The sequence below is a fragment of the Euleptes europaea genome, chromosome 1 (assembly GCF_029931775.1).
Source record: "Euleptes europaea isolate rEulEur1 chromosome 1, rEulEur1.hap1, whole genome shotgun sequence".
NCBI lineage: Eukaryota > Metazoa > Chordata > Lepidosauria > Squamata > Sphaerodactylidae > Euleptes > Euleptes europaea.
The window spans coordinates 20,035,892-20,164,320 of NC_079312.1; the positions used below are offsets into that span (position 1 = coordinate 20,035,892).

At 49.9% G+C, this 128,429-nt stretch overlaps 3 protein-coding genes across 3 annotated transcripts; 1 reads left to right on the forward strand and 2 right to left on the reverse strand.

The window, feature by feature from the left end:
* Positions 1–7,583: 7,583 nt before the first annotated feature.
* BAG6 (BAG cochaperone 6) lies at positions 7,584–34,870 on the forward strand. The gene is made up of 25 exons (XM_056856010.1): positions 7,584–7,693; positions 8,980–9,097; positions 9,334–9,554; positions 11,808–11,861; positions 12,726–12,800; positions 12,890–13,065; positions 13,270–13,399; positions 13,860–14,057; positions 14,677–14,950; positions 18,224–18,301; positions 18,677–18,784; positions 18,939–19,051; positions 19,234–19,318; positions 20,121–20,464; positions 22,898–23,222; positions 26,544–26,713; positions 27,115–27,168; positions 27,807–27,909; positions 28,019–28,143; positions 29,163–29,309; positions 30,310–30,369; positions 31,380–31,523; positions 31,618–31,725; positions 34,483–34,629; positions 34,738–34,870. Exons 1-25 carry the CDS (start codon positions 7,616–7,618, stop codon positions 34,834–34,836), a joined length of 3,534 nt encoding a protein of 1,177 aa, XP_056711988.1. The 5' UTR covers positions 7,584–7,615; the 3' UTR covers positions 34,837–34,870.
* A 3,197-nt stretch (positions 34,871–38,067) lies between these two features.
* Positions 38,068–92,587, reverse strand: PRRC2A (proline rich coiled-coil 2A). Its single transcript, XM_056844655.1, has 34 exons — positions 92,368–92,587; positions 76,319–76,490; positions 75,763–75,940; positions 75,270–75,369; positions 74,132–74,204; positions 73,599–73,742; positions 73,314–73,450; positions 72,976–73,055; positions 71,953–72,092; positions 71,687–71,777; positions 71,011–71,236; positions 68,863–69,278; positions 68,718–68,733; positions 63,930–64,142; positions 63,471–63,554; positions 63,203–63,416; positions 62,710–62,917; positions 59,790–61,878; positions 57,003–57,243; positions 56,150–56,277; positions 55,926–56,055; positions 55,147–55,232; positions 54,803–55,042; positions 45,654–45,839; positions 45,446–45,523; positions 44,339–44,507; positions 44,203–44,255; positions 42,792–42,880; positions 41,983–42,241; positions 40,014–40,112; positions 39,708–39,923; positions 39,534–39,622; positions 38,364–38,457; positions 38,068–38,236 (listed from the first exon to the last, which is right to left on the reverse strand). Exons 2-34 carry the CDS (start codon positions 76,428–76,430, stop codon positions 38,099–38,101), a joined length of 6,816 nt encoding a protein of 2,271 aa, XP_056700633.1. The 5' UTR covers positions 76,431–76,490; positions 92,368–92,587; the 3' UTR covers positions 38,068–38,098.
* A 7,818-nt stretch (positions 92,588–100,405) lies between these two features.
* Positions 100,406–115,804, reverse strand: AIF1 (allograft inflammatory factor 1). The gene is made up of 6 exons (XM_056867280.1): positions 115,728–115,804; positions 112,666–112,727; positions 107,299–107,365; positions 105,326–105,367; positions 100,604–100,766; positions 100,406–100,505 (listed from the first exon to the last, which is right to left on the reverse strand). Exons 1-6 carry the CDS (start codon positions 115,738–115,740, stop codon positions 100,418–100,420), a joined length of 435 nt encoding a protein of 144 aa, XP_056723258.1. The 5' UTR covers positions 115,741–115,804; the 3' UTR covers positions 100,406–100,417.
* Between the last annotated feature and the right edge of the window lie 12,625 nt (positions 115,805–128,429).

A 128,429-nucleotide genomic window follows, 5' to 3' on the forward strand; every position in this document is an offset into this window, starting at 1 on the left:
CTTCCCTTGCTTCCAGAGGTTCTGCTCTTCTGCCAATAGTACACAGCTAGGGTTGCCACGACCCTTTTTGCCACCGGTGGGAGGTTTTTAGGGAGGAGCCTGAGGAGGGTGTAGTTTGGGGAGGGAGGGACTTCAATGCCATAGAGTCCAGTTGCCAAAGCAGCCATTTTCTCCAGGTGAATTGATCTCTATCGGCTGGAGATCAGTTGTAATAGCAGGAGATCGCCAGCTAGTACCTGGAGGTTATGAGTCTTATAATATGAATCTATTACCCTAACCAAAAAATAACAATCATTCAACAGCAAAGGATGCACAATTTGGCCAGAAGCCGCTAGCTTGTGCATGTAGGCTAAACTAGCTGACTACATGCATAAGCTAGTGGCTTCTGGCCAAATTGTGCATCCTTTGCTGTTTTAATTTTAGGTAATAGCCGGTTAGGCTCTGTTTGATTTCACGGTTGTTTCTGGTTTTGTTATTAGCATATGTAACTGAGGGATTTATATTGTTGAATGATTGTTATTTTTTGGTTAGGGTAATAGATTCATATTATAAGACTCATAAATTTGGATATAACACATGAAGCTGCTTTATACTGAATCAGACCCTTGGCCCATCCAAGTCAGTATTGTCTACTCAGACCAGCAGCGACTCTCCAGGGTCTCAGGCGGGGGTCTTTCACATCACCTACTTGCTTGGTCCCTTTAACGGGAGATGCCGGGGATTCAACTCGGGACCTTCTGCATGCCAAGCAGATGCTCCACCACTGAGCCACGGCCTCTCCATGAAGGAGGACTGAACACATTAAGCTACCTTATATTGAATATAGAGTTCATAACGTTTACTGGTTTATTAATAGAGCCCTTCGTGCTGTTTTTTTCTACTAGCTTGTCCTGTTACAGCATAGGTAATTGTTTGCATATAGTACCTGGAGGTTGGCAACCCTACATACAGCTCACCCTGTCCCCAGATCCTGTATGAGGTTGTTGTCCCCAGCCAAATTGCCCTTTCACTTGCCTTACAGAAGCTACCCGATCCAACCTGCAGGCCTTATGTTTGACACCCCTGTTACTGGGGAGGGCAGCTCAACGGTAAAGCTACCCCAAAACATTGTCGAAGGCTTTCACGGTCAGAGTTCATTGGTTCTTGTAGGTTATCCGGGCTGTGTAACCGTGGTCTTGGTATTTTCTTTCCTGACGTTTTGCCAGCAGCTGTGGCAGGCATCTTCAGAGGAGCAACACTGAAGGACACAAAGAAAATACCAAGACCACGGTTACACAGCCCGGATAACCTACCCCAAAACATTTATTTAGGACTAATTTCAGAGGACTTGCCTCATTTACCTGCAGCAGCTGGAAAAAAAAAAAAGATCAAAATGTTCATAATGGAATACTCTTTTATGAGCCAGAGCCCATTTTGTCAGAGATGCGTAGTGTCTTCTGGTTTACAAAAGTGTATGCCACGATAAATGGGCTGTCTTCGTGATGATTCCAGAGGGACAGCCATGCTAGTCGATTGTAGCAAAAATAAAGTCCAGTGGCCCCTTCAAGACTTAACCACAGTCATTCCTGTGTCAGAGCTGCTCTGACTTGCAAAAGCTCATGCTGGAAAAGAATAAATGCTGTTAAGTCTTTAAGGGGCTGGGGGAATCCTGCCTTCATGACGACACAGTTGTTACGTCGACATTTATGTAGTGATTTCATCAAAGGCAGCTGCGTTCTAAGGCTGTATCAGTCTTCCCATTGTTCCCTCGGTTGCTAGGATACGGGCTAAACCAAGATGGCGGCAAGAGGATTTATTCCAGGATTAAGCGCAAGCTATCCTAAACAAATATGGCGGACAGATTTCCCTTTTTCCCGTTCCCAAGATGGCGGACAGTCTCGCTTCACCGCGTTATCTAAGCGAGAGATTCGCCCTCAGGAAATATGGCGGACACTCGCTCGCGAGGGTCCCTTTCGCACCCCTCCCCCCACGGCTACTATTGCATTACCGGAAAAAAAAAATTGTGCTCTCTTGAAGTATGAGTGGTTTTCAATCGATTCATGAAAAAACATGGAGCCAAGAAATTATACGGGATTGGCTAGTATAGTGACTTGTGATAAGTCAGAGAGCAGCAGGCATTATTATAGCCACCTATACGGGATGAAGTGGAAGAGGAGGGAGTTAATAAGCGAGCGGGCCTGACTAGCGGCGCATGCGCAGTAGCGGATCGCTAAGGACGGCGGCGACATTCAGAGGCACGAGACGGGTCGGGCGCAGGGCCGGCGGCGGCCGTTTCTCCCCCCCCCCAAACGGCCGTTTTTGAGCCTCGTGAGCAACAAGGGGTGAAATTTAGCGACAAAGAAAAGAAGCCCGAAGAATTCCGTTATCGAGCTGACCCCTCTACGTGCTCTCATCGAAGGAAGCGGAAGTTCCGCCATCTTGGAGACGGAGACGAGGCGGGTGAGTGGCATAGAGATTAACCATAGAGACTAGTAGAGTGACACAGTCGCCCCTTCCGGTTAAAATTGATCACTGTCCTTGGCTCATAATGGCGTCGCTCTATCAGGGGCCATTAATGTGGTTCAAAAACACCCCCCCCCAACCTCTCCATAGTTTGTATTGGAGTTGGAAGCGGAGTGGAGCATTAATCCTATTCTCGGTCACATCGACGCTTCCGGACGTCAAGCGAACCGGGGTTCCCTCTCGGCCACCGTCACCATAGAGACGGCGACGAATGAACGGACGTCATGATGCCTCTGTGGGAAACAATTGCCCACTGGCGGGGGATCTTTACCGGAAGTTCAGGTTGCGCGTCACTAGAGTTTGTGGTCGGATGTGGGAGCGGAAGTGGCCTTCTGGAGCGGAGAATCGGCCCCTACATTGACGGGAAGTGAAAGATCCCGGGGGCCAGGTTAGAAGAAAATAATGCCCCCCCCCAATGTAAAAATGAATAAATAAATAAATAAATAAAGGGGAGGGGGTGGAGAAGGAGAGGGGGAAGATATTTTCGTCTCCGTATATAGTGAAGGTTCGTGCGTACGTAGTATATTGTTTAATATATGTGTGGTTTAAAGCTGCCTAGCAACTGAGCGGGTGAAATGTGGTGGTGGTCGATGGTGCCTGAGAAATCATGGGAGAAAGACGGCACGCGTGGGAAGCAAATGGTAACATCTCTCAAGCCAAGCAGAAAATGGCTTCTCCCCCCCCCCCACTTCCTTTAATTCTAGTTCCTTGCCCCGAGACTTGAGATTTTCCCCGAGAAGGAGCCAGTGTGTTGTACTGTTTAGGGTACTGGGCACGGGCTGGAGAAACTGAGGTTCGAATCCCCGCTCCGCCGTGTTGCTCCCCAGCCGACCCTGGCCAAGCTGCAGTTTAAACTCTATTGCAGGACTGTTGTAAGGGCAGAACAGAGGAGGAGATCATCTTATAGGCTTTCTTGGTCTCTTTGGAGGAAAAATGCAACAAAGAAGTCTTTGAAATTCTGTGGTAACCCCTGGCAACCCTACCTATATGTAGCTAAGTCCTGGTAACAAAGCGGTGATGGAGAGAATTATTTGTGTTTTTAATTGGGAGGGTTTCCTGTTGTTGGGCTCTGATGAGTTCACTGGGTCACCTCCTCACGTTAAACCTTCTTACTGTGCATTCCCTCCGGCTTTAGCTAATTTAGCCTTAAGAGGCTGTGTTCTGGTATCTTCTTTGGTGTTCTGTTTTGTCAGGTAATAGAGAAATGTACTGTGATCAGAGAGAGGCGTCGATAGAGCTTGTTTCTGACACAGTTCAGGTAGACTGTATAGTACCATCAAGGTATATAACATTTCACAGAGTAAAAAGGTAGGTCCCTCTGCTAACTGCTGTGCAATCTGAATTTTGGCAGCAGGGGGGACATAGGCAGTATAGGGGTAGAGCGTTGGCTTTGGAAAGCTTGGGCTCAAATCTTTGCTTTGTGATGAAGCGAAAAATGGAAACCTCAGGCAAATCAGCATCTTGTTGCCAAACCTAAAATAGGACAACTGTGTGTGCCTCTGTCTGGACACAAGGCAGGAAGATTCAGATTTGGTGTTGATAAATAACATGTTGTTGATCCTTGCTTCTTCAGCGTGACTTCCCCTGAGCTACCCAGAGGTTTTCTGCTCCTCTGTTCCCTCACTGTGTGTATTTAAATTGTTGTGCAAGGTGGTACTGCAAATTGGTGGAATGGTGGTTTTGAGATGGATTTCCGTCTTGCAATTTATGAGCTAAATGGGGAGGGAAGGCTGCTGTTGCTGCCCAGGAGGAGTTTAGTTTTGATCCACAGCGGTGGATAAAATCTAATTCTGAAAATTACAGTTCTGTTTATAGAATGTACTCCTGAAAATGGATTTTGCCTCACATCTCCAACACATTTATAACGTTGAGCCGCCATAAAATAATAATGTGTCTGAAAAATTGCTGTTTGCCATCATGGTTCTGACAGTAGGTATGAGAGCTTAGAGTGTTTAACATGGAAGAAGGAGGGACCCACGTATTTTTATTTCCTTATTTCTCACAGATTTTGTCCTGGGAGTACATGGTAGTATTCTTAACTTTAATGGTTTTAAAAAGGGTTCTTTTCATGTATGTTTTAAGTTGTTATCCGCCTTGGTGGCCCCTTGTGAGAAAGGCAGGATATAAATTTTGTAAATAAATGGATAAAATAAATAGGGGGTAGTCCGGTTTCGGTTCAGCTGCACCACTTGCCTAAGGCTGGACAGAGATTTGAATCTGGGTTCCCCACACCCACCCGTTGTAATGGCTAATGTGGTGTTCCTTATGCAGTAATACGCCAATGGTGCAGAAAGTATAGCAAATGGAAGCTCTCTAATGGAGTCTTAAGTAGTCTATCTCAATGATCTTTCATATTTAAAAACCTTGGGTCGCTATTAGGTTATTTCTAACACAATCTTGAAAAATTGGGGTGTCTCGATTTTCTTCACAGAGTTTGTGTAATATTGTTGGTGTGCAACTCGTTATGTTCTTAAATTAATGAAACAATATGCAGAAACCTGACTGTTTAATGACCTCTCTTAAAAACAAGATAGTGGTGATGGGAGTTGGATGTGTCTGCCCTCTTTCTCCTAGCCCTGTCCTAGAAAGATTATTACAGTGCCCGGGCAGGATCTTGGACTGGCTTCTATCCTGAGTTGGAATTAGCTCCAGGTGACACTGGGGAATGGACTCTTCACAAAAGTTGTTTATGAATGAAGGTGGCTTGCCCTGATTCAGTCTGTCAAGCCTGGTATTGTCCTGTTCTGAGTAGCAACAAAGGACAGAGGGGTTTTCCAGCCATGTTGCTTGAGATCCTTTGTGATGCCAGCGATTTGACCAGTGACCTCCTGCATGCAACGTGGGTGGCTCTTGCTTAAAGTTCCTTTGCTTGTTCAGGCCACAGATGATTAAGATAAGTGTAGGTGTATGCCAACAGGCTAAAGATTTCTGCAGGCTAGCAGCACAGCTTTTATTTGCCTAATTTACTTGCACGGCCCATCTCATATGGAAACTTCCTCAATCAGGAAAGCGCGCGTCCTTTGTGGATGCTTCTTTCTCCACAGTCCAAGGCATGCAAGACAATGCAGAGTGCAATTTGATGCTGTGGAGTACTTTCTGCATGCCTCTTCAGGCACTGCTGGTATGGAGAGTATAGGAGTAATATTTTTTGGGAATAAAACCGATCATATTACAAAGGGATGCTTACTGTTAAATGACTGATCTACATGTAGCAGTAACAGAACAGTCCAGTTTCATAGGTTCTAAGCAGCTTGAACAACCAAAGAAACATGGAAATACTAACTCTTTTTCAACAACCTGAAAAGCCCATCATCATATTCAAATATTTATTTAGCGTGTTAAGATTTAGCCACCATGCATCCAGCCACTAGAAATTTGAAATGGAAGCATAAACTATTTATACAGCGCATCAGAATAAATGACACATCACAGAATTAGAAGGGGAAAAAGCATTCTGGGCGTAGATGACAGATGCGAGCGGTCCATTTCACATACTCAGTGCTGATCTGAATCCAGCTTTGGTGGATGTTCTTGTGTCTATCAGAGCTGCTTGGTGTAGTGGTTAAGAGCGGTGGTTTGGAGCGGTGGACTCTGATCTGGAGAACTGGGTTTGATTCCCCACTCCTCCACATGAGCGGTGGATGCTAATCTGGTGAACTGGATTTGTTTCCCCACTCCTACGCATGAAGCCAGCTGGGAGAGCTTGGGCTAGTCACAGTTCTCTCAGCCCCACCTACCTCACAGGGTATCTGTTGTGGGGAGGGGAAGGGGATTGTAAGCCGGTTTGATTCTTCCTTAGGCGGTAGAGAAAGTCGGCATATAAAAACCAACTCTTCTTCCTCCTCTTCCTCTTCTATAGAGAATCAGCTCCAAAAATGTAAGCAACTTTCATGAGCGTCGTGCATTGTTTTTAAATTTGCAATTACTTCTACATTCCTAGTATTCCAAGAATGGTTTAGAAATAGAATGTGAATGCACAAAAAATTTAAAATGAGAAATTATTATAATCTGGGACCTGTTTTTTTGATGTCTGTGTAGCTAGTCGACATGCATCCTACCACTCTTCTGAGCAAAGTTTGAAACCTTCCTCCTCCATGGGCGTAGAGTCTTGTGGTGCCTTCAAGAGTAACACACTTATTTTGTGGAATAATCTTTCACGGCTCAAAGGCCACTTTATCAGGTGCAAGAAGCTTCACCCTTGGTTGGCGTATGTGTGTATATATATCCACATGGGGACAGACAGAGAGGGGTTGAAATATGATTCTAAAGAGAGGCTCGAAGGCCCAGCCAGTCTGAAACATCGATCTGCCATAGGGTTGCCAGCCTCCAGGTACTAGCGGGAGATCTGCTATTCCGACTGCTCTCCAGCCAATAGAGATCAGTTCACCTGGAGAAAATGGCTGCTTTGGCAATTGGACTCTGGCATTGAAATCCCTCCCCAGACCCTGCCCTCCTCAGGCTCCGCCCCAAAAACTTCCTGCTGGTAGCAAAGAGAGACTCGGCAACCCTAATCTGCCATATTATGATTCAGAGCACCAATGAAAACAAGACCCAGATAAGAGTTTTTGTGTTTTCATGTCCTGAGGTAAACAGTTCATGTATCTGAAAAAGCAGGATCTGGCCTGCTAAATCTTGTGAAACAATAAATGTGTTAGTCCTTAAGATGCTGGAAGTTCCGTTGTGGATTTGGCTGATACAGACTAGCATGGCACTCCATCAGAAACCAATGTACGAGTGTCTTGTCTGGAATGTAATCGAGCCAGTGCTGTGTAGGGATTTGACTGGGACTCGGAGACCTAAATCCTTACTAAGCCATGGGAGCGGCTGTTGCCAGGATAAAACGGGAGGAGAGAGCCATGTGTGCTGCCCTGAACTCACTGAAGGAAGGGCAGGTTAAAGGGCTGGGAAGCACGGTCTCTCAGGAGCTGTGCGGGAAGCAAATGGCGCAGGCGTACTCAATCCCTCCTTCTCCCTGACCTCTCCTTGGTTTCCTCTGCTCACGTCGTCGAGTGTGCCTGGAGTTCGTGGCCCTCTGCCCTACCGTTTTCAGGGATGAGACTCACCCGTTGCCCCTTCTCACTGCAGAGCGGGAGGGAGCGTGTGACAAGGCATCATGGCAGAGCCGGAGAACCTCGAGGTGATGGTGAAAACTTTGGACTCTCAGACCAGGACCTTCACGGTGGAGGCTGAGGTGAGAATCCCTGGAGAGGCTTGCGGCTGGGAGGGTGGAGTCTGGGGGCGACCCCTCCTGGACCACTGCAATGGGATTGCTGTGGCCCAGCGGTCTCTCTTGATTAAAAGCTTTGGATCCCCATCTTCCCATCCTCCTTTCGTACATTTCTGTGTCTTTTGGGTTTTTTCTTTTGTGCTCTTGTAAAGCCTGTCCAGATCAGCGTTCCTTAATACCTTTTGCCGGGTGGGGGGTACGTTGGGGTGGGGAATTGATATCAAGAGCAGTGGGTTTGACGTGCCCTCCCATCTGGTCTCGTAAAATGGTTGTTGACTGTCTGACTGGATCCCAGTAGAAGTCTGGTCCATTAGTCCACGTCTTGTGGCTTTCGTGCAGAGGGGAAGGGTGATGGTTGTGGTGGGCGTATCTGTGGTTCCTCACCGCAAGTGCCAGGATTCTGGCCGTGCTGCAGCGCAGCCCCCAGGCATTGAGGTTCCTCCTCCAGCGGGCCACCAAACCTCGCTCCCTGTAGCTCTTGTGCCTCAGGTTGACTTCTGTTGTAAGAGCAGAATGTCCTTTTGGCTTCATATGGAGGAGGACTGGAGTCTCTTAGAACATAAGAACGCAAGAAAAGTCACGCTGGATCAGACCAAGTCCCATCAAGTCCAGCAGTCTGTTCACACAATGGCCAACCAGGTGCCTCTAGGAAGCCCCCAAACAAGACTACTGCAGCAGCATTGTCCTGCCTGTGTTCCACAGCACCTCATATAATAGACATGCTCATCTGATCCTGGAGAGAATAGGTATGCAGCATGACTAGTATCCATTCTAACTAATAGCCATGAATAGCCCTTTCCTCCATGAACATGTTCAATCCCCTCTTAAAGCCTTCCAAGTTGGCAGCCACATCCTGGGGCAGGGAGTTCCACAATTTAACTATGTGTTGTGTGAAGAAATACTTCCTTTTATCTGTTTTGAATCTCTCACCCCCCAACTTCAGAAGATGACCTCACTTTCTGGTGTTATGAGAGAGGGAGAAAGGCTTTTCTCTCCTGGGGTCCTCCACCGCCATCTATTAGTGCTCTGGTAGAGACATTGTGCCAGCAAGTATTTATTTATTTGCTTTTAGACATCTATCCCGGCCAAAGCCGGGCTCAGGGCAACTAACAACAAGTAGAAGTGTGTCCCGAGTCCCCAACGAGGCTATAGTGTGACTACTCAGGTGGAAGGGGAGATTCCTAGGGGGCAGCGACGGGCCTGGAGGGCTACCTTCTGGACCTCTCTTCGTTTTCTTTCCTGCCTTGCAGATCACGGTCAAAGAGTTCAAGGAGCACATTGCGGGCTCGGTCAGCATCCCCTCCGAAAAGCAGCGCCTCATCTATCAAGGGAGAGTCCTGCAAGATGACAAGAAGCTGAAAGAATACAGTGAGGAGGGGGTCCCCGGAGGTGGTTGTGGGTTTGCCTGTTGATGGGGGAGTGGGATGGGGTGGTGTCTAGGAGGCCCCCGGGGATTTAGTGTGGGAAGAGGGCATCATAGGTAAGGCCAGAGCTCTGATAAACACTGAAAAGTGCTACTGAAACGATTCAGTGCACGCCTTTCGTTTCCACTTTCCTCTTGCAAATTCTTCTCACATGCCCTGTCTCCACGGTCTTAATTCCAGATGTCGGTGGCAAAGTCATCCACTTGGTGGAGCGTGCCCCTCCCCAGACGCAGTCGCCCTCGGGGGGGCCCTCCGGAGCGGGCCCATCGCCGGTCCCCCACAACGGCACAGGCTCCCGGGGGGCGGGCCCCACCGTGCACGACCGCAACGCCAACAGCTACGTCATGGTGGGAACCTTCAACTTACCAGTAAGCATTATGGACCCGCAGCCACCCACACAAGTGAGTTTTAGCTAGAGGGTGCCGCTCTGCAGGGGCAAAGGGGAGTCTCCTGCCCCCTCCCCACGGTTCAAGTCCGTGTACAGTAACATGGGGGGTGTTGCATTGCAGCTTGCTGTGCTGTGTGGGGTGTGGGGGGGAAGGTGCTAGCAGGCGTGGGCGCTGAGATGGTGGGGCTTCTGGCGGCCCGACGCCCTTGCCTTCTGTGTCTGTCGTAGTGGCTACTGTGCGGGACCTAAAGGCTGACGTCTGGGGTCAGAGTCGGCAGGCAGGCACTCCCCTGTGCAGCTGGTGGCCCAGCAGAAGGCATCCGCGGTCCCATCCCGCGTGTCCCCTCTCTGTCCTGTCGCTTGCCTCGCTCCCCCGGCTGCTGTGAGCATGTCTGGGCCCCTGCTTTTTACTGCTGCCAAGGGGAAGGGACAGGTTTGGAGGGAGCAGCGATTGCCTTCTCGGCCTCGCTGCTTCGGGAGACTTCAAGGTAGGCATTAGGGCTGGCATCCCACCAGTTTTCTATGGTCTCCCGGCTTTTGGAATCCCGAGTGTTTGGGCCCTTTTGGGCAGCCTGCATGGCCTTTGCTGGGCTCCTGGGTTCTGGAGGTGAGGGCCGGAGCAGTGGAAGTGGGGCAGTGCAGTTCAGTGCAAAGGCTGCTTCTGTAATGACACGTGCAAGCTTATACTCCTGCTTGGTGTAGTGGTTAAGAGTGGTGGTTAAGAGCAGTGGACTCTGATCTGGAGAACCGGGTTTGATTCCCCACTCCTCCACATGAGCAGCGGAGGCTAATCTGGTGAACCAGGTTGGTTTCCCCACTCCTCCACATGAAGCCAGCTAGGTGACCTTGGGCTGGTCACAGCTCTCTTAGAGCTCTCAGCCCCACCTACCTCACAGGGGAAGGGAAGATGATTGTAAGCCGGTTTGATTCTTCTTTAAGTGGTAGAGAAAGTCGGCGTATAAAAACCAACTCTTCTTCTTCTATAATGCTAGTACTCATGGAGGCATTCTCTGAAGTTGCTTATCGCAGGCTTCCCGCAACCTGGGTGCTAGATTATGCTAGCTCCACCTATCAAAGGAAGTGTTCAGTAATTTGCACTTTGCAGAAAGGGCAAAATGGCTGGGCCGGAGGGTCCTTGTTGGAAAGGGGCTAGTGGTGGGCTGGTCCAGCCTCTCTGTGATCCTGTGTTTGGGTCACCCGTCAGGTATTTATGATGTTTTTTAGCCTGCTTTCCCACACTGCTCCAAGGGATTGCCAAACAAACGAGCATTTCAAATATAGCCTGGAGCTAAAAACAGCCTTCGTGATAAGAGTAAAAGCACTGCAATGGTGAAGCACAAACGCTTCCTTGGAAAGCTTTGCCTTGTACCTTTGCAGCAGGGAGGTCCCAGCCCTCCCGACTTAGGGCAGCCTTTTCCATGATTGCAAGGGTAGGGAGGTAGCTCCCGAAAAGCCCTCGAACTCCCCTCCTCCACTGAGGGGTTGGTAAGTAAACCCTGCTGGCAGGAGCGAAGGGCTAATAAAAACCAAGGCTGCCTCTCTGCCCTGATTTTGCAGGAACACATCAGAGAAAGGAAAGGTGGCCTAGAAATCTGGTCAGTGGATAAGAAGGGTAGCAAGTGGGCAGAAGTCAGCTACTTGATAATCTCTGATGTTGCTGTCTTTATTTTATTTTGTAAAGTCAAGCTTCTAGCCCTCTTGGCTCCAAACATGTCCTTGAGAGAGCGTATTATCAGTTGCTATTTCAGAAGCCCGAGTTCTGGCTAAGTGGTGGGCAGCGGTGCTTTTGAACCCTGCCTTGCCCTTTCTGCGACCAGCCCAGTCGGAATAAAAGTTGCAAAGCCAAATAAATTCCCAATTTGTTGTCACATATGCAGGTTGCTGAACTCTGCCTGCCCCAGCAAAGAATTTGGATTGTTGAACCACAGAACTTGAAGTTTTTTATTTTAGCGTAGTGTATCCACAGCCCCCCTGGATGAAAGTACAGTACATCTTAACCAAGAGAGAGACTTAAGCAGAATAAGATTATCTATATGTAATCGACACACACCGTGGTCAAGGGCAGATAGTGTAATGTCAAGAGGAGGCTCAGAGTGGGATAAAGGCCCCAGATGGGGCAGTGGTTTGGTCTCCTGTGAGTCCTTGCCTTTCTTTCTGCTTTGTTTTGTTCTTCCTTTCTTTTTCTCTCTCATCCTCTCTCTCTTTTTTTTTCCTTTTAATTTTTTGCCCCTGTCTCTCCCTTTTCTCACCCCCCTGCTTTCCAAAGAGCGAAGGATCGTCTGTGGACGTTCATATAAATATGGACCAGGCTCCTGTACAGGTACAAGATGTGGGGCGGGAAGGCTGGCGTTGACCGGGGCTAGGTGTGTGTGTGTGTGGGAGATCTTTCTGGGGGCTGGGTGGTTCTTGGTGGGTTATTGCATAATTTAGTGTTTCAGTAGGATCTCATCAATGCTTTTTTTTGTTCGTTGTGTGTGTGTATGGAGTTTAACTTCTGATTGCCGGTAGCTGCAAGCAGCAGTTAATGACCAGTCGATAAGCCTGAAAAAGCTGGTCGTAAACTGTCCCAGGGCTGGGTGTGGTGCACACTGGGCTTAGGGTTGGCGCCCAGAGTAAAATCGTTATTATTAAAAATTCAGTGAAGTCAAAGTGCAAAAGCTGGAGAGGGGCCGTGGCTCAGTGGTAGAGCATCCTGTTGGCATGGAGAAGGTCCCAGGTTCAATCTCTGGACTAGACAAGTAGGTGATGTGAAAGACCCCTGCCTGAGACCCTGGAGAGCCGCTGCCGGTCTGAGTAGACAATACTGACTTTGATGGACCAAGGGTCTGAGTCAGTGTAAGGCAGCTTCATGTGTTCATGTGAACACCTCAGATTGTCTCCTCCAGGCCAGAGGGTCAGCTCTGCAAAAGAGAGGGCCCCCTGCTCAGAGTGGAACACTCCAACCTCCACCCCACACCAGCCACTGGTTGTCTCGTTGTGGACCCTTTCAGGTTTTTTTCTCGAGGGGAGTGGTAGGTGGTGCTAAATGGGTGCTCGTCGGCCTAAAGGGGAAGGAAGTCTTGCTATGGGTCTGGTGTGTGTGTGTGGGGCGTCACGCTTCAGATTCAGGAAAACGTGGGCAGGGGGTGGGGGCAAGGTGGAGTCCTTGGTTTGACTCTGGACACCTCCTCTCCTGTTATTGCAGAGCGAACCTCGGGTCCGCCTCGTCATGGCCCAGCACATGTTACGGGACGTCCAGGGCATCCTGAACCGGCTAGAGGTGAGCAAGCTCAGGCCTGGGCGTGGACAAGGGGTGGGAGCGGGGCCTCCGGTCCCAGGCCTCGGCCTTCACCTGCCCCTCTGCTTCAGGGCCAGGGCAACAGCCAAGCTGCCTCGGGATCCGAGGAAGCGCCGTCGGCCAGCCCCACCGAACGGGAGCTGATGGAGGGAGCGGAGTCCGAGCCTCCCAGCGAGCCCACGCCGGCCGAGGAGACGCCCCCATCGGGGTCTGAGCTGCCCCCAGCGGCTGAGGCTGCTGCACCCAAGTAAGGAGCAGGGGTCTGCCGCAGGAGGGGGGCCCTGAGTCCAAGCAAGGGCTGAGAGCAAAGGGATGGAGCCGAGTCCTCCGTCAGGGCGAATTTGACGAGAGGGTCCAGCGGGAAGGCTTTGGTCAGGCAGCGTCCCTCGGGAGGGGGAAAATAAGGCCTCGGGACTGGGGAACGGCTGACCGTTGCCCTCTTTTCCCGCAGCCACCCATCGCCGGCAGAGTACGTGGAGGTGCTGGGGGAGCTCCGCGGGGTGGAGAGCAGGCTGCAGCCCTTCCTGCAGAGATACGAGGAGATCTTGGGAACCGCTGGCACCGCTGACTACAACAATAATGTAAGGGGGTGTTGAGTTGTACCATGTGGCTACCGGGGGGAAGAACACCTCATCCCGCATGGTTTCTTTCCTCCCGGAGCATTGCAGTGACAGGAATTACCCCTCATCCCAGAATAATAGCCCCTTCGCTGCTGGCTTCTTCCACTCCTGGCAAACCAGCCTTTTCAGCGTCCCATTCCTCAGTTTCCCCATGCATACTTACATACCGAAATGCAATCCTGCCTCAAAATCATGGCTTGGATACTACTCTTTCTAAGGTGGTTCATGTTGAAAGCCAGTTGCAGCTGCTTTACTTTGCATCTGCGTATGGGGTGTGAAAACTGGGATTTGCCCTGAAGCTCAGAAGTGGAGCGAGCTGCCCGGTTGGATGATTGACGGGGGTTGCAGGTGCCATAAGGAATCTGAGCGCAACGACAGGCGGCTCACCTTTGCCTTGCTACCGTTTTTGTGTGTTTGACAGACGGAGGGCCGTGAGGAGGACCAGCGCATCATCAACTTGGTGGGGGAGTCGCTGCGCCTGCTGGGGAACACATTCGTGGCCCTCTCAGACCTGCGCTGCAACCTCTCCTGCAACGCCCCCCGCCACCTCCACGTGGTGCGGCCGATGTCCCACTACACCGCCCCCATGGTGCTGCAGCAGGCGGCCATTCCCATCCAGGTGAGTGAGCCATCCCCTTCCCCAGCTTGCAGTGATGCGACCCATCCCAACCAACCCTTGGTAGGCCGGCTCGGGCTGCGGCTGTAGACCTCCAGCCGTAAGCTGGCAAACCAGGAGAGAGAGAAGCAAGGGAGACCAAACCCTATGAGGAAAGACTGAGAGAGTTGGGCATGTTTATTTTTTTTTAATTTATAAATTTTTATGTTTAGTCTGGGAAGAGGAGGTTGAGGGGGGACAGGATTGCTCTCTTTACGTATTCGAAGGGCGGTCGCTCAGAGGAGGGCAGGAAGCTGTTCCTGTTGGCAGCAGAGGATAGGACTCGCAATAATGGGCTTAAATTGTGGGCGGAGAGGTACCAGCTGGATATTAGGAATAGGTTTTTTACAGTAAGAGTTGTTCGACAGTGGAATTGGCTACCTAGGGAGGGGGTGAGCTCCCCCTCACAGGCAGTCCTTAAGCAGAGGCTGGACAAACACTTGTCAGGGATGCTCTAGGCTGATCCTGCATTGAGCAGGGGGTTGGACTAGATGGCCTGTGTGGCCCCTTCCAACTCTATGATTCTATGTTTTTAAGGCCTGCTTTTGCCTTCTCACCTGTCTGACACTTGCTCTTGTCCCAGATCAACGTGGGAACCACTGTCACCATGACGGGCAATGGCTCTCGCCCTGCCCCGGCTGGCTTGGAAGCCTCTGCCCAGGCCGCCCAGCCTGCTCCCCCCGCCCAGCCCAGCGCTCCTGCAGAGGCCGGGCGGCCCTCAGAGGGGCTGCCGCCTTCCTCTTCCCCGGGAAGCACCCCGACTCAGACGCAGGCCTCCCAGACGGGACACCCTCGCGTGATCCGCATCTCGCATCAGACAGTTGAACCGGTGGTTATGATGCACATGAACATACAAGGTGAGTTCTTCACAGGATCTCCCTTGGGGGGAGGAAGTGTCGATTGTGGGGCTTTGGGGAGGTTAGGTCATGGGGGCTGGGGCTGTTCTTCTAGCAAGTGCTGGCTTGTTGGTTGGGGTGGGTGGGAGGGGTAAGTGGGGGTGGGGCCCAGTTCCTCCATGGAGGGGACAGGAGGTTGGGATCTTAAGATCCCCTGGGTTTTTCTGACCAGGGTTCCATCTTGCCAGCCTGTTCTCAGCTGCTGCCTGCACCCCAGTCCAGAAAGTCAAAATTGCCACATGACTCAGGAGTGTCTGTAGTACTGGAGCGTCAAGTTCCTGCCGCTCAATTTCCACTTTGACACGATCTCACCAGGTGGTGTTTGGGTCCTGCGGCTTCAACTCTGGCCTTGGCTTACAGCCCCTGGGGAGAGGCCGCAGAGGAGGGATGAAAATCCCTTTTCTCCCACTCTGGTCCCTGCTTCCTGCCTGGTTTGCTGCAGTTTCTGCTCTTCTCCCATTCCTGACTCCTGTTCTCCCTGCGACACTTTTCCCTGCTTGCTTTCTTCCCACCTTTCCTGGAGTACTTCGTCTCCCAACCCCACCCCCCGGCTCCTGCTTGGCCACTGTGAATAGACTGCTGGACTTGATGGATCTTGGTCTGATCCACCAAAGCCGTTCTTGCGTTGTCCTTAGCTGCTGCTTTTCTTCCATCCCTTTCTGTCCCTCTTTCCCCACACCTCACAGTTTCTGAGGCCTGTCCTTTAGCCCCCTCCCCCCAATCTCCTAGTGGGCAACGTGCAGTGTGGGTTGCTGGAGCAACCCCAAATGCCTGAACATTCCTGCCACACACCCACTGTATTTGTACATGCATAGAAGTCGCTTTTTTGCCTCGGGGGGTGGGTGGGCTGATGACTCCCCCTCTCATTTAAAAAATGCCTATTGTTCAGCCATAAAGGAGCTAGAAAAGTTTGTGAAGTGTAAGGATGTGTCACTGGCCACCAAGACCCAAGTTAATTTATGGCATCGTATTCCCTATTCCTGTGTATGGGTGTGAAAGCTGGACAATGAAGAAAACCGATACGAAGAAAGTAGACTCCTTTGAAATGTGGTGTTGGAGGAGAGTGTTACGGATTCCGTGGACTGCCAAAAAAACAAATCAGTGGGTTATAGATCATATCAAGCCTGAACTGACCCTAGAAGCTAAAATGACTAAACTGAGACTATCGTGTTTTGGCCACATTATTATTATTATTATTTATAATTTTTTTTATAACAAAACATATAAACACAATAAAAAAACAAAAAACAAAAAAATATAAAATACACATACATAAGGAAAAAAATAAAAGAAAAAATTACATGTTCAGCGCACTACTTATCCACTAATACAATATTCAATTCACTGTATAAATCCCATCGTGCCCTGAATCCAAATCCCACCCCCCCACCACAGTGCCCTTCACCATTGGACTTCCAATGGAGTGTTATGACATTACAAAAGAAAATATCTATTATTATATCATATTTAACATCATATTATACTACAATTCGTTAACTATATTTTTAAAATCCGTTTTTGCCACTTTATCCCAATATGCGGTGGCCTTGGACCATGTACATTTAAATTCCTCCATATCTTTACCATGTAAAAAAGCTGTAATTTTGGCCAACCGCATATACATCCATAATTTTTCTCTCCACTCTTTAAATGAAGGTTTATTTGTCTGCTTCCATTTTTTTGCAATTATAATTCTTGCTGCAGCAAAACTATATTGACATATGACTCTATCACCTTTATCTAAATCTCTTTTTGGAATACCCAATAAACAAAAGGCGGTATCTCTCTTAATTTTTAATTTAATCAAGTTATTAGTTTCATTCAAAACTAATCTCCAAAACCTCCTTATTTTTTTACAAAACCACCAGACGTGCATAAATGTACCTATTTCCATACCACATTTCCAACATAAAGCTTCATCTTCTTTCTTCATTTTACTTAATAATACTGGGGTTATATGCCATCTATAAAACATTTTATATAAATTCTCTTATTTCATTTGAAATGGTAAACTTGAACTCCTTTTCCCATAACTTTCCCCATATTTCCAAATCTATATTATAACCTAAATCTCTCATCCATTTCAACATCACTGACTTAATCCTTTCTTGTTCTAAATTTAGTTCTATTAGTAATTTATAAACCCTACCTATCAATCCTTTATTACCCTTAGATAATATAATCTCAAATTTCGATTTGGTTTGGTTAAAACCCAACTTGTTGTCTTTATTAAAAACATCCCTTAATTTATAATACATAAACCAATCTTTAATCTGGAGTTCTTCTCGTGATTTCAATGCCCAAATCCCATCTTTATATTCTATCATTTCTCTATAATTATTACAATCCAAATTTAAATGTGCACCTCTTCTTATAAATGCTTCTATGGGATTAATCCAGCCGGGAGTTTTACTTTCAAAAACAACCTTATATTTATTCCATATTTGTAATGTTTTTCTTAATAATATGAGAATTAAATTCTTTATTTACCTTCTCCTTTTCATACCACAAGTAAGCATGCCACCCAAATCTCAATTTAAATCCTTCTAATTCTAATAATTTCGGATTCTCTAAGAGAATCCAATTTTTGATCCAAGGGAAGCATGCTGCTTGATAATACATTTTCAAGTCTGGTAGTCCAAATCCTCCCATTTCCTTTAATTCAATTAAATTATTATATGCAATCCTGTGTCTTTCTTTACCCCAGAGAAATCTCATAATATCTTTTTTCCAAACATCAAATATCTGTACACCCTTAACTATTGGCAGGTTTTGAAACAAAAAAAGCATTTTGTGTTTTGGCCACATTATGAGCAGGCAAGAGTCACTAGAAAAGAAAGTCATGCTAGGAAAAGTTGAGGGCATCAGGAAAAGAGGAAGACCCAAAAAGAGATGGATTGACTCAATAAAGGAAGCCACGGCCCTCAATTTGCAAGATCTGAGCAAGGCTGTCAAAGATAGATCATTTTGGAGGATATTGATTCATAGGGTCACCATCAGTTGGAAGCGACTTGACTGCACTTAACACACAGACATTGTTCTACAGAAATGCGTACTTCAGCCCTAGATGGCTCTCCCTTGTGCGTTGTTTTGATCTGCGCTGTGGGGTGGGGGATGGTATTGGGAAGACCATCCAGTCCTTGTGGGAGAGTGCAAGGAAGCCAGTGCGGTCGTTGAGGTCTGAGCTCTCATTAATAACTTCTCCATTCTCTTCTCTCTCCTACCCCCGCTTAGATTCCGGCTCCCAGATGGGAGGAAGCAGTGCTGGGGGAGCACCACCCATGGGGCCTGCTGGACCCGGCCAAGGAATGGGTACGGAGGAGGCCTCCAAGCTGGGGTCGTCTGCGGGAAAGGGGGAGAGGCATAGGACTGCTCCACCCAGGGGCTGTGAACTCCTGGTTCGCTAGCCATGCCCTTCTCTGGGTTGGTTGAACTGGGTTGGTTTCCCCGTTCTTCCACACGAAGCCAGCTGGGTGGACTTGGGCTAGTCACAGCTCTCTGAGATCTCTCTCAGTCCCACCTACCTCACAGGGTATCTGTTGTGGGGAGGGAAAGGGAAGGTGATTGTAAGCCGGTTTGATTGTTCCTTACGTGGTAGAGAAAGTCTGCATATAAAAACCAATTCTTCTTTCTTCTCCCTCCTCCCCCTCCCCTCCCCCTCCCACTCTCTTCTTGTCTCCCCTCTAGGTGGGGCTCCTCACATGCCCCTCCCCAGCCTCCCGCCAGAGTTCATGCAGGCAGTGGCCCACCAGATAACGCAGCAAGCCATGGCTGCGGCAGCCTCCGCGGCCACAGGTAACCATCCCCCAGGCTTGGATGTTTGGCGGGCCTGTGCTGTTGCAGGCGGAGCAGGGAAGGGGAGGCAATGGCTGTTCACCCACCCTATCCCCTTGGTTGTGGCGCCTGAGTTCTGCTCTGGACAGATGGTCGCCTTCTGTTCATGTCTTAGGCCAGCAGGTCCCCGGCTTCCAGTCTGCGCCAACACGTGTGGTGATTGCCAGGCCCTCCGCTCCTTCTGTGCGGCCCACTCACCCTGGGTCGCCCCAGGCACCAGGACAAGGGGTGAGGACTGGAGCGCTGGGGGAACGGGGCGGGCGAGCAGGAGGCTGTTGATTGGAGAGGTTTATTTGCTTTCTAGTATTCCTTTGTCACAGTGATTCGAGGTGGAATGCAAAATTGAAAACCCCGCTGTTGCCGTTCCCAGCCGATGATCTGTGCCCTGTGTCTGTTCCTTTCCCTCGCAGGGCCCTGGCATGGGCGGAAATGCCTCCTTGGCCCAGATGATCAGTGGGTTGGTCGGGCAGCTCCTCATGCAGCCAGTGATAGTGGGTAGGTGGCGGTACCCGGAAGGAAGGGGGGTACCGAACATTGCTCAGTTGGAGGGGGGAAACACTTGCGCCATCTAAGTGGCCTTAGGCAGATCATGAGAGGGAGGGCATCTTGGGCATCTTCTGGGCATGGAGTAGGGGTCACTATGTAACGGTCAGGATTCTGCCCGTAACTTGAGAGAAATATGAACTGAAAATAAGTCAAGGCTTTGTTCTTGAATGCTATCCACAGTATCACAATTCTCCACGTTTTATCAAATAAGAAAAGGCTGTCTCCTCTTCTAATTTTTTTGATAATACAGGAGTCTGCTGGTCCTTTATTTCTCTATCCAGGTAACCAGCAAATGAATTGACACCGTATGAATCTTTCTAACTTTTGTTGAAAAAGGGAAAGATTCGTTCTATTAAACAAGACGGTTTAAAATAGAGAACTAATGCGACAACTGGGGGTATGGCGGGGGTGGGGGGAGGTAGTTGTGAATTTGCTGCATTGTGCAGGGGGTTGGACTAGATGACCCTGGTGGCCCCTTCCAACTCTTATGATGCTATGAAAGATGGAGCAGGGGGAATTCTGGGAAGATGGTTAGTCTAGGCCTGAGGTGGTTGATCAGCTAAAAGGAAACAGTAACATTGGGAGATTGTTCACCCTCACGGTTAGCGGTGGGAGTCGGGTGCACAACGCTGGCTTAGTAGGACACCGTGAGGTCACGGATGATTGGAAGTCCTCCCCTCCCTCTTCCCAAATGTTCCGGCAACCTCACCTGGACCCAGTCCCAGATGCCACCTTGTTCTCTCCTCTCCAGCTCCGGGCAGTGGGACCTCCTCGTCAGCGTCCTCTTCCGTCAGCGGCCAGGCCGCCTTCAGCACCGGCACCTCCGCCTCTCCTCCCACGGCCTCCGCCAGCGCCGGCACAACCAACACTGCCACCACAGCCGCGGGGGGCAGTTCGGCCGGCGCCCCCGGGGGACCCGTCCCCTCTGGCCAGCCTCCGATGGCCGCCGAGCTCCAGTTCTCTCAGCTGCTGGGGAACATCCTCGGGGCAGCGGGCTCCAGCATGGCCGGGGTGGCTGGCGTGGGGTCCCCCACCATCACCGTGGCCATGCCGGGGGTCCCCGCTTTCCTGCAAGGCATGACAGACTTTCTGCAGGTGAGCATTTCCCTTGAAGCCCGAGCAAAATGACGACATCTCTCTTTGGAAATCGGGAGCCTCTCTTGGGTGTTTCTCCTCCTGTGAGCCAGTGTGGTGTAGTGGTTAAAAACGGTGGACTCTAATGTGGAGAGCTGGGTTTGATTCCCTATTCCTCCACATGAGCGGCGGACTCTAATCAGGAGAACTGGGTTCGATTCCCCACTCCTCCACATGAGCGGTGGCCTCTAATCTGGAGAACCGGGTTCGATTCCCCACTGCTCCACAGGAAGACAGCTTGGGCTAGTCACAGTTCTCTCCAAACTCTCTCACCTACCCCCACTTACCTCACAGGGTGTCTGTTGTGAGGAGGGGAAGGGAAGGTTTGAGTCTCCCTTAAGTGGTAGAGAAAGTTGGCATATAAAAACCAACTCTTCTTCTTCGTTGTTGATCAATCTGGGACCAAAGCAAGACCTAATAGATTTAGAAGTTGGGAGCATGAAGGGATGCATTAGGTGGTCCCGTCCGCCCTCCAGAATGTCAATACGTGTTGGTTTCCCTGTTAAACTGTGGCGGCCAGGTCACTCTGCCTCCTCTTCGCTCCTCAGACCAATGGTTTTTGAGTTTTGTCGTCTCGGGGAGCCCTTTTGACACTGCCTTTTTGGCCAGGTAGCCCTCTCGGCATGTGACGAGGAGCTTGGGCATGTGATGGAGGGTTTTGAGATGTGCTCTCCGGCCACACGTCCGCTGTCGTCCTCTGCAAACAGAGTCTCCCTGACCCGGAACTGTTTGTGAACAAACGCAGCAGGAGGATCTTCATAATGGAGCCCGGGGAAGCTCGCCTGCCATTGGTGATCCACTAGAAAGCTTGGGGGGCGGGGGTATCCCAGTAGAGCCCCTCGCCTTGCACGTGGAGGGTGCCAGGTCTGATCTTTAGCCCCTCCGGCGAACTGACTTTTAAAAATTTAATTTAGTAATACAGCTGACTGACCAATCACGAGCCAATGCATCGAAAATTCCAGACTCAATAGTTTTGCACTTCAAAATCACAGACTGCCCATACATATAAAGGTATAAGATCAATAAAAGCAGCCCCTGGTTAAAATTATCATCTTAAAATTCATAAAATTGTAAAATATTCTAACACTCATTTTCTAAGAAGAAGAGTTGGTTTTTATATGCCGACTTTCTCTGCCACTTAAGGGAGAATCAAACCAGCTTACAATCACCTTCCCTTCCCCTCCCCACAACAGACACCTTGTGAGGTAGGTGGGGCTGAGAGAGCTGTGACTAGCCCACGGTCACCCAGCTGGCTTCGTGTGTAGGAGTGGGGAAACAAATCCAGTTCACCAGATTAGCCTCCGCTGCTCATGTGCAGGAGTGGGGAATCAAACCTGGTTCTCCAGATCAGACTCCACTGCTCTAATAAAAGTTTTGTGTATTTTAATAGCAACAGCGCAGAACTTGGCAGTTTGGAGCGTAAGCTGAGGGTCTTCTCCTAACAGGAGCTTCTTTGCCGAAAGCTCAGCTGACTCTTCAGGGAATTTACCAAGTATGGGGGATGGTTAGCTGACAGAGTCGAAGGAAAGGCCTGCTGGGAACCTTGTAGAGCTGCGGGTAGCCAGAGGAGATGATCCTGGGCCCAGAGAGACTAGCGCTGAAGAAAGGGGGGTATGGATGCTCAGACTTGCAAGAGAGGAGAGAGAGAGCATCTGGGGGGGTTTAACCCAGTGAAAGTGAGGACTCCTTACAGAAAGCAACGCCTGGGGGTCAGGGGATAAAGAGGAGAGAGACGGAGGGAGGGAGGTCTGTAAAAATATGCATGGTTTGGAAGGGAGAAGCTTTTCTCCCTCTCTCATGATACTAGAATGCAGGGTCATCTGCTGAACAGATTCAAAACAGATAAAAGGAGGTTTTTCTTCACACAACGCATAGTTAAATTGTGGAACTCCCTGCCCTAGGATGTGGTGATGGCTGCCAACTTGGAAGGCTTTAAGAGGGGGGTGGACATGTTCATGGAGGAGAGGGCTATTCATGGCCACTGGTCCAAATGAATTCTAGTCATGATGCATACCTATTCTCTCCTGGATCAGAGGAGCATACCTGTTAAGTGCTGTGGAACACAGGCAGGATGGTGCTGCTGCAGTCGTCTTGTTTGGGGGCTTCCTAGAGGTACCTGGTTAGCCACTGCGTGAGCAGACTGCTGGACTTGATGGGCCTTGGTCTGATCCAGCAGGGCCTTTCTTATGTTCTTAGACAATGGCAAGTTCTTTGGATGCCAAGGTGTCCAGGTGCAGCGGTCTCTCTCTGCCTGCGTCCCGCACTGCTTTGTTTCTGAGTTGCCCGACACCCTGCGCTTAGCAGGGAGGAACCGGAGTTGTCCCAGAAGACTTTGCAGTTGAGCGTCCCTGCACCGTGCCCGTCTCACCGCCTCCTGTTTCTCCCCCCCCCCAGGCGACGCAGATGGGGCCGGCCCCTCCGCACACCCCGGAGCAGGCGCCCCCTCCTCCGGCGGCCTCTCCACCACCTCCCCCCTCCGCCCCTCAGAGCGGGCCGGAGGCGCCCCCCGCCGGGGCGGGCGGGGGCAGTGGAGTCCGGGGCGGGGCCTCGGCGGATGCGCTGCCGCCCGAGTTCTTCACCAGCGTGGTGCAGGGGGTGCTGTCGTCCATGATGGGCTCCCTCAGCGCCCAGCAGGGCAGCACGGAGAGCATCGCCGACTTCATCCAGCGCCTGAGCGGCACCAGCAACCTCTTTGAGCCCGGCACCGAGGGGGCTCTCGGTAAGGGGGGGGGTCTTCTGAGGGGCCCGTTGGCCGGCAGCGAGGATAGCTCGCTGGCGCCGTGTACTGCTGGGTTCCGTCCTGCCAGGATGCATTTGGATGCCTGTCCTCTTGATTCTGTGTCCGTGCTAAGTGCCGTAAAGTCGCTTCTGACTCACAGCGACCCTGTGAATCGATGTCCTCCCTAACGTCCGATCTTTGACAGCCTTGCTCAGGTCTTGCAAACTGAGGGCCGTGGCTTCCTTTATTGAGTCCAGTAGCACCTTAAAGACTAACAAAAATGTTTTCTGGCAGGGTATGAGCTTTCGTGAGCCACAGCTCACTTCTTCCTAGAATGTGAATCCATCTGTCTATAAGTAGAGTGAATTCAGACAAGCATTAGTATGTAAATGTTAACAGTATGTAAATGTGACTAGCAGGCGTGATGGGATTAGGTGTGGTATGCAGAAGAGTCTGTGATGTCCAGGGGAGAGATGGGTGGAGAAATCAGCATTGGTAATGAGCCATGAATGCAAGGTCTGAATTCACTCTCCTCTGCTTAAAGAAAGATGGATTCACATTCTAGCTGTATCTGAAGAAGTGAGCTGTGGCTCACAAAAGCTCATACCCTACCAGAAAATATTTTTGTTAGTCTTTAATGTGCTACTGGACTCTTGCCCTTTTCTACTACTGCAGACAGACTAACACGGCTACCCACTGTGAATTATCTTTATCGAGTCCGTCCATCTCTTATTGTCGAAGGCTTTCACGGTCAGAGTTCATCGGTTCTTGTAGGCTATCCGGCCTGTGTGACCGTGGTCTTGGTATTTTCTTTCCTGACTGTTTCGCCAGCAGCTGTGGCCGGCATCTTCAGAGGAGTGACACTGAAGGACAGTGTCTCTCAGTGTCAAGCGTGTAGGAAGAGTAATATATATCGTCAGAAGGGGGTTGGGTTTGAGCTGAGTCATTGTCCTGCAAAAAGTATCCAAGGTAATGTGCTAATCATTTTCCTGTAAGTATCAAGATAATGTGCTAATGAAGGTGGGGTATGTTAATGTGGAACCATTGTATCCTGAAGTGATCTGTTAACATGTGGAATCCAAGGCTAATCCGCATGGCTATTGTGGACTGTAGTCTTTGTTAGTCAGGAGATGTTCAGGACAGGAAGCCAAGCCTTATTCATTCTTAACAGTGAGAGACACTGTCCTTCAGTGTTACTCCTCTGAAGATGCCTGCCACAGCTGCTGGCGAAACATCAGGAAAGAAAATACCAAGACCACGCAGCCCGGATAACCTACAAGAACCAATCCATCTCTTGTTGGGTCTTCCTCTTTTCCTGCTGCCCTCAGCTTTTCCTAGCATGACTGTCTTTCCCAGTGACTCTTCTCATAATGAGACCCAAGGACGACAGCCTCGGTTTAGTCATTTTAGCTTCCGGGGTCAATTCAGGCTTGATAGGATCTAGAACCCACTGATTTGTTTTTTTGGCAGTCCACGATATCCGTAACACTCTCCTCCAACACCACATTTCAAAGGAATCTGCTTTCTTCCTAGCAGCTTTCTTAATTGTCTGGCTTTTACACCCGTACACAGTAATAGGAATGCATTTGATTCTGGGCTGCCGCTTTTCGGAGTCCCCCGCTTCCTTTCTGAATGGGCAGGCGGGAGTATCCTTTTTGTGGTTTAACTGTCGGGCCTCAGACCTTTTGGAGAGAGGAGACCCACTGCTTCTCAGATCCCACTTGTGGAAGAAGCCCCAGGGGAAGGGCTGCAGCTCGGGGGTAGAGCATCTGTTCAGCATGGAGAAGGTCCCAGGTCCAGTCGCTGGCATCTCCAGTTAAAAAGGACCAGAGAGGAGGAGATGGGAGCGCCAGCCTGGTGTGGTGGTTAGCATGTCAGGCTAGGATCTAGGCGAGCTGGCTTCAGATCCCTACTCTGCCCGTGGAAGCTCAATCGGGGACCGTGGGTCAGTTGCACAGACTCAGCCTCACCTCCCTCACAGGGTTGTTGTAAGGATAAAATGGAGGTGGTAAGCGCTCCTTCCCTGGAGGTTTTTAAGCAGAGGCTAGATGGCCATCTGTCAGCAATGCTGATTCTATGAACTTAGGCAGTTCATGAGAGGGAGGGCATCTTGGCCATCTTCTGGGCATGTAGTGGGGGTCACTGGGGATGTGGGGAGGTAGTTGTGAGTTTCCTGCATTGTGCAGGGGGTTGGACTAGATGACCCTGGTTGTCCCTTCCAACTCTATGATTCTATGAGTCTATGAATGGAGAAGGAATAAATAAGTAAATTTTATTTGCGGCTAGCATCCCAGATAAAACAGGTAAAACAGAAACTGACCATGCAGAGTAGATGTTTACAACCAAGGCCAACAAAATTAGGAACCACCCAATTTTACATTTCCACAGATTAAGGATGTACATCAAGGCAACGTAGCTTCATTGCCTCTGCACAGTATTTTGCGACCTGGGTGGTGATTGGTGAGCTGTCTCCCAGCAGAAACCTCTTGGTCCATTCACCCTCATCGCCAGAGCCCATTTTCCTAATCAAAGGGTCCACTAATGTTGAAGTGGGCTGACTTGTAGAGTGGACAGAGAAGGGAAGGAATGCAGGAAAGCACTTTGGTTCCCCATTTGGGAGAAAGGTGAAATAAATGAAGGAAAGGCCTCTGCCCGACGGTCTTGGAGCATTCCAGGCATTACTGTTAGATTCTTTCTCGCTTGTACCCTTCCAGTAGGCCATTATTTTGTTTCTCCCGTATTACAGCCGGGGTGTTGAAGTGGAGAGCATCCCTCGAGCACCCCCAAGTGAGCTGTCCTGGCTACCATCTCCTGTGAGCCCTCACTAGCCCTCACTGGCCCTTCCAGACCTTCCCTGCCCTTCCGATGGGACTGTGCCTTGGATGAGAGGGCTTGGACGGACATGTCTTCCCACCAGTTCCTCCCTCTTCTTTTGGTGTGGCTAGTGTTCCAGAGGCTCTGTCTAGCCAGCGGGGGGATGAGGGAAGACCTGATGGTGAAGGTCTCCAAGCTGTGTGTTCTGTACCATGGGATGGGGCAGTGGAAGTAGCCATAGAGGTGCTGGGTAGGAGGGAGTCCAGAAGGGGTGCTCTGGCAGGCAGCTTTCCCTGTCGGTGGAGGAAGGGATGCAGGCTGGCGTGGGAGGGGGGTTCCTCCTCTGTCTGGACCCCCTCCTCCACCCACCGAGGGCCAGAAGGTTCTTGGCGAGCTCGGACGTCCCGTCCTCCCTGTCTCTTTGCGAGCGGAAGGAAGAGGGCCCTGTTGGCGGATCTGACGCCCTCTCCTCTGTCTGCTCCTTCCCTCCGCCCCGTCCTTTCCCAGGCTTCTTCGGGGACTTGCTCTCCTTGATCTGCCAGAACTTCTCCATGGTCGACATGGTGATGCTGCTGCACGGGCAGTTCCAGCCACTGCAACGGATCCAGCCCCAGCTCAGCCGCTTCTTCCGGGAGGAGTACCTGCACGGCCAGGAGCCCACCGAGCGCAATGTCCGGGTGAGATGGGGCTGGCGTTCCCCCCCCCCCCCAATCCCTGATCTTTCCTCTGGATATCTGCCGGCGTGGTGTAGTGGTTAAGAGTGGTGGTTTGGAGTGGTGGACTCTGAACAGGAGAACCAGGGTTGATTCCCCCACTCTTCCACATGAGCGGCGGAGGCTAATCTGATGAACTGAATTGGTTTCCCCACTCCTGCACATGAAGCCAGCTGGGTGACCTTGGGCTAGTCACACTCTCTCAGCCCCGCCTATCTCACAAGGTGTCTGTTGTGGGGAGGGGAAGGGAAGGTGATTATAAGCAGGTTTGAGTCTCCCTTAAGTGGTAGAGGAAGTCTGCATATAAAAACCAACTCTTCTGCTGCTGCTGCTAATGTCCACCCTCTTTCTCTCCCCTCCTCCAGATGGCCACTTACAACTTGATCAATGGCTTAGAGGAGTACATCCGTGAGAGCTTTGTGAGTTGTGCCCGCTTCCCCCCCGTCCCACTTTTATAACTCCGCAGCCAGGGGTCTGGGCTGGGACATAGGAGCAAACCCATGCCCATGGGAGCAGACCTGGGTCATGCCTCGCTGGCCGCTGAAGCCCTTGAGGTGCCCCAGAGAATTGTGGGAACAAAGTCCGTTCTGCGCCTTCTCACAGGAGGGGCCGTGGCTCAGTGGTAGAGCCTCTGCTTGGCACACGGAAGGTCCCAGGTTCAATCCCTAGTATCTCCAGTTAAAGCTGAGACCCTGGAGAGCCGCTGCTGGTCTGAGTAGACAATACGGACTTTGATGGACCTTGATGGTCTGATTCAGTATAAGGCAGCTTCATATGTTCAGAGAGCCAGGTCTGAGCGTGCCAAAGAATGCTGAAACGCAACACAGAAAAGACCGTTTTTGCATCCCGCGCAAATTTATGCCAGTTGCGGAGGCCCGTCTGTTGCATAGCATGGGTTGGAATCCCCTGGCCACAATTGCAGGCTATGTGCACGCCTTGAGGGCGACTTGCTGCGCGAGTGCCTGAACGCACTCCCGGCCCCATTTCGAGGTGGTGTTAGCTGCGTATGAACCTCCAATCCCCCCCCCCCGGTCCCTTCTGCTCCCCTCCCCTTTAGGCCTCTGTCCAAGTCCAGGACGGCGTCGACATCACCCGCACCAACCTGGAGTTCCTGCAGGAGCAGTTCAACCGGATCGCCACGCACATCCTGCACTGCACAGGTTGGGAGGGGGGGGTGGCCGAGCGCAAGGGCCTTCGGGGGCTTTGCAGAGCGCCTTGGGGCTTGCTGCCCCCTACTTCTGACCCACCGTGTCTCCTCCTCCCTCCCAGACAACTCCTTCGGGTTCCGGCTGCTGGAGCTGTGTAACCAGGGCCTCTTTGAGTGCCTGGCCCTGAACCTCTACTGCTTGCAGGGGGAGCAAGCGGCCCTGACTGCTGTCATCAACGACCGCATTGTGAGTGAGGGGCTCTGCTTGGGCCGGGGCTCCTTCCCTTCCCGTTCAGCGGCTTGGCCATGCTGGGGGTGAGAGCATGGCTGGAAGTGGGACATTCTCAGGTGCAGGGTAACCCCGGGCGACGGTGTCCCGGCGTTCCTCAAATTTTGCATGGAAAACCCAGGTGGGAATTCTACAAATTAGCAGAGTCATAGAATCATAGGGTTGGGAGGGACCAGCAGGATCATCTAGTCCAACCCCCTGCACAATGCAGGAAAATCACAACTACCTCCCCCCACACCCCCAGTGACCCATACTCCATGCCCAGAAGATGTCCAAGGGGCCCTCTCTCTCATGAGCTGCCTAAGGTCATAGTCTCAGCATTGCTGACAGATGGCCACCTAGCCTCTGCTTAAAAACCTCCAGGGAAGGAGAGCTCACCACCTCCCGAGGAAGCCTGTTCCACCAAGGAACCGCTTTAACTGTTAGAAAATTCTTCCTAATGTCTAGATGGAAACTCGTTTGATTTAATTTCAACCCGTTGGTTCTGGTCTGACCTTCCGGGGCAACAGAAGTACAGTACAGACTGAGGTTTCTGGAGTTGGCGGAGGGGGAATCACAACAGTGCGGCATACAGTTGAGCTAGTTGTGATGCATACCTAGTCTCTCCAGGATCAGAGGAGCATGCCTATTATATTGGGTGCTGTGGAGCACAGACAGGAGAATGCTGCTGCAGTCGTCTTGTTTGGGGGTTTACTAGAGGCCCCTGGTTGGCCACTGTGAACAAACTGCTGGACTTGATGGACCTTGGTCTGATCCAGCAGGGCCTTTCTTGTGTTCTTATGACTTGCTTACCGTGTAGTCCCCTTGACTTTCCCAGGCTGGTAGCTAACGGCAGGGGTGGGCGGCAGGTTGATCCTGTCGAGTCTCGCACGCTAAAGCTGCCTGGGGATTCATGGCAAGCCCCTCTTTTCCTTTCCAATCCTGACAGCCCTCTCTTTCTCTTCCCCCGGCCCCCCCCCCCCCCCGTCCGGTGGCAGAGGCGGATGTCGGCGGACATGAACCCATCCCTGGTGAGCTGGCTCACCACCATGATGAGCATGCGGTTGCAGGTCATCCTGGAGCACATGCCCGTCACGGAGGAACACATCCTGCAGTACGTCCGCAGGGCGGGCGATCCCCCCCAGGTAACACCTGGGGCCGTGGGGGCTGGAAGGGTGGTGCAGCAGGCTGACTTCTGTGCCGTTGGGGGTGGTGGAGGGGGGCTGCTCTCTTCCACTGGCCAGGGCCTGCGTGTCGGTTGCTGCATCCCTCTGTGGGCGGTGGGGCCCTCGAGTCAGGTCACTGCTGCCTTGCAGTGGGGAGGGGGGGCTCACAGATGCTGGAAAATGGTGCACAAAGCTTAGAGGGGAGAGCCTGGGTTGCCGGAGGGTGTTTGTCTCCACCTCGCTACTCTTGAGAAACGGGGTTTGTTTTTTGAAGGGGCCCCGTTTTGACTTATATTTGGCGGGGCCACCAGAAGCCAAAGAAGGGAGGGGCCCGTGGCTCAGTGGTAGAGCATCTGCTTTGCATGCAGAAGGTCCCAGGTTCAATCCCCGGCATCTCCAGTTAAAGAAACTAGGCAAGCAGGTGACGTGAAAGACCTCTGCCCGAGACCCTGGAGAGCCGCTGCCGGTCTGAGTAGACAATACTGTCTTTGATGGACCGAGGAGGGTCTGACTCAGTATAAGACAGCTTCATGTGTGCAAGATGGGGGGCTTTGTGGGCCAAATCCAGGCTGTGGAATCTTGTCAAGTGGCTGTTCCATTTTGTGAAGGTGGCTTGTTGGCTTTTTGGGGTGTGCATGTGTGGTGGGAAAATTATATTCAGGGATGCCTACATGTGAGAGGGTCCAGGCAGCACGGTCCAGAACAGGGGCGGCAGCAGCAGCAGCTTGATCAGCCAGCATGATGTAGAGATTAAGAGCGGTGGTTAGGAAGTGGCAGACTCTAATCTAGAGAACCGGGTTGGTTTCCCTGCTCCTACACATGAAGCCCGCTGGGTGTCCTTGGGCTAGTCACACTGTCTCAGCCCCACCTACCTCCCAGGGTGTCGTGGGGAGAAGGAGTTTGTAACCCCTTCCTTCAGGGGTAGAGAAAGTCGGCATATAAAAACCAACTCTTCTCTTTTGCCTCCCGTCTTTCTCAGCCTGTTCCTGAAGAGCCCATGGACTTGCAGGCTGCTGAGCAGCTTTCCGAAGCCCTACAGGTACTGGGTCAGAGGGGTCCAGCGGATGTGCCCCCCCCCCTTTTCAAGGAGCTTGTAGCTTTCCGTGCTGGTGGGAGGCGGCAGGGCTCTGAGAAGTCCGGGGTTGGGGGAGACGGGATGTGCACACGTGTGCGTATGTGATACGGCAGTCTTAGCGTAGTGCTTCAGAACGTTAAATATCTAGAGAACCTTTTCAGCCATCAGGTAGGTCAGTATTCCATCCATTGGTGGTGGTGGGGCTATACATAAGGCCACCTGCTCATTTGTGTGGTGAGATCTTCAGTCTTTGACAAAGGAAACGATCTAACTATCGGAGGGTGCCCTTTTGGTCATTGGTCCCTTTAGGCCAACTGCCCAGTCTTTCATCCCAAAGGCCATCTTTCCCTGCCCTTCTTCCCAAGATGCTTTCTAAAGGAAGACGCAGGGGCTTTAGCCTGGGGCCTTCGTCCATTCAAAGCAGGGGTTATCCCTCCTGTGTTTGTGTGGAGGGGAGGGGCCGTGGCTCAGTGGTACAGCATCTGCCTGGCATGCAGAAGGTCCCAGGTTCAATCCCCGGCATCTCCAGTTAAAGGGACTAGGCAAGTAGGTGACGTGAAAGACCCCTGCCTGAGACCCTGGAGAGCTTAGGAGAGGGGCCGCGGCTCAGCGGTACAGCATCTGCCTGGCATACAGAAGGTCCAGGTTCAATCCCCGGCATCTCCAGTTAAAAGGTCTAGGCTAGTAGGTGATGTGAAAGACCTCTGCCTGAGACCCTGGAGAGCTTAGGGGAGGGGCCGCGGCTCAGTGGTAGAGCATCTGCTTGGCATGCAGAAGGTCCCAGGTTCAATCTCCAACATCTCCAGTTAAAGGGACTAGGCAAGTAGGTGATGTGAAAGACCTCTTCCTGAGACCCTGGAGAGCCGCTGCCGGTCTGTGTAGACAATACTGACTGATGGACCTTGATGGTCTGATTCAGTATAAGGCAGCTTCATGTGAGAGCCTTTCCCCACCACCTTTCTCCTGTCCCCCAGCGCGAGAGTGTGGCCTCCCCGGCCCCAGCCACCACGGCAGAGGAGGCCATGCCCCAGCAGCGGGGAGAGCCGGAGCATGAAGAGCCCCAGCCAGGGGAGCCCCCCGCTCCCGACACAGAGCCCTGGGCCGCCGCTGTGCCCCCTGTGAGTGTGTCTGGACAGGAGGGGGGAAGGGGGGGAGGGAGGATTGTTCTCTGCAGTGCTTCACGGGTGCCCAAACGTTTGCTTCCCCTGCCAGGAGTGGGTGCCCATCATCCGCGAAGACATCCAGAGCCAGCGCAAGCTCAAACAGCAGCCGCCCCTCAGCGACGCCTACCTGAGCGGCATGCCGGCGAAGCGGCGCAAGGTAAGAGGGTGGGAGACGCGTGGGTAAAAGTCCCACAGGATGGGGCAGTGGTCAAGCAGGGAAATCCGGGTGCATCTGAGCAGGAAAGCTCTTGTTCTTGCTGGAGGGGCTCAGAGAAACCTCAGCCAGAGGGGTGGGGGGACCCGCTGGTTAATTTCCAGTTGTTTTGGTTGAACAGAGTTTTGATCCCTTCTATTAGAACATTAAAAAGGTAAGGTAAAGGTCCCCTGTTGCAAGCACCGGGTCATTCCTGACCCATGGGGTGACGTCACATCCTGACATTTCCTAGGCAGACTTTGTTTACGAGGTGGTTTGCCAGTGCCTTCCCCAGTCATCTTTCCTATACCCCCAGCAAGCTGGGTACTCATTTTACCGGCCTCGGAAGGATGGAAGGCTGAGTCAGCCGGCTACCTGAAACCAACTTCTATCGGGATCAAGTTCAGGTTGTGAGCAGAGCTTGGGCTGCAGTACTGCAGCTTACCACTATGTGCCATGGGGCTTCCTATTACAACATAAGAACATAAAAGCCCTTCTAGATCAGACCAAGGCCTATCAAGTCCAGCAGTCTATTCACACAGTGGCCAACCAGATGCCTCTAGGAAGCCCCAAACAAGACCACTGCAGCAGCACCATCCTGCCTGTGTTCCACAGCACCTAAGACAGGGGTCGGCAAACTCATTAGTCAAAAGAGCCAAATATCAACAGTACAACGATTGAGATTTCTTTTGAGAGCCAAATTTCTTAAACTATATAGGTAGGTACACTGTTTATTAACTTAATAAACTTCAATTAAAGTTTTAAGACTTAATTAAACTATAGGTACACTGAATAAAACTTGATATCATACTTAATAGTGATCTTATTTATTGATAAAAATTAAATTGTAAGTCCCTGCCATTTCCCCCTCCCCATCTGGAGTCATTGTCTGGAGGCCTGGTGTACCACCATAAAAGCCTATTGGTAGACCTGGCCTCCGGCTGAGTCCCATTGGGAGGCCAGGTCTACCCATTGGCTTTCTTGGCAGTAGACCTGGCCTCCGGAGGCCCATAGAAGCCAATTGGTAGACCTGGCCTCTGAAGGGGGACTTTTTCCCCTCCTTGGAGTCCAGGTCTACCGCCAAGAAAGCCAGTGGGTAGACATGGCCTTGCAATGGGACTCAGCCGGAGGCCAGGTCTACCAAAGGAAACCCACCCCGCCCAACAGCTGATAGGCGGGGGGGGGGGGGGCAGGAACCGCCGAGCCGCCTGCCCAGCAATCGCGCGGCTGGAGGGGAGGGGAGGCTTTAGCCTCCCAACCATTGAGGCCAAGGGAAAGGGGGACCATTCTCTACGCCGGGGATGTGTGTGGAGAGACAGCGCGCCCGCTCGCCTGCTCTCTCATGCTTGCTCGCTCTCAGGTGCTCCAGCTCTGCAGCCCGGCTGCCGGCGTGAGCAGGAGAGAGCAGGGGCTCCGAACCGAGTTCGGAGAGCCGCACTCAACGGGCCAAAGAGCCGCACACGGCTCGGGACCCACAGTTTGCAGACCCCTGACCTAAGATAATAGGCATGCTCCTCTGATCCTGGAGAGAATAGGCATGCATCATGACTAGTATCCATTTTAACTAGTAGCCATGACTACCCTTTTCCTCCATGAACATGTCCACTCCCCTCTTAAAGCCTTCCAAGTTGACAGCCATCACCACATCCTGGGCAAGGAGTTCCACAATTTAACTATGAGTTGTGTTCAGCCCCATTTTAAGATTCTTTTTAAAGGTGAGAGAGAAAACCAGAAGTTTAAAGAATGTATACTTTTGGGGATTGGCGCACTTCCTCCCTCAGACACAGTGAATTTGCTGGGGGAAATGGGGCTGATGCTTCTTTCCTCTTGCCGTTTGGCAAAGGTGGGCAGATGCTCTGTGATCTGGGGTGGGGGGAGGGGCAGAAACACTTAACATCTGCTTGAGGCAGTTTGGATTTTCAGTTTTCACTGTGGGGTGGGGCGGGGCCATTCAGTCTAGCGTCACTAGATGTAGCACGTTGATAAGCAACTGCGGTAGCTTCAGCAGGAAAAAGTTGGGAAATCCTTGTGGCAAAACGAACCTCGGCCTCTCTTCAAGCTCCCTGTGGAACTCCCTGCCCCAGGATGTGGTCATGGCTGCCAACTTGGAAGGCTTTAAGAGGGGAGTGGACATGTTCATGGAAGAGAGGGCTATTCATGGCTACTAGTAAAACTAGTCATGATGCATACCTATTCTCTTCAGGATCAGAGGAGCATGCCTATTATGTTAGGTGCTGTGGAACACAGGCAGGGTGGTGCTGCTGCAGTGGTCTTGTTTGTGGGGCCTCCTAGAGGCACCTGGTTGGCCACTGTGTGAACTGATTGCAGGACTTGTTCTTATGTTCAGTTCCCTGTACAGAATTTTCCTCTGTGCTGCCCTCTGTAGATTCTGGGCTACCTCATGGGTTTCAGTTCATTCAGGGGCTCCCTAGTCATGCACCCTCATTGATGATTCATTTTGGGGAAGGTCCTAGATGGATGTGCCCGATGCCCGTAGAGGGGCAGGACCAGCTTTTTCGAGGGGACTGAAGAATCTGGCGGCGCAGCAGCACTCATCCTGTTTTGGGAGTTTTGCCCTGTTGGGAGAAGCAGGTGTTGCCGCGGGGAGGGGCTCATTTCTATTCCCAGTCCTTGCCACTGGATGAGCAGACTGCCTGAGTTTATGCGTCTTTGCTAATGTGTCCTCCCCCCCACCACCAATTCCTCCCTCTCCCTCCGCAGACCATGCAGGGCGATGGGCCCCAACTGCTTCTGTCCGAGGCAGTCAGCAAAGCGGCCAAAGGGGCTGGCGTGAAGCCCCTGACCAGCCCCGATAGCCTCCACCGGGACCTTGCAGACCCAGCTCTACAGGAGGGCTACCGCCAACAGGTGAGGGGGCAGGCAGGCACCCCCGCAGACAGGGCACCATATGACCGGGTGCAGATTTGGGGTGGTGGTGGTAGCCGGTTTCACATCCCCCTCTCCCTTCTTTTCCAGCTGAAATCTGACCTGCAGAAGCGTCTGCAAGCGGACCCCAGCTTCACTCCCCAGAGGTTCCCCAATGCCCAGCAGGCCTTTGTGGCCGAGGACTCGTAATGGCTGGCACCGCAGCCCTCCTGGGCCGGAGGCGGACTCTGTGGCTCGCCTCTCTCCCCTCTCTGCGCACGATGCAAATAGCCACTCCCTTCTCAGGCCAAATATTTAAGTTCCCTTCCCACGCGTTCCCCGTCTGGTTGCTGTGACTTCTCTTGGCCAGTGGGGGCGACCCGGTTGCTGCTGAAATTACTAAATAAAGCCACTTCTCCAGGGGCTGATATGTGTGTGTTTAAATAAAATGTTTTTTAGGGGAGGGAGAAATGTGTGCGCGTTAAGTGCCGTCAAGTCACTTCCGACTCACGGCGACCCTATGAATCAGTGTCCTCCAAAATGTCCTATCTTTAACAGCCTTGCTCAGGTCTTGTAAATTGAGGGCTGGTGGCTTCCTTTAGAGAGTCAGTCCATCTTGTTGGGTCTTCCTCTTTTCCTGCTTGTCTTCTCATAATGTGTCCAGTCATTTTAGCTTCTAGGGTCAGTTCCAGCTTGATTTGATCTATAACCCACTGATTTGTTTTTTGGGCCGTCCACGGTATCCGTAACACTCCTCCAACACCACATTTCAAAGGAATCTACTTTCTTCCTATCAGCTTTCTTCATTGTCCAGCTTTCACACCCATACATATTAATATGATGGCAATACAAGGGAGAATTAGCGGATCTTTTCTGATATCTGTGTGTGGTGGGGGGAAAAGTGCTGTCAAGCTGCAGCTGAGTTACAGAACTTCCTGTAGGAGGATGTTCAAGATGAAGAGTTGGACAGAGGTGGTTTGCCATCATCTGGCTCTGTGTAGCAACTCTGGTCCTACCCAAGTACTGACAAGGGCTGACCCTTGCACCATCCAGGTCAGGGTGGTGATGGCTTTTTGGCGACTGCTTAAGCCCCCTTTTGGAAGAGGAGGAGGGTTATAATTTGAGTAAGGGTGGTGGGTGGCTGTTTGCTCTCTTGGAGTGCCTCTATGTTAAAGGTAAAGGTTCCCTGTGCAAGCATTGGGTCATTCCTGACCCATGGGGTGACATCACATCCCAACGTTTCCTAGGCAGTGTTTACAGGGTGGTTTGCCAGTGCCTCCCCCAGTCATCTTCCCTTTACCCCCAGCAAGCTGGGTACTCATTTTACTGACCTCGGAAGGATGGAAGGCTGAGTCAACCTTGAGCCGGCTACATGAAACCAACTTCCGTCGGGATCGAACTCAGGTTGTGAGCAGAACTTGGACTGCAGTACTGCAGCTTACCACTCTGTGCCACGGGACTTCGTGCCTCTGTTAGCAGCTATGTAAAAGAATGCTTGGGAAGCCACCTTGCCTTTTAAAAAAAGACAAGTGTAGAAGTTGGCTAATTCACCCCTGTGTCTGTACCCCAACATGGTGGCTCCTGAATTTTACCAGTGCACTACTAAATTTAAGTCCGTGGTTTTTAAGGTGGGGCCAGGTAGACCAGGTGAATTCTTCCTGAAAGGCTGCTGCTCATTTCCCCAGGAAAAAGCAGGGGGTGGAGGCCCCTAACCTTTTTGAGTCTTTGGGCACCTTTGAAATTGACACAGGGCAGTGGGTGCGACTCCAAAATAGCTGTCACAAGACATGAAGCCTGGCCTCACAGAGGATGCCCAAGTTTGGGGAGAAGAGGGGCAATTTAAAAAAAGATTGGGCTGAAGAGAATTAAACTAAACCTGGTGGCAGTGGCTGCAAGGGGGTTATTTTAAGCTAACCGGCCACCTGATCTCCAGTGGCCAATCAGAAGCAATGCTGGGCAAGTCCCACACCTGGCCCCACCCACTTTCTGAAAACACTTGACAGGCACCATGTTGGGAATGCCTGTTCTTGACACTACAAACTCCAAAGGGGAAGGGCTCTTATACTTGTAAGGAATGAAGTATGTCTCATTGTCAATCGCCTAAACTTAAGAGCCATAGAAATGTTGGTATGAGGAGTTCCTGGAAAATACTGAAAATTTTATTCCCCCCCTCTCCCCCCCAAAAAAATATGGTGGAACAGCGAGAGCTGGAAATTCCTAGGAGCCCCTCCTCTGAGGAATAGACTTTGTGCCTGGCTAGGGAAGTAGTTGGGTGCTTTCTTCCAATTCCAAAATATGTGCTTCTATGGTACTACTTCTTAGAGGAAGGTGCTGCAGGGGTTTGTACTAACACAGGGAGCTGAAGAACCTACAGAAAGAATTCCTAGAGTGAGCAATACAGTCTTCTGCTTGAACATGCCTGCTCTCTTTTGGCAGAGCCACCCCCATGCCTACCCTGGATAATGCAGAGAAAATGACCTACCCTCTAAAAAATAGTACTCTGCACACGAAACAAAGATGGAGCAGTTGCTCTTGTAGAACCCCAAATGTATTACAACTTCTAGCCTCTCACAGAATGAAGACCTAACCAAGCCCTTCTCCCACTTAAATATGTATAGCAGAAGGCCAAACAGTATGATACTAAACCAAAGGATGGGCTGGCCCAATAACATTGCATAGCCTGTTATTAAAGAGTTTTAACACCGTCCGATTCATCGGGAGTCTTTTCTCCGAAGTTACTGACAGACTTCGCTAAACGAAGATTTTCCATGCAGAGGCTATTTCAGAGAATGCCTGTTTGCACAGAGACAGAAATAAAGGACGTTGTTCAAGCCAAACGCTGAACAGAACACAAGAACTCTCGCCAGCTTGACTTCTTATTTTATTGGTTTTTTTTTTAACTTTTTTTTTTTGGTTTTATTTATTAAACAAACCAGCTTGACCACCTTTTTAAAAACGCAATGCTTCCTATTTCAAACTCGGGGGGGGGCAAATGGAGAGGGAGTGGAGGGCAGGCTCCCTAAGCCTAGCCTCCCCCCACCCCGACTGAAGGAGGAAGAGGCGAGACCCCCGCATGTTCATATTTATATATATATATATACACTCCACACCTCGGAGCTCCTCCCCTCAGATCCAAGGGCAATGCGGCCCCCGCCAGGAAAAAAAAACAACTCAGGTGAAACCAAAGGATAATAAGCAAAAATACATTCAGCTGGGAGCCTCCCAAAATCCTGATCCTTGCCCCCCCCAATTCCACTCTGAGCCCCCCGCTAAGTGTCTAACACCCCTAACCAGGGGGGGGCGAGATTCCAGTGTCACCCCTCACATCGACAGGAAGGGAGTTAAGATGCCCTGTATGTTCAGGATACACCAAGAAGAGAAAAGGAACCATAGCCCCCCGCAAACAGCCCTCCCCCCACTCTGAAGGGAGGGCCTAACAGAACCAAAGGAGAGGGGGGGTCAGCATCCTGGGCTAGTGGTGGTTGGAGAACCCGGGGTCTTGCTTGTCGGTGTGGGGGCGGATGTCGGGCTCCAGGCGGCGGGGCGGGGGTCCGTCGCGGGGCTGAGGTGCTCGTTCCCAGGCACGAGGGGTCCAGCGAAGGACGTCAGACTGTGGAACAAGCGGGGGGGGGGGAAGGGGAGGTCATAGAGGAAAAAGTCGTGTTCCGGACTTCAAGCCTTCCCTCTCCCAGGCCCACCCGACAGCTAAGTTTTAGGAGTGCTCTCCATCCTCTCACCTGCTGGTAGACCTCGAAGCGCTGGGCCCGGAAAATGCCGCCGTAGCCAGACCCAGGGGGTTTCAGCCTGGCGTTAAAGCCTCCAGCAAAAGGCCTGTGGGCGAGAAAAGTCTTAGCCAAGAGCAAGGGGGCCTGTAACCCACTGAGTGATCCAGCATGGTTTAGTGGTTACAGTGCTTGACTACGATCTGGAAGGCCCAGGTTTGAATCTCCTCTCTGCCACAGATGATTGCTGGGTACCCTTGGGCCAGCTGCACACACTCAGACTAACCAACCACACAGGATTGGAGGGGCCACGGCTCAGTGGTAGAGCATCTGTTTGGCATGCAGAGGGTCCCAGGTTCAATCCCCCGCATCTCCAGTTAAAGGGAGTAGGCAAGTAGGTGAGACCCTGGAGAGCCGCTGCTGGTCTGAGTAGACAATACTTAGAATCATAGAGTTGGAAGGGACCACCAGGGTCACCTAATCCACAATGCAAGAAATTCACAGCTACCTCCCCCCCCACACCCCCAGTGACCCCTGCTCCATGCCCAGTAAATATCCCAAATGCCCTCCCTCTCATGATCTGCCTAAGGTCATAGATTCAGCATTGCTGACAGATGGCCATCTAGCCTCTGCTTAAAACCCTCCTGGGAAGGAGAGCCCACCACCTCCGGAGGAAAACTTTTCCACTGAGGAACTGCTCTGTTGGAAAATTCCTCCTATATTCTAGATCAGTGGTTCCCAACCTTTTTTTGACCAGGGACCACTAGGACTTTTTTGCTCGGTGCAGGGACCCCAAGGTTCAAAATAAAAACTCAGAGAATTTGAAAATAAACTTTAATCATAAGTGTTATTAAACTTAGAATAATATTTGAATTTTTTTTTATAATAGAGAACTTTTAATTGAAAATATTAATTTATCATGGGTTTATAACTTTGTTTCACGGACCTTAATTTAGTTCTCACGGACCCTGGGGGTCCACGGACCCCTGGTTGGGAACCAGTGTTCTAGATGGAGGGACTTTGATGGACCGAGGGTCTGATTCAGTATAAGGCAGCTTTATGTGTGTGATTGTTGTGAGGATAAAACGGAGGACAGAATGGGTCTCCATTGGGGAGAAAGGTGTGGGGCATAACTGAAGTTTTTTTTAAAAAAAGTCAAAGGAGTCATTTGCTGGTTCCACTCACCTGCCCCCAGAGGGGGGCCGAGCCCCCGGAGACCCCAGGCCATTGAGTTTCCGGTAGTCTTGCAGCGGCTTCATTTCCAGGGTGTGAAGCTGAGGGGGAAAGCGGCACGTCAGAAGCAGAGGACGCAAGACCCTTCTCCCCCGCCCCTCCCCGGCTTCCCGCGCTCTCTGGTACCTCGCCCCGGCCCACTGCGCCGTGAGGAAAGGCCCGCACGGCTGGAGAGACGAGGCGCCCGGCCAGTTGTCCTGGCGGCCGCAGGGCCTGAGGGCCCACAGGCACCAAGGGCATGGGGGGAGGTGGCGGCGCGGAGGCAGCAGGTGGCGCTTGCTGCAGGGAGCCAAAGTTCATCACGGGGGGTAGCTGGGGAGGCTCCACCACCGGCAGCAGCACCTGGGGAAGGAGAGAGACTCGGTTAAGGGCAAGGGGGGAGGCCTGGAAAAGGGCTCCCCTCTTGGCACACAAGACGGGTGATCGGCTCACCTGCTGGGTGGGAGCGGTGGCGGTCAGGAAATTGCTCTGGCTGCCTTGCCCCAGGGGGGCTGGGTAGAATTCGGAGGGAGAGGCAAGCTCCTGGCGCACCTGTCCAAAGCACAAGCCATGAGGGGGTCACAGCGGGCTGGACGGGGGAGGGGGGGTGCTCAGAGGAGGGGGGCTTGTGCTGGACCAAGATGGCGTCACAACCTTTGACAGGCCCTCCCCGGCATGCTGTGTCAGCCCCCCCCACTGAAACCCTCAACAGCCGATTCAAACGGCGCTGGCAGTTTCTGCACACAGGTGTGCCCCTGTGAGTTTTGCCTTAAGCCACACAATGGATGCCCTCCGAACGGGCGTTGGGAGGCCGTGGGAAACGAAATTTCCTTGATGACGGATTTAAGAAAAAAGCTGCTCTGAATGATTTCCTGCCCTAGAGGACTAAACGTGGGGAGGCAAGGGGGACAAGCACAACCTGAGCCTTATATTTCTACAAACAGGCAAGGCTGGAGGGGGGGAGGGAGGAGAGCTCCCTCCCTATCTGCATAGACCTGCCTTGCAGAAAGGGAAGAAAAATTTGCTTCTGAAGACAACTGGAAGGATGTGGCTAACAGTGACCACATGGGCACAACCCCCAAAATTTGAGTTTTCACTTTCAGTGAAAGATGCTATCCTACTCTTCCTCCAAAGGGTTCATAGCTGTACGTTTGTTTGTTTATTTATTTTGTGATTTATAACCTGCCCTTCCCGATCGAAGCCGGCTCAAAGTGGATAACATCATATAAAAGCATTACTACACCAACATAAAAATCTAAATGTAAAATAATAAAATCCCAATTAAAACTTAAAGCACAAAATCACAAAATTTCAAATGGCGCCTAACCACTCGTATTGCTGGATATTTGCAGCAGGTTACCCCTCTGTTGACACTGATAATATAACAGGAAGGAGGGGTAATAGGGAGGGCAGCAGATGATATTTGCGGCTGTCCTCAGCCATAGGCCTGGCAGAATAGCTCTGTCTTGCAGGCCCTGCGGAACTCTTTAAGGTCCAGCAGGGCCATGATGTCAGCAGACAGAGCATTCCACCAGGATGGTGCCAGAGCCGAAAAGGCCCTGGCTCTCGTCGAGGACAGCCGCACACTCTTAGGGCCAGGGACCACCAGTAAGTTGTTGTCAGACGACGGTAAAGATCTTGGGGGGGGGGGTATACCAGGAGAGGCGGTCCCAAAGATATGAGGGTCCCAGGCTGTGTAAGGTTTTACAGGTCAAAACCAGCACCTTGAACAAGCCATCCAGAACAACAATAGAGCAATAAGATAAGGGTGTTGAACTCCATTGTTACAAGGGCCGGAAATGACATAAATATCCCTTGGTGAGGCCTGGCCGTGCCTCGCCAGCCCAGATCAAGAGTGGGGGTGGGGGTGGGTGACTGGCTCGGCTGGCCAGATAAGAGCTCTCAAGGGGCTGGATCCGTCCCACGGGCCTTGTTGGACACTCCTGCAGTAAGACGTGTCTGGAGCTGAACTGCCTGCACAGGTAAAACTCAGCAATTCTCAACTGCGTAATGTGTTATGTTTTTATCTGAAGAAATTTGCTCGATTGTCTTGTTAATGGAAAGATGACCTAGTAATCTTAAAAAAACATCAACAGTCCAACATCGCCCGGTGAGCTTCTTGTCTGAGCGGAGATCCAAGCCCAGATCTTCCCAAAACTGAATGCTGTACCTGCAACTCCACGCCAGTGTTCAAACGGGAAGGAGGACTCAAACCCCAGGCTATGGTGCTGAGTGCCAAGCACTGGCCAGGTTGTAGCTTTGCAAAATCCTACCCACCCCATCCCAACTCCCTCCCCTCCCCATCTCCCAACTTTGCCCCTCCCCGAATCCTGACTTCAGTGGATGCTGACCCTTGGAGCACAGCAGTCCGGCCTTAAAAGAAAAACCAAATAAACTTATCCCACCCCGATGGCCATAGTACCTGAAGCAGGGCTTGCTCCGGAGCCAGCTGGCTGCCGCAGAAGGCTGAGCTGTATATGAAAGAGGGTGGAGGGGCCTGGTACAACAGGCCCGTAGCCGGCAGCTTGGGCAGCTCGGCGGCCTGCAGGGCCGAGATCTCCACGTACTGGCCCTTCAGGGCCATCCCGGAAAGTAAGGCAGAACTGGGCAGCACAGCGCCCGCTGCTGTGTGAGCCGGAGAGGTGGGAGCTGGGCTGGGCTGCAGGTAGAGATGCTGGGACCTAGTGGAAGAAGAAGAGGAGTTGGTTTTTATATGCTGACTTTCTCTACCACTTAAGGAACAATCAAACCGGCTGACAATCACCTTCCCTTCCCCACAACAGACACCTTGTGAGGTAGGTGGGGCTGAGAGAGCTGTGACTAGCCCCAGGTCACCCAGCTGGCGTCATGTGGAGGAGTGGGGAAACAAACCCGGTTCACCGGATTAGTGTCCGCTGCTCATGTGGAGGAGCGGGGAATCAGACCCAGTTCTCCAGATCAGAATGCAATGCTCCAAACCACCGCTCCTAACCACTACACCACGCTGACCTAGAGAAAGACAACCCAAGAATTCAGCGGGAAGAGCAAAAAGCCCCTCCCTCCAGACAGCATCCTGGGTAAGGCAGCAGTCATTTCAACAAAGACGCCCTCCAGGGGGGCCAACCTTCTCCACGCATCCCCACCCCTCTTCTCCCACGAGCCAGAGGCAACCAAGCCGAGCGCAGAGTGGCCCCTCCTCCCAGCCCCCTGTAGAGCCCCTGGCAGGCAAAGCTCCCCCTCCCGGCCCCGTACCTGTAAGTGTGCAGAGAAGGGGTGTTTGGGCGGAAGCTGCTTCCGCCTCCGGCACCATGGAGTTGCGACTCAAGCTGGGTGGTGGGGACCTGCAGAGGGGAGAACACGGAGACCTGAGCCTCGGGAGACCTGAGCCTCGGGGCCCCCAACCCCCTCTTTTCTCACCCCATACTAGCCCGACTCACTCCTCCATCAGCCCCTCTGCGTCCTCCGCAGCTGCTACAGAGCCCCCACCCCCCGCCCCCCAAGCATCTCTTCTTTTCACAACTCAAGAAATAAGTTTATTGTCTCCTCTTCAGAAGGGCTGAGCGGTTTCGGCGGGACAAGTTATTGGCCGGTACGGCAAGGGACAGCAGAAACCTGCTTTAAACAGTTACAAAGTTCACACGCCTGCAGCTTTGCTGAACTGGCAGGGTGTTCCCATCAAAGAGACAGTAAGAAAGAATGATTTATTTTCGCGCGCCACCTTAAACCCAAGAGTCCCGACCTACTGAAATAGGGCTAAGCCTGTCTCCTGGGACATCTCCCTCAAAATCCCCTTGGAAGTCCCTAACCTACTATTTCCCTCAGGTAACACAGGATACCTCATCCCTTCTTGCCTCTCTAGAGGCTACGTAAGTAAGCTATAAATGTCAGAGACCTTTTTTCTTCACTGGACCAAGCCTAACCGCCTAACACGATCCTCTGGGTGGTCTTCCCTGTTTCTCTGCTGCTTCCCTGAGCCCTGCCTGAGGCAAGGACACTTTCCCTCTACTTCGCTCTTCTCCCCACCCAGCAGTTCTGAAGCCGCTTGACCGATCTGCCAGTAGGTGGAGATTTGGCTGGGATGCCTGGAGGGCCGAACCTTCTTTCTTTCCCCCTGTTCTTAGACCAAGGTTTTGAGCAATAAAGCTGTAAAACTTAACCAAGGCCCATCTCTAAGAACACCTCCCTTCGTCTCTTCTCTGCAGCCTCCCAAAAATGAGCAACAAAATAGGTACAGGTGAGGGTCAGAGTCCTCTGAGAGGAATGGAACCTTTTGCTCCGAAGTTGCCCGAGAAGATGAGGACCCTTTGTTTAATTCAGTTCAATAACCTTTAATAGGCATAGTACAAAAGACAGCTCATACAGATTCTCACGATCGGACCCTTTGTTAAAACGTGGTGTAATCCATTTTAGCCTAAGTTGGTACACGTAAGGACAGTGCAAAAGGATAGGTACCAAGGCGTCCACTGACTGAATGTACCAAGGAGTCCACTGTAATGTACCAAGGAATGTACCAAGGAGTCCACTGACTTATAACTGAAGAGGGCAGGGACATAGTCGGTCTGAAAAAGGGATCTTTGGCATACGGCCCAGCAAAACCTTCGCTCCCCCCACAAAAAAAGCTCTTCTCCAGGCCCTGTCCCCATCGCTCTGCCAAGGCGGGTACCTGGTTCCCATAAAACAGCTCCGGGTACAGTCGCTGGCCCTGGCCCCTCTCACCTGCGGAGAGAAGCAGACGGTCAGGTCCCCGCCTGGCTGGAAGCCACGGCAGGAGGCCCCTCTCTGTCCCACCCCCCTCATACCTGAGAAGACAGAGGTGTCTGCTGGCAGTCCGTGGAGACAGGAGGCAGCCACCGGAGCCACAGGGAAAGGCTTGGGCTCACAGGAGCGACCGGGAGGTGCCTCAGGGGATGCCCTGTGGCTGGGGGGTGCCGGGGGGAGCAGCTCCCACTCCCTGGGGGCCGAAGTCAGCTGTGAAGGAAGGAAGGACAGAAGGCGTGAGGCAACGTAAAGGAAGAGGGGCCGTCGAACTCTTGGCTCTCCACATACTTGTTACACTAACCAAAGTCATAAGAGCCAGGGTGGCAGAAAAGGCAGAAGAAGAGTTGGTTTTTATATGCCGACTTTCTCTACCACGTAAAAAAACAATCAAACTGCTGACAATCACCTTCCCCTCCCCACAACAGACACCCGGTGATGTAGGTGGGGCTGAGAGCTCTTAACAGAACTGTGACTAGCCCAAGATCACCCAGCTGGCTTCATGTGGAGGAGTGGGAAAACCAACCCGGTTCCCCAGATTAGCGTCCGCCGCTCATGTGGAGGCGTGGGGAATCAAACCCGGTTCTCTATATCAGAGTCCACAACTCCAAACCACTGCTCTTAACCACTACACCACAGGGGACCTTCCCCGGCCATGAAGCACACCCTGTGTCTCCATCTCACAGCCTGCCTACCTCACAGGGTGGTTGTGAGGATAAACTGGTGGGGGAGGAGACAAATTCTACCAAGCTCCTTGGATACGAGGATAAAAACTTGCTATGTTTACTTCTTGGAGCTGCCTGTCCTGCTTTAGAGACTCCTTCTGGGCAAAAAAACAAACACAAAACCCAACAGACTAGGCTGTTAGACAACGGAAGAAGGAACTTTTGAGGAAAAAGCCACGACTGCTTCCATTTTTCTCTAGTTCCACAGACACACCATTTAGTTTCGCTTGACTGCTTCTGGAGCTCAATCTAAGAAATGGCAGGGAACTCCCCCCAGCAGACGCAGCCTCTGCCCCCTCTTCCCTGGGGTATGGGCGTAACACATGGGGCTGCCCACTCCTAGGCCAGGGAACTGCCACCTCTTCCAGCCCCCCAAGCTGCAGGCCAGACTGACAGGGAGTTCTTGCCCCCTGCTTCGCCACTTACCCCCTCGGCAAGTGCCTGGTGAAACTCTTCTTTGTCTGGTTTCGATCCTTCGCTCACCATGAAGCGGAGCTCTGCGTCCTGTAGGGGCGAAAAGCCGGAGTGGGGACTCGAGCCCAGGGACCTTTGGCTGGGCCCTGAGCCTTGTGGCAGCGCTGAGCCCTCTTCCCTATTCTTCCCCCCCCCAGGGGTGCCTAGCTTTCCCACGTACCTTATCGCTGGCTCCAAACTGGATGGGTGGGCCAGCCCTGGAGGGCTCCGGCTGGGGGCTTGGCTCGGCCTTAGCCGCGCCCACCCCCTCAGTGCTTTCTTTGGCCTTCTCGGCTCGCTGGGAACGCTCTGTGCCGATGGCGCTGGGGGGCGGGTGATCGCGGGGCGGCTCGGGGGAACTGCTCACCTGTGGTGGGAGGCACAGGGAAATCCATGAACACTTCTAGACAGGCCACTGACACCCCCTCACCTGGGGGACGCTTCACAAGACCAAAGAAGGAGCTGTCAGAATTGCTGCTAAGCTTTCGCTGAGCGCCAACTGACCACTCGGCATCGGCTCTGCTGTTTTTCCTTATCAGCCTTTCATAGTTCACAAACTCTCTAAGAGCAAGAGTCCAGTCGCGCCTTAATGTGAGAGATCCCCCTCTCTGAGTTTGCTTCTCCAAATCAGTTGCTCAGACGTTGATACAGAAACAATAGATTTATTGAAGCCTTCAGGAGATGAGACAGGCACAGGTAGAAAGTTGCAAGTGAGGGGCTATGCGGGTTTACAGAATATATTGACTCCAGGGCACTGGGGCACTGGGGTTCACACTTATTGTTATGGGAAGTTACAAGCTTGGCATAATACAAAACATCAGACGGATCCCAGGAAGTCTGGTGCGGCTATCACACTTCCAAGGCCGCACCGGCCAGAGGGAGTACTGGCAGGAAGAACAGCGGGGGGGAAGATACATGGGCCATCAGGCCTGGCGCCTGAGACCAGAAGGTGTGAACTGCTTTTACGAGTTCACTGATAACACCGCAGGTGATGGAAAGCAGAGACACAAAGACAGAGACCCTCACATTCTGCCCCCCTTAAGGCCCCCCTCCGAGAGGACGAGGCTTATCGGGATAAGCGAGGTGGAATTCTCGGACCAAGCGAGGAGCTGCCATGTGGGGTGCGGCCACCCATTCGTCATGAGCGGAGCCAAGGTTTTTCCAGCGAACAAAGTAAAACAGTTTCCCTTTCTTCCATTTGGAATCTAAAACCTTGGATATTTCCAAATGGGTATCCCCTCCTACTACGGTAGGAATCTCATGAGCGGGAGGGGGGTGGAACTGGGGAGCTGCTACATAAGGTTTGAGGAGGCTTATATGGAAGACTGGATGAACTCCCTTGAGAGTCTTAGGGAGACTCAGTTCCACGGTAACCTCGTTGATTACTCTGGTAATGGGGAAAGGTCCTACATAACGGTCGCTCAGTTTTTTGCAGGGGCGAAGAGAGCGAAGGTTTTTGGTGGACAGATAGACTTGCTCCCCCACCTTGAGTTCCCATCCCGGAGACCGGTGTTTGTCTGCTTGTTCCTTGTACTTGCTTTTTGCCCTTTCCAGATTTTTAAGCAACCATGGCCAGGTGGATTTAACCACCTGAATCCACTCCTGAAGATCAGGGGTAGACTGGAGCTCTGGCGAGACGGGGGCAGAACCGAAAGGGCCAAAATCCGTCCCGTATATAACTTGGAAGGGACTAAAGCCGGTAGAGGAATGAGGCGCATTGTTGTACGCATATTCGGCAAATGGCAGCAGGTCGACCCAGTCGTCCTGGTGGAAATTTACATAGCAACGCAAATAACATTCTACTACCGCATTTACACGTTCCGTTTGACCATCCGTTTGGGGGTGATAGGCGGACGAAAGGCCCTGTTCCTCCACTCCCATTAACTTTAGGAAAGCCCGCCAGAATTTGGCAACAAACTGGACCCCCCGGTCGGAGAGGACCTTCCTCGGGATCGAGTGTAGCCTGAGGACGTGCGTGATGAACAGTTTAGCTAAGCCCTGGGCTGAAGGAAGACCTGCACATGGAACGAAATGAACCTGTTTGGAAAAGAGGTCTGTGATAACCCAGAGAACCGTTTTCCCCCGACTTGGAGGTAGGTCGGTGATAAAATCCATGGCGATGACTTCCCAGGGACGGGAGGGGTTCTCAAGCGGTTTGAGAAGCCCCGGGGGTTTTCCCATCCGTTTCTTGGCTGTGGCGCAGGTGGGGCAGCTGCGCACATACAACTCTACATCAGATCTCATACCGGGCCACCAGAATTGCCTTCGAACCAGGTGAAGCGTTTTTATGAAACCAAAATGACCCGCTAGCCTGGCCCCATGTACAAGTCCCAATACTTCTTTGCGAAGGGAAGATGGGACATATAGTTTCCCCCCCTGCACCCACCAAGTGTTGGTTCGTTCCAAGCCAGTGGGGAGGAGATGGTGCTCCTCCTCCTGTAAGGAGGCGTCCCGGAGTCGCTGTTGGAATGCTTCCGGGATACCTTTGAGTGTAGGGGGGGTCTCCGGTTGGCGGGCTTGAGATCGGGTGGTGACGGCCAAGCCAGGGACTTCCCCTCGCTGTTCGGGAGTGAACAGGGAGTCGACGGGGCGATCGAAATCGTTGCGATACTGGGGAAGTCGTGACAAAGCATCAGCTAGGGCATTTTCTTTGCCAGGGACATGTTTGAGGGTGAACCGGAATTTTGCAAAGAATTGGGCCCACCGAATCTGTTTGGCATTGAGTTTTCTAGCTCCCTTGAGAGCCTCAAGATTCTTGTGATCTGTGCACACTTCGAACGGCAGCTCGGCCCCCTCCAAGAAGTGTCTCCATATGGTAAGGGCATGTTTGACCGCTGCTGCCTCCTTCTCCCAAATGGCCCAGTTGATTTCGGACTGGGAAAACTTCTTGGAGAAGTAGGCGCATGGCCTCAACCGTCCCCCCTCATCCCTCTGCAATAAGGCCCCGCCCATGGCTACATCCGAGGCATCCACCTGCACCACGAAGGGCTTGGTGCAATCCGGGTGAGCTAAAACGGGTTCGGATGAAAAAAGTAGCTTTAAACGTTCAAAAGCTTGCTGGCATTGGGGAGACCATTGCAGACGGGCTGAGGGGAGTGCGGCGCTAGCCCCCCTGTCCTTGGTACGCAACAGGGCAGTGAGGGGAAGCGCAACTTGGGCAAAGTTGGGAATGAAATTCCGGTAAAAGTTGGCAAACCCCAAAAACTGTTGAAGTTGGCGGCGGGTAGTGGGGGTTTCCCAGTCCCGCACCGCCTGGACCTTGGCGGGGTCCATTTCCAACCCTTGGTGGGAAATCACATACCCCAGAAATGTAATAGAAGGTTGGTGGAATTCACACTTGGACACCTTAGCATACAGTTTGTGCTCCCGCAGCCGCTGGAGCACTTCTCGCACTAGGCGCACATGTTCTTCCATGGTCTCAGAGTAAATAAGAATGTCATCGAGAAATACCACCACCCCCCGAAACAGTAAATCATGCAAAACTTCATTAATTAATTGCATAAAGACACTCGGAGCCCCCGAAAGTCCGAACGGCATGACCAGGTACTCAAACATCCCAAAACAACTGGAAAAGGCCGTTTTGGGTTCGTCTCCTTCTTTGATGCGAATGCGGTGGTAGGCTTCTACCAAGTCCAGTTTGGTGAAGATTCGGCCCTCCTTTAATTGTGCTAGAAGGTCAGGAATAAGAGGGAGGGGGTAAGCATTAGACTGGGTGACTGCGTTCAGTCTGCGAAAGTCAATACACAGTCTTAAATCTCCCGTCTTTTTCTTTACAAAGAAAGCTGGGGCTGAATAAGGAGCCTTGGAGGGGCGTATGAAACCCCTCGCCAGATTGACATCCAGATAGTCTCGCAATACAGTCTTTTCACTAGGGCTCATGGGGTAAACCTTTCCCTTGGACAGTTTGCCTTCCCCTACAATCTCGATGGCACAGTCCGTTTCTCTGTGGGGAGGCAGTTCGTCGCACTCTCTAACATCGAAAACATCAGTAAACTGCGAGTACTCAGAGGGTAATTGAGGAGAGACTGGGGCGGGGGACCCTACCAGTGCGGCGGCTGGAGTTCTGAGTACCCGTTCCTTGTCATGCAACCCACAGGGGTTTTCGGGGAAGGAAAGCACCCGTTTAACCCAATCAATGGAGGGATTGTGTCCCCTTAACCAGTTCATCCCCAACACCACAGGGGTTACAATAGGGGCGATGGTGAAATACAACCGTTCCCAATGTTCCCCCACGGACATAATCACGGCTGCAGTTCTGTGGGTCACAGGGCCCCGTTTAAAGTCACTCCCGTCCATTTGGGAAAAACGGAGGGGCCCCGGAAGCCGTTTGCGCCGGACACCCAACTTCTTGGCAGTTTCCTCATTTATCATGGTGCGGGCACACCCCGAGTCGACCAACGCGGGGACCTCTAACGGGGGACCCCCTTTGGGTAGGGACAGATGAACACGCACAAATACATTGTCCTCTTGGGCGCTTACCATCGGTGGAGCTCCTTGCACAACGATAGGGACGGTCTGCTGCGGAGCCCCCTCTACAGCAGACCGACGGCGTTTTTTGCCGGCTGTTCCCACTCTTCCTCCTCGCTGGAAGAGGGGGACGGGGTGGTGGCTTCCGGGGAGCCGTCCGAATCAAAGACGGTATTTGTAATCCGGGACCCCGATGGGACCGTAGAGTAGGATGCCCCATCCTGGGGGCGCGCGTGGAGAGCGGAGGGTGCGCCGGAGCGCCGGCTCAGTGGTCCACTTCTGCGGCGAGGCTGGCTGTCGGCGGCCGGTTTCGTCGGCTCGGCCTGGGTTTGGCGGGGGGGGGTCGGACGGCCGGAGCGAGAGGGGCATTGCGATGCAAAGTGACCCTTTCCCCCGCAGATCAGGCAGACGCCGGCCTCGAACCGCTTGCGGCGTTCCGCGGCCGAGAGACCCCCGCCACCCCCTTGCCGGAGTTCCCGGCCACGGTCACCTCGGGGCCTGGGGTCTCGCCCGAGCCGTTGCTTGGACAAGTTCAGGAGTTGTTTGCGATTCTCGATGTCAGCAGCATGGCGAACCCAACCTTCCACATCCGGGGGGTTCCCTTGCATGAAAGCCCAATGTTGGAGGTCTGGGTTGAGACCCTCCCTGAAACATTGTACCAAGGTAGCTTCACTCCAGTCCAGAATTCGGCTGGCCAGTGACTGGAACTCACTTGCATACTGCGCCACCGACTTAGTCCCTTGGCGCAGTTGCATCAGGGAGGCTTTAGCCCGCTCACCCAGAGTCGGGTCCTCAAAACGGTTTCGGAGCGCTACCATGAACTCGTCCAGGGTTCGCAGCACCGGCGAGCGGAGTTCATACTGCAACACCATCCAGGCAGCCGCCTCCCCTTGCAGTAAGGAAGCCACGTACTGCACCCGGGACTCCTCAGAAACGAAGGTTCGGCCTTGTTCCCGCATAAAAATGTCTACTTGGACCATAAAAAAGGTCAACTGGTCTCCCGACCCGTCATACGTGACTTTCAGGTCCCGACGGGCCGGGGGGGCAGGGGTTGCGGGCGGAACTACCGGCGCCCCGTCTGGGGGAGCACCGGCTGGAGGTTGCAACTTCAGCGCATCTAGGGCCGTGGCCATCTCACCCATTACGCGTTGCATGGTCTCCATCTGCTCCTGCATAGCCCGGCGGTCTTCCTGCCACTGCTTTCGTTCTTCCTCCATGAGGGCCTCTTTGCGGGCCGGGTCCCCTTCGAGTCCCGTGCTGGGGAAGGCCAACCGGCGATCCTTCGCCGCAGTCCGCGAGAGCGACCAGCCCTTGGGGGAGTCCAGCCAATAAGTAAGCCCCCGGGGACGTTCGTCCCGATCTTGGTCGGGGGCGCGACCCTTCGGTTTCTTTGGCTTGGCTCCCTCCTCCTTCGGGTCCGGCTTCTCCGGCTCGTCCGGTTCCTTGGGGGCATCGGGGTTAGGGGTGGTGTCCTCGTCGGCTGACATTCTGTCCAAAGCGGTACAGCTGCAGTCCGGGAGGCAAGGACTTGCAACTTAATGTGAGAGATCCCCCTCTCTGAGTTTGCTTCTCCAAATCAGTTGCTCAGACGTTGATACAGAAACAATAGATTTATTGAAGCCTTCAGGAGATGAGACAGGCACAGGTAGAAAGTTGCAAGTGAGGGGCTATGCGGGTTTACAGAATATATTGACTCCAGGGCACTGGGGCACTGGGGTTCACACTTATTGTTATGGGAAGTTACAAGCTTGGCATAATACAAAACATCAGACGGATCCCAGGAAGTCTGGTGCGGCTATCACACTTCCAAGGCCGCACCGGCCAGAGGGAGTACTGGCAGGAAGAACAGCGGGGGGGAAGATACATGGGCCATCAGGCCTGGCGCCTGAGACCAGAAGGTGTGAACTGCTTTTACGAGTTCACTGATAACACCGCAGGTGATGGAAAGCAGAGACACAAAGACAGAGACCCTCACACTTAAAGACTAACAAAATTTCTGGCAAGTTATGAGCTTTTGTAAGTCACAGCTCACTCCTTTAGACACTAAGAGTTGGTTTTTGTATGCCGACTTTCTCTACCACTTAAAGGAGAATCAAACCGGCTTACAATCACCTTCCCTTCCCCTCCCCACAACAGACATCCAGTGAGGTACAGCTCTTAATAGAGCTGTGACTAGCCCAAGGTCACCCAGCTGGCTTTGTGTGGAGGAGTGGGGAAACCAACCCAGTTTCCCAGATCAGTCACAAAAGTTCATACCCTGCCAGAAATTGTTAGTCTTAAAGGCGCTACTGGACGCTTGCTCTTTTCTACTGCTACGGACAGACTAACATGGTAAACTAAACCCATGGTAAACTCTCTAAGAGCAGCTGGAAAGCCACAGCATGGGACATCGGGCACAGAACCTGGCATCCTCAGATTTTCAGACAGGTGCCCCGGCTGCCTTTAGTCTACTCCTTATGTGTGGGATGTGTTGGCAATCCCTGGTTACTCTGAAGACAAGGGGTGTTGGGGAATGAGGATTCACCGTGCTTTAAAGGGGGGCCTTCACTGCCTCTTCCCCAGAAATTAACAGAACCTACTAAATAAAGGGGAAGGGCAGCCATGAAGGAGCTAGAAAAGATTCTGAAGTGTAAGGATGTGTCACTGGCGACCAAGATTAAGTAGGAAGAAAATTCCTTTGAAAGTGGTGTTGGAGGAGAGTGTTATGGATATCGTGGACTGCCAAAAAAACCAAATCAGTGGGTTATAGATCAAATCAAGCCGGAACTGACCCTAGAAGCTAAAATGACCAAACTGAGGCTATTGTCCCCTCATAATGTGACCAAAGTACAAGAGTCACTGGAAAAGACAATAATGCTAGGAAACATGGAAGGCAGCAGGAAAAGAGGATGACCCAACAGGAGATGGATTGGCTCTATAAAGGAAACTACGGCCCTCAATTTGCAAGACCTGAGCAAGGCTGTTAAAAATAGGATGTTTTGGGGTTCATAGGGTCGCCGTGAGTACATAAGAACATAAGAAAGGCCCTGCTGGATCAGACCAAGGCCCATCAAGTCCAGCAGGCTGTTCACACAGTGGCCAACCAGGTGCCTCTAGGAAGCCACTAACAAGACGAGTGCATCCTGCCTGTGTTCCACCGCACCCAAAATAATAGGCATGCTTCTCTGATAATAGAGAGAATAGGTATGCAGAACGACTAATATCCATTCTAACTAACAGCCATGAATACCCCTCTCCTCCATGAATATGTCCTCTCCCCTCTTAAAGCCCTCCAAGCTGGCAGCCATCACCACATCCTGGGGCAGGGAGTTCAACAATTTAACTATGCGTTGTGTGAAAAAACCCTTTTATCTGTTTTGAATCTCTCATCCTCCAGCTTTAGCAGATGACCCTGTGTTCTAGTATTATGGGAGAGGGAGAAAAACTTCTCCCTGTCCACTCCCTCCAAACCATGCATAATTTTATAGACCTCTATCATGTCTCCCCTCATCCGCCTTCTTTCCAAGCTAAACAGCCCTAAGCATCTTAACCGCTCCCCATAGGACAGTTGCTCTAGTCCCCTAATCATTTTGGTTGCTCTTTTTTGCACCTTCTCAAGCTCTGTAATATCCATTTTTAGGTGTGGTGACCAGAATTGTACACAGTATTCCAAGTGTGGTCTCACCATAGATTTGCACAAGGGTAGTATAATATCAGCAGTTTTATTCTCTATTCCTCGTCTAATTATAGCCAGCAAGTAGGAAGTGACTTGACGGCACTTCACACACGCAGACACTACATAAAGATGTGGTGATGTGGGCCAACGCAGACAGCCAGTTGAGGCTGTAGCTTTCTCTTCATAAGAGCCAAGACTGTGCACAGCCTTGAGCCCACCCCGATCCACGCCAAACATATGACAAGGGCGCTGAGCAAAAGAACCCCAGGAGGAAGAAGTAATCAAGTTCTCTCTTCTGCACTATAAAAGCATCAGAATTCCTTGGAGCTGCTGGTCAGAAAGGGGTTTGCTCCTCTGCTGCTGGAAGGGGTGCTTCCGAAGAGGGCTTCCAAGGCCCAGTGGAAGAGGGCAGGTCCAGCCCCTCTCCCATGTGTTTTGAGGTTCTCCACCCACCTCCGCCACCAAAAGAGTCTCACAGGGAGGGCGGAATCGATTGGAGCCTGGGCTTTGCTGGAGCCCAACTCGCCTTCCTTTCAAGCAGAGGCAGCCCCTCTCCTTCCCACACCCCTGAACCTTCCCAAGGAGTTACACACAAGGATACTGCCAAAAGGTATGCATGCATTTATTTAGGTTTTCAACTTATGTTGATGGGGACAGAGCAGGAGGCTGGGGTCTCTCTAACCGAAACGGGAGTGACGGGAGAAAAGGTCAGAGAAACCACGCGTCAGCCAGGAGAGGAAGGTCTCTGGATGCGGACAGCGTGATCAACTGTGCCAATGGAATGCTGTGTGTGATCTCAGAGCCAAGGAGGACAGAGGCACACAGCCCTTAGAAGGGTGCCCCCACTCCACCCTCTGCGAGGGCTATTTCAGCGCAACGAGATGGGTAATACCTAGATGATAGCCAAAGAGATGGTTGGAGCAGAGCCCTTAGGGGAGGGGCCATGGCTCAGTGGTAGAGCATCTGCTTGGCATACAGAAGGTCCCAGGTTCAATCCCCAGCATCTCCAGTTAAAAGGAACTAGGCAAGTAGGTGATGTGAAAGATCCCCGCCTGAGACCCTGGAGAGCCTCTGTTGGTCTGAGTAGACAATACTGACTTTGATGGACCGAGGGTCTGGTTCAGTGTAAGGCAGCTTCATGTATTCATAGGTCACTTCCTCAAGGAACCCAGAAAGTTTTCGCCTCTCTCCTGGAATAAGCTCTGTACCTGCTTATCCTTGAGCAGGCTGGACTCTCTGGCTGGCAGCCGCCTCCTCTCTTTCGGTTCCGCTCCCTCCGGCCCGACGGAGGCCACGATGTCATCGTGCTTGGCGACCGCTCCGCTGCGCTTGGCCCCGGCGTCCGGCGTGGCCTTCAGGCCCCCATCGGGAGAGCTGCGCTGGCTGCAGGTGGCCGAGGAGACCTGGGAGTCGCTGCTGAGATCTACGCCGCTGTCTGACAGGCTCATCTGGGCAAGGACAGAGGGGAGGTACCAAAGAAATCAAGATGGAGAACCAGCTCTTGCCACCTTCCTCGCCACCCCACCACTTTCACAGAAACCCAGCTGCTGACCTCCGTACTGGCGGCCTCCTCAAAGGCATTCAGCGGATCAATCCAGGGCTCCACTGAGGCAGGCCGGTAGCTCTTCCGGGAGGAGCCTGCATGAAGGAGGTGCAACCAAGTTATCCTTTTTGGGCGTTCTCAAGACAACCCCTTCCCAGAGAACCCTGCTCGGCTTCAGCTCACAGGCAGGTTTCAACCCAGGCAATGGCAGCAGCAGCAGAAGAGTTGGTTTTTATATGCCGACTTACGCTACCACTTAAGGGAGACTCAAACCGGCTTACAATCACCTTCCCTTCCCCTCCCCACAACAGACACCCTGTGAGGTAGGTGGGGCTGAGAGAGTGTGACTAGTCCAAGGTCACCCAGCTGGCTTCGTGTGCAGGAGTGGGGAAACAAATCCAGTTCACCAGATTAGCCTCCGCCGCTCTGGTGGAGGAGTGGGGGATCAAACCTGGTTCTCCAGATCAGAGTCCACCGCTCCAAACCACCGCTCTTAACCACTACACCACCCTGGCTCTCAATAAAAGCCCCTTCATTCATTCTGATCCTCTTTCCAGCCTCCCATGGAAGCAACTATTCTCCATTACCCATGGCAACATATCCTCTTGTCTCAAGCCTAAGACTTCTGCAGGAACGGCCCCTTCAAGACAATCTGGGAACCACCCTAAATAGAGTGCATCTTGGGCCTTAAATCAGTGCTCTCAGCCCCCCCCCAATTCCCACAAATACCCCCTTCACCCCCTTCCCCCATTGTGAACCCTGCCTTCCACCACATCTGAACGACTCACTGGAATTCAACTGGCTCCAGATCTGTGGGGCGAGCCCTTCTGTCACTGGGACGCTCCTGCTGCGGGGCTCCCCGGGGGCCTCCTCCTTGGGGGCCGTGAAGGCTGGGCCACTGGGAAAGGCCAGGGGCTCCTGAGGGAGAGAGAAAGGTGTGCTTGGTCAGGGGGACTAGACATGCTCTCCCCTGCTCCCCCCAACAGCCCAGGTGTGGGGTCACCAAGCTCACCTGCTGCAGAAGATCCGCCTTGAGAGGCCGTTCCCGGCGCTTGGCAGCAAAGCCGCTCCCTGAGCCAGCCTCCTTCAAGGGGCTGCCGCTGGAGTGGAACAGCTGGGTCTTGTCCAAGAAGCAAGGGTCTGGACACAAATGGGGAAGCAGGAAGGACAGGTAAGTAAGTAAAATTTCATTTTGTATGTGGCCATAGGCCTTCACAGGGTCTGGACACAAACGGGGAAGCAGGAAGGTCAGGTAAGTAAGTAAAATTTCATTTGTATGTGGCCATAGGCACTCACAAAGCATCAGCTACAGCATAGCACATTATAAACCAAAGGAAGAATGTATAGAAAAATAAAATCTGAAAGGGTTAACATTGCTGTAGACCACAGATAAATCGTTTATGGGGTTCTACTCTAGAGCTGTCTGCCTTCGCCCTTATTTTCCTTGCTGCTAGAGCAAGCAGTGATGTTCTATAAGATATAAAGTCACTGGAGTCAGATGACAGGAACATGACTTTCTCCTCTTCAGAGTGAAAGTTTGTACCCACCAGCAGCCGATCAAGAAGCTTAACCCTGGGCTACACATATAGTGGACAGTAAAGTAAGTAATGGGGCAGAGCCTCCCGCACACGGGTATTGCAGATACACAAGTGTTGATCTTTAGGGATTCAGGAAGGTTAAGAAGCCACACGACCCAGCTCCCCCCTTGTCACAATTCAGCCTCAGACACCTTCGCTCCCTGGCGCTGAGAGTTCTTGGCGACATGAGGCGCCCGGGATCTGGAAAGCTGAGCTCAGCCTGCCAAGGCTTCCAACCCCCCAACACCCCGTTCCCAGAGTTGGCCAGCAACAGACTCTGAATGCTACCTTTGCCACTGCCAGGCCTGCCCTCAAAGCGCCCCAGTGGAAGCGCAGAGCTGCTGCCTCCAGCTCCCGGGAAGAGCGGCTGGGGTGGACCAGGCGAAGCGGGCTTGGGGTGACGGCTGCCCAGTTCAGCCAGGGCCTGCTGGATGCCAGCGGGGTCACTGTGGATGACGCGGTCCAGGCGGTACACGGTGCTGGTGGTGGGCGCTGGGGGCAGGCTCAGGCCCGGGGAGTGGTCATCAGTGTTGCGGCTGGTGGAAGAGACAGGAACAGTTACCAAATGGAGGATGCCCCACTTCCCACTGCAGAGAGTGCGCTTAGGAATGGTCGGTTGTCCCTTTCCCTCCCTCTGGACATGTTTATACCAAAGCAGCCAATCGTTTGCCTGTGTGTGTGTAAAGTGCCGTTAAGTAACTGCTGACTCATGGCGACCCCGTAGGGGTTTCAAGGCAAGAGACGTTCAGAGGTGTTTTGCCACTGCCTGCCTCACCCATAAGGTTTTCAAGGCAAGAGACATTTGGAGGCAGTTTGCCACTGCCTGCCTCCACGCGGGCTGAGAGAGTTCAGAAAGAACTGTGACTGGCCCAAGGTCACCCAGCAGGCTTCACGTGGAGAGGGGAATCGAACTCAGTTCTCCAGATTAGAGTCCTGCCACTCTTAGCTACTATGCCATGCTGGCTCTCATAGTTTGCCAACATTATTGTAAAAGGGACCAAAAATCCAGGCAACTCCAGAGGCAAGTAAGTTTTACAGGGCAGAACTGATGACAACCAGGGGACTTATTAGGAGAAGCATTTCAGGCAAGAGCAGGAAATCATCACTTCTCTTGTCCAGTGTGTGGCAGTCTCCTTTCGATCACCTTCAGCCAAGAAGCCTGAATTCCACATGGAATAGGATGGAAGGATAGCATGCTAAAGTGCTGCTCAAATGCATTGTCCAGGAAAGCGGACCGTGTGAAGATGAGCTCTCCCAACTGTACATTAAAACCTTCTGCTTCTACTCTACATTCAGACATACCAGTAACTGATACTGTAAGTTGCCTCAGATGGAGTGGCAAACCACCACTACCCTTTAATTTTGGTTTCTTCCTCCCTCGGAGTGCCAAATAATACCACAGCCAGCAACGGAGTTGCATGCACACTAATGTTACATTTCCTTTTGGATGAATGGCACATACGTATGCGCAACTGAAACCAAAATGTGCATACCAGCAAAAGAACAAATTTAGGACAGACAAAAGGAAATACCTTACACAACAAATGACTAAAATGTGAAATTCTCTGCCAGAGGATGTAGTGATGGCCACATAGACAGAGAATTAGACAGATTCATGGAGGAGACATCAATCAGTGGCCACTAGCCATGGTGACTCAAGGGAGCCTCCACATTCAGAGGCAGTCAACCTTGGAATCCCAGTGCCAGGAGCCAACATCAGGGGAAGGCTTCAGCCTCTTCGCCCTGTTGTTGGCCCTCCAGAGGAACTGGTTGGCCACTGTGTGAGACAGGATGCTGGACTAGATGGACCACTGGTCTGACCCAGCAGGGCTCCTCTTATGTTCTTACTATTACAGTGTATGGTGAAGAAACTTCACAGGGCAACTTGGATGGAGAATGTCTGAACTCTGGTAGCCCTGGCATGCTTGGGTGCCTTCATCAGCTCTGAATGCTTCCCTGCCCCATGGAGGGCTGCTTCAGAGGCTCATCTCGCTAACCGGACAACTCCTTAAAGGGTGAAACAAGGTCACTCAGGGGCAGACAGGATTCCTCCAGGGCTCCAACTCGTCACTTCTTCCTCAGTATGGTCCCGCCTGTCTGTGGTTCCCACCCCCAAGCCTGCTGAACTCTGTCCTGGTCTTAACACTGGTGATGTCTGAGCTCTTCCTCCTCTTAAGAGTGGTGGTTTGGAGCGGTGGACTCTGATCTGGTGAACTGGGTCGGTTTCCCTACTCCTCCACAGGAAGCCAGTTGGTGACCTTGGGCCAATCACGGCTCTCTTAGAGCTCTCTCAGCCCCACCTACCTCACAGGGTGTCTGTTGTGGGGAGGGGAAGGCGATGGTAAGCCTGTTTGATTCTTCCTTAAGTGGTACAGAAATTCAGCATATTAAAAACCAACTCTTCTTCTTGTCACATGACTGAGATGTTAAGACGCTTACAGCTGAGTGGGTCTCAATGTGCTGCTTAAAAGTTAAAGGTGGGTCCCTAGATCTGGGCCCTGAGCTGGATGGCCCAGGCTAGCCCGATCCCATGAGATCCCGGAAGCTAAGCATGGTCGGCCCTGGTTAGCACTTGGATGGGAGACCACCAAAGGTGTAGGGTACCGACACAAGAGGCCAGCAATGGCAAACTACCTCTGTTTGTCTCGTGCCCAGAAATCCCTACGGGGTTACCGTAAGTCGGCTGTGACTTGACAGCACTTTACCTCTTTACCCACCCTAGGTTGAAGACCACCTCTCAACCCAATGCTTGCTACTTCACATAGAACAGTAGAAAGGGCTTTGCTATCCATCCCTCCAGCTCTGCCTTTCCCCATATCCCCCCGTCAATCTTCCCAACCTTCGCCTTCTCTCTGTGTCACCGCACACTCCCCTGACATGCTCCACAGAGACCACAGCATTTCACTACTCATTCTCCTCTCAGTCACCAGCCCCTACTGGGTACAGCCATACTGCTTGTGTGGTCATCCCTTACCCCCAACATCACACCCTCGGTTCTCACATCCCCTCCGTGCCCAGCTACCATGTGCGTTACCACTCGGCTCATGCCGCTTCCCACTAAGCTCTCGCTCCGAGGACTTGCCTGCGGTTCTTGGGAGAGGGCCAGCTCCTCTTGTCACCTCCGCTGCGGCCACTGCCGGCCCCTCCGCGACCAGCCTTGCCTCCTCCGCCAGGACCAGGGTTCGAGCGCCGGTTCTGCCGGTCCATGCCAGGCCGCTGACTGGAGAAGCTGCGCTTGGACATCTCCTTGCGCTGGGCCAAGCTCAGCTCGTTGCTGGAAGCCCGCCCGCCCATGGAAGGAGGGCCAGAACAGCCCCCTTTCAGAAATGCGGTGGGGGGAGGCCCGCCAGGCGCTGGCTCCTTCTCGCCACCTCCCCGGCGCTCGGTGAAGTCACTGCTCTCTGAAGCCGTCTCCCATTCTTCATTCGCCTGATCTGAGTTCTGGTTGGACAGATCGGGAGATTTTGTGCCTGCGGCTCGCCGGGCAACCGACTCCTCCGGGAGCGGGGCAGAAGGGACTGGGGAAAAGGGCTGGCTGACCCTCTGCTCGCCGTTGAGTCGGGCCGCATTCTCTCGCTCCTGTTTCAGTCGCCGGAACCGGGGTGGCTTGTCCTGTTGCTGGGAACGCCCGTGACGACGACGTCGGGGAGGCCTATCGAAATTGCGGTCTGGGCCAGGGCCAAGCTGCTGCTGCTGCTGTTGTTGTTGTTTAGGAGGGGCTTGGAAGCTGTTGGGTTCTTCGGGGGCCATCAACGGGGGCCCCGGCAAAGCCTTTTCCTTTCCTGAAGATTCCAGCACTACCTCCTGCTGCTTCTCGGGTTTCTTGTTGGGCTGTGGCTTAGATGGAGGACTCCATCCACCAGGGGGTGCACGGCCACCTCCTCGGCCCCGACGTGAGGGGACGCCCCGGGGAGTGAAGACGCGGCCGCCACGAGTGCCAGCGTCTGAGAGGCGCGGGGGCATCTTGTCAGCAAAGCGAGGCAAGCCGGGGGGCTGGGAAGAGTGTGCCGAAGTCATGGGGGCGCCCCTATGACGCTGGCTTGGGGCTGGCTCTTTGGTGACTTCCTTGTCCGAATGGGCCACATCGCTGGCGCTTTCGTGTGTCTCGCTTCCCGTCTCTGAGCCACGCTGGCGCCGCCTTTTGGGGATCTCTTCGTACTCGGAGCCCTCACTGCGTGTCTCGCTGGTGTTGCGCGGGCGGAAGGTGGAGCCCTGGCCGGTGACTTTGCTGGGGCCGTCGTCCAGCCGGTAAAAAGGTTCGCGGTAGCTGCGGAATTCCCGGCTCCGGCCACGGCCACCTCGCCCGCGCCCACTATAGGCACCCCTAAAACCTCGCCCTCGGGCAAAGTACTCTCCTCGGCCTCTGGCTCGACCACGGCCGGTGTAGCCACCGCGATCATAGGGGCCCTCCCGCCGCCTTCGGCTTGGCGACAGCGCTCCCTGCTGCTGCTGCTCTTTGGGTGGCATCACTGTCCCGCCGTTCACCATGGGCTTTGCCTTGTTCTCCTTGCCTGGTTTCAAAGACTCTTTAGGAGGTTCAGGCTTGCTGCTCACTGGCTCCCCACCCTCCTTGGCCTTCCCCCCGGGACGCATCTCCTCGCTCTCATCTTTTGTCTCCTTAAGGGGAGGGGGCTTCTTGATGGGCCCAGCTCGCCGTGGTGCCTTGTCCCCGACAACCTCCTCCGTTCTTCGGCTGCTGCCCGGACGGGGACCCCAGCGCGTCTCGGTCTTGGACTCGCGCCGTGGCTGCTTGTGGAACTCATGCTGCTGTCGTGGCGGTTTCTCCGCTCGGCGCAGGCCTTCCTCTTTGGGTGGAGCCTCCTCTTTAGACGGTTCCAAGGGAGGTTTCTTAACAACTACAGGCCGGATGACTGGAGGCTCAACGGACTTGATCTCTTCGGGAGGATTGCGATGCAGCAGCTGGGGCTCTTCCTCGCCTCTGTGGGGCGGCTTCACTTGGGATTCGGGGCGTCCGTTTCTGCTCACCTCGGCTGGTACAGTCAGAGCCACGCTGCCCTGCCAGGGCCCCCCCGGCCGTGGCGACTCGTCCCCTGGGAAGCGATGCAGTGGGGCGGAATTGCCATTTTCAGAGAAGCCTTGGTAGTTCCCCATGTAGGGCTGGGGTGTGATGGCCTCACGCAGGCGAACTGGAGGCGTCTCGCTCCTGAAAGGAGAAGTAAGGTTCAGGAAACATCCTTGGTACTACAGCCGAATCCCTAATAACCCTGGGACCAAGTCCTGGTTCTCGAATGCCGCCATCTGACTTCTTGCTGAATTGGGAACCTTCCAGGCACAAAAAGGACACACATGACAGCACGTGGATCAAAAGGGACTGGGCAGCTGGCCTTCCTGGAGAGGCATAAGATTGCCAACATGTAGCCCTCCAGGAAGATCAGTTTCCATCAGCCCCAGGATGATGTGAAGGATGCCAACTGAGAAGGCTAGAAGAGGGGAGTGGACATGTTCATGGAGGAGAGGGCTATCCATGGCTACTAGTCAAAATGAATACTAGTCATACCTATTATCTACAGAATCGGAAGAGCATGTGGAATCCAGGCAGGATGCTGCTACCGTTGTCTTGTTTGTGGGCTTGAACACATGAAGCTGCCTTATACTGAATCAGACCCTTGGTCCTTCAAAGTCAGTATTGTCTACTCAGACCAGCAGCGGCTCTCCAGGGTCTCAGGTAGAGGTCTTTCACATCACCTACTTGCCTAGCCCCTTTAACTGGAGATGCTGGGGATTGAACCTGAGACCTTCTACATGCCAAGCAGATGCTCTACCCACTAAGCCATGGCCCCTACCCTTCCTAGAGGCACCCGGTTGGCCACTGGGTGAACAGACTGATGGATTTGATGGGCCTTGGTCTGATCCAGCATGGCTTTCCTTATGCTCTTAAAATGCACCTTGGCTCAGTTCAGGACTGGTTCATGTTTCAATATCTCAACCAGCCACCCGGCCTATTTATGAGGGTCCCTTCAGAAAACCCTCTCACCTCAGCCCCTTCTCCTCCTCCTCCTGCCGATGTGACGCCACTTGAGACCGCGAGTCTGCGCTTGAGGGGGCATTTGTGAAGACATCTCCGCCCCAGGCCAGCTTGGGATCGACTGGTGGGGTGCCCCGCTCGCGAAGGATGGGAGGGTGACGGTCAAACTGCTCTGAGCTGGAGCCCCCGCTGTCGGATCGCTCGCGGGGCAGAAGACCTGGGGGAAGCGTTGGAAGAGATATGCAGGCGTGAGTCAGACAGGATGGCTCATCCAGGCTGCCAAACTCAGCCCCCACTAGGGTAGACAGATGAGCCTGTCTAACCTTCCCCCACCCCCTAAAACAACACAAAAAACATCGGACACAAAATACATAACAATCAGTACATGCTACACACAATCGTACATTTACTAAATTAAACAATAAACTCCTGATCTGGCTAACCTTGTCTTTCTTACCTCGAACACCTTCACTACTGTTTGGCCTTCTCTGTACCTACTTACCAGAAGGGTGCACCCCAGGCGGGTAGAAATCCATGGGCGGCCGTCCCTGCATCATGCGTGGGTCCATGTAGGGGGGGATCATCATCCAGCGAGGGTCGAAGTTCATCTGCGGCATGGGTGGAGGCCGTCCAATGGAGCCCGGGTACATGCCTTTGGGCGGAGCCTGCTGCGCTGGAGGCGGGGCTGGGGCCGGCTGCTGCCCTGGCGGCCCAGGCTGAGGGTGGACATTGCCCGAGGGGCCCATGGCGGCCAGGGGGGTGGCAGCCACCTGCTGCTGCGCGGAGGACGTCATCGTGGGTTGGGCCTGGCCGTGCTGCTGCTGCCACTGCTGCTGCTGCTTCAACAACTGCTCCTGCAATGGCCAGGGGGCGGGGAGAAACAAGAGCCAGCGCCCCTGGAGTGAGCCGCCTGCTATTCAGAGATCCTGCTCATTACAGTACACATGAAGCTGCCTGATACTGAGTCAGATCCTTGATCCATCAAAGTCATTATTGTCTACCCAGATCGGCAGCAGCTCTCCAGGGTCTCAGGCAGAGGCCTTTCATATCTACCCATTAGACGGTAGAGTTGCTCAGATAGCTGCGAGGACATCAAGGGATGTCAGAGACTCTAGTCTCAACAGCTTCATCACTGCCCCAGCATTGTTGGGAAGTTCCTTCCCCATCCCCAACAGAAACAAGCTCCCACAGTCAAGCTCAGGCGCCCAGCTCGGCTCGTTCCCCCGTACCTGCTGCTGCCTCTGGAAGCGAGGAGGCAAGGACTTCTGATACTTTGAGTAGCCGAGAGTCTGGGCTGGAGGCGGCTGGCGAGTCTGAAGAACCGTCTCTACCTTGGGCTCAATCTTGGGCGGGAGGGCGGCTGCCGGGAGGGCAGGCCCGGATAAAGGCATGGCCTCTTCCCTCACCTCGGGAACCTCTTTAGGGGGAGGAGCCTGTGGCGGCTCAGCTGCGAGGCACACGAGAGAGAGAGAAATAGAAACACTCTACAGCCACATTCTGGCATTCTTAAGCACTGTGCCCCTGGTAAGGGTCGCCAGGCCATGATGGGCAACTGGGGGGAGCTTGGAGGGAAGGGACATGGGGGGGGGGAGCACCAGATCTGCATGCACTGTGATGTCCCGCCCCTTCCCATTTTTCTCCCTGTCCCTTCTGATCAGCAGCTGCAGTCCAGTCCACCTATCTCCCAGCACTATGCAAGACTGAGAGGTGACATGATAACCACCTTCAAGTACTTGAAAGGCTGTCATATAGAGGATGGTGCCAAGTTGTTTTCTGTTGCCCCAGAAGGTTGGACCAGAACCAAGGGGTTGAAATTAAATCAAAAGAGTTTCCGTCTAGACATTAGGAAGAATTTTCTAACAGTTAGAGCGGTTTCTCAGTGGAACAGGCTTCCATGGGAGGTGGTAACCTCTCCTTCCCTGGAGGTTTTTAAGCAGAGGCTAGATGGCCATCTGTCAGCAATGCTGATACTATGACCGTAGGCAGATCATGAGAGGGAGGGCATCTTGCCCATCTTCTGGGCATGGTGTAGGGGTCACTGTGTGTGTGTGTGTGTGTGTGTGTGTGAGGTAGTTGTGAATTTCCTGTATTGTGCAGGGTGTTGGACTAGATGACTCTGGTGATCCCTTCAAAGTCTATGATTCTATTCTAAGCTGGAGCTCTGAAAGCACCCAGCCCGGCTTCCACCCTGCCAATATCAGGACCCCAATGCCAGACTTCTGCTCTTTTCACCTATATTCAGGGAGGCTTTTCAAAAGAGGAGAGTCTTGCTGGCAGGCCATGTCCAGCTTCCTGTTTAAGCAGGTTTTAGCAGACATCACCTTATTCATTCATTCATTCTTTAGACTTATATCCTGCTCTTCCTGGCCCAACATCTGGACATGTTTAGATTTGGTTTGTTTCTCCAGCATTTCAGGAGAGAAAAAGCTTAATCAGAGAAAACTTTTAAAACTAAAGAAATAAGAGGGACCCAGGTTCACTAACAAGTGATGGGGGGCATCTGTGAAGACATCTCCGCCCCAGGCCAGCTTGGGATCGACTGGCAGGGGAGAGCGGGGCCAGATGGTATGCACTCGAGAGCGCGCAAAGAACTTTCTAGAGAGCTTGCAGAGCCTTTGCCCATCATCTTCCAGACCTCTTGGAGGAAGGGAGATGTGCCACAACACTGGAGGAGGACCAACGTTATCCCAATTTTCAAAAAAAGTGAGGAGGGATGACCCAGGAAACTACAGGCCAGTCAGTTTTGACCTCTGTCCCAGGGAAGATACTGGAGTAGATATTAAAGTGATCAATCTGCGAGCATCTGAAGGACAACTTGGTGATATGGGGAAGTCGGCATGGATTTGTCCCCAACAGGTCCTGCCAGACCAACCTCGTTTACTTCGATTGTGTAACAAGCTTACTGGATTGAGGGAATGCAGTTGATGTTGTTTACCTGGATTTCAGTAAGGTTTTTGATGGGGTTCCCCATGATGTTCTGATGGGTAAACTAAAGGACTATGGACTGGACCGTAGGATAGTTAGGTAGATAGGGAACTGGTTGGAGAACCCCACTCAAAGAGTAGTAGTCAATGGCATCTCATCTGAATGGAGGGAGGGGTGTCCAGCAGGGTGCCACAGGGTTTGGTTCTGGGGCTGGTACTTTTTGATATTTTTATAAATGATCTGGATGAGGGTGTGGAGGGACTACTCATTAAATTTGCAAATGACACCAAATAGGGAGGAGAAGTGAACACACCAGGAGAGAGAGAATTTAACGAGATCTGAACACACTGGAAAAGTGGGCAGATGTGAACAAGATGCAATTCAACAAAGACAAGTGCCAAGTTCTACATCTGGGTAACGAAAATGAGGGACATGCATACTGGATGGGGGATACACTTCTGGGTAGCAGTGTGTGTGAACAAGATCTTGGGGGATGGGTGGACCGTAAGTTAAATAAGAGCAGCCAGTGTGACGCAGCGACAAAAAAAAAGCTAATGCGATCTTCAGGTGCATCAACAGAGGCGTAACATCCAAATCACAAGATGTCATAGTTCTGGTGTACACTCCATTGGTCAGGCCACACCTGGAGTATTGTGTGCAGTTCAGGAGGCTTCACTTCAAAAAGGATGTGGACAGATCGAGCAGGTGCAGAGGAGAGCGACGAGGATGATCAGGGACCTGGAGACCAAACCCTATGAGGAAAGGCTGAGGGAGTTGGGAATGTTCAGTCTGGAGAAGAGGAGGCTGAGGGGGGACATGATTGCTCTCTTTAAGTATTTGAAGGGCTGTCACTTAGAGGAGGGCAGGGAGCTGTTCCTGTTGGCAGCAGAGGATAGGACTCGCAATAACAGGTTTAAATAGTGAACACAAAGGTACCATCTGGATATTAGGAAAAGTTTTTTCAGTCTTTAAGCAGAGGCTGGACAAAACACTTGTCAGGGATGCTCTAGGACAGTGATGGCGAACCTTTTAGAGACCGAGTGCCCAAATTGCAACCCAAAACCCACTTATTTATCGCAAAGTGCCAACATGGAGCGGTTCAAAGCCCCCGCCCCCCAGCTGGGTGACGGGGAGTCCAGGGAAGGGGGGGGCTTTAAACAGCTCCACTGGGGCTCCCCCCCAGCCAGAAAGGGGCTTGCCCCCACCAGCAACTTGCCCCAGCGAGCCCAGATGGAGCGCCCCCCCAGCTAGAAAGAGGGTCGCCCCCCCAGCTAGAAAGAGGGTCGCCCCCCCAGCTAGAAAGAGGGTCGCCCCCCCAGCAACTTGCCCCAGCGAGCCCTGACGGAGCTCCCCCCTGCCAGAAAGGGGCTTGCCCCCCCCAGCCACTTGCCCCAGCAAGGGTCCCCCCCCGCCAGAAAGGGGTCCCCCCCCGCCCCAGCCAGAAAGGGGTTCTCCCCCCCAGCAACTTGCCCCAGCGAGCCCAGACGAAGCTCCCCCCCAGCAACTTGCCCCAGTGAGCCCCGATGGAGCTCCCCCCGCCAGAAAGGGGCTTGCCCCCCCAGCCACTTGCCCCAGCAAACCTTCCCCCGCCAGAAAGGGGTCCCCCCCGCCCCAGCCAGAAAGGGGCTCTCCCCACCAGCAACTTGCCCCAGCGAGCCCGACCGAGCTCCCCCTCCAGCCAGAAAGGGGTTTGCCCCCCCACACACACACAGCAACTTGCTCTACGGAAGCGAAAGAAGCCGCCCTGCCTGCAACAGGGAGGAAGAGGCGAAGCTGCCCCATGCGGAAGCTGAGAGGCCATTTCTGAAGGGGAGCTTTCGCCTCGGGGCTGCCGCTCGCTGGACCCGCGTTTCCCCCTATCCCTGTTCTCAACACTCTCAACACTCTGCAGGGGGGCTTATGGTTGCGTTTTGGAGAATCCGGGTGAGGGAAACCCCCACCCGGATTCTCAGAACTCAAAAAGAAACCCCTGTGCAGAGTTTTGAGAATGGGGATGGGGGGGGGGAACGTGCGAAACCTCCCGTGCGCAAATGGCCAGAAAGTTCTGGCCCACGGGGGAAGGGAGGGGGGGAAAGCTCGACGAATGGAAGCGCTCCGCTGCCGCCTCCCTCCTGCAAGGCGGCCCTGACAGCTCGCTCCGGACGGACTCCAGGCCGGAGGACTGCCGCCCCATCGGCGCCGGCAAGACCGGGGAGGGAAAGCTCCCCCATGCCCTGGGCCAAGTCCCCCTCGTATCTGTCGGGGCTCGAGAGCATGGAGGCGCGGCGCCGGCCGCTCCTTCAAGCTGGCCTCGGGGCTTCCAGGGGGGGAAGCGCGTCCCCTCGGAGCGACCAGACCAGCAGCCGCCGCCCAGCCTCTGTACTGTACTGACTCCCTCCCTTGCAGGAGCCGCGTCTCACCTGGGGGGCCCTGACCTGACTCAGCTCCGTGTTGCAGTGAGGAGGTGAGAAGGAGCGGTTCAAAGCCCCCCCCTTCCCTGGACTCCCCGCCAGCTGGGCGGCGGGGAGTCCAGGGAAGGGGGGGCTTTGAACTGCAGGCAGCGCGGAGCAGTTCAAAGCCCCCGCCCCCCAGCTGGGCAGCGGGGAGTCCAGGGAAGGGGGGGCTTTGAACTGAGCAGTTCAAAGCCCCCGCCCCCCAGGTGGGCGGCGGAGAGTCCAGGGAAGGGGGGGCTTTGAACTGCTCCGCGCTGCCTGCGGGCGTGCCCACAGAGAGGGCTCGGCGTGTCATGTCTGGCACGCGTGCCATAGGTTCGCCAACACGGCTCTAGGATGATCCTGCACTGAGCAGGGGGTTGGACTAGGTGGCCTGTATGGCCTTCCGACTCTATGATTCCATGGAATTCGGGAAATTTATTTGATGACCACAACAGAAGAAGAGGAGTTGGTTTTTATACCACGCTTTTCTCTACCTTTAAGGATTCTTAAAGTGGCTTGCAATTGCCTTCCCCTCCCCACGAAAGACACCTTGTGAGATAGGTGGAGCTGAGAGAGTTCAGAAAGAACTGCGACCGGCCCAAGGTCACCCAGCAGGCTTCGTGTGGAGGGGTGGGGAATCAAACCCGATTCTCCAGAGTACAGTCCACCGCTCTTAACCACGGCACCACGCTGGCTCCTAACCAATGTCACCACGCTGACAACCTATGTAGATCAGGCAGCCATCACACAATGCGGCAAATACTTTGCAGGGCCACGCGGTACCCAGGCACGTGTGCATGAATTCACAACACTGGGCAAGCACAATCCCTCACCTGCACTGGTTGACTCCAGGCTGCTCCCACCACTGCCACCAACAGTCCCATGAGCCTTGCTAGTTAAAACTGGCTCCTCCTTCTCCCTCTTCTCTTCTAGGGGGGGCGGTGGGGGCGGTGGGGCCGGTGGGGCGGGGGGCACCGGCAGAGGAGCTGGGGGAGGGGGAGGCGGCTCCTTGGGGGGCTCGGGCTTCAGCCGCTTGTCGGGCGCCCCAAACTTCTCGTCCAGCCGCTTGAGCTTCTCAGCGCAGGCTGCGCGCCGCTCTTCTTGCATCCGGCGCTCCTCTTCCTCTCGCCGACGCCGGGCCCGCTCCACCGCGGCGGAGATCTCGGAGGAGGACTGCTTCCGCCGTTGGCGCCAGGCCTCGTCCTCATCTTCCGGGGGTGGCGGCCGCAGAGAGCGGTCCTGAGGGAGGGAGTCTCCGATCAAATGGCCGTGCTTTAACAAATATTCCGGGGAAGATTCTTGCCCCACTGCCCACGAAACCCAACTGCGGAAGTTCAGTGCTCGGGGACATCTACCCACAGGTTGCTGTACTCATTCCCTGCTCCCCCCGCTGAGTGACTCAGCCTGCACCTTCTGTTTAAAGCTGAATCATCCGCTGCTTATTTAAGCTTCCCCTGGAAAAGCTACTTTCAGCCTCAGCAGGTAAGAGGCTCGGGCCCAGGACCGCTTGTATGTTACGTGGCTGGGATCCACGCTGTGCCAGCACAGAACCTCTCTGGGCTCAGAATTCAGCCTCATGGGAATTTGAACTCATTCCTGCTAAGAGGCTTACGTCTGCGTGCACAAAGCCGGGCAATGCTGAGGACTCTGGGTGATCAGGAACAGGGGATTTACCCAACGCCCTGTGCAGCACTCTGTCTCCAACCCCCTCCCCCAAAGGAAGCCAAGTCCATCTGCACTTGTTTAATTTAAGCGGGCCTCAGAATTTATTTTCTCAAAACAAATTTTGAGTACTTATTTTTCCTAGTGCAGGGTAGGCAGGGCCATTCTGAGTCTTTGCTGCTCTTCTGCCTCAAGACAGTTATGCTTCCCCTGTAGAAATCCGCATATTGCAAGAGCCTCTGGGCCATCTGCCTCTCCCCTTGGCCTCAGCCCCACTCTGGAAAGCGGAGCTCCCCTCTGCCAACTGGGAGGGATTACCTCCATGCATGACAGCTAGACTTTTAAAAAACCCACACCTGAAATTCTTGAGATGTTGCACACCTACCCAGAGGGGAAAAGCCACCAGCTACCTTGATATCCCACTGTAACCGCACACTTTAATTTCCTATGCACGGCCTCTTAAAAGGTTTCCCTCCGTAAGCAGGTGGAGGGAGGGGCCTAAAGCCGGCATCTGGGCAGTACCACTTGCAACTGAAATCGGGGGTGGGGGAGACCTCATATAGTCAAATGTTCTTCCATGCATACACCCTACCCTCTCCACTTGGAAGGGTGGTTATAGTAGGAAGGGTTCTAGCTTAACCTTCTCCCCCCACCCCACAGAAAACTAACTGATCAGAAGTTACAGAGAAGCCTTCGACCCAACATTGACGTTTTCCATTTGTATCTGGAAGAGCGTCTGATATCTCATGAGCCCCCATTCTGGAGCGTGAAGAGTCACCGCCAAGAAACAGCTTTACCAATGAAGGGTCATGTTTTTAAGAAGAGGAGTTGGTTTTTTATGCTGACTTTCTCTACCACTTAAGGAAGAATCAAACCGGCTTACAATCACCCCCACAGCAGACACCCTGTGAGGTAGGTGGGGCTAAGAGAGCTGTGACTAGCCCAAGGACACCCAGCTGGCTTCATGTGTAAGAGTGAGAAAACCAACCCAGTTAGCCTAATTAGCATCCACCGCTTCAAACCACTGCTCTTAACCACTACACGCCACTGGCTTCAAGTCTCAAGTGCATTTGTTATAAGGACAATTCACAGGCAGGTCATCTACGAGATGCCCTTTCCAGACTGGAATCAGGTACAATACAAAGGCTTTTGGTTCTTTCACCTGGAGATTCAGCATGACGTGGACTCTATCGCAATTTGATCTTTTGCCTCTTGATACTATGCAGGAACTCAGCCTTCCTTGCTCTAACCACTAACACTTCTTTCTGAACTGCATCTGTCAAGCTTCCCCAAGCCCTTGAAGACTCACCATGAAGTCATTGGGTTGCCCCCAGTTGCCCCGGTTGGGCGGGGGAGGTGGTGGAGGCGGGGGCCGGGCCGCAGGGGAGGGTGGCGGTGGCTCTTTGGTGCCCTCTTGGGAACGTGAGTTTTCAGCCCAGGCCAGCCTCACGGGAGGCTGATCCTCTTTCGGGGTTCCGGCCTTCTTTGTTTCTGGGGCCGACAGTTGGCTTTCAGGGCCAGAGGCCTCATCGTTCCTTGCAGGGACAGAGGAGGAAGGAAGGTTGAAGGTTACAATCTCTTTCCCTTCCCCTCCCCACAACAGACACCTTGTGAGGTAGGTGGGGCTGAAAGAGTTCTGAGAGAACTGTGACTGGCCCAAGGTCACCCAGCAGGTTTCATGTGAAGGAGTGGGGAACTGAACCCGGTTCTCCGGAGTCCACCGCTCTTAACCACTACAGCACGCTGGCTCTGATGTTGGACAGGCCTAGCTGGATGCATTGCATGGAGTCAGGATAACAAGAACTAATGATAAATCCAGACTGCAGCGTCCTTCACAGACGTAGCAGCTGAGGAAAGCAGTGTTCCGAGAGGAGACTCCCCACACTGCTGAGAGCTCCTCTGACCTCAAGGGTCCACAGATCCGACGCCCTGGATGCTCATTCTGTGGGAAAGTCACGGGCAATGCCCCACTGACACATTCTCACCGGTTCTCAGTGGCTTCTTCGTCAGAATCTTTCCCATCTTCTTCATCGCTGAATTTCAGCTTCTCAGTGTAGTCCACTTCTTCGTGGGCTCCTGAGGGAGAAAGACACTGGCGGATTCAGACTGAGGCTGAGGACTGACGGACAGCATCCCGGAGGCCAGACCCCCTTTGGGAGCCCCCTGGACCTGAAGGGACAGTAGACAAACTCCAGAGCGCTGAGGTGAGGCTACCAGACTACGCCCCCTCCAGGAAAAGCCCGCCAATCACCTGCCCAGCCTTCATCGTTCTCCTGGTCCAGTTCATCAAACTCTTTCAGGTCATCCTGCTTGAGGACGGGCGGCCTGCTCACCGGCTCCGGCAAGCGCAGCGGAGGTTGTGAGGGGCGGGGTCCCGGGACCCTCTGGAACCTGAGCGAGTAGAAATTAGAAGGAGCCCTGTCTCTGCCTCCCTGTTGCTACCCAGCCAAAATGTCTCTGGTGTAGCACACACTAGAAGAAACAGGAGATCAAGCGACATGAAGCAAAGTCTGCCCACAAGGGACCTCCCCCCTCCCAGCCCTCTGTCTTTCCTTGAAGAAGTTAAAGGTAAGACAATGAGCAAAAAGGAGGCAGATCAGGGATTTAAAGTCGCAGCAGCAAATACTGGAGAAGTTCCTCCACAATCAGTCTTGAGTATTGCCCTACAGATTTTCAGCCAGTTGAGTGTCCCCTTCTTGTTGGGTTGGCTGATGGGAGAGATCAAGGGAACGATTCCCTCATTTCTGCACATGCAACTCAGGGCGAGGAAGGACACCAGTGACGGACTGGCCATTGTGTTAGCTTGCCTGATGGCAAGTGGGTCCCCTTAAACATTAGACAATATGTTAAAAATAAAAATTAATAAAAATCAAATTCTAGCCTTATAGTTGTGGGTCCTTTGTCTCCTGGCAACCAATACTTTTAGACCCAATCCGCCACTGAAGGACACTGCCTGTCTGGGATATCTTTCACCTTATGGGCTCCACTGCCTACTCTACTCCTCTTTGCTGATCTGCCTCATCCCACCACTGTGTTTCTCAAGAGAATGAGTGCGGCTGAGGGCTGTCCTTCACCCACCCTCATCAGAGCTAGAAAGGTGTAAAAGAAATGGGTGCAGAAAGCTTTGAAATCTCGAGGCTACGCTGTAGCATTCGCCCACAAGCAACCCTGGCCCCTGCTTCCGTGGTCTCCAGCACCCTGCCCTCCCTCGCCCATGCTCAGCCCTTCCATATATGCCTTTCCCAAAATCCCTGCGTGCCCCTTAAGCACTTACCTCTGTGCTTCCGCTGTGGGGTAGCGGTACGGGCCCTGTGGCCCGTACGGAGGCGGGAACGGGAGGTACGGGGGATACATCTGTGATGAAGAAGGAGGACTTGGTTTACAGTGGGGCCCAGCAGCACCCTTCTGCCATCATGTGTGTCTGCTGCCCTCGAACCCACAAAGGAAGTTCCTCCCTTCCCATCCCTGCAGCCTTTCAAATCTACTATCGCTCCTGCTTTCACCCACCACCCCTATTATTCCAGAGGGTGGGTGGCAGGTCTTCGACAACAAAGGCGGCGGCACCAGAACCCCCTCCCCCAAGCACCGCCCTGCGGCCCCAAGCATACTTACAAATGGCGGCATCATCCCCCGGTAAGGAGGGAACTGAGGCGGGACGTTGGGCTGCATGCCGACCCCGGCCCGCCCATCCTCAGGCAGCAGCTCCCCGTCGGCGCCCCGCCCGCCTCCATCCCGCCAACTGGTTGCGTCTGCAAAGAGAAGGGCAGGGGAAGGAGAGAATTAATAGCAAGCCACAAGACGTTCTGTGCCATCCTGGCTGAGGTCTGTGAGTAAGGCCTCCCTGTTGCCCCAGGGCAAGACAGAGCTGCCCCCTCAACTTGACCCCCCCACACTCACTCTGGGGGCGGAGGTTTGGTCCGGGCCCATACGACGCATCGGTAGTGTCCTTTTCTTTGCCAGCTTTGTCCTGGTCGCCAGCCGCCTGCAGGGTCGGAAATTCCTCGCGAGAGAATCGCGACAGTAGGCTTGATCCCTTTCCACCTTGACACCAGAGGAAGAAAAAACCCCATGAGTCTCAATTCCTACCCCTCTGGAGGACTGCTGTTTTTTGTTTTGTTTTTTTAAATACAGGAGGCAGTGGCCCAAGACTTGGGGGACTGATGCTGAAATGGGACTGGACAAAAATGGGGACAGCCTTCCAGCAATTCTTGTAGACATCTCTTGTGTTAACTTTCCCCTACTGGTGTTCAGCAAACCATTCACAACTCAAGGCCCTGTAAAGACTACCGGATGCGAGGGCTGCTGCAAAGGGACTCACTCTGGAAACAGCCACTGCAGCACCCTGCAAACAGCAGCAGATCTTTACTGACCCCACCCCTCACCAAATTCCACTTCCAGCGTTAGACAAAGTTAGTTTCAATGCCGCTTACCATCTCCTTGCGCTCCATGGGTAACGCTGGCCTGTGCCCAAGACTTTACCCCGCTTGCTACTGTAGGGGGATTCTGAAAGAGGGAGGAAACAAGGCTGAGCAACAAACCTTCCTGCTGCTTTCTTACCAACCAGGAGTAATCGACAACCCCAGCAGAGTTTAGAGGAGCATTGCTTTAATTAAAACAAAAAACAAAGAAACCCTTGCTTTTTGATCTTGTGGCTTCGTATTTATTTCATTTATACCCTGCCTCTCTCCCCCAATGGGGACCCAAAGCAGGTTACTTCGTTATCCTCTCCTCAATGTAATCCTCACAACGATCCTGTGAGGTAGGTTAGACTGAGTGTGTGTGACTGGCTCAGGGTCACCCAGCAAGCTTCCACAGTGTGGTGGTGGTGGAATTCGAACCTGTTTCTCCCAGATCCAACACTCCAACCACTACATCACACTGATGCTCTTGGTCAACCACACGAGGCTGACTAGGATATCCTGAGAAATGCACACTGGTGGATCAAAAACATTTCACACACAGTAGGGAGAGGCAGAAATATGAGGCACGACTGGGGAATCCTTGCCCCTTCTGATGTCTTTGTGAGCCTTGACTGCAAGCATTGATAAAGCCTTCTGGCTTTCTGAACTACGTAAAGACAAATGAAAAAATTCAAATGAACTTTAAATAAAAACAGAACTAGGTTAAAGCAGACCTATGCAGATATGCAGTAACCCCCACCCCCCGGCAGAATCTAGTCTTTCAGGAGGGAATTTCAGGGTGCTGAAACCTCCTAATCTCTCATGGTCCTCCATAGCTATTGCTTTAACAAACACCTAAGCCACACGAGCACACTCAATCAGCTACCGCAAACAGAGACCAAAAATGGGAGCTTCTGCTGAAATCAAAGAGGCACAATCTTCAGGTCCCAGATCAGCAGGAAAAAGAATGCTATAAATATAAAATAATAATACGAGCGCAGAATATCTGGAAGGGGGTGTGCCGGTGGCCAACAGTCCTGCTTGCCTGTAAAACAGCAGTCTGTTCGGTTACCGTTACAGCGTGAACGTTAAGAAACTCAACAGCTGAAGGACGAGGGAAGACTCTACCAGGGCTTCTCCAGTTCCCACATTACTGCCCAAGGCTTACCTCGGGGGCTGTTGGGGGTCGTTTCGGTGGGTTTGAGGCAGGCGTCTGTGAAGCCGGCGGCGACTGCGATTCCGGCGGCTGAGCTGTCGAGACATCGGTACTGGAGACAAAAGGTAGGGTGGTGTGAAGAACATGAACCAGAGGGGCAAATAAGAAGGAGGAGAGGCAGGAAGAGGAAGAGGAGGAGATTTGGTTTTTAGATGCCAACTTTCTCTACCACTTAAGGGAGAATCAAACCGGCTTACAATCACCTTCCCTTCCCCTCCCCACAACAGACACCCTGTGAGGTAGGTGGGGCTGAGAGAGTGTGACTAGCCCAAGGTCACCCAGCTGGCTTCGTCTGTAGGAGCGGGGAAACAAATCCAGTTCACCGGACTAGTCCCCGCCGCTCATGTGGAGGAGTGGGGAATCGAACCCGGTTCTCCAGATCAGAGTCCACCACTCCAAACCACCGCTTGGAGGCTCGCCTGGCCCCTCTGGGGCTTCTGCTTACCTCTTTGGGTCTGGCTGTTCCTGCTTGCTTGCCCATCCTGTCCCGTCTTTCGGCACTAGTGAGACATTGGGGTCATTGCCTTTGTTCTCCGCTTTTAAGCTCGGCAGGTTCGCAGGGGGTGGCATGCGCCGGGCAATGGCAACCTTACCGAGACTCTGCAAGCCATGGCGGGGAGTGACTGCGGGGGAGTGAGGAGCAAAGGTTAGAGGCAGACTTGGGATATTGCTGCAATCCCCCTTCCCGACCCCTGCCCTCCTTATAGAATCACAGAGTTGGAAGGGGCCATACAGGCTATCTAGTCCAACTCCCTGCTTGACGCAGGATCAGCCTTGCTGCAGCACAGTGCCCCTCAATGGCCCCACTGCATAAGCCCCGAAAGGGTGGAATGGGATCAACTCAAGGTGGGGGGAGCTGCTCAGGGCGCTGCGAGTTCCATCACCAAGGCATCAGAGACTAAGCAGGTTCATCACAGCAGCTGCGTCCTCCTCCTTTGAGACCAGGATGTAAGGAAGCCATTTGCGAGCACACACACACCCCAACACACCAGCAGCCGTACCTGTGGGTTTCTGGATCTCTAAGGACTTGCCCTTGTATGTATCAAACAGGTTGAGTGACGAATACTTTTTTCCATCCTTCCCCTTTGCTGTTTGCCCCAAACGATCTGACATTGCGCTGTAAGGTCATTGAGTACGATGGTTCCTCCTGGCTCCCCACGAAACGTGCCTCTGCTGGAAAGGAGAGGGGAGAGTGAGAGGAAGGAAAGGTGAGGCCTTGTCCACGAGCGATGGACAGCCCCCATTTTAATACAGCCCACCAATTCCAACTCAGACTCATCAGGCCATCTAAGAATCTGTACAGGTCGCAGTTCATGAGGCCAGGAATGTCTCTAGGCCAGTGGCAGCCCATGATTTTACCCGCGCCAGAACATCGTTGTTTGTTGGGAGAGGTTAGAGGACCACTGTTCTACACAGGAACTGCCTCAGGTATGGTACTTCCTGTCTCTAACAATCTCGTTTAAAAACTAATGTTGAATTTCACTGGTGTGTCCCTATGTTTTCAGCAACAACAACAACCACAAAAAAAAGGCAAACGCAACTCAATCACCTAAATATTATTGGCACATATTTGCATAGCATGTGATTGCCATAAACAGAATAATTTAGATTTTATTTTCTAAGGTGACTCTACAAAGACTGGTTTTATTTGCTAGAGCTGTGCATAGTGTTTGAGCTACAGGAGTTCTGGGGAGGTGTCCCTTAATAGGATTTTACTGTATTATATGGTTTTAATGTGAAACTATATGCAGTCACAAGGGAAAGGTGGGCTATAAATATTTTTATCAATAAATACATTCTGTAAAAGTTAACTTCCCCTTAGCATAAACCTCCCTCTGTTATGTTTACACCCAATTAATGCTTTAAACATCTGTCCAATCTTTGACCAGCCAACTGATCAAATTTATTATGATCAGCCTTCTCTATAAACAGGATTAGCAATAGTTATCAGGAATGGGTTAGGACTAGAAGAAGAGTTGGTTTTTATATGCTGACTTTCTCTACCACTTAAGGAAGAATCAAACCGGCTTACAAACACCTTCCCCCCCAAGAGACACCTTGTGAGGCAGGTGGGGCTGAGTGTTCAGAGAGAACTGTGACTAGCCCAAGGTCACCCAGCTGGCTTCATGTGTGGGAGTGGGGAAACCAGCCCAGTTCACCAGATTAGCATCCGCCGCTCATGTGGAGGAGTGCGGAATCAAACCCGGTTCTCCAGATTGAAGTCCACCACTCCAAACCACTACTCTTAACCACTACACCACGCTGGCTCCCCTTTCACTCAAAGGTCTGCTGAGGATTACTTACCAGTCCTCTTATGGAAGATATGCTCCTCTTGCAGCCTAGTACTGCAACTATACCCAAAATATCGCTCACCTCCAAAGTCTTGGGAGACCCAAACTGGTAGCATTTAGCAGCACCAAGGCAGGCTGCTCTAGCTGGTCAGGGCCCCTGGGATTCTGATTCCTGACCCCTGAAATGGCTCATCCTGCTCCACATGCCCTGCCCCTGACTGGGGAGCAAATGCCTCTCAATATCCCACTCCGCACCTAGCCCATAAGCAGCTTGCTCCAAACAACAGCAAACTGCCCCCTTTCTCAAAGAATACCTGGATTTACCCTGACCTTCGAACTTATCAGCCGTTACAACTTTACAACCCATCCAAACTTGAGGTCCTACGAGTGACAAACCAACCAGCTTGCTAAGTTCATAGCAATAAAGGGAAACCAAATCAGGTACGTGTGCCATATTAAGCACAAAGGAGAGCAGCCAGAACTTCTAAGCCAGGACCACACCAAGAAGGCACACAGACTGAAATCAGGGCCATTTAAATCATGACTGAAATCTCACGAGAGCACACTGCAGATGGGCGCTTCCCACCAGGTGTTAGTTGCAACTCCTGCCTCTCCTCCTCCTCCTGAATTTGCTCAGCAGCCTGAACTCAAAAGTTTGCTCACCTCTTTACGATGTTTTACTTGGCTTTGCTAAAGATGCCGTGCTTCCCCTTGGCTTCATATCAAATCAAAGCCACCCTCCAAATCTGGACTGTACTATTTGTTATAAAAGATCTGTTACCGAACTTGCCTACATTCAAGGCAACTAACAAGCATACATAAAACCACAAGGTATAAACTTCAGTAGAAAAAATATTTTGAACTGTAAGGATGTGTCACTGGCCACCAAGACTAGATTAATTCATGCCATTGTATTCCCTATTACTATGTATGGGTGTGAAAGCTGGACAGTGAAGAAAGCTGATAGGAAGAAAATAGATTCCTTTGAAATGTGGTGTTGGAGGAGAGTGTTACGGATTCCGTGGACTGCCAAAAAAACAAATCAGTGGGTTATAGATCAAATCAAGCCTGAACTGACCCTAGAAGCTAAAAAGACTAAACTATCGTAGGCTATCGTATTTTGGCCACATCATGAGAAGACAAGAGTCACTGGAAAAGATAGTCATGCTAGGAAAAGGTGAGGGCAGCAGGAAAAGAGGAAGACCCAACAAGAGATGGATGGACTCAATAAAGGAAGCCACAGCCTTCAATTTGCAGGATCTGAGCAAGGCTGTCAAAGATAGGACATTTTGGAGGACTTTCATTCATAGGGTTGCCATGAGTCGGAAGCGACTTGACGGCACTTAACACACACAGAAACACTCCTGCTTCGGCTTTTTACACTGATCTGATTTTTGATGGCCTCGTGTTGGTTTTATGCTTCCAAATCGAACTGTTAACTTTCGTGCTGGTTTTCTATCACCCTGCAAAATAGTTCTAGATTTTCAAACTGTTGGCTTCTCCTCCCCTCCCCCAATTTTGCACAATGGTTGAGTGTTCATTGTTTTATGGTTATTTTGTCAGGCAACTGGGGAATCAAAAGATTGATAAAGAAACAGGTTTACTACTTTAATTCATGCTTTTCTGGAACGTGAGTGTGTGTGAGAGAGAGTTTATACATATATACCTAGGAGTGTAATGCAGATATTCTGATCATGGTTAACCTTTGGTTGACAGGTGGAGGGAACATTCTGTAAATAACTGCAGTCTACAAGCCTCCAGAACTACACAATTATATCTGCTTAAAAACTGTGTGTAATTTGTGAAATTAATGGATTTCTGGCTGGCTCTGGGTTCACACGCAAGGATGGTAAGCAACAATTACTTATACTCAAGGGCCACAGCCCAATACAGAGTTAAATGCACTGGATCAAAGGCTCCACGCCCAGAACTTTCCAAAAGGAAGGCTGGTAATTAATGGACAAAACAGCACCTGTCCATGAGATTGAAAGTCGGCGCTCATACCATTGGGTTGAAAGCATCATAAAGATGCATAATTTGCCACTACGATAAATATACAACCCACTGGTTTCTAACACCGGCCTCTGAAATAAAATATTTTCCGGACTTCCGCTAAGGACGCTGAGCTGAGCACCACGTCTCTTGGGGGCTCCCAAGGGAACCAAGATTCGTTCGAATCTGGGGTGTAATCCTGCACCCCTACCCGATCCTAAATAGTGGATTGGGAAACAGGATCTCCCCTGCTGCCCACGGAGGGCCCGCCTGGCCTGAGGGGAAACCATTGCCGCGAACGTCTCTCTGGAATTAGGCTCAGCTCTCCCCGTGGCGCAGAGTGTTAAGCTGCAGTACTGCAGTCGAAAGCTCTGCTCGCGACCTGAGTTTGATCCCGACGGAAGTCGGTTTCAGGTAGCCGGCTCAAGGTTGACTCAGCCTTCCATCCTTTCGAGGTCGGTGAAATGAGTACCCAGCTTGCTGGGGGTAAAGGGAGGATGACTGGGGAAGGCACTGGCAAACCACCCCGCAAACAAAGTCTGCCTTGGAAACGTCAGGATGTGACGTCACCCTATGGGTCAGTAATGACCCGGTATTTGCACAGGGGACCTTTACCTACCTCCCCTACCTATTACCATCTAAGCAACGATACATAAGCAAGAATACCTACTCTTCTAAAATCTGAGTAAGTAACAAGAACTCTTTCGTTTTACCTGGAATTGGAAGTTCTGAAGGAGTGGAAAAAATATCTATAGAATCCGTATCTCCCCATCTGAAGTTTGGATGACTCTTTGACATTTAAAAATATTGGATAAGCCGGCAGGATCTTAATCAAATTGATCGGTGGATAGACATAACAATTGGGACGTTTTGAATGACGTTATAGCCACCAATCAAAAACTCAGAAGTGTAAAGGGGAGGGACGAGCAGATTCCCCCCCACTTCTGGGAGGAAGCTTTTCTGAGTAAACAAATTTTCAAGCCACGTCTTATCCGGAAGCATCAGCTATCGTCTGCCATCGCGAGAATACTACGGGATTTGAGACCGGATGTGTGGCATCACTGTGTAACTGGCAAATACTTCCCAAGTTCCTAGGCAAAAGGAAGGAACGGCAGGCGTGCGACCTTATATCCTGTCCCCTGTAACACCACTTTACAAATCACAACGTATACCTGTCCGGATTTTACAAATTAAACCTCAACGAACTACCAAAAGTAGCAACCATGGAAAGTGAGACTAAATTCATGGATCGACTAGTCTCTCTGACAAACAATATCTACGAACTTGTCAATCGGAAACTGGATGTAATTTTGGGAGATCTCAAGGATATAAAGGACCGAATTATGACAATGAGATCAGAGATGAGAGAAGGAAGCTCCCCAAACGACAAACCATTCAAAGAAGAATTAAATTCTGCAAAGGAGATGGAGAGCTATGAAGGACTACCAAAGGATATACATCTGCAAGAAGAAATTGAACCAACCCAATTGACAACCATGGATATGAATGTAAGAGACTTTGACTTTTGTTTGTATGATTTACCTGATGAACTTTTCAAAGTCAACTGGGAGAATTTAAAAGGGCAAAAAGCTGGAAATACCGGGATTTTTCTTCTTGCCTTAGGGATGGAAGGAAATATGCTGCAGATTTACTATCCCCCATCAATTTTCACAGAGGGAATTGCACTAACAACTTCCATGGATGCCCTTCGACGTTTAAAGCTACTGGGAAAAAGAGGAAGATGCTGGAAATTTAAGATAAAGAGACTGGGTCAAAGGGTTTAGTCTTTCTCGGGGTTTAATTAAAAAGGACTGATTAAGTGGCTTGGCTTTGACAAAAACAGAATAATTAATGGCATTAACATAACTGATACTTATTAGATATGTGGGAGAAATGGAGGAATTATAATGATATTCATTCTCAAAGGAAGTTAAAAATGATACTTATTATCTAATCTATCTTTTATTATAAAAATAGTGCTTTTTATTTCTGTTCTTTATTATTATTTTTATTTTCTTTATTTGAATATAGATAAATGAAATAGTAAATACTTAGATTATGAGTAATGTTAAATAATCTCTCTCTCTCTCTCTCTCTCTCTCTCTCTCTCTCTCTATATATATATATATATAATATTAGGATTAGAATCTTAAACAAAGGAGATTACAAATAAATGACAAGATTGAGGGAGGTGTAGGGGAAGTCTTTATATTTTATTTTTTATCTATATATGTATGTATTTTCAACAATTGTTTATTAGAATTTATACTCTGATGTTTACCTATATTGATTGTTGAATACTTTGTGTAATTAGTATAGAAAAATAATAAAAATTTTTTTTAAAAAAGGAAATAAAATATTTTCCCTTGTGGCATTTTCTTCCACACAGAAAATCAGGTTTTAATTTAGTACGCCTGATGGGAGGGTCACAAACCGAACTTAAACAGATAACTGTAGAGCTTAACTTGTTCGTATACAGTTCAGATTTCATTTTAAATCAAAACGTTAGAAGCCACACGTAATATAACTGAAGCTTTTTTAAAGATGCAAAAAAAGTGATTTTTTTTTTAAACCAATTTTTTAAAAACCTGATGTTAACCCACCCTGGCCTGGGGCAAACCATTCCCCAACCTGCAACGCTTCCCTATCAGGATGTGCCCTACTTGGTTTCCTCTTTGGATCCACCATCAAAGGAACTGAGACAACAGGGTGCCCATGGCCTCACGGCTAGGAGGGCAGGATTTTGGCAACGTGGGCAAGGACAGGCCCCCACCTGTAACAGCAAGGGGCTCTGGCACTCACCTGGCAGAAGGCAGGAACAGAACAAACCCTTACAGCTATTATCACAAAGAGCGCATTTCACACCATCCTGGGTTGCAGCAAAATGGCCAAGTTGGGGACATGGCGAGCCATCGACTCAGTCTTATTTTTCAAGCTCTGGAGAAGCTGAGGACCTCCTCACCATTCAATATGTGTGCTCTGCCATTGGGCAATGGTCATTTGCCTTGCAATGAGTTGGAGGGGGAGAGAGATCAGGAAGATTTCAGTGTCACAGAGAAGCAAGGATTATTGGAAGGGAAACTAGCACATGTATGTGAGGGCTTCAGGGTCTCATGTTAAAAAATAACAAAAACCTACCACCCAAGGCTTGGGAACAGCTGTTTCATCAAACTACAGCCCCGTCTCCAGCAAGGGATGTACGGTACTAACTAAGGCAATCCCTCGGAGGCCTTGATTTTCACAGCCTCTACTGCTTAATACGATTTCACAGCTTGCAAGGCCAGAGCCCCAGGAGCCACAAACAAATCCGAAGGCACGATGGCGACCTGGATTTGTCAAGGCCTGCGCCGTCACCCCGTCTGCTCCAATGTCACAGCGATCTGGGCACGCTACGGAACAAACCCGGGCTGACCGAACTACAGACAGACTCTGGAGGCACTAACAAGAAAGCTGCTCATCAAGACTCTCCTGGAGAGACTAGTGTGTAAGTGTGTGACATTAGGAAACTGCCTAGATTGAGATGCTTTTTCTGCAGCGGGCAGCACGCGCCCTGCAAAGCCATTCATTCTGCCGTCTCTGGAGCAAATCCCAAGCTCATCAATTTAATGTGGTCTGGCTATTCTGTGGCAATTGCACGAGTGTACGTGTAAGTGACAATGCCATTATGCTGAGCAGGTGAAGCTGTACTTATAACAGAAATGCTTGCTCTGGGCCGCTGCGAGAAACTGAAAAATCACTGGCAATGGCGCAATTTGTCAACGTGCGCCTTGTGGAAGAGATTCCCACTTTCCCTAGCATGGCCATCAAAGGGCTAGAATACAGCAAGGCTCCGTCTTCACTTAAGTCATCACGAGCCTGTGCTCTATGCCCTGCTGTTTGGTGTTAAGATTGGCAAGCGTGAGTAGGCCTCCCCTCCGCCCCGTTGTGGCATCGATTTTAGAATTCAGAATGTAGGATGGCTTTTGCCAGAAGCTCTTCGCTGTCAGAAAACGCAAAGAGCTGATCCGTTTCAAAAGGCTTTGGGAATGGAACGCCTCATAAGTCCCTGCCTTGGTGAAGTTATGGCCTTTTTTGTTTATTTTGTTGCTTTCAACTGGGGTGCGCTTCCAATTCTGTTCTTAGTACGCCTGCCATCAGCTGCCCTGAGAACCGTTTTGAGCCATGATGGAGTCACATCCACATCGGAATTAAAGAGAGTTAGACTGCAACTGCCAGCCGCTAGATTGGGTTTCTCTTACCCTTACCACTCAACAGCCCATTAAAGGAAAGCAAACAAAGGCACTCCCCAAAGAAAAAAAAAGTACATTCTTTGATCGAAATGCAAACAGCCTCATGTCAGCAGCAGCTACAGACGAATATCAGGCCAGTAATATCAGGCAGCCTCTTCATTTTCTGCAAGCCCACCTATGCAGAATGACAGATCTATGCAGACAGATTCATGGAGATTCTCCTGGCATGGCTTTTTGAGTAACCTGTTGAGGGCGATAACATTTGTGATTGCAGAAAGACATTAAGAACCACGTTTTGCAGGGGCTGCAAGCCAAACCCAGAGTTGAAAAGGCAGAACGTCTGTACCTTTTGGGGCTCCACAGCCTTTCCATTCACGACCTCCAGTATCACAGGCTCAGCGCAACTTTTGGCCAGCCTCTCTAGGCCCAACGTTCTCTGCCTCTATGTTTAAAAAGGCTCCACTTGGCAGGTTTTAAAAAATCCCACTCTGCTTCTGAAGGTCTCGGGGGCAGTTCTGCACATGCTTTTTGCAATGATCTTGTGGGGCGGGTAGCACTGAGAGACAGTGACTGGCCTAAGACCACCCTGCAAGCTTTGTGGGGATTCAAACAAAGGTCACCTTCATTTAAGTCCAACGTGTATACAGCCAAAGCCCTCTGCCTTACGTGGCTCCCTGACTTTTCCTCAGAGCTCACTTACCACCCCCATATTTTACCATATTTTGACTCCTCTGTGAAAAGCGATTTTTCTACAAATCTAAAAGATCCAGAGCAAAACATGCCAACTAGGCACGGTCGTCTATTCAAGGGAAAGCCAATTCCTGATATCCACCCCACACTTCCAGCATTCTGCCACATCGTTACGTGACCAGAAAACCAGAATCCACTATAGGGCTATGTGGATAGGAGCAGACCCAGTTCTCTGCACCTCCCAGTCTGCCTGGCCTCAACAAAGGGCATGGATGGGAGGGGGTTAGACCTGCCCAATGCCAACAGTCATTAGCTAGTATCAACTCAGAAGAACTTCAGGCTTTGAGCATAACAGGTAAGCAGGAAAGATGTCCACACAAATGGTTAAGGGCAGTCAGAAGAGCAAAGTTCTTGTACCTCAGAATACAAGCCTGTGCATGCATGAAAGGTACGGTTATTTCAAAATGCATCCTATTTTTAAGGAGGAAATAAATGGACATCTTTATCTGGTATTTCGACATCATGGGTTCTGACGGCTATTCCCAACAGACCTTTCTTTCCACTGAAAGCTGGTCTGTCATTAACATGACCTTGACAGCAGTTGGTTACCTATTTGGAATCGTAACGTTTGGGCTTAACCCTGCAACTACAACTGACAGTAGGATGCCAAAAATCCAGACATTACACAAGAAAATGCAAATGTCTGCCATCGCCTCCCTTAAACAGCTTGCAAAGTCAGGGGGTTTGCTTTACTGGAAGACCCACCTTTGTATCTTAACAAAGCAGCGAACAGGTTCAATATCTGGAAACCTAATCCAGCCCAGCGCTGGGTTCCAAAGCAGGAACACTACAGGAATAAACCAGTGGACAGTTCTTTTGTTCAAGGCCCATTCACTTCTATGGGGCTCGAACAGGAAAACTTTCCCATGGGCTAAGACAAAAATGCTCAAAGACAAAAATGAGAAAATTCAAAGAATAATTAATAATCTCCAGAGAAATACAGAACATATAAGAACAGACACACAAACAACACCTTGGCTCATTCTTACATCTTCACACAGGTCCCCCATGAGTATGCCCAAAACAATGTGCCTTTAGGATACTGTCTAGGTGTAGTTTCCTTTCCTTCATGCTAGGATTTGGCCCAGTTCACTGTAACATGTAGTCTGAACAACCCAAGGGAAAACAGAAAAGCTGTGGAAGGATTTTTCAACCCACACAGTCCTCTCCCAGATCTTCAGTTGCCAAACAATCTGAAGTCAGGCTAGCGTGGAGTCTAACGGACCGAATCTCGAGAATGTGCAAAAGGCATAACATGCAAAAGAATGCAGAAACGTGTCTCACTACCACATTTAACCAAGGGCCCACACAATATCGCCTTGCTGGATCACACTATCTAGTTCAGCGTTTTGCTTCCAATAGGTGGTCGGCTAGACCCCTCAGGGTGTACGCAAGCAGAGCATGAAGCCAACAGCTTTCCCCGGTTTTTGTCTCCAGCATCTGGAATATGGAAGTTGGCCTGTGAACACAAAGGCTCCTTTTAGCTACCACCGCTAAACGCCTACCCTCCCTGAATTTGTCTAATCCTTTTTAAAGGACTAGACCACATTGCATGTGGAAGGGAATTCTACACATTAACCACACATCACACCTTGCACTATCTAAGACAGCGCTTCCTTTAGTAACATGCAGGAACATTTTATCCACCTAAACTATCACAGGAACAGGGTTATGGGAGGATTAAGCGGTTAAGGGAGACATGATAAAGGTCTATAAAATTATGCATGGTTTGGAGAGAGTGGACAGGGAGAGGTTTTTCTCCCTCACCCATAATACTAGAACGCCAGGTCATCTGTTGAAGCTGGAGGGTGACAGATTCAAAACAGATAAAAGGAAGTATTTTTTCACACAACGCATAGTTAAATTGTGGAACTCCCTGCCCCAGGATGTGGTGATGGCTACCAACTTTGAGGGCTTTGAGAGGGGAGGGGACATGTTCATGGAGGAAAGGGGTATCCATGGCTATTAGTTAGAATGGATACTAGTCATGCTGCATACCTATTCTCTCTAGTATCAGAGGAGCATGTATTATCTTAGGTGCTGTGGAACACAGGCAGGATGGTGCTGCTGCAGTGGTCTTGTTTGTGGGCTTCCTAGCGGCAGGCACCTGGTTGGCCACTGTGAGAACAGACTGCTGGACCTGATGGACCTTGGTCTGATTCAGCATGGCCTTTCGTATGTTCTCATGAAAACCTTTATATTGGATTTATTGCTAACTTCCGCAAGCAGAAAATATGCATACCTCATCCTCCAAGAGGCAGACCCCCCTTCACATACTCTTCGGTGGGGTGAGATCGCACCACATACCTCCACTAAAGCAGCTCCCATCGTGTGAAAGGGGCTTTAATTCTACCTGTGGGGTGGCATGGGCCAAAGGGGCCCAATGCTGACCAGGCTTTGCTTGCCACCCCACTTCAGAGCAAGTGTGACCTTTGAACCTAGGACCCTAGCAAACCAGAAGCTCCCACTGCCCCCTGCAGCGCCAAGCGAATGAGAGCCATCTAAGGTGAGTTCCCCCAGTGTACGTCTGGCTGCAAGTCAGGTAGGTCACCCCTGAACCATCCTGTGACTGGCGTATCATGCATTTTGGCCCTTTGTTCTCTGCTTTCAACAGACCTTTGTGCAAGGTTTGTCCCAACAACTAAGAGGCAACTAAGGTTTTTAAGCAGAGGCTAGATGGCCATCTGTCAGCAATGCTGATTCTATGACCTTAGGCCAATGGTTCCCAAAGTGGGTAGTACCACCCCTTGGGAAGCAGTGGGGTTACCTAGGGGGGCACTAAGAGGCAAGGGGTCAGCAGGGGGGCACTAGAGGTGGGCCCCTTCAACTGTGTTGTTCACTAATTTACAATAGATCAAGCTATGGCACCATGCTGGCAAATTTGGTGGAAACTATCAGAATTTTTTATCAGACTTTGAAGAGCTGGTACCACTGGATCAAGTTCATCAGATTTGTGGAATAAATTTCAACTAAAAAGTTTTAATTTGATTTTGAATAGATGTGCAATTAATTGTTACTGTTTTGAAATTTTATTGTTATTATCTTCTTTAGTGCAATGTTTTTTATAGGATAGGGGGCGCTGGGGTTGAGTTTGTGGAACCAAGGGGGTGGTGGCCCGAAAAGTTTGGGAACCACTGCCTTAGGCAGATCATAAGAGGGAGGGAAGGTTTGCCTCAGCGTTTGGCTCTCGCAGCCCTTTCTTGCATGCCCAGGGTATGGCAGATTGCACTTTGGGGTCAGGAAGCAATTTTCATCCAGGCCAGATTGGCCAGAGATCCTGGAGAGTTTTTGGTTTTTTTTGGCCATCTTCTGGGCATGGAGCAGGGGTCACTGTGTGTGTGTGTGGGGCAAGTAGTTGTGAATTTCCTGCATTGTGCGGGGGGTTGGACTAGATGACCCTGGTGGTTCCTTCCAACTCTATGATTCTATGATTCAACAGGCAAGGAGATTGCATTTCACATCAGTAACAAGATCATCTCCTGAAAGGTGGTCTACACAAAGCACTTTGGGACAGAGTAAAAGACAGGAAGTTGGCTCGCTTTGGGTGCAATTTCACTAAGAATCCAAGATTCACAATCTCATTCATTTTTACAGAGGTGGTAATATTTTTAATGACGTAGAAACCTACAAACCTCTGGTCAGGTGCCAATTGGTGTCAGCTGATGTAGAAAGGAATATACTTAAAATTCCAGCTGCAGTTAATCTTCCATTATCAGACACATGTCACAGTTGAGGCCTCTTAACATCTAACTCATAATTATACGTAATTACAAGCTTATCTGTAAAGTGCCATCGTATTGGAATAAAGGATCTAGAGACTTTTCTGCTATCAGCATACCCCCATATCCAAGCACAACTCATAATTACTGTTACTGTACTAACCATATAAGATCTTTTTCGCTCGTAAATATTCCTGCAAACTGAAGGTATGCTCAAACCCTCCATCCACAAAAACCCCCACCCGATTTAGAGAGAGTAAGAAATGCAAGAATGCTTCAGAATACAGAACACTAAAATTGGAGATGAAAAAAAAAACTTTGTCCAAATCAGTAAAGTACAAGTAACTGTTACTCTACAGTACCACCCAGGATGGACAGGTGCAGTCATACACAAACTGAACTCCGGGCCTGATTCATCTGCACTTGTGAAGCCCAGTCAAACCACCAGCAATAGTGCCGACCAGTTGTTAAGGAGAAAACGGTGTATTCTAGCTTCCCCTTACGAACATCTGATCATCCACCACCTTAACGCAGCTGGATCGGGCCTGGAAATACATGCACAGAACCCGCTGTATTTATGAATCGCTTAAATCTATTAAAGCACAGAAGACGTCAATGTGAAGTGGTATGATCGTGTTAGCCCAAAATGCAAAACATCTAACACTTTCGTTAATGATATCTCCAATCCTTAACAGAGCATGATGTAGGCCACCTCGGCCCCCATTCGGGAGAAAGGTGGGGTACAAATGAAATAAATAATCCTGAAAGTAGTTGGGGGGGGTCCACACCTCCTCCACAAAATGCAAAAGCATCTAAACCTCGCTTAACCACGTATTCATTGCTTGCCTGATCTATTTTTCCTTATTAAAAGATGGCTGGTTTTAACATACTGGGTATGTTCATCCCCTAGATCCTTTGGGAAGGGCACAGCTAAATGTAACGCTAACAGCCCCTGTTATAATTTTGTTATTTAACAGGCAGCTAAGATATCCAATTCCCCCAGCACTGCACAAACCAGATATAATGGCACCTGAGAAAAACACAAGCCAATACCAGTTTTAAATATAGCACACCCTACCAGCAGCAGCTAATAATTTTTAATCCATTATTTATGCAGCCTTCTGGAATACAAATTCTCCATTCTATCCTCCCTTGATTGCCTCCCATTTTCTCAACACTGTCTATTCCATTTTTTTATAAATCCACAATGAGTTTGCAAGTCGGTATGTTTAATAATGCAAACGATTAAACCTCCTATTCATTTATTTCTCTTTCTTTCTAGGCTGGTAAGAGGAAAACGCAGACGCCCCCCCCCCATTTCAGTGCCACCCCAATACTGAATCAGCACCCATTAATTATTAACGTCGCCAATTTATCTGCAGAATCTCAGAGCTGCATCAGAGAAACAGGCTGTAAAGTCACAGAGAAGGCACTCCTAGTTTTTGAAAGCCAGCCTCCCAAGCCCCACCCTCTCCCCACAAAGATCTGACACTAGCGGGCACCTTAATGAAGAAATAAAAGCCCCTAAATTCCACCACTATGAAAAGAAGGCGGTCTTCTTCCAACAACCATTTGGGGGGGAGGGTTGAGACAAGCAAGGAAAAAACCATCAGCTACACGCTCACAAAAAGAACAAGTCAAAACTGAAATCCAGGGTGATGGAAGAATGGATGGCACCCCTCAGTTGCCCTCACAACTATCATCAGCATTGGTTTGAACTGGCACTTAGAAGCGTGAGACATTCGCGGCGAGATGCAGATGAAGAAAGAAATCCCCCTTTCCCCCTGAAATGCAAATGGTGGATTTAGCTATTTTATCTCGAGCCAAGGAGCAAAATCATACGCCATCATACCCTAAGTAAACCTGACAGGGCTCTAGTTATGAGACCCATCAAAGCTGACGGCTTCCACTGTTATCAGATATTTTAGGGGGTACCTTCAGGTGATGGGAGGGGGAGAGGGCCCCCTTGCCTGACCCCCCCTTGCCCACTGCTGCACATACCACCTTACATTTCACACACCACCCCGATCGGAGACCCGGGCTCTGAAATAAAAGGGAGCCATATTAGCTCCTGATTCTGTCAGCATACTCCCTCACCCCACCCCACTCGCTACAACGCTAGGTAATTCGAACCCTACTTTTATGCGAAATTAATTCAGGCGGTGTGTTTTTGAAAAAACAACAACAGTCCAGCACGTACACCCTGACAACCCTAGATTTCAGGAGCCCATTAATATTTGCCAACCCTAGGCGTGGGGATTCTCCACATCCCCCACAATTGATTTTCTGTTTAAAGTGCTGTAAAAGATGCACCTGGCTTCCCCATTAACCAACTCCTCTCCCCTTTCCCCAAGGCACACCCTTTATTTCGGCACAACCCTCAGAGAGAAATTTCTCTCCCCTTTGCGAGAGGGATTTTCCCCCTCCCCTAGGGACTGGATTCGTCCAAATAGACCACCTCAACGTGGGCAATTATCAGCCCAAGATTTTCAGATGTTCACAGCCGCCTCTCAAGCACCATAGAAAACCCTGCTTTTAAATAATAATAATAAAATAAATGTGCTTTTGATTTTTTCATTGAAGGTGCAATACAGAGGCGTTTTTTAAAAATGTGAACCTCAGCATCTCCCGATTAACATGACTCTAGTGTCGTGAATTGTGTTAACGTTGGCTTGATTTAGGGCATCCTCTCCCCAAAACGGAGAATCGGTACCTCCTGGGCATTGAAGCGGGCGGTGCGAAGGTTTGCTTAGCATTCCTCTCCAAATAGCCAAATTGCCTTACATCACCATATAACACCTGCCACACCTCCCCCCCTTCTAGGTTTGGATATTTCCTAGCATTTTTGTTTGTTTGTATTAAACATCAGGGAGAATCGGAAGACCAAAAAATATTGAATTTTTCAGCAATGAACTACTGCAACCTGGGAGACACGACAATATCAGATTTAAAACACACACGCACGCAAATCAAAACCCTCCCTGTTTGTTACCTTGTGGCAGTCTCCAATTCTGTAAAAATACAGGCCTTTGAAAATTTTTTTTTTTAAAAAAGAGGGCTTAAATTGGCTTCATTGTATCCTTTCCTGCAACATCCCAAATGTTGATATGATACCAAAGGTATGCTAGGGGAGGGTGATTCCCCCCCCCCACCTTCCCAGGGGCACTTTGATTTTGGGAAGGATCAACCTCCCCCCGCCCGCCCCAGAAACAAAATACGACCGGTGGGGCGATAATCACGAAATACCAAAGGAGAAAGGGACATTCAGATCTGCGACTCTCTCCCTTAAAAAAAAAAAAAATCCCTCCTCAACTTCATTAAAACATCATTTTTAGATTGGAATCTTTTAAAGGTATGAAATATAAATTTGGGCAGGGGGGAGGCTCTTCTGGGTCCCCCCCCCAATCTCATTAACACCCCCCTTCCACAAGGCAGAGAGATTCACCCAACATAGCCTCGATATTTATGAACCGCCATAGGGACGGATACAGGAGGATTAAATGCCTGAGGTTTCAAACCCCCCCCCCCCCACATTTAAACTTAGGCCATTTCTCTCCCCTAAATTCCAGTGGTTCCTTGAACCTGGGGGTGGGGAGAGAAGCCCCCCTCCCCAATTAGGGGGGCAGGAATTGAAACCCACCTCTTATGCCTCCAGTTCCTGGAAAGGCCTGTTCCAGCCCCCCCCTTTAATGGCGCTTCCAACCCCCCCCAACCGTTTCCCCCCCCATTGGAGTAAATGTGGGGCGCTTCTTCCTGCCAGGAGCCCCCCCTCCTTCTCTCTGCCCTTTGGGCTAACAAATAGTCCCCCCCCCAAATTTGCCCTCCAATGGGGCAAATACCCACCAGGACCAAGGAGGGCAGGGCCGAGGCGGGCGGGGGGGGAAGAGCCCAGAGGCGCAGCCTGAGGGGCGGACGAGCCCGGCTTGGAAACAGACACAGAAATGGATGCAGTCCGGGGACAAGATGGCGGAGGCCCGAGCGTTCTACCGGCTCGGCCCGCCCTCCCGCCGCCGCTTCCCGGCGGCTCCAGCGCAGGCTTCCCCGGGGGGCCGACCAAGCCGATACCCACCTCGTCGGATCGGGCTCGGTCCGCTCTCTCCGGAGGCGAGCTTCCCGGGGGCGGAAGGGCGTCCCAGGCGGAGGATGGAGGCGGATTACGCTATCCCCCCCCTCCCCCCTGCTTTGTAATTTGTCCAAGGCCCGATGTGGCAGCCTCGGCGTCTAAGCACCGACTAAACGGCCATCCGGGTCCCAGGCCCCGGCGGCGGCGGTGAAGCCACGCCTCCGCACGCAGCGCGAGGGGAAGGGCGAAGGGACAAAACCCGGAGAGGGGCGTGGCAAACTGTGAAAGGGGCGGGGCTCGGGGAGGTCAAGGGGTGGGGCGAAGCCTGGTGGTTGCGCATGAATTATTCGACGGTGGAAGAGATGCCTGGGAAAGGCTTTGATTTGCACAGTTTATTGCAAAGAAAAGGTGGTGTTTTTTTTTTAAAAAAACATTTTTATAGGACTATTGAAGGGTTTTCTTCTTTTTCAGAGCAGCTCCGAGCCGTTAAGCTCCGATGCTGTGCTAGGAGGGATTCTTTTTCATAGTATCCCCTCCAGTTATTAGGGTTGCCAACCTCCAGGTGGTTGGGGAGAAAAATGCCACCTCTGTACTCGTACCAAAAGGTTTAGAAAAACAGTACAGGAAACTGTATATACACAAAGGGCAAATGTTTATAAGCTACTGAGGTGAAACATAGACCATATACGTGACATATACACAACACAATTATATACAATATGTACAGTTCACACAAAAAATGTAGAGAAATTTCCAAAGGTCTCAACTGAGTACCAAATGAATGCTAATATTGTAATCCTTGTGTAAAGTTCATATAGAGCCACAATCATCGATGGATACGGCCGTTTCAGATCCACAAATGAGTCAATACAATATACTTGCAGCACTTTTGTATTGTAAGTATATTGTATTGACTCATTTTTTAATAGTCATAATCTATATATTTATATACTGATGGTAATATATTAATTTTTAGAAGGACTGAAGAAAGATTTCCACTGCTGTGGATCTGAAACGGCCGTATCCATCGATGATTGTGGCTCTATATGAACTTTACACAAGGATTACAATATTAGCATTCATTTGGTACTCAGTTGAGACCTTTGGAACTTCCTCTATATATGTTTGGTACTCAGTTGAGACCTTTGGAAATTTCTCTACATTTTTTGTGTGAACTGTACATATTGTATATAATTGTGTTGTGTATATGTCACGTATATGGTCTATGTTTCACCTCAGTAGCTTATAAATATTTGCACTTTGTGTATATACAACCTCCAGGTGGTGGCAGGAGATCTCCTGCTATTACAACTGATCTCCAGCCGATTGAGATCAGTTCACCTGGAGAAAACAGCCGCTTTGGGAATTGGACCTTATGGCATTGAAGTCCCTCGCCTCCCAAACCCCGCCCTCCTCAGGCTCCGCCCCCAAAGCCTCCCGCCCAGTGGCGAAGAGGGACCTGGCAACTCTACCAATTATACATCTCCAAAGATTCCTTCACAGCAATATTAAAATCAAGGACACGTTAGGGGGTCTATAAAATTAAATTATGGAAGAGAGAACTTTGTTTCTCCCGTAATAGTACAACTCAGGCATCGAGTGCAGTTGATGGGTAGTATTTTATTTTATGTTACTTGTGTTATTTATAGTTTGTCTTTCTCACTGAGACCCAAGGTGGATCACATGGTGTAAGTCAATGTAAATCAACAGGATGGGACAGCCCGGAGTGACAAAAGCATCCGGTACTTCACACCATTTATACTTAACTTTTGGAATTCTCTGCCACAAATCATAGAATCATAGAGTTGGATGGGGTCTTACAGGCCATCTAGTCCATCCCCCTGCTCAGTGCAGGATCAGCTTAGAGCAGGGGTGTCCAATCTTTTGGCTTCCCTGGGCCACATTAGAAGAAGAAGAAGGGCACATGTAATACACTAACTTGGGCTGCACATAAAATACACTAACGATAGCTGATTCATAATGTTTTAAGTAAGTTGACGGTTTTGTGTTGGGCCGCATTCATAGCCGTCCTTGGCTGCATGCGGCCCGGGGGCTGCAGTTTGGACAAGCCTAGCTTAGAGCATCCCTGACAAGTGCTTGTCCAGCTGCTGCTTAAAGACTGCCAGCGTGGGGGAGCTCACCATCTCCTTAGGTAGCTGATTCCACTGTTGAACAACTCTTACTGTAAAAATTTTTACAGTATAGAGATGGCTGCTAGCTTAGACAGCTTTAGAAGGAGATTAGTCAACATCATGGAGGAGAACAGCTAGATTGCAGTCCAGAGACCTACAAGATTTTGGGGGGCTTTGCGCTTTCGAGAGTCAGAGTTCATACTCCCCAGAAATCTTGTTGATCTCTAATGTGCTACTAGATTCAAAGCTAGTTGTTCTACTGCAGACCAACATGGAAACTACAGTGAAATTAAAGTCACCGATGGAATTTAGTTAGGAAGGCCAAATAGAACTTCCATGTTCAGAAACAGCATACCTCGGAATAGCCCCTCTTTCCTGCATGCTAATCAAAACGGTGCTCTCGTTGAAGCTGAACCCACACCCTGGGCTATTATTAGCCCCCACCCACCCCGGTGGGGGAAGACTGGCTCCCTCTCTCTGGATTTGACGCAACCCGTTTTTTGGCTTGCGCATAATGCAGGAAAGGATCTCCTTTGACCACAATAACAAGAACACAAGAAAGGCCCTGCTGGATCAGACCAAGGCCCATCAAGTCCAGCAGTCTGTTCACGCAGTGGCCAACCAGGTGCCTCTAGGAAGCCCCCAAACACAACGACTGCAGCAGCACTATCCTGCCTGTGTTCCACAGCACCTAATATAATAGGCATGCTCCTCTGGTACTGGAAGAAAGGCAACGTTGGGGATCGCAAAACAATCATGGCCAAAAGACATGTGTGTGTTTGGGGGGGGGGCTTTAGTAAAGAGTGAGATTGAGAAAACATGCTGGCCAGATACCGCCTCGTTTCTGTTTTTTTTCCTTTGCCAGACCAAGGAGAGCCTGCATGGAGCAGTATTGGGGGGGTAGGTTTTGATCAGCACTCTTACCCAATGTAGTGTAGCGGTTTGAGCGTCAGAGTAGGTCTTCGCAGACCTGGGCTCAGTGCCGGCTCCAGGTTTGGTCTCCCCTGGGCAGACGGTGCCCCGGGACTCTCTTCTGCCCACTTCCAGCTCCCCTCAGGCCTCCCTTCCCCCCCCCACCCACCCATGCGTCCCCCCACCTGACTGTGAATCACCTGAGAGCCAGCGTGGTGTAGTGGTTAAGAGTGGTGGTTTGGAGCGGTGGAGTCTGTTCTGGAGAACCGGGTTTGATTCCCCACTCCTCCACATGAGCGGTGGAGGCTAATCTGGTGAACTGGGTTGGTTTCCCCACTCCTACACACGAAGCCAGCTGGGTGACCTTGGGCTAGTCACAGCTCTCTTAGAGCTCTCTCAGCCCCACCCGCCTCACAGGGTATCTGTTGTGGGGAGGGGAAGGTGGGTTGTAAGCCGGTTTGAGTCTCCCTTAAGTGGCAGAGAAAGTCGGCATATAAAAACCAGCTCTTCTTCTTCTTCCCTGGTCACCAGCCCTCGGCAGCCTGCACTCACGGCCACATACATCCCACCCATACCCTTTATTCATTACCACCTTTAATATTTTTGTTTTCTCTGTCCAGTAACACACCAGAAACAAATTAGATGAACAGAGCTTAAAAAGTGTGCCCTTCGCCAATTAATGTTTGCTTTCATTGATTGATCAGCTAACATTTGGGTTGATTCCTCCATGGATTAAACCCGTCCAAGGGGGCAGTGCTTCTTTCCTAGCACGAGCGCACTCGTGGGGATCAGCTGATGGAGGTGCTTCCCATAGGAAGGGCTATGGCAGGGGTGTCGAACTCGCTTGTTACGAGGGCCAGATAAATGTCACTTGGCCGGGCCATGCCTCGCAAGCCCAGATTGAGAGTGTATGTGGGGGGTGAGGTTGCCTCGATGGGCGAGTTCGCAGGCTTGCAAACCCAGATTGGGATTGTGGGGGTGGCTGGCTTACGGGCCGGATAAGAGCTCTCAAGGGGCCGTATCTGGCCCCCGGGCCTTATGTTTGACACCCCTGGGCTATGGATTGTCCAGTACTGCAGCAAAGTTTTTTTCTCTTGCTTTGCTGCAGCAGGGGACAATCTATAGCCCTGCCCTGTCTGTGTGCTCCACTGCCTCCAGGCTCATTACTTTAGCAGAGGCTCACCTATAAGGAGCCTATGGGGGTGGAGCCCAGGTAGGGGAGTGTAGCACAACATGTCGACATCACCGCTGGGTGAAAAACCCAGAAGAAATGTTACCACACCGAGCAACATTGGAGGAATCCCCCCCCCAATTTCTATAGTAAATACCATAGAGACGGGCAGAACTCCTAGAGAGCTGCTCGACGCGGTGACATCACTTCTGAGTTTTCACCCAGAAGTGATGTCAGTGCACCACACGATGCTGAGTCCCCTCCGTCCTGCTACTCCACTCCATTGAGAGAGTGAGAGAGAAGAGGAGCATCGGCGGGAGGGTGTCGGGGGTGCCCACCCATTAGGGTTGCCAACCTCCAGGTACAGCACGAGGCTCAACAGAACTAATAAATGAAGATCTAGATTATGCTTGTTCAAGACAATTATATAAGGTTCATTCACCAAAAAAAGCAAAAAAGCAGAAAATGGGATTGAAGTCCCTCCCCTCCCCAAACTCCGCCATCCCCAGGCTCCACCCCACAAACCTCCTGCCAGTGCTGAAGAGGGACCTGGTAACCCTACCACCCATATTGGGAAAGTGGCAACTAGTATTTCCTATACTTTTAAAAAGCAGGATCCAGAAGTCCATTCCTCCTTGGGCCGTGTCATATGAGCTGGGCCATGTGGGGCTTTGAGGAGGAACAGACCGCTGGGAGGATTCTGCTTTCCTCCCTGGGGCGCTGTCCCACGAATGGTCACATATGCTGGGGAACAGGATCTCACCCCGACTGGTTAACATGAGCATTAACAAGAGTGGTAGAATAGTACTGACAACATTGGGGGTATTGTTAAAAACTACAAAGATGCTAAAAAAAAAAAAAAAAAAGGGTTATGTCCAAAGAAAGAAAAAGAGCAAGGACATGGTAGGCCCATTGCAGGGACAGGAAACTGAAATTGTAACAGGTGATGAAGAGAGGGCAGAACTGCTCAATTCCTACTTTTCCTCGGTCTTTTGTGAGGGAAACGGTGCTCAACATGGCAAAAACAGAACACATGATGAGAGAAGGGAGTTGCAGCCTGGGACAGGCATAGGGATGGTACATAAACACCAAGTTTTTTTTAAAAAAATGAAACTTAGTCCTCAGGGCCAGAGGAGTTGCATCCAAGGGTACTAAAAGAACTCGCAGGTGCCATTTCTGAGCCTCTGTGCATTATTTTTGAGAATTCTTGGTAAGGTGCCAGAAGATTGGAGGCAGGCAAATGTTGTCCCCATTTTCAAGAAGGGGAAAAAGGGAGGATCCAGGTAACTACCGACCCGTCAGCTTGATGTCTATACCTGGAAATTGTTTAGAACAAATCATCAAACAGTCAGTCCTTGAGCATTTAGAAAGGGTGGCTGTGATTACTAAGAGCCAGCATGGGTTTCTCAAGAACAACTCATATCAGACTAACCTTATGTCCTTTTTTTATTTTATTTTATTGAGAAAGTTACTACCTTGCTGGATCAGGGGAATGCTGTAGACATAATTTATCTTGATTTCAGTAAGGCTTTTGATAAGGTTCCACATACTATTCTTGTCGACAAGTTGTTAAAACGTGGTTTGGATCCTATTAGTGTTAGGTGGATCTGCAACTGGTGGACAGATCATACCCAAAGAGTGCTTGTTAATGGTTCCTCATCCTTTTGGAGAGGAGGGACCACTGGAGTGCCTCGGAGATCTTGAAAACTGGGCTAAAATGAATAAAATGAATTTAATGAAGATAAATGTAAAGTTCTGCATTTAGCTAGGAAAAATCAAAGGAAGAATTATAGGATGGGAGAGACTTGTCTTGGAAGTAGTATGTGCAGAAAGGATCTAGGGGTCTTAGTAGACCACACACTGAACATGAGTCAGCAGTGTGATGCGGTAGCTAAAAAGGCAAATGCGATCTTGGGCTGTATCAACAGAGTATAGTGTCCGCAAATCAAGCAAAGTGATGGTATCGCTTTACTCTGCTCCGATTAAACTTCACCTAGAGTATTGTATTCACTTTTGGGTACCGCAATTTAAGAAGGATATAGACAAGCTAAAATGTGTCCAGAGAAGGGCAACGAAGATGGTGAGGGATTTGGAGACCAAGTCCTGTGAGGAAAGGTTGAAGGAGCTGGGTATGTTTAGCCTGGACAGGAGACAATTGAGAGATGTTATGATAACCATCTTAAGAACATAAGAAAGGCACTGCTGGAGCAGACCAAGGCCCATCAAGTCCAGCAGTCTGTTCACAGTGGCCATGTGAGGGTCTGTATGTCTTTGCCTTGGGTAAGGCCTTTGCCTTGTATGGTTTCCCCCCCCCCCCTGGACTCGTAAAAGCAGTCCAGGCCTCTTGTCTTTCCTTGGTTCAGATGCGGCGTCTGACAGGCCCAGGTTGGAATGTCTCTTTCCTCTTCCCACGTTCCCCCCCCCCCCCCGGCTTTCACAGACTCCCTTCCACCGGCCATGGCCTTGGAAGGCAGATAGTACTAACAAGCTCCCTGAGGTCTTTGATGTTTTGTACCATGCACAGTTATCGCTTCCCATAATATACGCTTGACATCTGCTTCCCTGTAGGGGTTATAATGCTGTCTTTGTGAATCTCTAAGCACTTGCAACTTTACCAGTGTAAGGCCTATACTACCTGAAGCTTCCAATAAAGATCCTTGTTTCTGCATGACAGTCTGAGCAAGTGATTTTATGGAGTTTGCACAGGGAGGTTGGGAACCCTCACAGGCCAGCCAGGTGCCTTCAGGAAGCCACAAACAAGACGACTGCAGCAGCACCATCCTGCCTGTGTTCCACCGCACCCAAAATAATAGGCACGCTCCTCTGATACTAGAGAGAATAGGAATGCAGCATGACTAGTATCCATTCTAACTAACAGCCATGAATACCCCTTTCCTCCATGAATATGACCTCTCCCCTCTTAAAGCCCTCCAAGCTTGCAGCCATCACCACATCCTGGGGCAGGGAGTTCCACAATTTAAGTATGCGTTGTGTGAAAAAACACTTCCTTTTATCTGTTTTGAATCTCTCACCCTCCAGCTTCAGCAGGTTCTAGTATTATGGGAGAGGGAGAAAATCTTCAAGTACTTGAAGAGCTGTCATATAGAGAGGATGGTGCAGAGTTGTTTTCTGTTGCCCCAAAAGGTCGGACCAAAACCAACTGCTTGAAATTAAATCAAAAGAGTTTTTGGGTAAACACTAGGAAGAACCTCCTGACAGTTAGAGCGGTTCCTCAGTGGAACAGGCTTCCTCAGGAGGTAGTGGGCTCTCCTTCTTTGGAAGTTTTTAAGCAGAGGCTAGATGGCCAACTGTCAGCAATGCTGGTTCTGTGAACTTAGGCAGATCATGAGAGAGAGGGCAGGAAGCGTTGCGTCAGTGTTTAGCTCTCATGACCCTTTCTTACATGCCCAGGGCAATGCCACTTTGGGGTCAGGAAGCAATTTTCCTCCAGGCCTGATTGTCCAGAGATCCTGGAGGGTCTTTTTTGCCATCTTCTGGGCATGGAGCAGAGGCCACTGGGGGTGTGGGGGTAGGTAGTTGTGAATTTCCTGGGGGTTGGGCTAGATGACCCTTGAGATACCTTCCAACTCGATGTTTCTATGATTGTACACTCTAGATTTATTTTACTCTTCCTTATAACAGAAAATAGTTCCCAATAACTCTCCTCAGTTCTTCCAAGATTTCCAGTTTTCCTGTATGTGGATGGAATAGGAGTTAGAACCCAGATTTTTCTGAGCACTTCTGCTGGATCAAGGCTTCTGGGGCTGGAGGAAGGCTTGACATTTTGCTGAGTGGAGTGGTAGGATGCAAAGCCAATCAATTAAAAACAAAGTGGGGACCTTTAAGGAAGATCTGCAATTATTTTCTTGGGAGGAGGCCCGGGTGGTTTCTCATCTTTCTCTTTGGCTTTCTCTTCGTACATCAGAATTCTGCAGAAAGAAGAGGGAGGACAGGTGAATCCACAAGGGGGGGTAGGATGGGAGGGGATGCAGATTGCAACTGGGAACTGGAGGCAAACAACACCTACATTTTGAAGATGGCTGACCGCTTGCCCAGCATCATACGGACGAAGTCCCGGTAAGAGATGGTCTCGCTCATTCCCCCGGTCACTTCCGTGATCATCTTCTTCAGTTCCAGGTGGGTTTTGGCTGCACCCAGTTTTTCCAACATGCGCTTCAAGGCCATGATATCTGGTGGGTAACGGAAAGAACAATGCCAAGTAAGTTCTAGCCAGGGGTTAAGAGATGCTGTCCACCCAAGAACATGAGTTAGCCCTTTAAACATTATTGATTAATGTGGAGGGGGCTGTTAATCGGTGCCAGAGCTTCTGCTTGTCATGCAGAAGGTCCTGGGTTCGATCCCTGGCATCTCCTGTTAAAAGAACCTGGCAGTGGGTGAGGGGAAAGACCTAGTTATGAGACCTTGGAGAGCCATTGCCAGTCTGAGTAGACAATGTCAGCAGGGACTTCTGTGGGTACCAACCTGCAAGGGGAGGGGCCGTGGCTCAGTGGTAGACCATCTGCTTGGGCATGCAGAAGGCCTCAGGTTTAATCCCCGGCATCTCCAGTTAAAGGGACCAGGCAAGTAGGTGATGTGAAAGACCTCTTCCTGAGACCCTGGAAAGCCGCTACCGGTCTAAGTAGACAATACTGACTTTGATGGACTGAGGGTCTGATTCAGTGTAAGGCAGCTTCATATGTTCATGTAACAGGCAAAATCAACAACTGCCTGTATAGCTTATTGTAAGTGGGATCTTATTTATGTAATTTTTGTACCACCTAATGTGTCACGTATTATGCTAAGCTTCAGTACTTTGTAGTGGTTCCAGACTTCTAAAATCCTAATGCTTTGGTTATTGAATGTCCTATTTTGTTGACTGTACTGATTCACTATAGGCCAAAAACGCATGGTCCCTTAACCCACTTTATTCCTCGTTTCAACCAGGATCAAATTGACCCGGGCTGGGGGGAAACTGTACGCATTACCTTGAAAAGCAGGGACGAAACTGTGTGCAAATCCATCCATGTAAACAGAAAGTGCGGGAGAAGTGCACAGTTCCTGTTTAGCTTGCAACACCCCCGCCCCCGGTGATTGGTCATTTCCCGGGACAGGGAAGGCCCTCAAACGCCCAATCACCGGGGCCATGGGGGTGTGTGCCAAACTAAACAGGAACTTCATGTCTCCCGCACTTTCTGTTTACATGGCTCGATTGGCACAGTTTCGTCCCTACTTTTCAAGGTAATGCGTAGTTTCCCCCCCAGCCCGGGTAAATTTGATCCTGGCTAAAACGGGGAATAAAGTGGGTTAAGGGACCATGCGTTTTTGGCCTACGTGTAATCCATCTTGAGTCCCTGTGAGAAAGGCGGACTATAAATAATGTAAATAAAATAAAAATATAACAATATCCGACCTTGATGGACCAATGCTTCCATGTATGAAAGAGTGTAATTCAGGGTGCCAGAATTACGCAAAACACTTCTTTTTACCCAGGCTTTTTAATTAAGGCTGTAACGGTCTGCTCTGTTTCATGGATAATTTTTATGCTGCTGATGTGTAATGGCTTGAGTTTTATACCTTTGTTTTTAATTGTAAGCTACCTCAAGCTGGACTCTGAAGAGGCAGCATAGAAACATTCTAAATAAATATAAATAAATACCTTTCTTCCATCATATCCCCGCAACAACCCTTGTATCTGACAAAGGGCACATTGACTCTCGAAAGCTTATACCCTGAAAATCTCTCTGGTCGCTAAGGGGCTACTGGACTCAAATCTAGCTGTCCTACTGCAGACCAAAATGGCGACCCTCTGAAACTACTTGTGAAGTAGGTTAGGTCGGGAGTGTGTGACCGGTCAACGTGACCCAGCAACCTTCTGCGGCCGGACTCGAACCCAGGTGTCCCAGATCCTAGTCGGATACTCCAACTGCTGCACCACGCTGGCTTGTAGAGTAACCTAACCTTGAAGTTACCGTAGCATGGACCAAAGGGTGTAACTCTGCTTAGGACTGCACTGTTAGTTTTTATAGGATGCAGAAACCTCCTAATGAATGACGATACTGGGATGGCTGAAAAAGAAGCTCATACCGAAAGGTTGTCACAGCGGTCATTTGTCATCTTGAACAAGGCCCATTACTCTGTCCCCATGAAATGAATTATTCTCTGTAACGTCAGAAATGATAATGCAAGAGCATGACAGATGACTTGCATAAAGACTGCGGCATGTATAGCGAGTTGCATATGGCCAATGAAACGCAAGAAGGTAGAGCCAGCCACTTTTTAAAACATGAGAATCAAACTCAAAACCATCCATTTTGGATAGTGACAGACTACAAAAAAATAATCCTTACATCATGTAAGTCGAACATACCTTGAATGTTAGGTTAGAATTTTTGATTAAATGGTCCCAGTGCTTTTGTTATTGTTATTTTATCATCATCATCATCATCATCATCATCATTGTGAGTAACTACATGAGAGATATTCCCTTGTGTATGTATAAAATTATGAGCATGGAGAGGATACATACCAGTGTGGTGTAGTGGTTAAGAGCGGCAGACTCTAATCTGGAGAACCAGGTTCAATTCCCCACTCCTCCACCTGAAGCCTGCTGGGTGACCTTGGGACAATCACAACTCAGCCCACCCGGAGGCAGGCAGTGGCAAACTACCTCTGAATGTCTCTTGCCTTGAAAACCCTACAGGGTTACCATAAGTCAGCTGTGACTTGACGGCACACACACACAGAAGAAACATAAATTTTACACCCTGAACCACACACTCTTTAATAAACAAAGCCAATAGCACATGTTTACTCAGCAAGCAAGTCCCATTGTATTCAGTGCAGCTTACTCCCAGGTAAGAGCACACAGAATTGCCCTGTAAAATGGTTCCCATTGTGCTTTTGGGTGGACAGCAAGACTAAATTTGCATCTGCTGCCTGCCAGGATTGATTTATGACATACTACTAGATGGTTGGCTTGTGATGTCACATGGGGTCAACCCATCCCCCCCCATTCCAAACTGCCCCATCTGAATTTTTGGACAGAAACCTTTTTTGGTGTAAGATGAAACTTAGGATCAGCATGCAAACATATCATTTCACCTATGTAGATTTGACTTGGCCAGTGTTGACCCCTGCCCTGGCCTGCATGGCCCAGGCTAGCCCAATCTCATCAGATCTTAGAAGCTAACTAGGGTCACCCTGATTAGTACTTGGATGGGAGACCACCCAGGAAATCCAGGGTTGCTACACAGAAGCAGGCAATGGAAAACCACCCCTGAACGTCTCTTGCCTTGAAAACCCTATAGGGCGACCATAACTCGGCTGGGACTTTATGGCACTTTCCACCATGTTGTAGGCCCTTAGAAGGGGCAGGAAAATTCATGTCCCATGTTTTTGTACTTTATGACTATCAAGGGTTGCCAACCTCCAGGCGGTGGCTGGAGATCTCCCGCTGTTACAACTGATCTCCAGATGACAGAGATAAGTTCCCCTGGAGAAAGTGGCTGCTTTGGCAATTGGACTCTATGGCATTGAAGCCCCTCCCCTCTCCAAACCCTGCCCTCCTGGAATATGCAATAATGGCCAAAATGACCTACTTGATGAACGCAACAGAAAAGCTGTCTCATGATCAGCACAATGAAAAGTGGAAACTCTCCTATAGTTATCTTGAGGCTACTTGAAACCACAGTAAAAGCCTAACGTTATATAACTACTAGTTAGTTTTTTGAAGTACAGTAGTAAACTTCCTGAACAGTCATATGAAACACATGATGACGTTTGTTATTAGAATGAACCTATATCTGTACTTGTATATTCGTATTAGGATGTTAGCCAGTTCAAGAGATACAATAAACTTTCGGTAGCCTGCTTGGTTGATTTTTCGTATGAGCAAGGTTATGTTTTTCCCCCCTATGTTTTGTCAATACCCTGCCTTTCCCTACCTTTTTTACCTTCTGTATCCTTAATAAAATAAAATTAACTTTTTTTTAAAAAAAATCTTAACCCCCCACCCCGCCCTCTTGGGGCTCCACCCCCAAAATCTCCAGGTCCCATCCTGGAGCTGGCAACCCTAATTCTCTGTGAAACAAAAGGGCATGTTGGATGCCAGAAGTAACATCTCTCTCCTTTATTGATCTCCTGACTCACTCCTTGCGCTACTTAAAAAGCAGCAAGCCTCCATAATAAAATGTATTACCTTCTAGCAGTATGGAGTATATGAACTCAGGCGCAGCATTATAGTTGTATTTTATACTTATGTATTGTTCCCTATTAAAGAGATATTGTATTGAAGTGTGGAATATTGCTCTCACGACCAGGGTGCATCTTTCTTTTTCCTTAACGGAGGAAACTGAGGGCACTCTTTTTACCTTGAATAAAATTCAGCTTTGTTGCCAAGGGTTGGCTAAAATGACTTGGGGGACCATCTGTGTCTTGCTGGCCTTTGAATGGCCTTTTTTTTTTTAATCAAGGAGCAGAAAGGGCCGTCATGTGCAGAATCATGTGCAGACTCAGGAATAGGGCTGCCAACCTCCAGGTGGTGGCTGGAGATTATGACAACTGATCTCCGGGCGACAGAGATCAGTTCCCCTGGAGAAAATGGCCTCTTTGCAATTGGACTCTATGGCTTTGAAGGACCTCTCCTCTCCAAACCCCGCCCTCCTCAGGCTCCACCCCCAAAATCTCCAGTTCCCAACCCAGAGCTGGCAGCCCAACACAACAATGAACCTGACACGCAAACAAAACTCACCTATGTCACCTTGTGCATTAAGGTCGAATTCCAAGAATTTCTCTGCAAAAGAGAGGAGATTAACATCAGAACGCAGAGGTTGCCTGGCCAGATCAGATGCCGCACCGGTCTAGTCTAGCATTCTGAATTGAAAATGGTCATCTAAATAGGGTTGCCAATCTCCAGGTAGTAGCTGGAGATCTCCCACTATGACAACTGATCTCCAGCCAATAGAGATCAGTTCACCTGGCTTTGGCAGTTGGATTCTATGACACTGAAGTCCCTTTCCTCCTCAAGCCCTGCACTCCTCAGGCTCCGCCCCCAAAATCTTCAGGTATTTCCCAACCCGGAGCTGGCAACCCTACATCTAAATGCCCCTGGAGTGTTCAAAAGTGGAGGCATCCATTCCCTGCAGGATGTTTGGAGCATCTGATACTTTACAGCAGGGGTGTCAAACTCAATTGTTATGAAAGCCGGGTATGGCATTAATGCCACTTGGTTGGACCGGGCTAGGATTACCAGCTCCAGGTTGGGAAATACCTGGAGATTTTTGGGGCACAGCCTGTGGAGGACAGGGTTTGGAGAGGGGAGGGACTTCGATGTCATCGAGTCCAATGGCCTAAGCGGCCATTTTCTCCAGGGGAAGTGATCTCTATGGGCAGGAGATCAGTTGTAATAGTAGGAGATCTCCAGCTAGTACCTGGAGGTTGTATGGAAAAACTCACAGTACTGATAATAAAGGTGCTAAAACAAAGAACCAGTACCACTCGATTTTGTACAAAGTCTATTAAATACTAAGTGCAAACATGAACAACTAATCAAAAACCACAGATTACAACAATAAACACATAGACAAATTATATACAAGTGAATCAAAGAGCAGTGAACTGCAAACAATCTAGTACAAGCATAATAGCTATCTCCAAAGAACCAAATGTCAGTCCAATGTACAAAGGAAGAAGAACACGATCTTCTTATCCAAAAGTAGACAGTTGCTCCAGGGTAGGTAGCAAAATAGTCCAAGGTGAACTGTAAGGAAGGAAATGCTATTCCGGATATTTTGTAGCGCTTTTACCAAAGCATAGCTTCATCAGGCTCAGTTCCAAAAGAACTCACACATTTGGGAGGTTGACAATATTGTTGGTTATACATATCCCAGCAAAGCAGGAAAATACTTCTTAAATTGTAAAATTTGAATATTTTTAACGTTTTTAAATGTAATTTTTAATATTTTTAATCTTAATTGTTTTAAGCTCCCACAAAAAAAGTTGGGCTGCTAATTTTTCAAAGCTAATATTTCTCTCCAAACCCCACCTTCCTTAGGCTATACCCCAAAAACCTCCCGCCGGTGGTGAAGAGGGACTTGGCAACCCTAGCCATGGGTGATGAGGGGTCAGGGCTAAGGGGCACTGAGGCTGTGGTAGAGTTTCTAGGGCTCGGCTCTGTTTGCTTGTGGCTGTTTGCAGCAGTCCACCAGGAGGTTTCCGTGTAAGGTAAATGGCCAGACCACCCCAGACTACCAGCTGGAGACCCTTGCCAAAAGCTATGCCAAGTTTAAGAGGCCCCATAGCATTATGGAAACAAAACAAAAAGTTAAACTAAAAATTTAGGTCTTTAAAAAAAAATTAGAGTCTGGGATGTGGAATGGTATGGTATGGTAGCCCGATCTCGTCAGATCTCAGAAGCTCAGTAGGCCCGGTACTCGGCAGGGAGACCACCAAGGAAGACTCTGCAGAGGAAGGCAACGGCAAACCACCTCTGCTTAATCACTTGCCTTGAAAGCCTCTTGCTGGGGTTGCCATGAGTCGGCTGCGACTTGACGGCACATATATACATTTAGAGGCCCTCGTAATCTGAGCGCCCCCCCCCCCCAGCACTGGTGGCATTACAACATCTTTAAAAACCAGATCCATTCTTCTCACTCTGCTCAAATGAAAAAAAACCCTCTAATTCCCTTGTCACATTGTATCCAGTCCTTCATTGATGCCACTCACTTTTAAACATTTCTAATTTTTCAGCAAGGTCTTCATCTGTGCTGTATTTGGGGTCATCCAAGAATTCCTATAAAAGACAGGAGAAACCCCTGATATAGTTAGAGGGTTGGACTAGGAACTGGGAGAGTTGGGTTCAGATTCTCAGGTCATTTATGCATGGGTACTTTCACTCACGTTAATCCCTGGTCTCTCTCGGTTGTTCCTTGGAGTTATGCATGAATTTTCCATCCATTAGAGACAACCTCACTTCCAGCCCTCACAAATCCCAGGACTTCCCGTTCCTCTGTTAACCCGATTCTTCCCTCTCCCCTGAGCTCGGCCCACGCATAAGGCAAAGCACGGGACACTCAAGCTTGGTTTCTCTCACAGAAAGCATGTAACCAATTACAAAGCAGCGAGTAAAGAGGCGGGGATTCAAATATTTCTTGCTTCCTCAGAGCTCTTTCTGGGCAGAAGAAAGGCTTTTTAAAACCAATGCATGGATTTCTCCCCCCCTTTCAGAGTGCTCCATTTTCTGTTTTTTGTTCTTAAAATGCTTTTTTATGTGGCAATTGGGTTTTGGGGGTGGATTTTCATTCACAGTAAGCACGACAAAGTAAGCCAATTACAAAGCAGCATTTCAAGGGGCGGGGACTCGATTTGAGCTCGGAGACTGCTGGTGCATAGTTTCCCAACAGGAAAGTGTGGGTCCAGCCAGCAACGAACCTCAGGGAAAACTCCCATGCATAAACGACCTCACTCTGCCACGGAAGTTGAATGGGTGACCTTGGGCCAGTCACTTAAGCGTCAATAAGCATGTGGTCAGGAATGAGCCTGTGGGCATTGTGTATTTGGATTTCCAAAAGGCTTTTGACAAAGCCCCCCACCAAAGACTGATAAGCAAACTTCATAGTCATGGGATAAGAGGACAAGTCTCTTATGGATTGAGAGCTGGCTGAAAAATAGGAAGCAGAGAGTAGGAATCAATGGTCAGTTCTCACAATGGCGGGATGTGAGCAGTGGGGTCCCTCAGGGATCTGTGTTTGGACTGGTGCTTTTCAACCTGTTCATCAATGACCTGGAGTTGGAGTTAAACAGGGAAGTAGCCAAGTTTGCAGATGACACCAAATTATTTAGGGTGGTTAAAACAAAATTGGACTGTGAAGAGCTCCAAAAGGATCTCTACAAACTGGAAGAATGGGCATTAAAATGGCAAATGAGATTCAATGTGAGCAAGTGTAAAGTGATGCATATTGGGGCAAAAAATCCCAACTTCACATATACACTGATGGGATCTGTGCTGACAGCGACAGACCAAGAAAGGGTTCTTGGGGGGTAGTGGATAGCTCCATGAAGATGTCAGCCCAGTGTGCGGCTGCTGTAAAAAAGGCAAGTTTCATGCTGGCCATAATTAGACGAAGAATAGAGAATAAAACTGCTGATATCATACTGCCCTTGTACAAATCTATGGTGAGACGGAGACCACACTTGGAATACTGTGTACAGTTCTGGTCACCACACCTAAAAAAGGATATTACTGAGCTTGAGAAGGTGCAGAAAAGAGCAACCAAAATGATTAGGGGACTAAAGCAACTGTCCTATGGGGAGCGGTTAAGACACTTAGGGCTGTTTAGCTTGGAAAGAAGGCGGCTAAGGGGTGACATGATGGAGGTCTATAAAATTATGCATGGTTTGGAGAGAGTGGACAATGAGACGTTTTTCTCCCTCTCCCATAATACTAGAACGCGAGGTCATCTGTTGAAGCTGGAGGGTGACAGATTCAAAACATGAAAGGAAGTATTTTTTCACACAACACATAGTTAAATTGTGGAACTCCCTGCTTCACGATGTGGTGATGGCTGCCAACTTGGAGGGGAGTGCACATGTTCATGGAGGAAAGGGGTATTCATGGCTATTAGTTAAAATGGATACTAGTCATGCTGCATACCTATTCTCTCTAGTATCAGAGGAGCATGCCTATTATCATAGGTGCTGTGGAACACAGGCAGGATGGTGCTGCTGCAGTTGTCTTGTTTGGGGGCTTCCTAGAGGCCCCTGGTTGGCCACTGTGTGAACAGACTGCTGCACTTGATGGGCCTTGGTCTGGTCCAGTAGGGCCTTTCTTATGTTCCTATTCTCCACCTGGCCTACCTCACAGGGTTATTGTGAGGATAAAATGGGAAGGGAGAACCATGTATGCTGCCCTGAGCGCCTTGGAGGGAGGGCAGGATAAAAATGTACAAAATGAATGATAGATAGATCAGACAATAACCAAAGTAGGGTAGAAGTCGTATGCAGCATATCTCATGCCTGAATCCAGGACCATCATAAAAAACCCTAAGCAGTTATTCCCTTGAAGCCAACGTGTCAGTGCTAAGTCACTTCAAAGGCAAGTCTGCATTCCTTAATGCTTGCACTTACACTATTGAAGATTTTTTAGTTTCCAGTGAAGAATGGCCTTTCCCAACAAAATATAACCACCACAATAAATTTGCTAGGAGGACAGTGTGCTTTGCTGCTAGAGCATATGCTTTGTATGCGCAATGCCCCCCCCCCCCCATCTCCACCTTAAGGATTTCAGGCAGCTGGCATTAGGATAAAGCTGTTCTCTGTTTTAAATTCTGAGGAGCTGCGGCTAGTCAGAGCTGACAATACTAAGCGGGATGACCAGTCTGACTTGGTATAATATATCTTCTCTCTCCCTTGGGGATGATGGAGGGGAAACACAACAACAAAAGAGGGGGGGGGGAACCCAATGGAACTCAACCAAAATGCTGATTCTGAACCGAAGAGGTTGAGCTGAAAAATGCTAAAATTACTAATATATACATTTTAATAAGGTGCACAATCAAGTTAAAAACATAAGGCCTCTAGCATAGGCAAGACTTTCGCATTCAATATATACCAACATAAACACCTGCGATGTACAATCTTACATTGACCAAAGTAGGATCCAAAAAGGACCAAACGCGTTTCGGCCTGAGAAGGCCTTCCTCAGTGGTCAGCCATAGAGTTATAATTTAGTACACATCCTAATAATATAATTCTGTCATGCGTGTGTGTGTTAAGTGCCGTCAAGTCGCTTCCGACTCATGGCGTCAAGTCGCTTCCGACTCATTCTGTCATACTGAACAGTAAAAAATGTATAAAAGCCCTTCTAGTATAATGAAGCCCCCTGTAAGTTTATTTATTCCTTGTATACTAGAACATGGCTTCCATGTCTCACCTTCTTTTACATGCCGGGCTCTTGAGGATGTGTATACATCAAGCAGTGTATTAGGTAAAAAAAAAAAATGATGGAGGGGAACCATTGTGTGTAATAGTTAAATTGTGGAACTCCCTGCCCCAGGATGTGGTGATGGCTGCCAACTTGGAAGGCTTTAAGAGGGGAGTGGACATGTTCATGGAGGAAAGGGGTATTCATGGCTATTAGTTAAAATGGATACTAGTCATGATGCATACCTATTCTCTCCAGGATCAGAGGAGCATGCCTATTATATTAAGTGCCGTGGAACACAGGCAGGATAATGCTGCTGCAGTTTTGTTTGGGGGCTTCCTAGAGGCACCTGGTTGGCCACTGTGTGAACAGACTGCTGGACTTGATGGGCCTTGGTCTGATCCAGCAGGGCCTTTCTTATGTTCTTATGTGTGGTGGACCAGTGTGCTGTAGTGGATGGAGTGTGGGACTTAAGTGTCCCCCATTCTGCCATGGTGCTCACTAGGTGATAGGGTTAAAAACATAAGAAAAGCCATGCTGGATCAGACCAAGGCCCATCAGGTCCAGCAGTCGGACCACACAGTGGCCAACCAGGTGCCTCCAGGAAGCCCACAAGCAAGACAACTGCAGCAGCTTACCTAGTCTTGGCAGGCAATCTCCTGGCCGCCACCCTCCATTCTCCTGCCCTCACTTAATGGAGCAGGGCAGAAATATTGGGGGGGGGGGATGTTGCACGATGCAGCAGTGTCACTTCTGGGTGATGTCCCAGAAGTGATGTCACTGTGTAAAGTGACACTTTAAGAATCCCACCAGTCTCTATGGTAAGGGTCACAGAGATCTGCGGGAATTCTTAGAGCGTCACTCGACATGGTAACACAAATCTGGGTCTTCCCCTGGAAGTGATGTCACCTCATTGCTTTCACTCCCAAAAGCTCCCAGGATTTGCCAGGAACTGGTCTGGCAACCCTACTAGGTGGTCCTGGGCCAGTTATTTTCTCTCATTCATCTATTCTTCAGGGTTGTTGTGAGGATAAAAGGAGGTGGGGAAAATGGTGCCTTGAGTTGCTTGAAAGGGGTGGGATAAGAACATAATAAATAGTATTTCTGATTCCTCTTACATGGTTGTTGTAAGGATCATGGATATAATAAATGTGGAATTCAATGGAAATATTTACCTATCAGATTTTTATCCGATCCTTTTCCCAAGGATTTCAGAGACACGCCCCCCCAATTTTATCCTGGCAATGACACTGTGAGTAGGGTTGCCAACCTCCAGGTTCTCCCCTGGAGAACTGATCTCTATCGGCTGGAGGTCAGTTGTAATAGCAGGAGAAGTCCAGCTAGTACTTGGAGGTTGGCAACCCTACCCCCCACCCACGCATGGTAAGCTAGCCTTAAACCCTTCTCTCTCACATACCTACTTTAAATGAATTGAACACAAGGTTGCCAACCTCCAGGTACTAGCTGGAGATCTCCTGCTATTACAACTGATCTCCAGCCGACAGAGGTCAGTTCCCCTGGAGGAAACGGCCACTTTGGCAATTGGACTCTATGGCATTGAAGTCCCCTCTCCAAACACTTCCCTCCTCAGGCTCCACTCCAAAAATCTCCAGGTCTTTCCCAGCCCAGAGCTGGCAACCCAGACTGTGAGGTAGGTTTAGCTAGAAGACAGGCAACTGACCCAAGGTTCAAGGCCAAGTTTCCTATAAGCTGGGCCTCCTTAGTGCTGCTCTGGCGCTAGGGTTCCCAGGTCCCTCTTTGCCACTGGTGGGCGATTTCTGGGGCGGAGCCTGAGGAGGGCGGGGTTTGGGGAGAGCTGGGACTTTGATGCCATAGAGTCCAATGGCCAAAGTGGCCATTTCCTCCAGGGGAACTGATCTCTATCGGCTGGAGATCAGTTGTAATAGCGGGAGATCCCCAGCTAGTACCTGGAGGTTGGCAACCCTAGTGTTTGTCCACCTTGGTGACACAAGATTTCTTGTCACTAGGGTGACAACTCAAGTGCTAGCCAATCAGTGCTGTCCATAGTTGGCTTCTTTTGCAAACCCATCTGTTTTTAAAGAACTTGACCCTGGAAGGAAAAAGGAATGTCTGGACTGAATGCAAAAAGAAATCTTCAAAATCAGCCCCAGTTATCTACAAATGTTATGTTTGCCTTCCTTCATCCTTACCTTATTGAGAGAGTCGAGGAAATCTTCTTGCTGGGCCTTCAGCACCCCGAAGGCCTTTCCTCCTGACAGATGGGGAAGAAATTAAAGGGCATTATGGGACATTTATTTTTTATATTAGGTTTTTTAGTCGCCCCTCATCCAAAGGGTCTCGTGGCAACTTATAGCATTCAAACCGTATAAATGAGTTCAAAAGAACATAAAAGCAGATAATAAATATAAAATATTAACATTAAAATGTTAAACTATTAAAATATGTGGCCACCACCATGTGTGTGTGTAAAGTGCCAGTGGACTTATGGCGACCCCTTTTTGGGGTTTTCATGGCAAGAGACTAACAGAGGGGCTAGCATCATACCACTAACAAAACAACCCAAACACGTGGATTACATTCCAACTGCCGACCTAAAGGATTCAGCCTTGCATGCCCTGCAGAAACGACTGGCAGGGCACCGGGGTCATTGGAGAGTGCATTCCAAAGGGAAGGGGCCACCACTGAGAAGGACCTTCCCCTGGTGAAAGCTAAGGGCCATCATGGGGCCAGGGCACCTGCAAGAAGCCCCTAAAGGATGACCACCGGGAGGGGGTTATAACAGGAGGTGCGGTCCCATAGGTATAAGGGTCCCAGACCATTAAGGCGACATTCCAACTTCCTTTCCCCCCACCAATAGAGGTCTATAAAATTATGCACGGTTTGGAGAGAGTGGACAGGGAGACGTTTTTCTCCCTCTCCCATAATACTAGAATGCGGGGTCGTCTGCTGAAGCTGGAGGGCGAGAGATTCAAAACAGATAAAAGGAAGCATTTTTTCACGCAACGCATAGTTAAATTGTGGAACTCCCTGCCCCAGGATGTGGCGATGGCTGCCAGCTTGGAGGGCTTTAAGAGGGGAGTGGACACGTTCATGGAGGAGAGGGCTATTCGTGGATACTGATCATGATGCATGCTTGTTCTCTCCAGGATCGGAGGAGCATGCCTATTATATTGGGTGCTGTGGAGCACAGGCAGGATGGTGCTGTTGCAGTGGTCTTGTTTGGGGGCTTCCTAGAGGCACCTGGTTGGCCACTGTGTGAACAGACTGATGGACTTGATGGGCCTTGGTCTGATCCAGCAGGGCCTTTCTTAGGATCTTATGTTCTTAATATTTCTGCATTCCTCTGGAGGGGCCACGTTTCTGAATTTCCTCTTTCAAGCACAATTTCCTGTCCAACGCTTCACTGCGTTACATTTGGCACTCTTTGGTCAAACCAAAGAGGAAGTAGGCAAAAGTTCCTGACGCTGAACTTTTCTGCCTAGCGAGGCCCCGGGCCAGGCCAAGGGAAGGGGGCATTTGTGAAGCCGGATTTGGGAGAAGGCCCCAAGGCTGAGCTACCTTATAACAGATGCGTCGCCAGAGTTACAGTCTCGGTTTGCAGTTTGGGAGGGCAGTTGAACACGATGAGAAAAGGAGGAATGGAAACTGCAGCTCTTCTTTGGAATTCACGCATTTGACCAAAAAAGGCAAGCTTAGATAGGTGGGTTGGTAGACAGAAATCTCAAATTAGAATCGTGTGGTAAACATGACAGATTTCATCTTTCGGAAAGGACACCAAAAGAGAAAATGTCCCTTCATCTGAGAAAGACTGTGGCCATTTATTCATGGAAGGTTTTGCATTGGGTTTGCCACTCTATCGACCAGTGGTTCCCAACCTTTTTTTGACCAGGGACCACTAGGACTTTTTTGTTCGGTGCAGGGACCCCAAGGTTCAAAATAAAAATTCCGGGAATTCGAAAATAAACTTGAATCATAACTGTTAGTTAAACATTAAACTTAGAATTATATTTGAATATATATATTTTTATAATAGAGAACTTTTAATTGAAAATATTAATTTATCATGGGTTTATAACTTTGTTTCGCGGACCTTAATTTAGTTCTCGCGGACCCCTGGGGGTCCATGGACCCCTGGTTGGGAACCAGTGCTATAGACGCACATTTCCCCCATCTGAATTCTCAAAACTCTGCATGGCGGCTTATTGTTGAGTTTTGAGAATATGGATGGGGGAAAAGTGCATCTAAAGAGTGGCAAATCCATTGCAAAACCTTCCATGAATAAATGGCCTGTGTCTCTTTCACCCCACCAAACCCCATTTGTTCGCAGTCATCCCATAGGACCCCATTGGGGCTGGATTGTTTATCGAGTTGAGGAAAAACTACTGGCCACCTGAATTTCTCCTTAAAGATGCACGTGTGAGAAATCCATAACAGGAGAAAGATGAGCAATTCATGCTGGGCAGGGAAGCCAAGACCTTTCTTCTGCTGCCTCTGCTTTAGTTATAAATCTGCTAGGATAGCGGTGAAGCTATAGGTTAGGTCTAGGGGTGTCTTCTGCGGACCCTGGACTGCATTGGGTAGGGATCAGAAAGCAGGTGGAAGGGGTTTACGCCTGAGGTTTAAAATAACAACTCCTCCCTTCCCTCTTTTAACAGTGCAGTCCTAAGCAAAGTTAAACCCTTCCATGTCTATTGACGTCAACGGTCTTAGAAGCATGTAACTCTGTTTAGGATAATTCACAGTGGGTCGCCGTGTTAGTCTGTCTGCAGTAGTAGAAAAGGGCAAGAGTCCAGTAGCACCTTAAAGACTAAATACCCCACCAGAAAATATTTTTGTTAGTCTTTAAGGTGCTCCTGGACTCTTGCCCTTTTCTACTTCTGTTTAGGATAGCACTGCAATTCACTTTAATCTCTGCAAATGTGAAATAGCTCCTTTCAGCAAGCAAACCAAGCCATCCAGCACCAACGCTCGTCTGTATCTGGTTTTCATTGGGCGCCTCGCTTTATCTCGTAGTCTAACCTACCTCACAGGGTTGTTGCGAAGGCAAAATTGCATAACTCCCACGGATGTCTCCCCGAGTTTGTTTAGATAGCGGCCTGCCACCCTATTATTGCGAAGAATAACTCTATTGCTGCCTCTCTCCTTATGCCTGTCTTCGCCCTCACGTAGAAGGCAGAAACTACATCCCTTTCAGGAGCCTTTACTGGTCCCATTTGCTACGATTAAGCCGGGTAACCAAACAGCCGGGTACCTTGCGGATTCATCGGTCCTCTTTTCTTCCCGTCGTCCCCTGATTCCTGAACACTGTGCGCGCTCCAGCCGGGGCTGCTGTCTGATCTTAAGCTGGGTTCTCTCTCTGAATATATGTCAGGGTTTTTTTGGGTAACTTCCTCTTTTGTTCTGAGAAACGGCCACTCGTCTTTACCATGGGGAGAAGAAGCGAAACCCTTTTTGAGCGGCCCAGCAATGAAACAAGCCGTGCGCGGGAGGAAGTAGTGTTCCCGCTCGGCAGCGAGCAAAGAGGCACTTATGCGCAGAGACAAGATTGGAGAAGCAACCAGGAGAGACCCCAGAATGGCCGCACTTAGGAGAAGGCGCTTCCTTTATACCGCTTCAGATTTTGACGCTTTCAAATTGCCTCTTCTAGTTATTATATTATAAATGGTTCTTTAGGAAGTAGCTTGGGAGAGGAAATCATATGAGGACGACACTCTCAGTGGCTTTTGATGCCATCAATCAAGGTCTCCTTCTGGACCTCCTTTTGGGGTTGGGACTAGGGTTGCACATATCGATAAACCCGAATGGAAAATAAACCCGAAATTAGCCGTTTCAGTAATTTTCAGGTTTACTGAACACCAAAACCCGGGGACCTGCCCAAAGCCGAATAGGTGATTCCTAAAAAAGCGGAATAATATTACGCTTTTTCGGGTTCAGCTATTCGCCTTTGCTCAGAGGCATGTCTCTGTGCTTTCTCCCATTTTTCTATCTTTTTTTACTGGTTTTGTTAGGGCCCCATAGTTGGGGCTCTTTTGAGGAGCCAACCTGGTCTGTCCAACCATTAAGTGGGTTAAAATAGGTATGACCCCCCCCATGGAAAGCTAGCCTTAAACCCTTCTGTCTCACACACATGTATAGTTTTATTTTAACAATACTTTTAAAATTACATTACTAACATAGAATCATAGAGTTGGAAGGGACCACCAGGGTCATCTACTCCCCTGCACAGTGCAAGAAATTCACAACTACCTCCCCCCCCACTCCCCCGGTGACCCCTACTTCATGCCCAGAAGATGGCAAAAAAAAACACCCCAGGATCCCTGGCCAATGTGGCCTGGAGGAAAATTGCTTCCTGACCCCAAAGTGGCGATCAGCACTATTCAGGGCATGCAAGAAAGGGTCACAAGAGCCAAACACTGATGCAAACCTTCTTGCCCACCCTCTCATGATCTGCCTATGGTCATAGAATCAGCATTGCTGACAGATGGCCATTTGCTGCTCACTTTGCTCACCAACCCCATAGATTGCTGAATTTGCAGTTATTATTTTACAGGGGATTCCCCCCCCCCCCCGTGCACTCAGCAGGCTGTGTGGCTCTGTTTTTCTCCTGTAAGTATTTTCAGTACATTTCGTTTGACCCCTCCTCCCCCATTCTGTCAAATAAATTGTTAGAACAGCAGAATTTAAAGCATATAGTATTTTGATGTTAATTAATTCATGAAGGGCTGTCACGCATCTGTAGGAACTGCCAGAAGTATAGAGTTTCTGAAGATTCGTAGAGAGATGTGACATCACTTCTGGGTTTCCCCAGGGACCATTAATGATGACCACCCCCTATGTCTCTGCCCTACCCATCCTTGGCTCGGGTTGCCAACTCCAGCTTGGGAAATCCCTGGAGATTTGGGGCTGGAATTTGGGGAGGAGACCGCCCTCAGTGGGGTATAATGCCATAGAGGCCACCCTCCAAAGCAGCCATTTTCTTCAAGAGAAATGATCGCCGTATTCCAGAGATCAGTTGTAATTCCAGGAGATCTCTAGGCTCCACCTGGAGGTTGGAAACTCAAAAATATGTACTCGTAGAAAGCTCAATAAAGCAGCTACAACACAGATGGTGAATTGCTAAATAGGATATATTAAGAGGAGCAAGCCTCTAAAAGACAAGAGCAACGAGGGACAAAGTCCAATAAATACAGATACAGTTCAAACATCCAGATAATCAGCTAAGAGTTACAAAGAACAACGGAATTGTTTTTAGGCGCTTAGGCGCTCACAGCGAGAAGGTCTAGATCAGTGGTTCCCAACCTTTTTTTGACCAGGGACCACTAGGACTTTTTTGTTCAATGCAGGGACCCCAAGGTTCAAAATAAAAATTCCGAGAATTTGAAAATAAACTTTAATCATAACTGTTAAACATTAAACTTAGAATAATATTTGAATATATATATTTTATAATAGAGAACTTTTAATTGAAAATATGAATTTATTATGGGTTTATAACTTTGTTTTGCGGATCTTAATTTAGTTCTTGTGGACCCCTGGGGGTCTGTGGACCCCTGGTTGGGAACCAGTGGTCTAGATACACGGGTGAATATCACACAAAGCAACAGAATAAGTTTCAAACGCAATGGACTTCCGGTAGAGTCCCCATTTCACAGATTTTTCCAAGCTTCAAGTGCTTCCGTATGCTTGTAAAACCGTTCTAGGAATAAGAAATTTATTCTTCCATTAAGTCTGGACGGCTGGATAAGGGTTGGCAGCCCTGTCTCCAGCTGGTTGGCAGCCCTAAGCATCAGGGTTGCCAACTCCAGGTTGGGCAATACCTGGAGATTTGGGGGGTGGAGTCTGAGGAGGGCGGGGTTTGGAGAGGGGAGGGGCTTCAATGCCGTAGAGTCCAGTTGCCAAACCGGCCATTTTCTCCAGGGGGACTGATTTCTATCGGCTGGAGATCAGTCATAATAGCGGGAGATCTCCAGCCACCACCTGGAGGCTAGTAATCCATGAAATAGCAGAAAATATTCAAAGATATATTCTGCAATCTTTTTAGTTAGATATATGTTTACAAATATTCACATTATATTGAAGTTCATATATGAATTTGTACAATCACAATATATCAATTAACAAACACAAATTGTGCAAATATCTCGCTTTGACTTGCGTCTTGGAGATGTCCAAGACGCAAGTCAAAGCGAGATATTTGCACCATTTGTGTTTGTTAATTGATATATTGTGATTGTACAAATTCATATATGAACTTCAATATAATGTGAATATTTGTAAACATATATCTAACTAAAAAGATTGCAGAATATAACTTTGCATATTTTCTGCTATTTCATGGTTTACTAACTACTTGTATAGCAGGCTAACTTTATATTTGTTCTACCATCTGGAGGCTGGCAACCCTATTAAGCACGTCAGGCCGAAGTTCAGATATAAAAAAAAATGGCAGCCCTTATCTGATTCCCAGTTCCCCAATGTCACTCGGTTATGTTCCCTTCTAGAAACCCAAGCATTCTGGTTCCTTTGTCTATCCAGTTCAGCTTAAATCCCTGCAGCCTATGAGAACCCACGAGGAGCCCCAGTTCTCAGTTACCAATATACTGAAGGGTGTAACTCATTAAACCACAGTAGGACGGGGCTGTCTGTAGTTAGGGCTGCCAGGTCCCTCTTCGCCACCGGCAGGAGGTTTTTGGGGAGGAGCCTGAGGAGGGCGGGGTTTGGGTAGGGGAGGGACTTCAACGCCATAGAGTCCAATTGCAAAAGTGGCCATTTTTCTCCAGGCGAACTGATCTTTATTGGCTGGAGATCAGTTGTAAGAGCAGGAGAACTCCAGCTACTACCTGGAGGTTAAGCAAAAGTAATCAACACTAGGCTCAATTCTACACATATATTCTAAGTGAGAAATCAATACAAAAAGCAGTGCAAGCAGTATCTACAAGTGAGTTATAGTCAAACAAGAGAACATAGTACAACAAATATCAATGAACAAGGTCAAGGAACATATATACAAAAAATCTATGTCTAATGTTTCTCTCTGAGTCTAAAGTCTTTCCAGTTATAATATCAGTCTTTGTAAGAGCTGGTCCAAGTGATGAAGAGGATTCCTCTTATAGATTTTTGATGAAGTCCGTGAATGGAATCAGACTCTATAATCCGCTGGCCATGTGCTGCGGGTAATTCAAACGAGGACCAAACTGACACTTAATATCAAAAGGAAACGTCTTCCAGATAATAGACGCTTTCACCAAAGATGGCTTCTTCAGCCTTGTTATTTTCTTAATGCTACATAGTAGTTTAGAAGTTGATTCTTGTCTGTGTAATGGTCACTAGTGCTTTCTGAGTGCTTTCTTGTTTGACTATCACTCACTTGTAGATATTGCTTGCACTACTGTTTGTATTGACTTCTCACTTAGAATATATGTGTAGAATTGAGCCTAGTGTTGGTTATTTTTGCTTAGCCAACTTGTATCGCACTGTGAACTGTTTTGCTACTACCTGGAGGTTGGCAACCCTATCTGTAGTCCACAGTGACACTGTCCCTGTTCCCATTCTCATCACTGATCAGGACTTCTGTGTAGGGGGAAGAGCAGTTTGCTCTGCCAAGTGAGACAAAAGAATGACACATGAGCTGGGAGGTTCAAGAGGCCTGTTAGGCATTGGCAGAAGCTGTCGAACTTTAGACAGAGGAACTGAGGCAGGCATATGGGAGTTTTCATAAGTCAGAGGCTGGAAGGCTCCCACTCTCCTGGCTTTTCGCAAACTATGCAAGTCTGAATTATTCAAGGGGACTTTTCTGCACAGACACTAGGGTAATGAAGTGCCCCAAATAAAGGTATTTTACCTGTGGCACTATAGACTGCCCCTGTGTACATAAGCAGGTGCAGGTTTCCTCCTTTTTAGACATGACACCCATGTAGATAAATGCGTGTCAAGAGACCCCCCCTTCCTCTCTTTCCTCTTGCTTTCTATTGACATAGTCTGCATAAAAGCACTCACATACATTCCTTAATCTGCAACATTGCCAAACAGTGCCGGCTTTCCTGTGCTTCGCTAGCTTGTTATCTTGGTAACGGGACCTTCACGTCTCAGCTAAAGAACTGGCTTAATGCAGAAATGGTTTGTTAAGGATGACAGCATGAGAAAATTAGGAATGTATCGTATTGAAATCCATTGTGAGAAATGTATAAAGCTTGATGCTTGGAGAATGGCAAGTGTGATTCTTTCTTTTGATTTTGGGCTGGAGAGATTTGATCCCAGCTTTGTACTGTTTAAAAACTTGGTACCATTAAATAGTAAGCTGTTATATAATTCCTGATCTCCAGTGCGTTATCCTTGATCGGACCTATCTGGATAGCGTTTTCTAGGCACAACAGCAGCACTATACCAAAAGGCTTCAGAAAGCTACTTGGATGAATTATTTGGAACGGTGGTCTGTACTTAAGGTTGCCAACCTCCAGGTGGCAGCTAGAGAGCTCCCGCTGTTACAAATGATCTCCAGTCAACATAAAGCCCAGGCCTGCCCCAAGCCACATCAGCAGCGAGAGACCCTTTCCGTTATCCTTAGGAACTGTTAGGAGAGAGAGAATAAATAAAAAACTGAAGGCAAATTTTTTTGCAGAACTGGGCTCAGAGTAGAGCAAAAGCCACCTGGTCCAAATAGACTTATACACACAAACCCCCTTCTCCCCAAATGGCAAAATGTACAAGTAAATTTTAGACCAAATCCAAGAGTTCGTACAGACCTGCAACTAATGCTTGTGTGCGCTTGTTCCAAAATGAATTCAGTATCTTCAAATATATTTCAACCCAACCTCACCACCCTCAGTCCTGCTAACCCACACAGCCTCTCTTGTGTCTAGGGGAAGAATAGTTATTGTTTTTCTCCCGACTAAACCAGCCCACCTTCCATTTCATACATAGTAGGGGCCACTGGCTGTGAACAATATGGAACTTGCACTTCCCCTCAGCAGTTGGAATGTTAGTGAACATCCTGTGACAACTCTGCAAATGGCTAGCCAAGGACAGCCAGCTAGCATTCACTCCTTAGCTTCTTGTATATACCAAATAGTTCCTTTGCTGCTCCAGCGTATCAGGAGGCACCTTAGAATGATAGAATCATAGAATCATAGAGTTGGAAGGGACCACCAGGGTCATCTAGTCCAACCCCCTGCCCAATGCAGGAAATTAACAACTACCTCCCCTCCACATCCCCAGTGACTCCAACCCCCCCGCCATGCAGGATCCCACAATCAAAGCACTCCCGACAGATGGCCATCCAGTCTCTGCTGAAAGACCTCCAAAGACGGGGACTCCACCATCCTCCAAGGCAGTGCATTCCACCATCGAACAGCCCTCACCGTCAGAAAGTTCCTCCTAATGTTCAGGTGGAATCGCTTTTCTATTAGTCCTTCTTCTTCTAGGATACATGCCAATGACCAGCTTATCTTCTTCCAGTCTACAGCCATGTGGAAGTCCAAACGTCTGCCACCCAGCACTTCATGCTATAGCCCACTCCTCTCTCAGTGAATGCACATACTTGTGCATAGTGTAGTGGTTAAGAGCAGTGGGTTTAATCTGGAGAACTGGGTTTGATTCCCCGCTCCTCCACATAAAAGCTAGCCTCGGTGAAAAATGTTTTACTATCTTTGGAAAGGCGGTGGCTTCTGGGTTTAGCAAATCTCAAGAGAAACGAGGTGCGAGTAGAACTACTGAGGAAAATTCTCCAGGCACCTTTTCGACTGAGTTTTGTCAAACTGTTAAGCTCAAGAGGGCGCTGTTGGCTTAAGATTGCTTCAGGCCCCCCCACATAGCTAACTTGCTCAGGAGAGAGAAGCAAGTGTAGACTGTCAAATGGGATAATTGCACACAGGTTTTGTTAACTGAACGGAGTAAAGGCTTTGGTCGGACGCTCAGACCCAAGAACCGGTAAGCAGCTGAAACAGGAAGTTCACTCAGCAACGTTGATCGTGTGTGGAGCGGCCCTTATAGCTTGTGAAGAAGTCTGTCTCTGAAGGCATCGCTACACAATACACTTGACATACACCAGGGTGTGCAACCGGGTTCACCGTCAGACGTACATCGGGGAAAACTCACCTTAAAAAGTGCTCGTTTGCTCATTGCTGCAATATGCATCACTGTATAGAGATGCATTTTGGGGCAAAAAAATCCCAACTTTACATATACACTGACGGGATTTGTGTGCGCAGCGACAGACTAAGAAAGAGGTCTTGGGGTGGTAGTGCTTTGCTCGATGAAGATGTCAACCCAGTGTGCAGCTGCTGTGAAAAAGGCAAATTCCATGCTGGCCATAATTAGACGAGGAATAGAGAATAAAACTGCTGCTATCATACTGCCCTTGTACAAATCGATGGTGAGACCACACTTGGAATACTGTGTACAGTTCTGGTCACCACTACTAAAAACAGATATTGCAGAGCTTGAGAAGGTGCAGAAAAGAGCAACTAAAATGATCAGGGGGCTAGAGCAACTGACCTATGAGGAGAAGTGAAAACACTTAGGTCTGTCTAGCTTGGAAAGAAGGCGGTTAAGAGAAGACATGATAAGAGGTCTATAAAATTATGCATGGTATGGAAAGAGTGGACAGGGAGAAGCTTTTCTCCCTCTCATAATACTAGAATGCGAGGTCATCTGCTGAAGCTGGAGGGTGAGAGATTCAAAATAGATAAAATGAAGTATTTCTTCCCACAACACATAGTAAAATTGTGGGACTCCTTGTCCCAGGATGCGTCGATAGCGCCAACTTGGTAGGCTTTAAGAGGGGAGTGGACATGGAGGAGAGGGCTATCCATGGCTACTAGAAAGTATGAATACTAGTTATGATGCATACCTATTTTCTCCAGGATCAGAGGACCATATCTATTATATTAGGTGCTGTGAAGCACAGGCAGGACATTGCTGCTGCAGTCGTCTTGTTTGTGGGCTTCGTAGAGGAACCTGGTTGGCCACTGTGTGGACAGACTGCTGGATTTGTTGGGCCTTGGTCTGATCCAGCAGGGCCTTTCTTATGTTCTCATAGAACACTATGGAGGGGGAACGAGGAGCTGTCAGTAAACTTCTTACCATGCTCTTTCACAATACCACACAAACAAGCATTTTTAAAGATAAGGTCCCTCATGTACATCTGACTGTGAGTCCGACTGGGCACCCACGACCTGGTCCATGACAGGAATATTGTGTAGTTATGCCCTAAGGTACATTTGATAATATGTAATGGAAATGTGGCATAGGAAGGTGAGCAGGAGGGAGTGCCAGGGAATTTTTGCTGAGGGAAGAAGCCTCATCCCATCCTTAACTATTGAAAGCTGGCTGAGAAACCTCTGACAGATGTTCCAAACATATTTTCAAGACTTTGGTATGCAGCTAGGGTTGCCATCCTCACCAAGAAACCTTCAGAAACAAAGGAAGCAGCCTAACAAGTGGCGCTAAGGAATTCTAACACTAAAGGCTGAAAAAGCGGAACCTTGCGAAAAATGTTTAGAAATTCCGGAAGACGTTTCCCCATCGTTAATATCATTCATTACATCTATTCTTTCAAGATACCGGGATTTTTTTCTCCTGCCTTTGAAAAAAGAAGCGCTAGACGCAACTCAGTCTTATTGGACATTATTTAAGATTTTGACAAGCGCAACTTTTAGAAGTCCTGTTTGACTAATTTGATGAGTTACTTATATTGTGTATATCACTGGTTCCCAACCAGGGATCCATGGACCCCCAGGGGTCCGCGAGAACTAAATTAAGGTCCGCGAAACAAAGTTATAAACCTGTAATAAATTAATATTTTCAATTAAAGGTTCTCTATTATAAAATATATATATTCAAATATAATTCTAAGTTTAATGTTTAACTAACAGTTATAAGTTTATTTTCAAATTCCCGGAATTTTTATTTTGAACCTTGGGGTCCCTGCACCGAACAAAAAAGTCCTAGTGGTCCCTGGTCAAAAAAAGGTTGGGAACCACTGGTGTATATAATTTAAGTTTAGTTTATGTTTAAGTTTCTGTTTGCACATCACTATTGTATTCACCATTTTGTAATACACTATTTGATACTTTTGCTTATAGAGCTGTGTGCTGTTTTCTTCTTAGCTATCTAAGGGTGAAAACGCATGGTCGCTTTATCCTCCTTTAATCCCTGTTTTAACCAGGATCGAACGCACATTAAGCGAAACGCATGTGTTCGATCCTGGCTGAATCCTGGGTGAAACAGGGATTAAAGGAGGATAAAGTGACCATGCGTTTTCACACTAAGAAGACACATCATGATCCTCTCTTGCTCAATCGGTTCCAGGATCTCCCAATAGATACTGATTCTGGACCACTGGAACAAGGGCTATCCCCCCAAAGCGTGAAATAAATTCCTCAGGCTCCTGCTCATGAGAGGACTCGATCTTCCGCCCCACAATTTAGGAAGAGGCATGTTCTCGTAATTGGGGATTCCCTCCTGAGAGGGGTAGAGTCTAAAGTATGCCGACCTGACTTGTTGTCCCGAGAGGTCTGCTGTTTACCGGATGCACGCATCCAGGATGTGACAGAAAGGGTAGGAAGACTCATAAAGCCCACAGATTATTACTCTTTCTTACTTGTTCATGTGGTAACAAATGATATTGCCCGGCACAGCCCAGAATGTATTAAAGGAGACTACATGGCTCTGGGTGAGAAGGTGAAGGACATGGGGGCGCAGGTTGTGTCAGTTCTGCCTGTTGAAGGTCGTGGCTTAGGAAGGGAAAGACGAATACTCCAAATTAATGACTGGCTGCGTAGGTGGTGTTGTCAAGAAAGGTTCGGATTTCTGGACCATGGCTTTCGAGAAGAAGCTCTTCTGTCGGGGGATGGTTTACACCTCATGAGGGTAGGAAAAAATGTGCTCCAAATTATATTCAATCACATATATTCAATGCATATAGAAATATATTAGTGTTTGTCCTAACATCTAAGTATTCTAAGAATTATACAACATAAGCACAATGTGTCAGTTTCACCATCCAATTAGAGAGTCCTCTGATAAGAGTCTCTTATAACATATTAAAGTCCTCAGCATTCAAAAATGTTGAAACACAGGCGAAGAATGTAAGGCGACAAACAATATGTGGTACAGGTGTTCGGTAACGTTTCCCTATTTTATCAGCAAGAGCTAGGCAGCAAGCCCTGAATCGGGTGCCCGAATGAGAACGGGAACCCCTCCGTCTTCGCTCCCGCTACTTCTGCCAATAGGTCCTGCTATTACAGCTGATCTCCAGCCGATAGAGATCAGTTCACCCGGAGAAAATGGCTGCTTTGGCCATTGGACTCTATAGTATTGAAGTCCCTCCCCTCCCCAAACTCTGCCCTCCTCAGGCTCCGCCGCAAAAACCTCCCACTGGTGGCGAAGAGGGACCCGGCAACCCTAATATCAGCCCAGGTATGTATTATAAGATATATTACAAGTGGATTTTGTGCCTCTGATAACTAAATGTTATTAAAATATGTTTTGAATTGTAAAAAACACACCAGCAAGGAATGCAGTTTAAATAGTTCTTCCTGGAACAGGCTGGCATTACATTAAAAGTGTGGATATCAGTATATGCACACTTTTTTAGAAGAAGAGTTGGTTTTTATATGCCGACTTTCTCTACCACTTAAGGGACCCCCCCCCCCCACTAACCGTTGCACACTCATCTTGGCAAGACAGGATGGTTGGTTAACACAGAAAAGCAGATGTCATTGGTCAGGGAAGGAGAGATCCGGCAGTCCCTGTTTCTCTGCAGAGGTTAGGGACTTCAATGCCATAGACTCCAATTGCCAAAACGGCCAACTGATCTCTTTGTCCTGGAGATCAGTTGCAATAGCAGGAGATCTCCAGCCACCACCTGGAGGTTGGCAACCCTAAGCTAAATGGGGCACATAACTCCCCTTGGGGCCATTTCAGCTTGGGAAAGAGGTATATGGGGGGGGGGGAGGCAAGAGCCCCTCCTTTCCTTGTGCCATGGTCCAAAGCCAAATTGGGCCCCTGCGGATTTTGAACAGGACATTCCCTCCAGGGGATCCCTGACCCAACTTGTTAGAAAATGTATCAGGTAGTTTAGACCGTATCCTCAATTCTCAGAACGTAACACAGGAATAATAATAAATCTACTTCCTCATCAGTTTCCTGCGAGGGTAAACAGTGTAAAGACTATTAAACAAGCTGAAAGTTTTAGGTGCCAGAGAAATGTTTAACAAGACAAGGAATGTAGAATTTGTTATTTTGAGAGGCGTGCTCTGAACTTTCCGCTGGTTATTGTCTGCATAGTTGTGCGTTTTGTGTATATCTGTACTACAAGACACAGTTCTGGCATGGATGTGATCTCGGCACTGACTGTGAGCCAGAATATACATGCGGCAAAATTATACAGCTAAACCTTTTTTGGACTGCTCTATTTTATTTGGGGGGAGGAGGGTGTATTGCAGTTTTCAATTTTTTTTAAAAGCCTGTCATGACAACGGCAGTCCAAACCTTTATCTTCATGCACCGATTATCCCTTTCTCAGTATGAAGCCCAAAATTAAACAGACGAGACAAAAATAATGTGTTTGGGTCTGTCCGTAAAATACACACTGGCCTTTTACGCATGGCTGTTTCCCTTGCGGTCACCCCCTTCCCCCACGACTATTTTGGGGCTTTGTTTGGATTATGCATGCATTTCCCGACTGTCAGAGATTGCCTCGCCCTCCCCGCGCGTTTTCCTGCGTTTTGCCCGCGTTTTCTGGATGCTGCCTAAAAAGCATCAAGAAAACATGGGGGAAACGTGCGAGGAGAGCGAGGTGACTTCTGAAGCCTCAGTTTGCATCAGGGCCATGCAGAGAGAGGGGGGTTAACCCTTCAACCTCTGTTTGGTTTTGGTATCCAAAACTGGCTCTCCCCCTTTTACTGTTAGCATTTTGTGTGTGTGTGTGTAAAGTGCCGTCAAGTCGCAGCCGACTTATGGCGACCCCTTTTTTGGGGTTTTCATGGCAAGAGACGAACAGAGGTGGTTTGCCAGTGCCTCCCTCTGCACAGCAACCCTGGACTTCCTTGGTGGTCTCCCATCCAAATACTAACCAGGGCTGACCCTGCTTAGCTTCTGAGATCTGATGAGATCAGGCTAGCCTGGGCCATCCAGGTCAGGGGGAAAAGATGGTCCTTTAAAAAAGGCTCCCCCACCCTCTGCCTGAGGTTCAGAGACTTGATATTTGCTCTTCCTTTTTTTATGTCTGTATCCCCTCAGTTTATTGGTAGCCTTGCCAGCTGGACAGGAAAAAAGGCCTTGTCCCTTTAACAGAGGTTTAAAGAGTGGAAATGGACGGCTGAAGCTTTTCACTGCATGAAGACGATTGCTTGTTGAGCAAAATGATACTAAATGGGACAGCTACTGCGACCAATTTAAAAGGTGGCTAGTTAAAAATTCTTACCTTGATTCTCTGCACAAGTTGTCTTAGAAACAGGGGCAACACGGAAAGCAGAATGGGTTGCATTTACTGGGGGCACATAAAGAGATGAAAAAAAAAACATTCAGCTGGTTTATTTCCCACCAACCTCTTTAAGAATCATCCCTCCCTTTATTCTTTCTCTACGTTTGTTTCAACACAATGCTGTGCAGAGTTACTGAGAATGAAGTAAAGCTGCATAGGATCACACCGTTTCTCACTCTGCTTTCAGTTGTTCTTATCTCTGGGGTATCTTTACTTGAATTTAATCTGAAGCCCCCTCCCAGGGTTGCCAACCTCCAGGCACTAGCTGGAGATCTCCTGCTAGTACAACTGATCTCCAGCTGATAGAGATCAGTTCCCCTGGAGAAAATGGACGCTTTGGCCATTGGACTCTATGGCATTGAAGTCCCTCCCCTCCCCAAAGCCTGCCCTCCCAGGCTCCGCCCCAAAAACCTGCTGCCAGTGGCAAAGGGGGACCTGGCAACCCTAGCTCCCCCCATCTTTATCCTT

Excerpts from the sequence above, each read along its gene's own strand:
- BAG6 (XM_056856010.1), top strand. The coding sequence starts at position 7,616 with ATGGCAGAGCCGGAGAACCTCGAGGTGATGGTGAAAACTTTGGACTCT. Across the intron at positions 30,370-31,379 it reads AGCTTTCCGAAGCCCTACAG|CGCGAGAGTGTGGCCTCCCC; the intron begins GTACTGGGTCAG and ends CCTGTCCCCCAG. Across the intron at positions 31,524-31,617 it reads GGGCCGCCGCTGTGCCCCCT|GAGTGGGTGCCCATCATCCG; the intron begins GTGAGTGTGTCT and ends TTCCCCTGCCAG.
- PRRC2A (XM_056844655.1), bottom strand. The coding sequence starts at position 76,430 with ATGTCAGATCGTTTGGGGCAAACAGCAAAGGGGAAGGATGGAAAAAAG. Across the intron at positions 57,244-59,789 it reads CCAAGAACCGCAGGCAAGTC|ACTGATGACCACTCCCCGGG; the intron begins CTCGGAGCGAGA and ends ACCAGCCGCAAC. Across the intron at positions 39,924-40,013 it reads CCACCGCTCCCACCCAGCAG|GTGCTGCTGCCGGTGGTGGA; the intron begins GTGAGCCGATCA and ends CTCCTTCCCCAG.
- AIF1 (XM_056867280.1), bottom strand. Across the intron at positions 100,767-105,325 it reads TAATGCACAAGGTGACATAG|ATATCATGGCCTTGAAGCGC; the intron begins GTGAGTTTTGTT and ends GTTACCCACCAG. Across the intron at positions 100,506-100,603 it reads CGGTCAGCCATCTTCAAAAT|AATTCTGATGTACGAAGAGA; the intron begins GTAGGTGTTGTT and ends TTCTTTCTGCAG.